Raw genomic sequence first — 144,179 nt, forward strand, 5'->3', positions numbered from 1 at the left:
TTTCATCTTCTACCTCCCCTAGCTCACATCGCTGGCACCGTCTCATCTCCCAGGGCTTCCAGTTCTTTCTGTGTCTGCCTGTGTCTCTCACACACCTCTCCTAGCTCACATCGCTGGCACAGTCTCATCTCCCGGGGCTTCCAGTTCTGTCTGTCTGCCTGTGTCTCTCACACACCTCTCCTAGCTCACATCGCTGGCACAGTCTCATCTCCCGGGACTTCCAGTTCTTTCTGTGTCTCTCACACACCTCTCCTAGCTCACATCGCTGGCACAGTCTCATCTCCCGGGACTTCCAGTTCTTTCTGTGTCTGCCTGTTTCTCTCACACACCTCTCCTAGCTCACATCTCTGGCACAGTCTCATCTCCCGAGGCTTCCAGTTCTTTCTGTGTCTGCCTGTGTCTCTCACACACCTCTCCTAGCTCACATCGCTGGCACAGTCTCATCTCCCGGGGCTTCCAGTTCTCTCTGTGTCTCTCACACACCTCTCCTAGCTCACATCTCTGGCACAGTCTCATCTCCCGGTGCTTCCAGTTCTGTCTGTGTCTGCCTGTGTCTCTCACACACCTCTCCTAGCTCACATCGCTGGCACAGTCTCATCTCCCGGGGCTTCCAGTTCTGTCTGTGTCTGCCTGTGGCTCTCACACACCTCTCCTAGCTCACATCGCTGGCACAGTCTCATCTCCCGGGGCTTCCAGTTCTGTCTGTGTCTGCCTGTGTCTCTCACACACCTCTCCTAGTTCATGTTTAGTGAGGAGCTCCTGGCTTCTCATTGCTCTGTAGCAGTAAGACTGTGGATGGCTCTTGTTTAGGTGAGCCCAGAATGTCAGTGCTCTCTTCTGTACAGTGAGCAGTAGAGGAAAGCGGCCCGGCTCAGCCCGGCATGCATTGTTTCATGTACCCCTGTGTACTTGGAGAAGGAGTTTGCAGAGTTCCAGATGCAGTATTGCGGTTGGGCTGGTATCCCATTTTGTAAACTCTCATTTTCTCACTCTCTCAGGAGCAGCTTCCCGAGTTGAACCTGCACTTTCGCTCTCACTCGTTTCACACCTCGATGTACGCCTCGTCCTGGTTTCTTACCTTGTTTCTCACGACCTTCCCCCTGCCCGTGGCCACCCGCGTGTTCGATATCTTCATATACGAGGTGAGTAACAACCGTGTCACTATGAGGAGAGGAACAGACTACATGAGACGCCGCTCCATTCGGTCTGTCACTGTCACCCTGCGGGGGAGGGACAGACTCCATGTCCCATAGCTCCCTCCTGTCTGTGTCACTGTGTCACCCTGCGGGGGGAGGGACAGACTCCATGTCCCATAGCTCCCTCCTGACTGTGTCACCCTGCGGTGGGAGGGACAGAGTCCTTGAGGCATGGCTCCCATCTCTCTGTCACCCTGCGGTGGGAGGGACAGACTCCATGTCCCATAGCTCCCTCCTGTCTGTGTCACTGTGTCACCCTGCGGTAAGAGGGACAGACCCCATGTCCCATAGCTCCCTCCTGTCTGTGTCACTGTGTCACCCTGCGGGGGGAGGGACAGACTCCATGTCCCATAGCTCCCTCCTGCCTTTGTCACTGTCTCCCTGCGGGGAGAAGGACAGACTCCATTGGATACCGGTCCAGTCTGCCTGTTACCTGCAAGGAGGGGGGTGGGGGAGCTGGCAGACTCCATGAGACACAAGTCTCTTCCGTCTGCGTCACTCTGGGAGTTCAAAGGACCGTTTCCGCAATTGACCCCATGTCGCCTCACAGGGTCTGGAGGTCATATTCCGTGTTGGGATGGCACTGTTGACCGTGAATCAGACCGAGCTGATGCAGCTGGACATGGAGGGGATGTCACAGGTAAGTGGCAGCGACTGTCCCCTCTGGCATTATTCCCTGCTCTTTAACAGCAGCCATGTAAAGGTATATTTAATAGGGGGGTGTCAGTACTGCAGCCCAGCCCCGTGACAGTACAGCGACAGACTCGGAAGGATATCCGACACATTCTGCTTTTTATTAGGGCTGGTTACGGGATAAGCCGTAAAGGAGCTAAAAACACTGGCAGTGATCCCAAAGCAAAGTTATATGGAATAACCCGGCAGCCCTATGTATGTGGTTGGAAACGGCTCAAGGGGTTTGTTAGGTTAAATAAAGTGGGAAGTAAAGGTGATTTGTATGGTATTCTTTGTATGATTCATTTAAGATTTGTTTAATAAGGTTTAACGTTAAGGCCCTATAGGCAAACCACACAGAATATACATGCTGCTTTCTGTTAGGGGCAGGTTGCGGGACCTGCCTTATAGCAGCTGTCCAAGCCGCCTTTTTCTAGTTAAATTTTCCCTTTTAATATGTGCATCAATACAATCCACACACTGATAAGTAATTGGCTAAATTGCCAATCGATCCGTTCTCCTGTGATCGATCCGCAAAGATTTGGCTCGGGGGTTCACTAAATGGCTGTCAGCGCAGTAGGAGAGGACTCGAGATGCAAAGTGCTGTGGGGAAGATCATGTGACCAGGCAGTCACAATTGGTGCACTGCTAAAGAGAAGGCAGGGCTCAAAAAGGGGTGTGCCAGAGCCTGTCTGAGAAGAGGAAGGGGGTGTGACTTTGTAAATGGTTGCTATAGAAACCCAAATGCTTATTACATACATACATACATTGACATTGTTAATCAGAGCTGTTTTAAAAAACAATGCTACAAGTGTTTTCTCATCGTACAGAACTGATTTATTTAAAAATAAAAAACACACACGTATGATATTGCTTGGTCTGCCGCTTTAGATAAAGTAAAAACACTGCAGGGTTTCTGAAATGCAAAGTTAGAGGGGAAAATATGGCGGCCATACCTAAGATACTCCGGAACAATAACCTGACCGATATCTTGTCTGGGATTGATATTGGCTGAAAGTCAAGAAATGGGGGGGGGGGGGTGTAAAGGGAGTTAATGTCGGCATTACATAGGATTTCTAGAGAATGTGTTTTGTGTCCCCTCAGTACTTCCAGAAGGTGATCCCGCATCAGTTTGACAGCTGCCCGGACAAACTGATTCTCAAGGCATACCAGGTCAAGTACAACCCCAAGAGAATGAAACGGTACGGAGCTGTGCAATAAGGCACTCAGGAGCTGGGTTACCCCAATAACCTGTTACATGAGCAATAAGGCACTCAGGAGCTGGGTTACCCCAATAACCTGTTACATGAGCAATAAGGCACTCAGGAGCTGTGTTACCCCAATAACATGTTACATGAGCAATAAGGCACTCAGGAGCTGGGTTACCCCAATAACCTGTTACATGAGCAATAAGGCACTCAGGAGCTCGGTTACCCCAATAACCTGTTACATGAGCAATAAGGCACTCAGGAGCTGTGTTACCCCAATAACATGTTACATGAGCAATTAGGCACTCAGGAGCTGTGTTACCCCAATAACATGTTACATGAGCAATAAGGCACTCAGGAGCTGGGTTACCCCAATAACCTGTTACATGAGCAATAAGGCACTCAGGAGCTGGGTTACCCCAATAACCTGTTACATGAGCAATAAGGCACTCAGGAGCTGGGTTACCCCAATAACCTGTTACATGAGCAATAAGGCACTCGGGAGCTGGGTTACCCCAATAACCTGTTACATGAGCAATAAGGCACTCAGGAGCTGGGTTACCCCAATAACCTGTTACATGAGCAATAAGGCACTCAGGAGTTGTGTTACCCCAATAACCTGTTACATGAGCAATAAGGCACTCAGGAGCTGGGTTACCTCAATAACCTGTTACATGAGCAATAAGGCACTCAGGAGCTGGGTTACCTCAATAACCTGTTACATGAGCAATAAGGCACTCAGGAGCTGGGTTACCTCGATAGAATGTTACTATGTTAACAATCCTCAATGCCCTCAGAAGCCAAGTTACCCCAATAACATGTTACTGGGAGGCAATAAGGCACTCAGGAGCTGTTACCCCAGTAAGATATTACAGGGGCAATAAGGCACCCAGGAGCTGGGCTGCCCCAATAACGTGTTCCAATAGTAATGATGCACTCATGAGCTGGCCTCTCTCTGTCTCCAGGCTGGAAAAGGAATATGCCGCCATTAAAAGCAAAGAGATGGAGGAACAGATTGAAATTAAGGTGAGCGCCTCTAGGGTTGGATGATGGACTGGGTACCAGAGGCCGCCTCCCCTGGGGCTGGATGGGGGGGGAGGGCACAGAACCCGCCTCCTCTGGGGCAGGATGGGGGGGGGAGGGCACAGAGCCCACTGCCTCCTCTGGGGCAGGAGGGCACAGAGCCCGCCGCCTCCCCTGGGGCTGGATGGGGGGGAGGGCACAGAATCCGCCACCTCCTATGGGGGTGAGGGTACAGAGCCCGCCGCCGCCTCTGGGGCTGGACGGGGGGAGGGCACAGAGCCCACCGCCTCCTCCTGGGGCTGGACGGGGGCGGGGCACAGAGCCCGCCGCCTCCTCCTGGGGCTGGACGGGGGGGCACACAGCCCGCCGCCTCCTCCTGGGGCTGGACGGGGGGGGGGGGCACAGAGCCCACCGCCTCCTCCTGTGGCTGGATGGGGGGGGGGGCACAGCCCGCCACCTCCTCCTGGAGCTGCATGGGGGGGGGAGGGCACAGAGCCCCTAATCTCTGGGGCTGGACGGGGGGAGGGCACGGAGTCCGTCGCCTCCTTTGGGGCTGGACGGGGGAAGGGGTTACACGCAGAGCCCGCCGCCTCCTTTTGGGCTGGACGGGGGGGGGGCACAGAGCCCGCCGCCTCCTTTGGGGCTGGACGGGGGGGCACAGAGCCCGCCGCCTCCTTTGGGGCTGGACGGGGGAGGGGGTTACACGCAGAGCCCGCCGCCTCCTTTGGGGCTGGGGGGAGGGCACAGAGCCCGCCGCCTCCTTTGGGGCTGGACTGGGGGGGAGGGCACAGAGCCCGCCGCCTCCTTTGGGGCTGTATGGGGTTGAGGCCGCCGCCTCCTTTCGGGCTGGACGGGGGAGGGGGTTACACGCAGAGCTGGCAATTCTAGGACTGATCTCTTTCCCATCCCCCCCCCAGCGTCTGCGCACAGAAAACCGTCTCTTAAAGCAACGGATCGAAACTTTGGAGAAGGTGCGTGTTAGATAATATTTATCAGTGAGGGCCCTTTATCATCCCACTGGGATCCCCCCCTCTCTCACGCTGCCTGCGGTGAAGCCGTCCTCTCTCCTCCCTCCTTTCCTCTCTGGGATCGTTAAACATGGCTGGGACTATTGAACACTACTTCCCGCCCCCTACCCCCCAACACACACACTTTACCCCATCAGCAGCAGAAACCATCTCTGCTTATCAGAGTCAAAATAGTGGGTCGCAGGAACTTTACAATGTACCAGCCACCAGAGACGGGTCCGTGGGGAATCCTTTTTTTTTTTTTTTTAAAGCATGATGGCGGCCATTTTTAATTCTCCCCAGATTTTCTTTAAAAGAGTTAAGGGTGGGGCAGATTTGGGGAGAGCTGCTCTTCTGTCTAATTCTCTCCTGCTTCTCGTAGTGCGGTGGTGGTTATCTCTCCCTTTCTATTTCTCTCCTACCTCTCCTCTGTATCCCTATATCTCCATGTTTGTTTTCTGCCTTTCTCCCCCCCTTTCTCCCCATCTCTCCATCTCTGTTCTTTCCCCCCATCTCCTCCCTCCCTTCCCCTCTGAATCTCTCCGCCCCCTTCCATCTGTTCTTTTTTTCGCTCTCTCCCCCGCACACTCTCCCTCCCCTCTCTCCCTCTTCCCCCCCCCCTTCATACTCCTCTCCCCCTCGCGGGCTGTCTCGTGTGCGGTCTCCTAGGAGAGCGCTGCCTTAGCGGACAGGCTGATCCAGGTACAGTCTCCTCTCTTCTCTCTTTTTATTATCCATTTCCTCCTTTTTTTATTTTCTCCTACGTTTAGTCACCTGCATGGACAGAGGGAGTGGGGAGGGAGAGGATGAAAGTGTAATGTGTGTGTGTGTGTGTGTGTGTGTGTGTGTGTGTGTGTGTGTGTGTGTGTGTGTGTGTGTGTGCAATTGAGCAGAGAGAGCAGTAGGAGTTTTATAGGGGAGGTGTGTGTGTGGAGAGAAAGGGGAAATGTAACAGGAATGGGGGGGAAGTGGAGAGAGGAGGAGAAAATAGAGGAAGAGTGTGAGAGATGGAGAACAGGTGTATGTGTGACGGCGATGAGGAAGAGTGTGAAATGCCAAAAAGATGACAGGGGCAAGAGTGAGTGACAGATGGAGAAAGAGGGGAGTGGATAAGAGACAGAAGTAGAGGGAGGAGGTGACAACGGTCGAGTGGGGGTAGGAAAAGGAAGTGAAGGCGGGTGGGGGGTATAATTGTCAAGGCCCCAGCTACCCCCAAATGACTCCACTGCTCTGACTTCTCTCCCCCCCGCCCTCCCCCCCCCCCCCCCCCGTGCAGGGTCAGGTGACGCGGGCACAGGAAGCGGAGGAGAACTACGTGATAAAGCGAGAGTTGGCGTTGGTAAAGCAGCAGTATTACTCTGCCGCGGAGAGTCTGCAGGCCGCGCAGAGCCTCAACCGTCAGCTGCAGGACAAGCAGGTGAGGGGCAGGGGTGTGGGCACTGCATCGCCACCTCACTCGCTCATCCTGCAGCTCTAGAGCGCAGGTGTGATGTCACTTCCTGCACGCAGTGACGTCCGGACGAGCGGAAGGTGAGGTGAGGGTGGCGCTTTACGTGAGGTATACACCGCATGAAGTGTTCGAATAGTTCGAATAACGGCCGCTGCATCTGTACACACAGTGTGTGTATGTGTGTGTGTGTGTGTGTGTGTGTGTGTGTGTGTGTGTGTGTGTATGTGTATGTGTATATATATATATATATATATATATATTTTATACCAGCCCAAAGACCAGTAAAAGGAGACAGCACACTGCATGTAGTAGTCCAGAACCAATTGTATATATATACTTTGTTAAGTTGTGGTGGGTAAAAAAAGTGACAAAACCCCTCCTCTGCAAAGCATATACAGTAGCAAATGGAAATATAACTGTATGCTCATTCGCATGTCTTAAGCAGGTCTGCAACCCCGTATTTCACCATTATCACACAGCACTTCCACTGCAGCAAGGGATTCTGGGAAATGACATGCAAATGAGCACACAGTGCCACTTTTTGCTCCAAAACCATTCAACATGGTTCCCGTATAGGCTTAAGCTTGCTGCATGGTCACAGCTTTGAGCACAGCCAGAGTTAAGATGCATAGCCAGTAAACCCACCCACAGACAGCTGTTTCGACCTTAATGGGTCTCTTCAGTGTGGGGTTGGTTGTACTGGCTATGCAAAAATGAAGCAGAACTTAACTAAGTATGGTAAAACCGATCCCTGCTTCATTTTTGCATAGCCAGTACAACCAACCCCACACTGAAGAGACCCATTAAGGTCGAAACAGCTGTCTGTGGGTGGGTTTACTGGCTATGCATCTTAACTCTGGCTGTGCTCAAAGCTGTGACCATGCAGCAAGCTTAAGCCTATACGGGAACCATGTTGAATGGTTTTGAAGCAAAAAGTGGCACTGTGTGCTCATTTGCATGTCATTTCCCAGAATCCCTTGCTGCAGTGGAAGTGGTGTGTGCTGGGTGATAATGGTGAAAGGCGGGGTTGCAGACCTGCCTAAGACATGCAGATGAGCATACAGTAATATTTCCATTTGCTATATCTATCTATTTCTCACACACACACATACATTTTCTCAGATTTAGCTAACTGTTGCATACATCCGGTTATGTGACATTTCGCCTGCCGTCTGGCGATTTTTATGTCGCTGAAACCTTCGTCATTTGCCAACATTATAAGCCCTCTGAAGCTTGGCGAAAACGTTTCACAAGAAATCATATGAGAACAAGGAACCCGCTAACATTTTTTGCGACTGCATTATATTTTTTTTGAATGGTGGCGCCTCGCTTTCTGCAGAAGGAATCTCCAGCTCTTGGATGCATACACGATAACCTGTGTCCCCCTCCTGTCCCTTTTTTTTAGGGTGACCCACGTGTTAACGAGGAGATGGTGACGCACCTGGAGTCGGAGCTGGAACACTCGCGACTCCGAGAAGCAGAGACGCTGGTGGCCCTGAGGGAGATGCAGGAGAAAGTGGTGGAGCTGGAGAAGGTGACCGTGAGACAGAAGAGAGCTTTGTCCTATTGCAGGGGTGGCCAACTCCCGTCCTCATAGACCACCAGCCGGGCAGGTGTTCAGGATATCCCTGCTTCGGCACAGGTGGCTGTCATTGATAGAGTTGCTCATTGAAACCCGCTGAAGGGATATCATGAAAACCTGACCTTTTGGTGTCCCATGAGAACTGGAGTTGGCCACCCCAGTCCTGTTGAGTTGTCTTCCCCCTCGCCCCCCCCCCCCTTCCCCCCACCTTGCAGGGTGGCACCGTGTGACACAGACCGTATGTTCGCAAAAGTTGACACGGTGGCGGTCTCTCCTCTTTCCTCAGCGGAGCAGCTCTCTCCCCGATGAGAGTAACCTTGCTCTCCTGCAGGACGAGGTGCAAGCTCTGCGGGTTAGGGAGGTCAACGCTCTGCAGGTCATGCGAGAAGGGCAGCAGCAGGTGACAGAGCTGAGTGACCGGTGGCAGGTGAGTCCCATCTCTCCTTCCCCCCCACCTTTCTCTCTTCTTCCCCCCCCCCCCACCTTTCTCTCTTCTTCTTCCCCCCCACCTTTCTCTCTTCTTCCCCCCCACCTTTCTCTTCTTCCCCCCCCCCCCCACCTTTCTCTCTCTTCTTCTCCCCCCCACCTTTCTCTCTCTTCTCCTCTCCCCGCCTCTCTATCTATATATATATATATATATATATATATATATATAATGTGTCGTTCTCCCTCTCCCCCGCAGTCTCTCTCCTCCCGGGGCGGGGGTATCTGGAAGGACTCTCCCCGGAAGAGCGCGGTGGGGGACCTGCAGGACGAGGTGATGTCGTGCCGCCTACGAGAGGTCCAGGCTCAGAGTGAGGCGCGTGACCTGCGGCACAAAGTGCTCACCATGCAGACTCAGGTGATCCCACATTGTCCAATCATCTCTCCCAGCTCCTTGCGCAGTGCACCTACGCAGAGCTCGGATTGGCTCTGCCTGCTGTCAATCACACATCGGACTGGCAGCTGTGCTATCGGACTGGCAGCTATCGGACTATTCCATTTCATAGGGGAAACGCTGTCTCCCTGACCCTATTTTTTTAGGGCCCCTTTTACCCCACAAGCGAGCGGTTTCCCTGAACCTGTTGTATGTGAGCTGAACTCCCCCAGTGGATTGGGAGTGAATGGATTGTCCCAATAGCAGAGGCTTAGTGTGTGATTGACAGCAGCCTGAGCCAATCAGTGTGGGTGAAATTTTCCAACACTCGAGTGACCAACGCGTGGAACAAGCCGAAAAATGGATTGATTTGACGTGGTCCCGTGTCTCCCGCAGGAAGTGGTACACGAGAAGCAGCTGTCGCGCCTGGAGAAAGAGTGCAGGGAGCTGAGAGACAAAGTGCAGAGTGAGACCACCCAGAATAAGGCTTTGCAGGCACAAATAAACGAGGATAAGCGGCGGCACGCTGTGTCAGAGTGCAAGGTGAGGGAGGAGAGTGCGTGCCGGGGGAGGGGGGAGAGAGTGTGAGACACAGTGCGTGAGGTGAAGGGTGCACACGGAAGGAGAGACGGTGTGAGTGGGGGGAGAGGGTGTGAGGGCAAAGTGAGAGGAAGAGGGTGTGCGGCCAGGGTGTGAGGGAGGCGAATGTGTGCCAGGGGGGAGAGTGAGTAGGTTAGAGGGTTTGAGGGCAAGGTGTGGGGGGGTGAGGGTGTAAGGCCATGGTGAGAGAGGGTGTAAGGACAAGGGGTTGTGGGAGAGAGGGTGTAAGGGAAGGTGATGGGGGGGAGGGCAAGGTGTGGGTTTGAGGGGGGGGAGAGGACAGGTGGAGAATGTAAGAGGGGCAAATAGTGCAGATGGAGGAAGAAAGTGTGAGAGAATGCTAGGTGAGAGGTTGCGACATTTGTATTGGAATAGCGCAAGGTGTGTGTGTCAGGGCGTCCCCTTGTAATATAGAAGAGGTGATGTCTGTGTGTGTCACTGTGTCCCCTCAGAATAAAGAGCAGGTAATGGCAGTGCGCCTGCGGGAAACAGACTGTATGGCAGCCATGGCGGACATGCGTCAGAGGATTTCTGAGCTGGAGATACAGGTAGGAGAAGAGTTGGGGAATCCGGTCTCTCTGCTCTCCTGTCACTCCTTGTCCCCTCTCACCTGTCTCTCACTCCTTGCCCTCTCACCTGTCTCTCACTCCTTGTCCCCTCTCACCTGTCTCTCACTCCTTGCCCTCTCTCACCTGTCTCTCACTCCTTGTCCCCTCTCACCTGTCTCTCACTCCTTGCCCTCTCTCACCTGTCTCTCACTCCTTGCCCTCTCTCACCTGTCTCTCACTCCTTGCCCTCTCTCATCTGTCTCTCACTCCTTGCCCTCTCTCACCTGTCTCTCACTCCTTGCCCTCTCTCACCTGTCTCTCACTCCTTGTCCCCTCTCACCTGTCTCTCACTCCTTGCCCTCTCTCACCTGTCTCTCACTCCTTGCCCTCTCTCACCTGTCTCTCACTCCTTGCCCTCTCTCACCTGTCTCTCACTCCTTGCCCTCTCTCACCTGTCTCTCACTCCTTGTCCCCTCTCTCATCTGTTTCTCACTCCTTGCCCTCTCTCACATGTCTCTCACTCCTTGCCCTCTCTCACTCCTTGTCCCCTCTCACCTGTCTCTCACTCCTTGCCCTCTCTCACCTGTCTCTCACTCCTTGCCCCCTCTCACCTGTCTCTCACTCCTTGCCCCCTCTCACCTGTCTCTCACTCCTTGCCCTCTCTCACCTGTCTCTCACTCCATCCTGTCTCTCACTCCTTCCCCTCTCTCACCTGTCTCTCACTCCATCCTGTCTCTCACTCCTTGCCCCCTCTCACCTGTCTCCCACTCCATGCTCTCTCTCACTTGTCTCACTCCATGCCCTCTCACCTGTCTCTCACTCATCCTCTCTCACTCCTTGCCCTCTCTCACCTGTCTCTCACTCCTTGCCCCCCTCTCACCTGTCTCCCACTCCATGCTCTCTCTCACTCCTTGCCCTCTCTCACCTGTCTCTCACTCCATGCCCTCTCACCTGTCTCTCACTCCTTGCCCCCTCTCACGTGTCTCTCTCCTCCTTTTTACCTTTCCCCCCTCCCCCCCCATTCCTCTTACTCTCTCTTACTGTCCTCTCAGAAGGAGGAGCGGATGATACAAGGGGAGTAAATGATTCAGACTCCTCTCAGTATATCCGGGAGCTGAAGGATCAGATAGAGGAGCTGAGACAAGAGGTCAGTGTGTGTGTTTGTATATAAATTGCGTGTGTGTATCTCTCTCTCCCCCCCTATCTCTCTCTCCCCGCCTATCTCTCTCCCCCCTCTCTCCCCCTATCTCTCTCTCCCCCTATCTCTCTCTCCCCCCTATCTCTCTCTCCCCCCTATCTCTCTCTCCCCCCTATCTCTCTCCCCCCCCCTATCTCTCTCTCCCCCCCTATCTCTCTCTCTCTCTCTCTCTCTCTCTCTCTCTCTCTCTCTCTCTCTCTCTCTCTCTCTCTCTCTCTCTCTCTCTCTCTCTCTCTCTCTCTCTCTCTCTCTCTCTCTCGTAAGATGACCTCAGTAGGGATATAATAGAAGTATTAAATAAAGTGATGCCACTTAGCAGACCCAAATCAATCATTTAGTCAATAACATGAAAAACAATCCATTCGTGTTGGAGTCCATATAATAGAAAGTCTCTCTTATATCAAACCAAAATGGTCAAGATAAACAAATAGTTAATTTCCAAAAAGGACATCTTAAATTGCAGAGAACAGAATTCCACAGAATGTGACAGGACGTAGCTGCTTCTGATTAAACTAACCACATCCAAAACAGTAGAAGTGAAGAGGATCACAGCGTACCAGACGCAGGAAATAAGGGCAACTCCAGACGGGGATAAAATATAAATTAGCCTTTAATGGTCAGTAGAGGCACAAAAATAGGACCACGCACCAACGCGTTTCGTCCCTCAGGACTTTCTCAAGGTGTAATGAGAGACACAGTAGCAAAACATTTATCCACAAAGCATTCGCGCCAAAACTCGGCACTCGTGACGTCATCTGCATGCGTCCCCAAAACTGAGTCGCAGTATTACTGCGCGGCTCAATGCTGAGTCGCGCTCGTAACTGAGGAGATACACTGAGTGTCAGGATTGGCTATCAGGAGAAAAAAACCATTGAATAAAAAAACTTTAATGAAACCATTGTTAAAAAAGATGACAAAGCACCAATCTAAGATAGTAATTACCCTAAATATAGAAAAAACAAATAAATATTGCTACAAACCTCTAGAACAAAATAAAATTTATATTAAAAGAGAAACAACAGAAAAGAGAATATAAATGTAAACTATATGCATAGTGCAAAGAATGTCAAGACATAACTAAAAGGTATAAGTCAAAAAATGTTATAAAATAATTATATTGACATACCTACATATACTGCCAACATCACACATAGCATATATGAAAATGGAGTTCCAAGAGGCTTAATGGACCCCCCGTCCTACTAACAAGAGGAAAATGTATGTGTGTCAATTAGTGATGAATATGAATAGATCAATAGAACAGCTAGTATACTAATATGCTAATCCATATAGTCATGACACACACACATTTGCCCATAAAGAAACTACACAAGAAATAGAAGTGTATCCATTTAAAAAAAAAAAAAAAAAAGATGTATCTATTTAAAGATAACTACTATACATATATAGATATATATTAACCAAAGTCTGGCATATTCCTGTCTTACCTTTGGTTAATATATATCTATATATGTATAGTAGTTATCTTTAAATAGATACATCTTTTTTTAAATGGATACACTTCTATTTCTTGTGTAGTTTCTTTATGGGCAAATGTGTGTGTGTGTCATGACTATATGGATTAGCATATTAGTATACTAGCTGTTCTATTGATCTATTCATATTCATATTTGTCACTAATTGACACACATACATTTTCCTCTTGTTAGTAGGACGGGGGGTCCATTAAGCCTCTTGGAACTCCATTTTCATATATGCTATGTGTGATGTTGTCAGTATATGTAGCTATGTCAATATAATTATTTTATAAAAAAATTTGACTTATACCTTTTAGTTATGTCTTGACATTCTTTGCACTATGCATATAGTTTACATTTATATTCTTTCTTTTCTGTTTCTCTTTTAATATTAATTTTCTTTTGTTCTAGAGATTTGCAGCAATGATATTTATTTGTTTTTTCTATATTTAGGGTAATTACTATCTTAGATTGGTGCTTTGTCATCTTTTTTAACAATGTTTTCATTAAAGTTTTTTTATTCAATGTTTTTTTTCTCCTGATAGCCAATCCTGACACTCAGTGTATCTCCTCAGTTACGAGCGCGACTCAGCATTGAGCCGCGCAGTAATACTGCGACTCCGTTTTGGGGACGCATGCGGATGACGCCACGAGTGCCGAGTTTTGGCGCGAATTCTTTGTGGATAAATGTTTTGCTACTGTGTCTCTCATTACACCTTGAGAAAGTCCTGAGGGACGAAACGCGTAGGTGCGTGGTCCTATTTTTGTGCCTCTACTGACCATTAAAGGCTAATTTATATTTTATCCCCGTCTGGAGTTGCCCTTATTTCCTGTGTCTGGTACGTTGTGAGCTGTGCTCCTCTTCACTTCTACTGTTCTGGATGTCCCTTCAGAGGACAGCACGCCAAAGAACCCACTTACCTGGAACCACATCAGGAAGGTAAAGGGCACAGCCCGTCATATTCTACCTTCCTTTGCTGGACTGGTTTGCATTGTTTCCCCAGGGGTGAATATTCATTTATTGGAGACGAAGTATTGGGGTAGCCGTGTGGGCACCACCAAGTCCCTGGTTTTCACCCTGGGAGGTTTTATTCGTATTTGTATACAATGTTCCTGGATTTTGGATTCATGCATATGGAAGTTAGGTTACCTGAGCTCTTTGTGGTGATGCACCAATACACAGCACAACCTATGTCACCACATCCAAAGAAGGATCTACATGTGCAACTGTCGGGTTTGGCCCAGATTCGGAGGAATTCCATGAACATCTCGGGGAAAATCCTCCGCGTAGTCTGTAGACGCTGTAATTGCCCATCGGATTAACACAGCGGTGGGTCCCTGCGTTTCAATGGGACTCGAGCTGTGTGAATCCTACCGGGCTGTGAGTCCCATTCAAACGCAGGGAACCCCGCTTTGTTTATCCGATGGGCCATTACAGCGCCTGTGGACTATGCTGCAGAGTGTTTGCGAGATGCTCTTGCATTTTCCTCAACGCTGGCTCAAAACCGACAGTTGCATCTGTATAAGAGAAAGCAAAGGCTTGCAATGTAGTGCGCGCTGGTGCGTGTTCAGGCGCGCGGGTGCACGTGGCGCGGGCGGTTCGTTTGTAGGGGCCATAGGTATGATGTTGCAGCGCTAGGACCCACTTTGGTTCATAGCGTTACGTGGTGCGGCGACAGCGCGAAATACAATTCTCTTGTACTTTCACTGGTCTGCCGCGGCGCTGCTCACGACCGTGCGCGCTTCTCAACTGTATCAACGTCATGGTAATCACACTCACAAGCAGTAGATTTTGAGCATTAATGTGGAACCTGATGGCAAGCAGCAGTCAGTCCTCTGCAACAGGCTGCGTGCAGATGGTGGGTTGATCCAAACGTTCAAGGTCCACTGTATCTAGCCATCAGCTGGCCGCAATGATGTAGAGAGGAGTTTATCAGCACGCAGTAATCGCTCGGCTGCAGGCTTCTATTCGGCGCTTTCCCACGTTTGTCGGCGTCTCTCGGGAGGTAACCGCAGCGCTCTCCCGTGATTGCGCTTGTGATGTTTTCAAGACGTCACCTGACTCGCAATGCCGTGATGTCTGACCATTTGGGATCTGCTCTGATCGAGTTGTCCCCAGCGCGTTTCATCGCTCTTGGAGACCAGAGCCCTGACGAAGTCGGGTCACGTTTTGAAACGTCGCGCGCGCAATCACAGTACAACACTGCTGTATTCTTGGAGTCAGGAAGGAATTTATTTTTCCCCTTATGCGAACTCATTGGATGATATGACTCCGGGGTTTTTTGTTTGCCTTCCTCTGGATCAATAAGTAAGTATAGATATAGGATAAAGTATCTGTTGTCTAAATTTAGCATAGGTTGAACTTGATGGACGTACGTCTTTTTTCAACCTCATCTACTATGTAACTATGTTGCCTCCCGCGTGACGCCGACTGGCATGTGAAAACTCTGAATAGAAGCCTGTAACAGCGATTACTGCGTGCTGATTAAAATCCTCTTTACATCATTGCGGCTAGTTGGTGGGTAGATACAGTGCACCGGTAACTTTTGGATCGAACCACCATCTGCACACAGCAGAGGACGGACTGCTGACTGCCATTAGGTTCTATGTTACTGCTCAAAAACTACTGCTTGTGAGTACGATTCCTATGGACCTCTATTTTTAAACTTTTTTTTAATATATATATATATATATTAAAACGGTACTTTACCATGAAGCACACGTTACTTTGCTTTCTGAGTGCGATTCCTATAGCCTTCTATTTTTAAACTTTTTAATTAAAACTGTACTTTTAGTGTGTGTGTGTGTGTGTGTGTGTGTGTGTGTGTGTGTGTGTGTGTGTGTGTGTGTGTGTGTGTGTGTGTGTGTGTGTGTGTGTTATTTATTTTTTTGGACCTTTGGCCCGTCACTCCGCCTCAGGCCAATGAGAGGTGTGGGGGGCGGGCCAAGGGGGTGGTGTGAGTGTGTGAGGCCAATGAGAGGTGTGCGGGGGCGGGCGGGTCAAGGGACCAATGAGATTGCCGCTAGGGACACCGGACATCCAGCAGGCAGGCATGCATGCAGGCAGGCAGGCAAACATACAGTGCTTTCACTAATATAGTATAAGATATATATATATCTATATATGTATATATGTGTGTGTGTGTGTGTGTGTGTGCGCTAGCTGTACAGCGTAACATACACCGATCTACCAAATGTTATTAATGAAACATTAATCTTTGTTTTCGCCCCTCCCGGTAATGCCTTGCTGTCACATCTCCTCTTCCCCACTTTACTCTCTCCTCCATCATGCCCTGCTCCTCTTTGCACTCTTTCCTCCCCTCTTTGCACTCCCTGCCTTACTGTCTGCTCCTCTCTGTGCACACTTCACTACCTTCACTCCTACTCATCTGTCTCCTCGCTGTCTCTCTGTTTCCTCCTCCATCACCTTGCTGTCTCTCCACTCTTTTCACTCCCTCCTGCCCCATGTGCATACTGCTCTCCATTCCCTCCTCCTCGTCATCCATTTGTCTCTTCCCTCTTTGCTGTCTCTCCTCCCCTGAATATTATGTTCATCAACTTCTACGCATATTTCTTGATTCTTGGCATTAGGCACTTCACTATTTAATCTTCTCCTTTTTGGCTTGCTTTCTCCCTCCATTTGAGCTTAGTCGTTGGTTTCTTCTGATGTCTCAGTGGTATTCGATCAGTGTTTAATCGTTGGGTTCTTGCCTCATTTTCTTTTCTGTTGTCTGTAATAGTGTCTACGTCGATCTATCACTTGGCTAACTTAACCAATCTACTATATATTTCAGAATGTGTGTCTGTATGTCTGTGTGGCAAGTCAACCACTGGGTGTTGTACCTGCTAGGCTATATATCTGGTACGTGACATCTGCAGACATCCTTAGGTGATGTGTGTGTGTGTGTGTGTGTGTGTGTGTGTGTGTGTGTGTGTGTGTGTGTGTGTGTGTGTGTGTGTGTGTGTGTGTGTGTGTGTGTGTGTGTGTATGTATGTATGTATGTATGTATGTATGTATATATATATATATATATATATATATATATATATATATATATATATAAATATATATATATATATATATATATATATATATATATATATATATATATATATATATTATCAGTACCGTGTTAGCCGAGCTTCAATAATCAAAAAATAAATAGATGATACCGTTCTGTGGCTAACGAAATGCTTTTATTTGTGCGAGCTTTCGAGATACACTGATCTCTTCTTCCGGCGATGTTACCATAACCGGTAACATCGCCGTAAGAAGAGATCAGTGTATCTCGAAAGCTCCCACAAATAAAAGCATTTCGTTAGCCACAGAACGGTATCATCTATTTATTTTTTGATTTTATATATATATATATATATGATAAAAAGAGAAGAAAGCGCCCGATCCTAGTGTATTATATTATGATACAAAATTTAATGTTCCATAAAACTCCAACAAATGCGCACTCACAAACATAAAAAGTATTAAAGCATGTAATGAGTAATACTCATTCGCCAGACGCTGGAAACTGCTGCTCCGCTCACACGAGGCAGCGTTGCAGAGTCCCAGAGTCTGAATGAAAATCCCAGATATAGAACAGGTCTGGTACAGTGACTATCACTAGTAAAAACTAGTATCCCGCGTTTCTTCACACTTGGGTGATTTCATCAGGGAAAACGCTGACGCGCTGTTTGTTGGGACTTTGGGACGCCACCTCATGGTGATACATCAGCGATTTGGTCCCCCTGGTCCTACCTTCTCCCTTCCTCCTATCCGGAACCATTGTTCACCGCAGTTTGTTTCCGGCTGAGAATAGGAGTAGCTGCACATCCCCTGAGTTCCTGCTGGACGGTAGCTCAGAGGTGCCATACAACTTGTGGGAGCAGGACGTGTGAGCGGAGCAGCAGTTTCCAGCGTCTGGCGAATGAGTATTACTCATTACATGCTTTAATACTTTTTATGTTTGTGAGTGCGCATTTGTTGGAGTTTTATGGAACATTAAATTTTGTATCTTAATATAATACACAAGGATCGGGCGCTTTCTTCTCTTTTTATCTTCTAGATCCAGTGGGAGGTCGTTGTTCCTTTCAGAAAGCTGCCTACATCCATACAGAGGGCTACTACCCTTCCATCTTTATAGGACATTGCCATCATAGGGTTTTGTGGACTCTGATTCACCTCATCCATTGTGGTTTTATTATAATTTTTATATTTTCCTACACTCCCCCAAGCACACTTATTTTATTGATTTATATGTTTATTATATATTTTTTTTATACATGCATGTTTATATGTTATATTTGAACAGTCATTGGTAATACTAGTTTATGTATTGATTTATTTATTTTATTTTTATTTCTGGTATAGTGCTAGTGCATCATTTTTTGATATATATTAGGTTTCATTATTATATATATTTTTTATATCCATTTATTCCTATATATATATTTTATACATTGATTATACAGTTAGTGGGTAATATATTGCAGACAGATACTTAAAGCGCAGTCTTTTTTGTGTGTGTATATATATATATATATATCCTTTTTCTCAGTTTGGTTTCCCCATGACATAGCCACCACCTCCATGGCTTCTTGCACTGGAGCGGTTACATCCTGGGCTTTCATTTTCTAGGGGAGATAGTGTTTAGCCAGAAGAGAAACAGGAAGAGGAGCAGTCACGTGATCGTGACGTGCAGGAGGGTGCCACCGCCCCTCTGGCACTCAAAGGGTTACCTACCACAAAAAGTGAAACCAAGAGCGAGGAAAAGTACACAAAAGTTCATAGTGTGTGGTTTGCTTGGTAACCTAGCCGACAAACCCGTCTCCATCTGCAAGATACTGGCACGGGAAGTTCATGAGATGGGGAATTATACAGCGTGGCAAAACTTTACGTGGTTCGATAGATATGAAGCAAATGGGCTAGGAAGTCGTATCTGTGCTGCACAGGACTCGTAAGGCAAGAGTAACGCGTGAAAAATGAGCAATGCATAAAAACGAGCGCGTGTCACTGGTGTAGCCCAGTCAGATACTTCCAGTGTGGAAAAATGAAGTATCTTGGAAGTGTTTGAGTTGAAGTCAGGAAACATTGGAACCTTGGAGTATAGGTTTGTGTGTGCCTGTGTGTCTGTGTTGGCAGGGTATAGCAGTGTACATATTTATAACCACATTTATATAGCGCCCTTATCCAGGGCGCTGTACGTAAGTTAGTAAAACTTGCTTGTTTAGTGGGCAGGGGTTAAGGACAGGTCCCTAGATTTAGTCTTGTCGGTAGCATGGTGATGGGCCTGACAGTGGAGACCATTGGATTGGTGCGGTGGGTGACCTTGGAGGGTTTTGGAGAGACTTTAGGAAGGGGTGAGGGTAGGGGAGATCATGGGTGTTGGGGAGGCTGGGATAGGATGTTAATGGGGAATCATGGAATGTGATGGAGAAGAGATGAGTTGTGATTTGGCTTCTGAAGATAGAGAGGGGGCAGATTGAATGTAGTAGGGGAGCTTGTTCCAGTCGAGGGGGGGCGAGTAAGGCAAAGAAAGGATCTGAATTGAGAGGAGGCACGGTGGAGGGGAGGGAGGGTTATGGCAGTCAGGGAGTGCAGTGGACAGGAAGGTGTGTAGTGAGCAATTAGTGCTGGAAGGTAAGGAGCAGCAAGACCATGGTAGTGATGAACAAGGTACCTGGAAATTACAATTTCAGGGCAGCTGAAAATAGTTCAACACTTACCTGCAGCCGTCGCCGGAAGGTGAGGAAGACCGCAGCGACATCTGAGAGCAGTAGCAGACGTCCTGGTGGCGGTGGCAGCAGCTGAAGTCCTTGTTCAGCCAGCGGGAGCAGCATGAACAGAGCAAACAGCTAATGCCTGTGGAAGCCGGGGGAACCATCTGACCGGAGCAGGAGCGTTCCTATTGGACCGCTGGGGAGGAGCTGGCTGTCCAATAGGAATGCTCCTGCTCCAGTCACATGGTTCCCCGGCTCCCACCAGCATCAGCTGTTTGCTCTGTTCCTGCTGCTCCCGCTGGCTGAACAAGGACTTCGGCTGCTTCCGCCACCGGAACGTGTGCTGCGACATCCAGATGTCGCCGCGGTCCTCCTCACCCTCCGCAGCGGTCTTCCTCACCCTGCAGCTAAGTGCCTGCCAGGTAACCGGGTACCCATCCGGGTAAAATTATTAATTTTTCCCGGGTACCCGTTAACCGATTTTTAGGGAAAAAAAGGACCCGGTACAGCACTAGACCATGGAGAGATCTGTAGGCCAGAGTGAGGAATTTGAAGAGGCAACGCTGTTGGATAGGTAGCCAGTGGACTTGGGAGAGGAGAGGGGTGACGTGGGCAGAGCCGGGGAGATTGAGAAGTGAACGGGCTACAGCATTTTGGATTTGGTGCAGTAGAGGGGGAGACTGAGGAGAAGGTTGCTGTAGTAGTCGTCGAGACGGTTGAAGATGAGGGAGTGGAGGAGAAGTTTGGCTGAGGAGAGAGAAAGGAGTGGACACATTTTTTTTCTTGCGTTGTATAGGTGGTAGCTACGGGTATTGATGGAGGTGATGTGTTGGGCGAAGAGGGAAGGTTCAAAGGTGACTGGTTGTGAGCAGAAGGGTAGGGGAGATGGTGAGGGGGGGGAAGGAGACCGGGATTGTGGAAGATAAGATGGAGGAGAAAGCAGGAAAGTAGAGAAATTCAGTCTTAGCTTGGTAATTTGTAGGAAGTGTGAGGACATCCAGTGGAAATGGCAGGCAGAGATATGGGTGGAAAGTTCGGGTGAGAATCGTGGGAAGGAGAAATAGATTTGGATGACGCTGAATCCGTGGGAGGAGATGAGGTCAAAGAGGGGGACAGTGTAGAGGGAAAAGAGGACCAAGGATGGAGCCCTGGGGCACACCCACTTGGAGACTGGTGGACAGAGAGGATGAATCGTTAAAGGTGACAGAGTAGGAGCAGTGGGAGAGAGAGGATGAGAGCCATGAGAAGGCAGTGTCGGTGATGAAAAGGTTGGTGAAGGTGGAGATGGAAGAGGTGATCGGCTGTGTCAAAAGCTGAAGAGAGGTCGATGAGGATTGAGGAGAGTTTTTGGAGTGGCGAGCTTGGGAGAAAGTTGTGGATGGCGAGGAGTGCAGTTTCAGTAGGGTGTGAGGGGTGGAAGCCAGACTGGACATTGGGAAGGAGGCAATGGGTGTGGATGAAGGTAGAGAGTTGGTTGTGAACGATGCGCTCGAGGAGTTTGGAAAAAATATGGAAGGAGTGAGAGAGCGAAGTTTGAGGGTAGGGCAAGGTTGAGAGATTTTTCATTGAGAAGAGGGATAGCTACCACAGTTTTGAAGGAGTCTCTGTATTGTCTGCTGGATAGGGAGAGGATGAAGGAGGAAAGATAGGAGAGGAGGGAATGGGGTCAGAAGGGTATGTGGTCGGATGAGCGTATTTGATTGAGAGGAGATCGTCAGAGGTTGGGCAGGAGGGAAGGAGTGCGTAGGGGTGGTGGATAGAGGGGGGGGGGGGGTAGGGGCAGCTGTGGGAAGGAAGTACGGATGTAAAAAAAAAAAAAATTGTGAGAAGTAGGCGTCCAGGTCCATGGCTGAGAGGGGGAGGGTGGCTTAGGCGTGAGATGGGGAGGGTCATAGCAGATTGTTTAGGGTGAACAGTTGGCGTGGATGAGGTGATGGTGATTTGATACGGGTGTTATAGTATATTTGTTTTTGTGATTTTGAGAATAGAGGTGTATTGGTGGAGGAGGGATTGGAATGTGGCAAGTGAGGATGAGGAACAGAGGTGTGTGTGTGTGTTCGTGTGTGTATGTGTGTGTTCGTGTGTTCGTGTGTGTGTGTGTGTGTGTGTGTGCTCTCTATAAGGGTTTGGTATAGTTATTTGGATGTTGGTTAAAGCTGTATGTGCATAGGCATATCTGTGTGTTGGTTATATGTATGTGTATACATATTTCTGTATGTCTGTGCCTTTCTCCATCTTATCTCTCCCACTCCCCACAGATTCTCCTCCTCCGGGGCCACAATCCATACTCTGACTCCCTCACCTTTGACGGTCTGCACCTCACCCCCTGCCCAGGGCAGGAAGATGAGGACTCCCTCCCTTCCTCAGACGATGATCTCCTCTCCCGGCCTCTAGGGGCTCTGCAGGATGCCCTGTACCCCCGCTCCCCCCACAAGTCCTGCTTCCTGCGGCACCTCAGGAACTCTGCAAGTTCCGACAGCGAGGAGGGGGCAGCAACCAACGGGGCCTCTTCAGATACTCCCCCTGACCCTGCTGAGGAGGAATAACTGCCGGGAGAGAGGGAAGTTGGCTGCAGTAACCCCCTTTACTACTGAAGAACAATAACTGTGGGGGAGGGGCCTTGGATACCCTTTCTGACCCAGTTGAGGATTAATAACCCACGGGGGAAGGAGGAGAGGGCACCAGCCAATGTGGCAGCTTCAGATACCCCTCCTGGCTCTTGTAGAAGAATAGCACCGTATGGAGGTGGAGGGAATTCTTCTGGTATAAAAAAAAACCCCTATGGAGGTGCAAATAACTTCAGATACCCCCAGAGACTAACAATAACCCCAGCAGGGGGATAGAAGAAAAGCAGGCGTAGAAAAATCTATTCTCGCTTTACAAAGGATGAAGGAGAAGGAGGAATCTCTACGTGGACAGTATGTTCTGACCCCATACAGGGTTTATGTGGGGGAGGAAGATCCCGGTCTTCCAGGTGGAGGCACCACGTGATGACCCACCCATCAAAAGCAAGACCGCACTACAAGACGTCTGAGGTGCAGAACCACATCAGGATAGAAAGTGGACCAGTAATGCCTCCACCCACTTGCTTCCAGAAGGAATCGGAGTTCGGGACACTGAAAACCAGAGACTGGGGCCTCCTTTCACCTTTAAAACCTTTGTCACTACATGCCAACGTCGGTGTTGGGACGTATCAACATTGCCTCTCACAACCTTTTCAGAACACATCAAACACCCAAGGCATATTATACTAGAGCAGGCATCCTCCCCTTGCAATTTCAGACCAAATCCTATAATCGCTACCTTACCTGCTTAGTCAGAACATGTTGCGGATGCCTCCACCCATCCCCTGGCAAACAGGCGCCCGTCTTTGGGTGGGGAAAACTAAGAGAGAGGATCTCCCTAACTACCTCCTTCTTACCCCAACAGGTATTATCTTTGGTCAGAAGCGATGGGGGAACTGTACCTCACCCTCCAGGCTCAACCTAGCCAAAAGGTATATGGCGTCTGCGTGTTAATGACAGATTGACGAAGCCTCCACTTCCAGAAGACGTTGTGGGAAGAGGGACCTCCTCTACCTCCCACCTCACTACAAACTCATCAAGTGCCGTCAACAAACAGGAGCTTGGGGAGCAACATTGTAAGACACAACTGTGACGTGTGGAAGGTGGCTCCACCTAGACTCGGATTCTAGGTGCGGAAAACCATCCTCACAACAATACTATGAACCACAACTATTTTGGAGGCTGCTCAGTCAGAATGAATTGCATATGCTTCTTCCAGATAGTGTTAATTTCAAGGTGCTACACATCACTCCAATCCCTGCAGTAAATAAACGGCTTAATGGTGCCATCAAAGGTTCAACGGGTGGCACTCCCAAACCGGTAATTGCTACCAGGCCTCATGGCGGCTGCATATAGTCAGGATGGACAGTGCCTCCACCCATCAAGACCTGGTGTACAGAAAAAACGGGGTGGACACCTCTCCTACTTAATATCTCACTACAAACCTGTAAATCACTACTTACCAACAGTTATGGAAGATGCTTGGTTGGGATATATTCACAATGCCTCCACCCCCTGCCTCTTGTGGGGAGAGCATCCGACTCTAGGTGCAGAATTGTTGGAATGAAGCCTCATACAAACTAACTAGAGACCCTTCAATATGTGTCATGGTGGTGGATTTTAGGAGCCGTGTTAGAGCAGGGGTGGGCAACTCCAGTCGTCCAGGGCTATCAACAGGTCAGGTTTTTAGGCTATCCCTGCTTCAGCACAGGTGGCTCAGTCTTTGCCTGAGCCACCTGTGCTGAAGCAGGGATAGCCTGAAAGCCTGGCCTGTTGGTGGTCCTTGAGGACTGGAGTTGCCCACCCTTGCGTTCGAGACCAGATCGGCGTTCATCCTACTCTTCCAGAGCATATCAAAGACCCTACAGTACATCACTCTGGTTGTTTTTGTCAGACCGCTCCGCCCAGCCTCTTCCTAACCACCCTCATCAACCTTATCCCGGGTCCTGTAAAACCCGCCCGGTAAATTTAACAAACACTCCAGTGTTACAAAAACTGTCACTACAAAAAAAAAAGTGTTAGTGTCTGTACACGTATTTTTTATTTTTTTTTAAAAAAATTGAAAAGGGTCCAAGGTTATTTTTATTTTTCATAGCTATGGGCCCCTCAAATATATTTATAAGCACACCCTGTCCTTTTCTCATTTGTGAAAACATAATTTGCCTGTTACAGATGCCTGACTAGATCAATATAATGTATCCGTGTGTGAGTGAAGGCCCCTAATGACAGGGAAGCCGTGTCCCTTTGCATTTGATTAAAGTGTATAAAGGTCCCTCTATCTCTAGACATTTGAAAATCGTGGCCACTTATATTGGTGTATAAAAGTCCCTGGGTCCACTTGTATCACATTTGAAAATATTTTTCATTGTCGGTTTAGGAAAGACCTCTCTCTGGTCCCTATGAAATGAACACAGTCCAATACTTATTTCTATTTATTTGAAATGTACTGTATAAAGCACCAGCTCACCACCAATGTTGGCATTCAAGTATAAATGCACTTCTATTTCCCGAGAGATCAGCACACAAATGTATTTAATTGACATCAAACGAACTATCGTATACCTTTTCGTACATTCACTATATTGGTCCTTTTTATATTTAATTTAAAGCGTATAACGGTTCTTCTATTTTCGATAAATGTCAGAGTACAAAGATATATATCTCACTTCCTGATTAATGTATAAAGGTCACAACATAAAAAAAAAAAATATATATATATATATATATATATATTTCACCTATAGATATTTAAAGAAGCCATCTCTCTGAAGCCTATGAGATCAACTGGTGTAATATTACTAGCTTTCCTCCTGGGCATGTCTTGCTTTCTTTTCTTTCTCTCTGTGTTAAAAATCATAATTCTCCTTATTTTTGGCATCGAAGTCTGTATAACATGGCAATCTTTAAACGTCACCGGCGAAAGCTCCAATTGAACCTCTCTGACACTTAATATTTCAACGCATCAGATTTTTAAAATAACATCCGCGTTGCGAAGGGCAATAAGAGATCTCGTTCAGTAAAGGAATTAAAATGCAAACAATAAAAATGGCGAAACGCGTTGACTAATGCTTTAAAGTGTATGAAGGTCCCACTAATTCCGGGGTGAGCAACTCCAGTCCTCATGGGCCACCAACAGATGAGGTTTTCAAGCTATCCCTGCTTCAGCACTGGTGGCTCAGTCGGTGCTAAATGGTCTCAGAAGTAGCCGGTGCATCGCGAGTCACCGTCTGGATACCTGTGCTAGGACACATCACCGTTTCTTCACTGCCATCTTTAAATGTCCCGGCCGCTGCTCCGAATGTAAACGCACCCCCTTGACAGCGCCTGCCGGATCCTGTCCGGGTTAGCAGGCGCCTTCGGAGCGGCGCAAGAGACCTTTTTATAGATGGCGGTAGCGAAGAAATGTGGCTGTGTCTAGCGGCGAGTTATTCCGGAGACGCGGCGGAGCACTGGCGGCGGTTTGGTCACGGCCAAACATCCCATTCCGTGTGCTGAAGCAGAGAACTCGGACCCTTGAAGTCTGGACTTGCGCGCCCGCGCTCCCCCTCCCTGCATCTAACTACTACAAGGTCCAAATAGAAACGATTTCGCTTACTGATATTTAAAGTGTATAAAGTTCCCTTTTGTTGTTTACGACGAGGTAACAGAAAAATATTAAACGTATTTATATTTGAGGTGTATAAAGGACCTTTTTTGAGTTTCTGTAACTTCACGAGAAAAAAGATATTTAATTGTGTAAAGGCCACTACGTTTAGTGCAAGGAAAAATGTTTGGTTAACATTTAATTTAAAGGGAATTAAATCCCCTCTGTTCTATGTTCGTGTGTGAATATCCCTATGCCAATGTGTAAGATGTTTCTAAGTGCCAAACACACTAGAAGTAGGAGAGCGGGGATAATAGAGCGACGAGCTGCTGGTCTCTGTAGTGGGAGGGGGTTAAGGGATTGATGCTCCAGAGGTGCACTGCAGGAAAGGGATTAATGAAGCGTCGCTCTGGCAGGGATAATTGGTGCGACACGCTGCAGATCTCTGGCAGGGAAGCAGTTGGCGGACCGATGCTCTGCTGGTCGTGTCTTGTCTTATATTTTGTGTTCCGATAGAATGTGCCATACGTCACACCCCCTCAGCGCTCTTACACTGGCCCCATGGGGAGGGCAGTACAGTTAGGTCCTCTTCCAATATACTATGCCGAGAGTGGGTGACCTTTCTTACACACCCCAGAGAGGGGGTACTACAGCGACTGTTACAGCTGTGTGTGTGATATCAATTTACTTGTATTAAATTCACATTGTCTTACTAAAGAAGTGTCACTGTCACTGTGGGAGGGGATGCTGGATATACGTGTGTGTGTGTGTGTGTGTGTGTGTGTGTGTGTGTGTGTGTGTGTGTGTGTGTTAACACTATACAAACACATTATGTATAAGGGTGTATGTGTGTGTGTGCAGGTAAATATGTATTTGTGTATGTGGTTTGATTAGGATAGACAAAAAATACAGTGTAGCATCACCAAGAGAGAGCCGGGGGAGGAAAAAAGGCTCTGATTGCATGCACCCTTAACCTTTTAGCTAGTAGTGCATGAGAAGAGGATGATTCCCGGAGGATCCTGTGCCACCAAACCCCCAGGGTAAAATTGTGAGTGAGAGAAAGGGAGCTGTGAAGAGGAGAAATTGTGAGTGCGTGGGTAATTGAGTGATGGAGGTTCGTGAGGAGGAGGGGGCCATAAAGTGGGGGGGAGAAATACATGGGTGAGGGTGAGAGAATTGAGGGGGGAGCGAAGAGTTGAGAAAGTGGGGTGGGGGTGTAAAAGTGACCGGGTTTACAGGGCCACTGATGTGAAGGTGGGAGGGGCTGGTAGAATCTGTGGTCCAGAGACAGCGGTCGGTGACCCTGTCTGCCATTGTCCCTGTCTGCCATTGTCCCAGCCGCTGCACTTCTACTGCCCCCCTATGGCAGTGACAAGAACAATGCCCCCCTCCCCCAAAAAGGCTGGCCACTCCTGGTTATAGTAGGTCACTTTCCTTCAAAATGGATATATGAAACCATTAAAACCAATCTTCATTATCCAATCTGCCTGAAATACTGTACAACTCAATTCTAATAAATCAACGAAATGCGCTAAATACAGTGGGTTAAAAAAAAACGGTCCTCTCCAAAGGGGCAATCGAAGATCTTTTGTGGTTACGGCGTTGACTGCAATCTATCAGCTAATTGCTGGTTACTGTTTCATAAAGCATGTGATATCCGGGAAGCAATTTAAGAAGATTAGTTTTGGCTGAGGATGGAAATTGTTGCTAAGTCAGCGTTCAGTTTCAATCTATCATCTACTAGCTGCGAAATTTCCACCGGTGCGGATTGGCCTGTTCCTTCCGCTGATTAGTTTTAAATAGGCAGGGTTTTGGGGGGGGTGGGGGGGGAGTTCCTTACTGAAAATCCGTCTGATGGATTCAGCATCCGAACCGGCAAACAATCGGACTCAGCGAGCCGATTTATTAAGGGAGGAGTATATAAATAGGGGCGCAGCCTCAAGTTTGACAGTGAGTGTGTTTCCGCGGATTTAAGTTGAATCCATGGGTTCTTTACAATCAGTGACTCCAAGACCCTTTTTGACGGGTTTTGAAGAATCTGCATGGCCTATGGTACAGGTTGGTATAAGTGTATGGAATTCACATTGGAACTGCTGAACTTTGTTCTCACACACAACTATTTGTTGTTTGGAAGGTTCCACCACCAGAACCAGGGGACGGCAATGGACCCTGCATTTGCACCCACTTGTAACAACCTGTACCTGGGCTGGTGGGAGAAAAAAAATGTATATTCATAACACAATTCACGATGTACACTGAGCATATAGATCTTTGGCTCAGGTACGTAGATGATACTGTATCTTCTTCATTTGGTCTGAAGATTTGTGTTTAACAAACTTGAATGGTGGCTCTGAATCTAAAACTGACCACTTTTATTTCAGCAAAAAAATGAAATCCCCTTTCATAGATTTTTTAAAAATCAAAAGGATATCAGCAATGTTATTCAAACCACAGTCTTTAGAAAAAAGTACAGTGATCAATAGTCTGCTCTCAGCTCAGGGTCAGCACCCGACATCTTTAGTAACCGGTATTCCTATTTGTCAATAGCCACCTAAGGAGAGACTGTTCCATAGTAGCTGAGTTTAAGGTACTGACCAAGTGATTTGTAAACTGGGGTTATTCTCTGAACACTCTCAAAAGGTCCCACTACTGCCCTATCGAGTGACAGAGACTCATGACTAATATAAAAGTAGGAACCTCCCAGATAATTTGTTTAGACCAGTGTTTCCCAACTCCAGTCCTCAGGGAACCCCAACCGGTCAGGTCTTAAGGCTATCCCTTCTCCAGCACAGGTGGGTCAATCAGCGGCTCAGTCATTTTGACTGAGCCACCTGTGCTGGAGCAGGAATATCCTTAAGACCTGACCTGTTGGGGTTCCCCGAGGACTGGAGTTGGGAAACACTGGTTTAGACACATACAATCGAAGATGGTTGCAAATAAAATCAATCTTTTCAAAATACTGTCATGGTCTGGATCTGATGAAGATGTCACAAAATGTAGAATGTCACAAAATCTTAGAGACGTTTTGATGCATAGTAATTTCTCACGTAAACCAACTAAAAGTTGGTTAAACTTGTCTCTAAAAGGTACTTATAGATGCAACAACGGCAAAGCTTGCAAATGTATATTACTTAACAAAAAATTTAAGAACTCTGATAAAAGTGAATGTTATACAATTAGGCATTTCATAAATTGCAAAACCAGCAATAGGATTGATCTCATAACGTGCAAATGTGGGCTGAGATACGTAGGGAAGACCGTATAACAATTGCGCAGACGTATCTTAGAACATGCCAACTGCGGCTACAAACAAACAGGACACTCCAGCAGCACGTCTCATCGATTTGCAACACAAAGGTGAAGGGATCTGCCTGGCCTTGCCAGTGATTGACTACCTACAGATGCAGCGGCCATTATTTTAGCAAATCACGCGGTGCATACCTCGGAATACTCATGTGATGGCGCGGGATTACTTCCAACCGTACCCCCTTAATGCGCGAGTGCCTAAAATGGCATTTTAGTGTGCTGGCTTTTAAACACCTGAAGTTGACACAGTAGCACAGTACTGTACATATTACAATTCATTTATTTCATTGCATATAATTGCACACAATCCATGTAATTCAAACAAAGCAACCGCGATAAACACGCGTGCCTGAGGCGATTGGCCGCGTTCATGCCGTACAGCAGCGCACACGAAAACGGCGCCGTGATGTTGTAAAATAACGGCCGCTGCATCTGTCACCAGTGCTATGAGAGGGGTCGACATGGATAACAGATTACTGCAAAATGTCTGAATGGATTTACCATTTAATAACACAGCCCTCAAGGACTCGATGAAGGGTTCGATTTATACCCCTTTTATCTAACATCTGCTTCGTTGCTGTACATAGTTGTAATCTCATCTGCCCTTAATATAATCTATACTTCATCTGTACCTACCAGCTAAGTGACTTTACAATATTTACGTTGTTAGAGATTTGTAGTCAAGGTTACAACTGGGACCTTAAGATCTCATTACCTAATCATCCCTGTCATGAAGACATACGATCCAGTGTCGTCCTATCGAAAGGAAGCACTGTGTACGCTGTACCATCCCGTTTTAATGATCAATATCCATTACAAATTGATTGCTTGCAGCAAATGGTTACCAGGCCTAAAATGTTCCATAATGTTGATAATTCCATAAACATTTCTGTTGACTAAATTCTATTCCATTTGGAATTTCCAGCCTAGCACTATGTTAATATAATCTATCCCTATACTGAAGCATAAAGATGAACAAAATGAGTAATTATGCCATTGAATTAGTGTTTGTTCATGGTTTCTAGTATATCTCAATAACCACAGCTCTGTTAGTTTATTTCACGCAGAATCAACTGCAGCACAGAATACATATGTATACATCATTACTAGCCTCCAAGCAGCAATGTGTGTCATCATGGTTGGTTACCATGACAACAGGACGCTATTTAAGGCAAAAGTCAAGTCTCCTTGTTTGGCCCGCCCCAGGTTAAGACTAATGTTTCTTATCACTCTATTATGTTGGCTATTGTGAGCCCTTATTTTAATGTATTAATAAATGGTAAGTATTAATTGGCACGGTATGGGCAGCCTGGCGAGCATACTAAAGGTTAAGCCCGCTGGTTGCCCATACCCGTCAAGATGGCTGCTTTATGTTTTACACTCATATGACTGTCTCACTGTAGCCAAAATGGCTGATGACAGTGTATTTTTATGTTTTCCCCACGTAGGCGTTTATTCCCCATGTGTATTTTACTGTTGTGTATTTGTACAGCTGCATTTTGTGGTGCTCTGGTAATCTACTCAACCCGGCCAACGCACACTGAAGTCTTGGGCGGTAATCGCATTTGGGCTAGGTGAAGTGCTTGGGAACACTCGGGGGAAGTGGTGGAGGGTGTGGACTCGGGTCAGGGGAACATGTACTTCAAAAGCAGAGCCACTGTTCATCCCCGACTCTGAGGCACCTTTCTCTGCGGGAGATGATATGCTGAAACCGGGAACCAAGACCTGGGTCCTACCCCCATCGGCTCGATTCCCATTGCTTCGTTTTTAATTTCCCACCCTCTGTGGGCTGTCTTAAAGCACTGTCAAATCTCACAGCTCTGATTGGTCCATCTGAGGTGAGCCTTTGCTCTCTTATTGACCAATGAAGATGATATGTTTGCTGATTGCTTGACACCCGGTCCATGGTTTCAGATGGAGGCTGGGAAAGTACATGTAAGTGTATGTAAGCAGATGCTGATCAGAGCTCCACAGCTCTTCCTAGTTCATAGCATGGTGTCAGAGACTAGCGGGGGGGGTTTGAACCTGTAAGTGAGCAGGTACAGTATCATCCCAATGTACTGGGAGACAGAGCCCTACTGGAGACCCGGCACACACCACACCAAGGACCGAACTCCAGTCTAACCAACTTTACTGATCATGCACAGGTACATAAGCAGAAGCAGAGACGACTTGGTGGACAAAGAATTATACCTTGTTTTAGGGAGGATGGACCATGTGGCGAGGCACATGAATGGTCTCTATACACTTGTGGATAACTGCTGTAAGAGAGACAATGACATCTGGAGGCAGCATCCTTTCACCCCCGTGTGTAGCATAGTGAGAATCCCATGCAGCGATGATTACATTGTGCCTATCACATCCCATGGTACTGCGACTGACCGGCAAGAAAGTGGCATCCCACAGCAGTTACCTGTACCTGTTACCCAAAGCATCTCAACCACAGAGGCATAAACGCACCTGTATCCGAGTCCGTGGGGATCCAGTAAAATTGACTGAATCTTAGAGTAGATGACATCCCTCTTTCCCTAATGCGCATGGAAACTACAAATCTATGCTACAAGCTGCAGAGGACAGTGCCATTGATTTGCATAATTACTATTCCAACATCATGTGTCCGTTCAATGTTATGTAGAGTGAACATTGATGGCTCATGTGTTAAGAAGGCTGTACCTAAGAATTTGAGGAGAGCTATTTTAGATGAACTTGGGAAGCAGTATAATTACACTACTGCAGAAATCAAGACCGTGAAAGACACAATACACTTTTATGGCATCTGAGGACTTTGGGCAGGCGTAATCAGTGACTGAAACTGACTGATGAAAACATTACATTTCTTAAATAAATACAGTCTTTGGTATTTAATTGCAGGGGGGGGGTGCAACTGTTTTGCCATTGTTATAACTCTTGTTTTCGTCCTTGTTCAGCATATTCTGAAGATTGATCAACATCAACACGTTCTGTCCCACTGGATGTGGTTTGTACATAAACATCACTATTGGATAATTAGGGTATTGTATGCATTCCATTCAATTGGTATATACCTGTACCACTCGCAAACAAATTCGACATACACTATACATACAGCACGCATGCGCAGCAGTGTACCGACACAGGTTATCTTACAGGTGAAGCTGTACAAGAGCCAGCCAGAAGATGGTGGAAGAAGATTGTATTATTTTCCCAAGTCTTTGTTATTATATAATTTTAATAAATATTTTGTTATTTATAAAGGCTGACTGTCTGTTACCGGAAGTTTCCTAGCATTCAAAATGTATGGGAGTAAGGGTGGGTTACATTACACAGAATAGTACAAAATGTTAATTACATAGTAGATGAGGTTGAAAAAAAGACATACGCCCATCAAGTTCAACCTATGCTAACTTTAGATGACTGATACTTTATCCTATCTCTGTACTTACAATGTATTGATGCAGAGGAAGGCAAGCACAAAAAAACTGAATTATCATTCAATGATATCCCATAAGAGGAAAAATAAATTCCTTCCTGTCTCCAAGAATTGGCAATCAGATTACTCTGTGGATCAACATTCTTCCCATGTTTACTTGTTTGGTATATCCCTGTATACCTTTCTAAAAAGATGTCCAAGTTTTTTTTAAAGATATCTATTGTATCTGCCATCACATTCTCCATGGGTAATGAATTCCACACTAACTGCCCTTACTGTACAGAACCCTTTCCTTTGTTGCTGGTGAAATCTCCTTTCCACCCTCCTTAAGAGATGCCCCAGAGTCCTTTGTACTGCCCGTGGGATGAATAGTTCTTTTGAAAGCTCCTTGTGCTGTCCCCGAATATATTTGTATATAGTTATCATATCCAGTGGTAGGATTCTGCTGGTTCGTGCAAACCGGTTACTAAAATTTCACAAGTTCGCCGAAAAGGTACTTAATTGGGCGGCGGGCGGCGTCAACCAGCATCTTTTCCCTGCTTTCATCTCAATAAATATGGCCGCGCAGCATCAAAGGTGCCGCGTTGCCATGCCAATGGGAACACCACGTGACATAACTGCATCACTTGATGTCCGTTGCTATGGCAACGCGGCTTCATTTGACGCCTCGCAGCCATACTGATTGAGATGAAAGCAGGGAAAAGATGCTGGTAGATGCCGCCCGCCGCCCGGACAGGTGAAGCTAAGAACTGGTTATTCAAATTTTAGAATCCCACCACTGATCATATCCCCTCTAATGCAGGGGTGCGCAAAGTGGGGGGCACGCCTGTCACGGTAGACCAGGTCTTTTAACACTATTTATATTTAAGGGATCAGTCACAAGGCAGTAAAATAAAATGGGGTTTATTTGGATAAAGACCCCGGAAACACACAGGAATACAAATTACAGAGAATATACACACTTACTTTGTGTCTGGGGTTAAAAACTAGGCTTTCCTAGGTGCAAGGCGCCTGCTTCAGCAAAGGCTGACCTTGTTCACTCCACGTCACTGAAATAAGTCTGGAACAGGTAACTTTACTCCTCAGAACCAGTCCTCAGCTTTGGCTAGGAATACCCTGGCACCGCAGTCCCCTGGGAAACCTTGCCGGCGCTTCACTGGACTAGTGCCAAGACTATCTATAAGTCTGAAAAGACTGAGGAGAGCTAGCTCTGATCTGTGGCAGCCGCTTTTAGAGACTACTGTATCCTTTCTGTTAACATGGACAGAGCCTTTCGGCCACTCAGAGCGTTGGAACAGGTCCCACCAGCCAATCAGAGCGGGGCTCATCTGGCTGATGATGTCAGAGGCAGGGGGCGCGTTGAGCTGGCTCGGGACACCCTGTGGGCGGGACATATGTTCTGGCAAATAGGAAAAGCGCCTATGATCGCCATCTTTTCCTTAACCAGCCCATTGCCTCCCGCTGGGCTGGAGCCACTGAGTCTAGCAGACCAGAGGGTTCCCCCCCCCCCCCCACAGGGGTCTCTGTTCTCCGGACTCAGTACTCCACCCTGCCCTATTCACTTAGCACCCCGACACCTCTCAACATCCCGTCATCTTTCATCTACGGATTCTATGCAGACTAACTGGCACCTTAAACCTATGCCCAGGCTGACTGCATAGAGCCTTATACTAAATTTAAAAAAAACACCATGTCATACTTTATTACAACATACAGTTTGGGGTACCTCATATTCGGTTGGGGCACCCACCAACCCAATACAGGTTCTGGGACACCTTGTCACTAACTGGGGTACTCCCCTTAACCTAAGGATTCCCTCAGCTACAGGGATACCTGTTCATCCCTGTGCCTCATTCACCTTTCTGAGCTATGCGGACGCAGGGTACCCTAGTGGTGAGTCGTGAAATCGTTTTCAAGGGGAGATATTGCCGGAACTATGTGCCTGCATTTATCCAGGAATCAGACCAGATTCGGGGGTACATTTTTAGGGGAATCAGCAACTCTGGACCCTGACTAGCTTGGCACATTCTGACAACACTTTCTCCCCAAACCCCGCTTGAAACTCATCCCCTGGCAATCCCTGCTTGATTGCGTGCCCGCAAAGGTAAAAACACAAAAAATACTTTTATTACTGGTAACACAAGGTAAAGATACAATGTTACTGAGCCCAAGAGCTAACTCTCTTGGACCCTTATACACAGGTCAGGGGTAACCAAAACCGGGCCTAACCTTTGTGAGCCAGGTTCCCCCCTTACCGTCACAGCGCCCCCCAGGGGAGGGGGGGAGAATTTCCAGGGGGCCGCGGCGGCTACATTGGTCCTGCGCTCTCACCCAAGGCATTTAAATTAAATGCGGTGGAACCGCGCAAGGCCTTTGCAGCTTCTCCTACCTGGTAACTGCATGGAGCTGACAGAATAAACCGTTCCAGTTATTATACCTCCTGCCTGGTGTGTGATCTTACTGGGGAAAAAGAAGGGATTGTTTCTACCGTAAGAGATCGCCTCCACACATCTGGAGCCTGCGGCAGATGGAGGCGCTGTACTACTAGAGATCTGTGCTGGGTATGTACCCCACAAACCTGTCCTGTGTCCCCACAACCACCGGTGGACGACTCAGCCCTCCTGCTTACCAACAGGTAGCATGCACCACACACGATGTAATGGTGCTTCCCCCACCTGATGGGAGATTCTGCCATTACATCAGTATTAAATGAGATAGGTTAACACCATTAGCAGGGGAAGAGGTGGCAGGGAGGCGTGGGTGAGAGCAGGTGTGTATATGGCTTGGTCCAGGATTAGGAGAGATATCCCCAGCAGCAGGAAGGAGTACAGCGAGAGGGTGTGAAGAAAGAATTTGTGGGGGTGCTTTTTATTGAAGGGTATAGAAGTTGTTGATGGAGAGGTGTATAAATAATGGTGCAGTGTATGGATACAGGCATAGGTGGAGGGGAGGAGAGATGAAGAAATGTGGATAGGACGGGAGTGGGGAAGTTGGAGAGAACAGGAACGTTTACAAAGGAATGAGGAAACAGTCAACAGAAAAAGCAACAGTGAGGGCATAGGGGGTTATGCACTAAGCAGTGATAATTGCTTTTAAGTGAGATAACTGCCTTTATAGCGTGATACTGCCTGCTGTGAGATTCACAAAGCAGTGATAACAGTGCAGTATCGTGCTATAATGGCTACTTAAAAGCATTCATCACTGCTTTGTGAATCTCACAGAAGGCAGTATCACGCTATAATGGCTTTTTATCTCACTTAAAAGCACTTATCACTGCTTAGTGCATAACCCCTATAGTGAGATGCAGGAGGAGAGACTTCACAGGTATTGGAGGATAGAAAGAGTACACATTATCACAGGATTTAGAAAGACAAGTTCTCACAGTTGCAGAATTGTTGTTATTGTGCAGAGTCCAGATCTTCATGTAGTCTTCACCTCCAATTCTAACTCCAGTATTAACTCCACAGACACTTTATATGTGACACTTAAGATGTTACATCAATTTGGCAATCAAAGGAGCAAGGAGGGGGCACAGATTCGCCTTTCATTTAATTGCAAATGTCTTTAAAACCTTGATTTATCTCTGGTATTAAGTCATCGATGGCACCCGATTCTCGGATGCTTCTGCAAAACACTGATCCTTGCAAAACATGGATGGCAACTTCACGGAACCTGTCTCCCAGTCAATGGTTGGATTATGTTCCGTCAACCAGGGCATTCCTAGGATAACAAGGAAGTGTGGCACATTAATGAGATTCATCTGTAGGATTTCTGAATGTCTGTTACTGCAGGTTATTTTCAAAAGAGGAGTATGCCACTTCAGATGACCTGAAGTAAGGGGTGACCCGTCAATGGTTCTGACCATTTCTTCTTGTTTCTTGTGATGCCTTGGTATCCCCAACCTTTTAGCGAAGAGAAGTCAACAAAGTTCACGGTCACTGCAGAGTCTGGAACGTCAATAGGGTCATGGTCTTCATACTGTATAACAGCTGGATGGTTCAAGTGTGCCATGGCCACCTGTAATCGGTTAGCAGAACAACGTGGAGCTTTTGGTTTCATAAAGCTCGGCAGGTCGACTAATTCTACCGCCGAGTTAGCGCTTTGGTGTAAGTTCTTGGGTTTCTTGGGACATTATATCACAAAATGCCCTAGCTTCCAACAATAGAAGCATAAATCCTGCTTTCACCTTCTTTCCCTTCCCTGCTTAGAAACAGATCCCTGGGTTCCCTCTTTTTACATGGGTTTGGGTGAAGGTCCCCTTATATGACCAACATTGTCTTCATGTCAGACTGATTCTACGTTTCCTGGAGTCCTTCCTCCATCTTTCTCCTTTATTTTATATTAAACTGTGTTCCAATTGTAGAACTAAATCCACTAACCCGGAGTAGGTATCAGGTTTTGGAACAACCTGAGGCAAAATGTCTTTAATCTGGTCTCTAATGACCTCTATAAAACAGGGAAGCCCTTTAACCTTCAGGCCAAGCAGATTCTAGCAGTAGAGCAGGCCCATCAAACTCAGAATAGCTTGGGGGCCAATTCTTAAGTTCGACTGCAAGACTCGGGCAGCACCAGAATTTTTTTTTATAAACATTCACTATAACTTACGCATACACTTTTTTTATTCTTTCGTTTTCCTGACATCTCTCCCCCCCATCCCCTCTCCCCCCCATCCCCTCTCCCCCCCATCCCCTCTCCCCCCATCCCCTCTCTCTCCCCCCCCCCATCCCCTCTCTCCCCCCCATCCCCTCTCTCCCCCCCATCCCCTCTCTCCCCCCCCATCCCCTCTCCCCCCTGTCCCCTCTCCCCCGTCCCCTCTCTCTCCCCCCCATCCCCTCTCTCCCCCCCATCCCTCTCCCCCCATCCCCTCTCTCTCCCCCCCATCCCCTCTCCCCCCCATCCCCTCTCTCTCCCCCCCATCCCTTCTCTCTCCCCCCCCCCATCCCCTCTCTCCCCCCCCATCCCCTCTCTCCCCCCCATCCTCTCTCCCCCCCCCCATCCCTTCTCTCCCCCCCATCCCCTCTCTCCCCCCATCCCGTCTCTCCCCCCCCATCCCGTCTCTCCTCCCCCATCCCGTCTCTCCCCCACCATCCCCCTCTCCCCCCCATCCCCTCTCTCCCCCCATCCCCTCTCTCCCCCCATCCCCTATCTCTCCAGCCCATCCCTCTCTCTCCCCCCCATCCCCTCTCTCCCCCCCATCCCCTCTCTCCCCCCCCCCATCCCCTCTCTCCCCCCCCCGTCCCCTCTCTCCCCCCCCATCCCCTCTCTCTCCCCCCCCCCATCCCCTCTCTCTCCCCCCCCCCCATCCCTCTCTCTCCCCCCCCCATCCCCTCTCTCTCCCCCCCCATCCCTCTCTCTCCCCCCCCACCCCCTCTCTCTCCCCCCCACACCCCTCTCTCTCCCCCCCATCCCCTCTCCCCCCCCATCCCCTCTCTCCCCCCCATCCCCTCTCTCCCCCCCATCCCCTCTCTCCCCCCCCCCCATCCCCTCTCTCCCCCCCATCCCCTCTCTCCCCCCCCATCCCCTCTCCCCCCCCATCCCCTCTCTCCCCCCCCATCCCCTCTCTCCCCCCCCCATCCCCTCTCTCCCCCCCCATCCCCTCTCTCCCCCCCCATCCCCTCTCCCCCCCCATCCCCTCTCTCTCCCCCCATCCCCTCTCTCTCCCCCATCCCCTCTCTCTCCCCCCCATCCCCTCTCTCTCCCCCCCCATCCCCTCTCTCTCTCCCCCATCCCCTCTCTCTCCCCCCCATTCCCTCTCTCTCCCCCCCCATTCCCTCTCTCTCCCGCCCCCATTCCCTCTCTCTCCCCCCCCATTCCCTCTCTCTCCCCCCCCCATTCCCTCTCTCTCCCCCCCCCCATTCCCTCTCTCTCCCCCCCATTCCCTCTCTCTCCCCCCCCATTCCCTCTCTCTCCCCCCCCATTCCCTCTCTCTCCCCCCCCATCTCCTCTCTCTCCCCCCCCATCTCCTCTCTCTCCCCCCCATCCCCTCTCTCTCCCCCCCATCCCCTCTCTCCCCCCATCCCCTCTCCCCCCCCCCATCCCCTCTCCCCCCCATCCCCTCTCCCCCCCCCATCCCCTCTCCCCCCCATCCCCTCTCCCCCCATCCCCTCTCTCTCCCCCCATCCCCTCTCTCTCCCCCCCATCCCCTCTCTCTCTCCCCCTCATCCCCTCTCTCTCCCCCCCATCCCCTCTCTCTCCTCCCCCATCCCCTCTCTCTCCCCCCCATTCCCTCTCTCTCCCCCCCATTCCCTCTCTCTCCCCCCATTCCCTCTCTCTCCCCGCCCCCCATTCCCTCTCTCTCCCCCCCCCATTCCCTCTCTCTCCCCCCCATCCCCTCTCTCTCCCCCCCATCCCCTCTCTCCCCCCCCCCATCCCCTCTCCCCCCCCCATCCCCTCTCCCCCCCCCCCCATCCCCTCTCCCCCCCCCCCATCCCCTCTCCCCCCCATCCCCTCTCCCCCCCATCCCCTCTCTCCCCCCCCATCCCCTCTCTCCCCCCCCATCCCCTCTCTCCCCCCCCCATCCCCTCTCTCCCCCCCCATCCCCTCTCTCCCCCCCCATCCCCTCTCTCCCCCCCCATCCCCTCTCTCCCCCCCCATCCCCTCTCCCCCCCCCATCCCTCTCCCCCCCCATCCCCTCTCCCCCCCATCCCCTCTCCCCCCCCATCTCCTCTCCCCCCATCTCCTCTCCCCCCCATCCCCTCTCTCTCCCCCCATCCCTCTCTCTCCCCACCCCCATCCCCTCTCTCTCCCCCACCCCCATCCCTTCTCTCTCCCCCACCCCCATCCCTTCTCTCTCCCCCACCCCATCCCTGTCTCTCCCCCACCCCCATCCCCTCTCTCTCCCCCACCCCCATCCCCTCTCTCTCCCCACCCCCACCCCCTCTCTCTCCCTCACCCCCATCCCCTCTCTCTCCCCCACCCCCTCTCTCTCCCCACCCCCATCCCCTCTCTCTCCCCCCCCCATCCCCTCTCTCTCCCCCCATCCCCTCTCTCTCCCCATCCCTTCTCTCTCCTATGAAAGGAAATCCTCCCGACGGGGAAGGATAATGGCGGTGCACTGCATGTCAACACGTGCTTGCGACAAAGTGCACGGATTGCACGAAACGCGTCAGAGGTTCCCTTCAAGATTCTTGTTTTTACCATAATGTTGCCAAACGTTCAATAAATAACTTTTTGATCTAGTGACCCAGCGTCCGTCTTCCTTCCTTCATTTGGAACGCATGGCAAGTACGTGTTGACACGCAGTGCACCGCCAGTATCCTTCCCCCGTCGGGAGGAGTTTCCTTTCATATCCGCCTTGGGCTGAGAGCACGCCGTTTCCAGGATTCCAGATTATGACGGTCATGAGTACCCTTATGTGACTATGATATCATAGCATTGATACATCAGACAGCTACTGCACCGACACACTTTATTCGAGCAAATACCCAGTATGTACCTGGCAGATACCTGGAATGCGCCGCTCCTCACCTCTGACAAGCCCCGTTGCGTTTGCCTTCCCAGCCTGGGTTCATGCCTGGCTGATGGGCGGCTGATCTGTTAAATGATAATGATTAGGATTTAATAGGCTGCAATGCTTCGCGTGTCTACCAGATGGCATAAATTCATGAATTGTAATGCAGTATATATATATATACTGTGCAGTATTGCAGCCAGCGGGAATAAAATGCTTCAATCCCTGCCTGGAAAATAACCCAATGCACTCGGGCAAAAAACAGCCACAAACCTCAATACACCCGGGTATACCCGAATTCGTGGGACTAGCCGAGCTCGAATAAAGTGTGTCGCCAGTGTAGCTCTAAGGGTTTTTGGATCATTGGACTTATGGGTCAGGTTTTCCCTTTTTATATGTGTTTCCTTGATATCCTAGATGCCTACATGCCATTTATATATCCTCAACTGTGAGCACAAATGGCCATTTTTTTGCCAGTACTCACATTTATTTACCTGGTCGTATCAACACATGCGTATTTACAAACAATACATCATTTGTGGATTACCATTTAAGTGATTTATATGTGGATGCATCTTTGGGAATCACTTTGAGCACTGGTTTAGGGGAATATTCCCAGTTTTCCTTCTCTCTCCTACCCCATCCCTTAAATTTCCTCTCCCATCCTTTCTCTCCTCCCCTGATCCATTCTCTCGCTCCTCCCCTGATCCATTCTATCTCTCCTGCCCCAATCCCTGCTCTCTCCTGCCCCAATCCCTGCTCTCTCCTGCCCCAATCCCTGCTCTCTCTCCTGCCCCAATCCCTGCTCTCTCCTCCCCCTTTCCCCCCACTCTCTCCCTCTAATTCCCCCGTCTCTCTCCCCAACCCCCTCTCTTTCTCCCCCCCCCATACCTCTCTCTCCCAGCCAATGCTCTCTCTCCCACCCAATCCTCTCTCCCCCAATCCCCCCTCTCTTTGGCATGTACCGGCAGCAACTTCCAGTGCTCGCCAAGCCCCCCCTGCAGTCACCAGGAACAGGACTCCTGTCCCCAGTGTCAGATTTCCCATTAGACCCGGGCCTAATTTTGGGGCGGCAAAAATGTCCGCCCCCATTTGCATTTGCCGCGCTCTCGGGCCTTATCAGACTTAATGGGCAGGGACTTACCTGTGTCGGCCGTCTCCATTCTGCCGCCATGCTTCTCCTTCAAAATCGAGCATCAAATGACGCCGCGGATGTCACTACCGACAACACACGCCATCTCATTGCCATGGCAACTGCGATGTTGCAACTTCAAATTACGTCATCACGCCGCGTTACCATTGTAATGCGATGCCGTGTGACATCACGTTGGTGACGTCCGCGGCATCATTTGACGCTGGATTCTGAAGCCGAAGCAAGGCGGCAGGGACAGGCGGATGGCACAGGCATGTGCCTAAGGTCGGCAGATTCGTAAATCCGCCACGGCCTGTCCCAGGTCTTCCTCCCCTGTCGGCTCGTGGACATGGGCCGCATGGTGACACCTTGTGGGCAGCAAGCGGCCCGCATCTTTGACAGCCCTGCCCTAGACTATTGAACTGGGCAAGATATGCCCAAAATGACTTTATTGACCCACCAAAGTGGATCAGACGATAGCTCGTCTATCAAATATTCGCTACATTTCTGCTTTCCCCAGATGAAGTCCTAGTTCCAGGACGAAACGCGTAGGGAGGAGGCTCTAAGACAAACTTTCAGCATCCCTATCCAACATCACATGCCAGCAGAACCCCCCGGCTCATTACTGGACATTATATCCAAATTTCGGCCAAAATCTCGGCGGAGTGACGTCAGCGGGCTAGTCTCGCGAGACCAGAGGATCAACCAGGAAGTCACGGAGAAGGGCTGCAGGCAGAGGAGAACCAGCACGGCGCTTCTTGGCGTTCCACGTGAAGGATTCATACAGCAACTCCAGGCAGCAGGACGGAGAGGATTATAATATCCTACATGCTTGTTTACATCTGCTACTTTGTAAGTAGCGATCTACTTTTGCGCATATATTTTAACTAAACGTACTTCACTATATTTTGTTTCTCTTCATTTCATTTCAGAATCATTGGCAAACCATACCCCCATTCTATTCATGCTCAAATTCACAATACAGTTAACAGTTATTTGCGCTGTTGTTTCCCCCCTTTCCCCATATATATGCTATTGTGTGTAGCTGAACATCAGGCAGCAACTGTTAATATTTTGGATGTAAATTGTATCTTTTTGCACACTTAGTATTCTAGAGTGTATATATATATATATATATATATCTTATACTATATTAGTGAAAGCACTGTATGCCTGCCTGCCTGCCTGCTTGCCTGCCTGCCTGCCTGCCTGGCTGCCCTGCCTGCCTGCCTGGATGTCCGGTGTCCCTAGGGGAAATCTGATTGGTCCCTTGGCCCGCCCCCGCACACCTCTCATTGGCCTGAGGTGGAGTGACGGGCCAAAGGACACACAGGGACACACACACACACAGGGACACACACACACAGGGACACACACACACAGGGACACACACACACAGGGACACACACACACAGGGACACACACACACAGGGACACACACACCACACACACACAGGGACACACACACACAGGGACACACACACACACAGGACACACACACACAGTAGGGGGGGGGTGTACATTAGCACCTATTCCTCTCCCCGTGTCTCCGCGCTTTCAGCCCCCCCCCCCGGCGCCGCTACAGTCAGCGGGGGAGCGAGCGCCCGGGACACAGCGGGGGAGCGGCCACAACAAGCTGCCTCCCGCCTCAGATCCACGTGCGAGCTGCCGGACGGCTGAGGGAGCGGCCGGACGGCTGAGGGAGCGGCCTTCACCTCCCCTCACCCCCCTTCACCTCCCCCTCACCCCCCTTCACCTTCACCCCCCCCCCCCCCGGCGCCGCTACAGTCAGTGGGGGAGCGAGCGCCCGGGACACAGCGGGGGAGCGAGCGCCCGGACACAGCGGGGGAGCGGCCACAACAAGCTGCCTCCCGCCTCAGATCCACGTGCGAGCTGCCGGACGGGTGAGTGAGCGGCCGGACGGCTGAGGGAGCGGGCCCGGATGGGTGAGTGAGCGGCCTTCACCTCCCCTCCCCTCACCCACTCCTCACCTCCCCTCACCCCCCTTCACCTCCCCTCCACCCCCTCCTTCACCCCCCCTCCACCCTCCCCTCCCCTCCACCCCCACTCCACCCCCACCCCCACCCTCCCCTCCACCCCTCACTCCACCCCCACCCCCTTCACCTCCCCCCCTTCGCAACACCTGCCCCCCCTTCCCACCACCTCCCCCCCTCTTCCCCCCCCCTTCCCCCTCTTCCCCCCCTTCCCACCACCACCTCCCCCTCCTCCCCCTTCCCCACCTCCCCCTCCTCCCCCTTCCCACCACCTCCCCCTCCCCCCCCACCTCCCCCCCTCCCCCCCTCCCCCCCGCCACCCTCCCCCCCTCCCCCCCCTCCCCCCCGCCACTCCCCCCTCCTCCCCCCCCTCCCCCCCGCCACCTCCCCCCCTCCTCCCCACCACCTCCCCCCTCTTCCCCCCCCTTCCACCACCTCCCTTCCCCCGCCTCCCCACCACCCCCCCTCCTCCCCCCCCCTCCTCCCACCAACCACCTCCCCCCCTCCCTCCCCCCCCTCTTCCCCCCCCCCTTCCCACCACCTCCCCTCCCCCGCCTCCCCACCACCTCCCCCTCCTCCCCCCCCCCTCCTCCCACCACCTCCCCCCCTCCCCCTCCTCCCCCTCCTCCCCACCACCTCCCCCCTCCTCCCCCCACCTCCCCCCCTCCCCCCTCCTCCCCCCTCCTTTTTTGCACAGTAATGCACTAGGATTCTTTTTTTCTTCTTTTATTTTTCTATGCAGGTGGAGAGGGAGGTCGTGGTGCCCTTTTAAAGAAGCTGCCTGTCTGTCCTATTAGTGCTACTGTTACTCCCCAATCATTGGACTTAATTGTATGGACTCCATAGGACTATCTGCATTGAGCAGATTAAGGAAAGTTCACAGCACCACACAATCATTTTTTTGTTTAAATTGTATTTATTAGCTGTTTTTATTAGACATTGACTATTATGCAATATTGGTATATTAATTTCATTTTTTAAGGATATATTGGAATAATTTTTTATATTTATAATTTATATTTAGTTAACATTTAGATACCATTATATTTCTGGCTATTCATACACTAGCGCAAAGACCAAACCACTATTGTACATATTGATTATATATATATATATATAAAAATATATATATATATATATAAATATATATATATATATATATGCAAATATAACTGTATGCTCATCTGCATGTCTTAGGCAGGTCTGCAACCCCGCCTTTCCCCATTATCACCCAGCATACAGCACTTCCACTGCAGCAAGGGATTCTGGGAAATGACATGCAAATGAGCACACAGTGTCACTTTTTGCCTCAATAACCATTTTTAACATGGTTCCCTATAGGCTTAAGCTTGCTGCATGGTCACAGCTTTGAGCACAGCCAGGGTTAAGGTGCATACCCAGAAAACCTCCCACAGACAGCTGTTTCGACCTTGATGGGTCTCATCAGTGTGGGGTTGATTTTACTGGGAATGCAAGAGAGGCTATGGGATAGGCTAAACCATAATACTGAGTTAAGTTATGGTGAGTAAAAAAAGTGACAAAAACCCTCCACAGGAAAGCATATATATATATATACTAGCTGAGAGACCCGGCGTTGCCCGTGAGTTATATTTCCCGCAAGGAAAAGGTGGGGGGAGGGACAGTGGACAGGAGATGGGGAGGGGGGGAGGGACAGTGGACAGGAGGAGGGGAGGGACGGGGACAGTGGACAGGAGGGGACGGGGACAGTGGACATGAGTGGACGGGGACAGTGGACAGGAGGGGACGGGGACAGTGGACAGAAGGGGACGGGGACAGTGGACAGGAGGGGGGGTGAGAGCGGAGAGGAGGGGGGGGTGAGAGTGGACAGGAGGGGGGGTGAGAGTGGACAGGAGGGGGGGTGAGAGTGGACAGGAGGGGGGGTGAGAGTGGACAGGAGGGGTGGGTTTCTTAAAATTTACGGGTCCCTCCTCTCCACTCCCCCTGTATGTTTCTCCACTCCCCCCCCTCTCTCCGCTCCTGCCCCCCCGCCCCCCCCATGCGTAGCTCCGGTACCCACCTTAGAGTGTCTGACACACACACAGTGTCCCACACACACACACACTGTGTCCCCCCCCCACACACACACACACACACACACAGTGTGTCACACACACACACACACACACACAGTGTGTCACACACACACACACACACACACAGTGTAACACACACACACAGTGACACACACACAGTGACACACACACGTACGTACGTCACCTCTCATTCCGGCCGCCGCCATCTTAGTTACTCCGCGAGGGAGGAAGGGGGTCCTTCCGGCCGCCAACATCTTAGGCGCCGCGTGGCAGCTGCAGGCTGCCTGGCCACTGCCTGTCCCCGCACCGGGGGAGGGAGGTGAGTGCAGCTGGAGGGAGGTGAGTGGAGCGGGAGGGAGGGAGGTGAGTGGAGCGGGAGGTGAGTGGAGCGGGAGGTGAGTGGAGCGGGAGGGAGTGGAGCGGGAGGGAGGTGAGTGGAGCAGGAGGGAGGTGAGTGGAGCGGGAGGGAGGTGGAGGGAGGTGAGTGGAGCAGGAGGGAGGTGAGTGGAGCGGGAGGGAGTGGAGCTGGAGGGAGGTGAGTGGAGCGGGAGGGAGGTGAGTGGAGCAGGAGGGAGGTGAGTGGAGCGGAAGGGAGTGGAGCTGGAGGGAGGTGAGTGGAGCGGGAGGGAGGTGAGTGGAGCGGGAGGGAGGTGAGTGGAGCGGGAGGGAGGTGAGTGGAGTGGGAGGGAGGTGGAGGGAGGTGAGTGGAGTGGGAGGGAGGTGAGTGGAGTGGGAGGGAGGTGGAGGGAGGTGGAGGGAGGTGAGTGGAGTGGGAGGGAGGTGAGTGGAGCGGGAGGGAGGTGAGTGGAGGGAGGTGAGTGGAGCGGGAGGGAGGCGAGTGGAGCGGAGGCGAGTGGAGCAGAGAGTGGAGCGGAGGCGGGGAGGTGAGTGGAGCACCGGGGAGGGGGGGAGGTGAGTGTGATAGGGGGGGGGAGAGGACAGAGGGAGAGGTGTGTGTGTGTGTTGTGTGTCCTTTGGCCCGTCACTCCGCCTCAGGCCAATGAGAGGTGTGCGGGGGCGGGCGGGCCAAGGGACCAATGAGATTTCCCCTAGGGACAGAGGCCATGCAGACAGGCATACAGTGCTTTCACAAATATAGTATAAGATATACACATACATACACCACAGCAAGATGTTAGTTACAGGGGCAATACAACACTCACAAGCTGGGTTACCAGAATAGGATGTTACTGGGACAATAAGGCACCCAGGAGCAGGGTTACCCAAATAAAATGTTGCAGGAGCAATAAGGCACTCATGAGCTGGGTTAAAATAATACAGTTTTATTAGAAGGTGCAGAAAATCATCACTCAGGGGCTAGGTTACCCCAATAAGATAGTACAAAGATGATAAGGCACCCAGGAGCAAGGTTACCCCAAAAAAATGTTACAGGAGCTGGGTTACAAAAATTAATTCATAAAAACATTATGAAGGTGCAGACAAGAATACAAGAGACATTAAGTGTGAGCGGCCGGTGTGACCACCATTATAAGGAAGAGTTGAATAGTCAGGTCAGGTGACAAATGTCAGGGGTGTAACACCCGAAGTCCTTGAGAGCCTCCCGATGTCAGAGGTGGGACACGAGCTATAAAGAAAGGTGAGACAGTGACACAGACAGGAGGGAGCTATGGGACATGGAGTCTGTCCCTCCCCCCGCAGGGTGACACAGTCAGGAGGGAGCTATGGGACATGGTGTCTGTCCCTCCCACCGTAGGGTGACACAGTGACACAGACAGGAGGGAGCTATGGGACATGGCGTCTGTCCCTCCCCCGCAGGGTGACACAGTGACACAGACAGGAGGGAGCTATGGGACATGGAGCCTGTCCCTCCCCCCGCAGGGTGACACAGTGACACAGACAGGAGGGCGCTATGGGACATGGAGTCTGTCCCTCCACCCGCAGGGTGACACAGTGACACAGACAGGAGGGAGCTATGGGACATGGAGTCTGCCCTCCCACCGCAGGGTGACAGTGACACAGCCAGGAGGGATATGGGACATGGAGTCCTGTCCCTCCCATCGTAGGGTGACACAGACATGAAGGAGCTATGGGACATGGAGTCTGTCCCTCCCCTCGCAGGGTGACACAGACAGGAGGGAGCTATGGGACATGGAGTCTGTCCCTCCCCTCGCAGGGTGACACAGACATGAAGGAGCTATGGGACATGGAGTCTGTCCCTCCCACCCTCCCCCAAGGGTGAAACAATAAAACTCACCCGTCTTACTCTGAATAAACCACAGCCCCGCCATCAGCAACACCCCTATCACAAAGGCGCACAGCGTGACCCCAACAACGGCTACTACACCAACGCCCTGTGTGCGTCGCTCTGCAAAACCACACACGTGTTAGTAGCGTCACCGGGCCACCTCTGTAACCGCTATACACTCCCATTATAGGTATGGATCCTTACCTGTGCGTACAGGTGGAGGGGGGAGGGGGCGAGGTGACTTCCTGTGACCTGCAGGGGGGGGGGGGGGGAAGGAATAGCAGAGTGAGTACGAGTAGGTAGAAATCAGTCCGCCTCGCTCCTGCGCTGGTTGGGATGCCGTGCCGGTCGCTCCTGCGCTGGTTGGGATGCCGTGCCGGTCGCTCCTGCGCTGGTTGGGATGCCGTGCCGGTCACTCACCTGCGCTGGGGTGGATGGGGGAGTCGGAGTGAGCAGGAATAGTAACAATCAGAGGCTGTGTGACAGTACGCAGGAACAGCATCCTCGGGACGGAGGGGTGAGGCGAGAGACCGGTGCATGGGTCATCCTGGGGGGGGCACTGGGGGGTGAGAGAGAAGGAGTAGCAGAGAAGAGCTAGAATAGCAGGAAGCTGCCGCACAGGCTTGAGGTGCAGCGACAGAGCTGTGTGTATGGGTGGGGTCATTACCAGAATAGCAGAAGAGGTTGCAGGGCGGAGCTGCAGCGACAGAGCTGTGTGTATGGGTGGGGTCATTACCGGAATAGCAGAAGAGGTTGCAGGGCGGAGCTGCAGTGACAGAGCTGTGTGTATGGGTGGGGTCATTACCGGAATAGCAGAAGAGGTTGCAGGGCGGAGCTGCAGCGACAGAGCTGTGTGTATGGGTGGGGTCATTACCGGAATAGCAGAAGAGGTTGCAGGGCGGAGCTGCAGTGACAGAGCTGTGTGTATGGGTGGGGTCATTACCGGAATAGCAGAAGAGGTTGCAGGGCGGAGCTGCAGCGACAGAGCTGTGTGTATGGGTGGGGTCATTACCGGAATAGCAGAAGAGGTTGCAGGGCGGAGCTGCAGCGACAGAGCTGTGTGTATGGGTGGGGTCATTACCGGAATAGCAGAAGGGGTTGCAGGGCGGAGCTGCAGCGACAGAGCTGTGTGTATGGGTGGGGTCATTACCGGAATAGCAGAAGGGGTTGCAGGGCGGAGCTGCAGCGACAGAGCTGTGTGTATGGGTGGGGTCATTACCGGAATAGCAGAAGAGGTTGCAGGGCGGAGCTGCAGCGACAGAGCTGTGTGTATGGGTGGGGTCATTACCGGAATAGCAGAAGAGGTTGCAGGGCGGAGCTGCAGTGACAGAGCTGTGTGTATGGGTGGGGTCATTACCGGAATAGCAGAAGAGGTTGCAGGGCGGAGCTGCAGCGACAGAGCTGTGTGTATGGGTGGGGTCATTACCGGAATAGCAGAAGAGGTTGCAGGGCGGAGCTGCAGCGACAGAGCTGTGTGTATGGGTGGGGTCATTACCGGAATAGCAGAAGAGGTTGCAGGGCGGAGCTGCAGTGACAGAGCTGTGTGTATGGGTGGGGTCATTACCGGAATAGCAGATAGTGTGTGTACCTTGGGTGTAGCAGTGACTTCCGGACTTCTCAACCCACGACACAGCAGAGTGTCCCGCGCACACAGCTCCAGTCTGCAGTGTAGGAACTGGATAGAGTGGTTGTAGAAGGGGCGGAGCTGGAAACTGAAGCTCCTTGTCGGTGAAGTCAGGGAGCAGGGCGGGGGTGGGGCCAAAGGGAGGGTTACACCCACTGCCGCTGGGCACCCGCCCACAAGGAGCGGGATGTGGGAGGAGGTGAGCGGGTCAGAGGAGGGGGAGAGAAAGCAGAGAAGGAGGGAGAGGCCGAGAGAGGGAGGAGCCGGGGAGAGAGAGACCTGCGAAGATGGGGAGTGAAAGAAAGTGAGAGAGAGGGAGATAAAAGAGAGAGGAAAAGGGAGGAGGAAAGATGAGGAGGTAGAGAGAGGAAGAAAAAGGAGAGAGGGAGGAAAGAACGAGTGAGGGGGAGAGAAAGAGGAGCAGGTGGAGAAGAGAATAGAGCAAAAGGAAAAGAGACAGTCAGCGAAAGGGTGTGAGTGAGAAAGGGACAGATAGGGAGAAAGAGACAGTGATAGACAGAGAGATAAGTCCCTCCTGACCTCGGCCTGCACTCTGCTCCATGCGCTCACACTGCACACACCCCCACGCTCACACTGCACCTCTGGACCACGAACCCGCATCCGAGCGACCGCAGCAGTCCTGAGAGAGCGCTCTGAACTGACGCGAGACAGGCAGGGGAGCTAATGGGGAGAGAGAGAGGCATCTGTCACTGACACACACTGCTATCTGCCAGTATGACACACACAGCTACGTCACTGTGACACACAAAGCTATCTGTAAGCGGGAGAGATTGTGGGTATAGAGAAGCCAACTAGGGAAAGATGTCAGCCGTGTTGGATGCTGGGTGTCCATTTTGGGCATATGGTGGCCTGTTAGTATAATTGGACCACCATCTTGGACACTGAGCATCCATGTTTGGCACTAAGATGCCATCTTTGGGCTAAACAGCGGCCATGTTACATCATGGCAAACAATACCATGGCCATCTTATATAATATCAGGCAACCGTCTGGGATAGTAAAGCAGCCATCTTATGCAGTAAAGTCGCCATTTTGGATGGCAGAGCATCCTAAAAGAGCCCCCACAAGACACCTTTCCGTGAGACAGCATTCGGACATCTGGTTACCCCTCCCCCCCAGGACTCACCTCGTCCCTCCGCATGAAAGTGGCCATCTTGTCCCGGTAACATGTGACTGGGAGGCGCGCAGGGGGCAGAGTCAGTGCCTCGAGCCCGACCCATGGAGGGGAGCCTGGAAAAAGTGGAAAGCACAGCTGTTTTTCGCAGCGTAACGAGCTAGTTATGTGCAACCCGCACCTTTATCTGACAATACGAACCCACGCACAGCTACAGATGCAACTGCCGGTTTTGAGCCAGCGCTGTGAGGAAAATTCACAAGCATCTCGCAAACACTCTGCAGCATAGTCCATAGACGCTGTAAAGGCCCATCGGATTAACACAGCGGGGGTCCCTGCGTTGGAATGGGACTCGCAGCCCGGTAGGATTCACACAGCGCGAGTCCCGTTCAAATGCAGAAATCCCCGCTGTGTTAATCCGATGGGCCAATATAGCGTCTATGGACTATGCTGAGGATTTTCCCCAAGATGTTCATGGAATTCCTCAGAATCTGGGCCAAACCCGACAGTTGCACCTGTCAGTATTAAGCGCACAGCTACAGATGTAGCAGAAGGCATTGCACCCATTATTCTGCTTCAAGGTACAAATGTAGCTTTGCTGTTAGCGAAACGAGCGATTTTAGCAACTCGGGGGCTCCATTAAATTGTATGGCCAATCACCCGATAACGCGAATCACCGGTAAATTCTCGCGACTGCGGTAACGCGAAACCGCATGATAACGGCTGCAATAATGTCTCCTAGATATGTGTATATCAGTATAACACACACACAAACACACACACACACAGCTATCGGTCAATAAAACACACAGCTATCTGTCAATATAACATATACAGGTTTCTGTCAGTATACCCCAGGCACAGATATCTGTCAGTCCAACACACACACACACACAGCTATCTGTCAGTACAGCACATACACACAGCTATCTGTCAGTACAGCACATACACACAGCTGTCAGTACAACACAGGCCTTTCTGAGCAGTCCTATCTTTATGGTAGGGATGGATTGCACCTTAACAAAGAGGGATCTTCTGTGCTAGGGGGGAGGCGATTTGAAACTAGAAAGGAGGGGGGAGGGACAAGCATGAGGTAATGAACTAGAAAGAATAGATAGGAATGGGGAAATGGAGATGTAGGGTGACCAGACATCTCGGTCTAGCCAGAGCAGTCCCGTTGTTTTGTCCTGTGTTCCCGGTGTCCCGAAATGTAGCCGTATGTTGACGGACGTGCATGTGCGATCGCCGCTTGCCAGCAATGCATGCATGATCGGCGATCGCCATTCGTGGCGTTTGTCCAGGGAAAAATGTGGTCACCCTGTGCAGGTAGAGTGGGGGGCAAGTGGGAGTTTGGCAAGCAGGGAGGCACCCATGAAATACAAATAATACTAGGAAACTTCTAAAGAATAAAATCAATGGGAAGAAAAAGGCAGGAGCAGATCAGATAACAGCACAGAGTGATAACAACCTTAAAGCTGCCGTTCAGTCTTTTTTTTTTTTTTTTTTTAATTAATTTTTTTACTTCAATAGTTTCATGTGGGCAATCTCTAATTACCTAAAGAACTGTATAGCTGCAGGTTAATTCGTTCTCCATGTATTGATCGGTGAAATTTGGTGACATCATTAGTGAAGGGATATGTTTTTCTTCTGCTTCTGTCACTCAGTGGAAGCTCATGAATATTCATGAGCACTCCTGCACTGACATGTGCTAGAGGGAGGGCAGGGCTGACAAAGGGGTGTACCAGAGCTTGTGACAGGACATGAAGGGGCAGTGCCTTAGCAAATGGCTGTTAAAATAGAATACAAGAAAATTGGTCTTTCAAAGTTGTTTTTTTAAAAACAGAAAATGCTAAAAGTATTTTTTCTTACTACAGAACTGATTTATTAAAAAACACACACATGCAGGATAGACTGAACTGCAGCTTTAAATTCATGCTTGCTAATGCAAGAAGCGTGACTGTTCTGTCTCCTTTCCCAGCATTTTCTGGTTTCCTCCTGTTGCTATGGAAACCACCCTTTATCTTCTTTTTGAGTTGTGCTGCTCCTCCTCCCCTTGCCTTTTGGTGCAGTCCTACCTCCTATTTCCCCTCTGATTCTGTCATGTCCTGTCCTGTCCTTTCAGAGTGTGCCTCCCTGCAGCAAGGTTCTCCCACTATTTCCCTGTGAGATGTCTTTGTTTTTTACCTATTCCTATTCCCACTACATGTGCCCAACCCTTAGTGTGTATTTAGTGTGCTTTTCCCCCCTTTTATTTCTGTTTTGTTCCCCCCAATAAACAATTCAGAGAACATAACTCTCCCTTGTTTGGAATAGGGACCAAGTTGAGCTGTCTGACTCTACTCACTAGCCACATTGTGCATGAGTCAGAATACTGACATAAAATGGGGGAGCTTGAATTAATAGCTACAAGGGAGTATGGTATCATAGGCAGGGCCGTCAACAGGGGGGCCTGGCCGGTGCTGGAATTTCCGTCTGGCAGAGGTATGAGGTGTGAGGGTAATGTGTGTGGGTATTGAAGGAATAGGTTGAATTATGTGTGTGGGGGGGGGGTATGTTGTGTGGGGGGGTTGAATTGTATGTGTGGTGGAATTTTGTGAGAGTTGTGTGTGTGGCCAGTGGGGGCGTTGAGTGAGAGGAGAATGGGCATTGAGTGATAGATGGGAGGGAGAGTGTAAGAGGAGGGGGGAGGGGGTTTGAGTGAGAGAAGGGGGGAAGAGAGAGAGAATACAGGAAGAGTGTAAGAAGATAAATACATGAGGGGAGTGTGAGAAGGGGAGGATAAAATAGTGGGGGTAATGAGGTGAGAAAGAGGCTTCGCAAGGCCGCTGACGGGGGGGCCCAGTAGAAACGCTAGTCCTGGGCCCGGGGAAAGTGGTCAGTAGCCCTGATCATAGGCATTACTGAAAAATGGAGGGATGAAACTCATGACTGGACAGTTAATTTAGAGGGTTATTCCCTTTTTCTGAAGGATGAAGCAAATAGAAGAGGAGGCTGAGTATGCTTATATGTTAAACCGGATCTAAAACCTATAAATAAGGGAAGATGTTTATGAAGGGAATTATGAAAATGTAGAGACCTTGTTGATAGAAATTAGCAGTGGAGGTAAAAGTACAAAGAAAATGTTTGTAGGGATATGCTATACACCACCAAATATCTGTGAGATAGAGGAAGCCAAAATATTTTTGCAAATGGAGAAGGCATCAAAACTAGGTCATGACTTTAATTATCCAGACATAAACTGGGACAATGAGATTAGCATTACAGCGAAAGAAAACAGGGTTTTGGGGGTGCTTAAAGACAATTACATGACCCAAATTATTGAGGAACCAACCAGGAGTGGGGCAATACTGGATTGGTAATATATAAAAAAAAAAATGTAGAAGTTATAACAAATATTCAAGTCCCGGAACATTTGGTTACCAGTGATCATAACATGATCTCATTTGAAATAAATGATTGAAAACCATATTGTACAGGTTAAACAAAGACTTGAAAATTTTAAAAAGCAGATTTTAGAAATGAAGGACTAATCTACAAGAAATACATTCAAATGACATTTTTGCAGGAAAAAAATGTGGAAGATAAATATGCAGTCTTTAAAATATTGTTGGATACATTCACTTATATTGGGTAATAAATATAAAAGAAACAACTCTAAACCAGTGTGGCTAAATAAACAGGTAGAGGAAGAAATGGAAAGGAAAATGCAGGTATTTAGATTCTTAAAGTAAGAAGAGACAGAGGCAGCATATCAGAATTCTAAGAAATTTACAAAAAAGGATTGCAATAGAAAGTAAGATTAACCCAACACAATTCTTTAAGTACCTTAATAACAAAGAGATTAGAAAAGAGAATATAGGACCTTTTCAGTGTGATGGGCTGGCAAATTATTGGAGATAAGGAAAAAGCAGAAGTACTAAATACATTCTTTGTCTCTGTATTAACCAAGGAGGAGTCAATTCCAAAAAATATTGCAACACGAGGAAGCTACAAACTCTATACAGTATTAACAAACAATTGGTTAACTGAGGAAGAAGATACATGGCTTGATAAATTTAACGTAAATAAATCACCCGGCCCGATGGCATGCACCCATGGGTTTTAAAGGAGCTTAATTTAGTAATAGCCAAACTATTATATTTAATATTGAAGGATTACATTTTCACAGGTTCACTACCACAAGATTGGTGCAAAGCAGATGTGGTACCTATTTTTACAAAAAGAAGCTAGATCACAACCAGGGAATTACAGACCTGTAAGCCTGTCAGGAATAGCCCTGACTTAGTTTCCTAAATCTCCCTCTCTCACAGCTCCTTTGTCCACCGGGTATCCTACTATTTTCTGTCTGCTCTGGGTTTTCCTCTGTCTGTCTCCTCTTGGGTGCTCCTTTCTTCTGTCTCTGACTACCTTATAGTTTCCTGTTTCCTGCACGTCTTTGCCTTTGTTTTGTGATCCTGACACCTTCTGTTTTTGGCTTGACCAGTTCCTTGTAGTATCATATGGGAGAAAAAGAACCCAGTCTTTCAGCACTCAATCACAACAAATGTATAATTGTAAATTTAAAATACTTTATTAATAACTATGAATAAAAAATAGGGTGTTAAAACGTAATTAAATAGTATACTTGAACAGCACGTGACTGTATCCTTGGTAACCCACCTAAGTCTAGGTGGGTAGATGTAGTAAGATCCCTAATAGATACTCGGGATCAGATGCTATAAGTTATAGCTACCTAAAGTATAGGAAAGGAGCCTAAGCGAGCCCACCAAAAGGACAGTCTCTATGTGAGTGTACAGTATCTAGGCGTGTAGTGCGCACTAAATGGATACACTAATGATGTATATTCTGTGGCATATAATGCGATAGGTTAGACCTATATGATATCTGCCCCTGATTGAGGTTGCACTGGTTGCTGCATAGATTCACCAGCGCTGTCAGAGCTAAGTCTCTAGTAAAGACATATATTGCCCACACTATAAAATTAAGTGCAGACTAATAGGCAGACACTCAGGTAAGGTATATAATTGTCGGCATATTGTGAACCAAATAGGCACTCCCTCACTACTGTCAGTAAGGTACCTCACGAACACCCTTTAATTAACAGATATTACCGATACCTTACTGACAGTAGTGAGGGAGTGCCTATTTGGTTCACAATATGCCGACAATTATATACCTTACCTGAGTGTCTGCCTATTAGTCTGCACTTAATTTTATAGTGTGGGCAATATATGTCTTTACTAGAGACTTAGCTCTGACAGCGCTGGTGAATCTATGCAGCAACCAGTGCAACCTCAATCAGGGGCAGATATCATATAGGTCTAACCTATCGCATTATATGCCACAGAATATACATCATTAGTGTATCCATTTAGTGCGCACTACACGCCTAGATACACTCACATTGAGACTGTCCTTTTGGTGGGCTCGCTTAGGCTCCTTTCCTATTCTTTAGGTAGCTATAACTTATAGCATCTGATCCCGAGTATCTATTAGGGATCTTACTACATCTACCCACCTAGACTTAGGTGGGTTACCAAGGATACAGTCACGTGCTGTTCAAGTATACTATTTAATTACGTTTTAACACCCTATTTTTTATTCATAGTTATTAATAAAGTATTTTAAATTTACAATTATACATTTGTTGTGATTGAGTGCTGAAAGACTGGGTTCTTTTTCTCCCATATGATACAATCACGTCTCCATCCAGTCAGCACCTCACTGTGGTTAACACTAGCTGTGCGGGTTTTCTTTACGTGTACCAGTTCCTTGTAGTCCTGATTTCATATTAAAGGCCCTTGCTAATGAACTAGCTTGCCCCAGTCTGTTTCCTGCTAGCAAGTCCCAGTCCTGTTCCCTAATACCAGTTCTGTCCTCAGTTCCAGTCCTGTTCCTGCTTCCCTGCCCTTCCCTGACTTCCTGCTGCTGACCTTTGCCTGTGACCCCAGCCATGCTATTTGCGTTCGACCTCTGCCTGTGACCGCGACCACGCCATCTGCCTCTGACCTCTGCCTGTGACCACCGACCACGCTATCTGCCATGTGCCTGCGACCCTGACGAGTCTTGCCTGCTCCCCACTGTTCTGGCCACCGAGGTCCTACCCTCTCATGGAGTCTCACTTGTGACAGAAAACAAAGGCCATTTCAGGACCTCCCCGGAACAGATCCATCACCTGCCTGCTTCAGCAGACACCTTCTACTTGCGTTAGGGGAAGATAAGTACTTTTATTGGTGTTTTTGAAGACCCATTTGGGATCCTGAAGTTTTTTTGCTTCAAGTGTTCTGTAGGATTATTGTTCACTTTGTCCCTGAGTTCCCTTTTTTCTTTTTGTGAGAATTTCAGTTGAAGAGGCTTTTTCAGTTTCAAAAAGAAAAATCTCCACTGTACTCTCTGTAAAGATAGGGAAGACATATTGCATTCAAAACTTTATAGTGGAATAGTGGAAAAGAAAGAGGATGCCTTTAACCAAGGTAAAGATCCCTTAACTCAGGCACTTCAATTTGCATTGAATGAGATTGATTGCCCCTATGGACAACTTGATAAAGAGCAAGAGGCCAAGGCTGCACTACAAAGGTGTCTGTCCACAGCAATTGCTAAGTGCGTACTCCAGGAGAAAGAAAAGCATCAGTTAGAAAGTGACATGGTGATCATGTCAAGTAAGCAGGAGAAGGCATATACGGGCACTGTCCAGGACCAGAGCTCCGTTGGTCAACTTAACACAGTGCTGGAAATCTCTCTGAAGGAAATTGACAGGCTTAGTACAGAGCCAAAAGTCTCTCAAAGGGAAGCTCACAGGCGTAGTACAAAGCTGGAAGCCTCTCTGTAGGAAATTTGCCACTTCAACACAGAGATATGTTCAGTGAGAGAGACCTTCAGGGGGTTTAGGAGTGATTTCGAAACTGTAAACCAAGAGTGCAAGAATCTGCAAGAAAATAATTCGGTTCTCTCTGTCCAGATCAGTGAAGGAGATATGAAACACCACAAAACAGGAGGAGAAGAGGCTATTGGTACAAGAAAATTCAAAGATGCAATTGGCACTGGAAAAAGCAGAAGGCGCCTTGGAAAAAGAAAAAGGTAATTCCGTATGTTTCCAGTTAGAACTTTCTAAAATCAGAGAAGACTCTGAAAGAAACAATAGAAGCCTCTTAACATTCCAGAAATACTACAGAGCCCTCATCCAAGGAAGGATGGAGAGACAGCGTTATCTGCTCAAACGCTCCGCAGCTGTCATCATACAGGCCGCCTATAGAGGGATGAAAATTTGTCAGCTTTGTTGCCGGAATAAAGCAGCCTGCGTTCTTCAGGCAATCTGGAAAATGCAACGACAAATGAGGAAATATGAATATCTGAAACAATGTGTGATTGTACTGCAGTCAAATGTCAGAAGGGTCCAGCAACAAAGACGCTACAGGAATATAAAGAAAGCTGCTTTTGTGATCCAGTCCAGATACAGATCCTGCATCCTAACCAAGAAAGCTGTGAGTTCCTATAAGCGCATTCGCTATGCAGTCTCAGTGCTACAGTCTGCTTTCCAGAAGATGCTGGAAAGAAGAAGCAGATTACGACAAAGAAGTGCAATTCTGCTCCAGTTATTCTACCATGCCCACTTGGTCCGAACCAGATTCCCTTGTTATGAAAGCCGTCGGCATCAAGATTCAGTCTGTGACTAGAATAAAACAGACAAATAACCGCTATTGCACAATGAAAAGAGCATCACTGGTTATTCAGCCGTGTTTTCGTCTGAATAAATGTATGCACCAAGAAAGAAAGATGTCACAGTTGGAGCTGCTGAGAACGCAGCCCAGGTTGAGCTGCTGGAGATCTTTTATGCTGAGCCAGACACAGATGGTCACACGAGCAACAAAGAAGACATACAAGATGCCTAAGACAATTCACTGTCAAACTAGTGGAAGATGCGTTTGAGCGAGAAGTCTTCTGTGGGGTTAAGGAAAATAATTCCCCCACTGACTCTTGTTAACAGCCTGATGTTCCTATACCCGATGCCTATGCTCCTGCGATGAAGTTAGACGCACGCCTCATGATATTCCGTGATGCCTGATGTATCTGGTTCTAAGGCCTATGCTCCTGCGAGAAGGCTAAAGGTACTTCTCTCTGGTTTCCCAGCAGCACCAGTGGTATCTGTTGCGGATGCCTATGCTCCTGTGAAATCTGGAGGGTTGTCCGGAGGTTACATTGAGCTGGCCTTCCATCAAGGTCTCCCAGGAGAGCCTGGAGCGTTGTACGGAGTCGTTGCTGATGCCTATGTTCCTGCGAAACATGAAGTGAGTCGGCTTTCCATCAGAGATGTCCTGCTAAACCTGGAAGGTCGTCCGGAGGATCTGCTGGCGTCTTTGCTCTCGCTGTGAAGACGAGCGCACTTTCTTCTTTTTTCCCATCAGTATCTGATGCATTCTCTGCCGAGTCTGTGACCTCCTCTGCAAAGTCGTTTACTCCTCACGGATTCTCTGGCTTTTGTGTTGAGGCATCCTGACACTCAGAGAATTGCATCCTTCTGTCAGCCTTCTGATGGACTTGTACAGCCTGTGCCCGTGGAGCACCTTCTGCCTGTCAACAAATCACCAGACGTGCGCCACCCCAAACCGGCCTTTCATCAAGATCTCCCTGAAGAGTCTGGAGGGTCGCCCGGAGGACCTCCCTGGAGAGGGGGGGAGTAATGTCAGGAATAGTCCTGACAGTTTCCTAGATCTCACTCTCTCACAGTTCCTTTGTCTGTCCACTGGGAGTGCTGCTGTTTCTGTCTGCTCTGGGGTTTCCTCTGTCTGTCTCCTCTTGGGTGCTCCTGTCTTCTGTATCTGCCTGCCTTATAGTTTCCTTTTTCCTGTTCCTCTTTGCCTTTGTTTTGTGATCCTGACTCCTTGTGGTTCTGTCCTGACCTGATCTGACCCGACCTGTTCCTTGTAGTCCTGATTTCATATTAAAGGCACTTGCCATTGAACTAGCTTGTCCCCGTCCTGTTCCCTAGTCCCCGTCCTGCTCCTGAGTTCCAGTCCTGCTCCTGCTTCCCTGCCCCGTCCTTGCCTTTCTGCTGCGGACCTCTGCCTGTAAACCCCGACCAAGCCACCTGCCGTCTTCCTCCAATCTCTTCCTGTGATCCTGACCACACCGTCTGCGGCCTGCCTCCGACCTGCCTGTGACCCCCAACTACGCTGTCTGCCATCTGCCTGCTTCCCGCTGTTTCGGCCACCAAGGTCTTACCCGCTCCAGGAGTTTCCCTCGTGGCAAAGCCTGACTTCAATTGTGGGGAAGCTACTTGAAGGTTTAGTACTGAAGAATAATTAGGAATACGAAAGGATAACAAAATGATTAGTTATAGTCAGTATGGATTTATGAAGGATAGATCTTGCCAAACTAAGCTTATTTGTTTTTTGGATGAGGCAAGTAGGAAATTAGACCAGGGTAATGCAGTTGATGTGGTCTACTTAGATTTTGCAAAGGCTTTTGATACATTGCCACACGACGACATAAGAGGTTAGTGTACAAAATAAAGGAAATTGGTCTTGATAAAAACGTGCACCTCGATTGAAAACTTGTTAAAGGACAGACAACAGAGGGTTGTCATAAATGGAACATTTTCAGGTTGGGCTAAAGTTGTGAGTGGAGTACCTCAGAGATCGGTACTGGGACCCCTGATTTTTAACTTGTTTATTAATGACCCTGAGGTCGGCATATGGAGCAAAGTCTCCATCTTTGCTGATGATACTAAATTGTGCAAGATAGTAGAATCAGAGCAGGATGGAATGTCACTCCAGAAGGACTTGGATAAACTGGATAATTGGGCTGGTATAGTAAATGGCAGATAAGGTTTAATACAGATAAATTTAAGGTTATACATTTGGGAAACAAGAACAAACAGGCGACTTACAAATTAAATGGGACAAAGTTAGGTGAATCCTTGATGGAGAAGGGTTTTGAAGTGCTTGTGAATAGCAGGCTTAGCAATAGTGCCCTACTGCTGCGCCAAGTTTATTCGAGCATTTGCCCGTTCTTGGCCGCAGCAGTAGCATGGCGGGCGCCCGAGTGTGACGGGCGCGCGCCGAAGCAGCGGAAGAGCGCCCTCCGATCGGGGCGCTCTCCCTACCGCTACCGGGTCCGCCGGGTCCCCCGGAACCCCCTGCCGCCGTCCCGCAGATCGCGGGACACCAGGGCTCCCTCGGGGAGCCCTGGACGCGCGTGCAGGGGGCGCAGGCTCCCGAAGACGCGTGACCGCGTGTCTATGACGCGCGGCTCGCCGAGGGGCAGCCACAAGCAAGCCGGGAAATATCCCGGCTTGCGGTACCGACCACACTGCAATAAAGTGTGTCGGTACTGTATGTCATGCAGTAGCTGCAAAGGCAAATACGATTGTATCTGATCTTGCATTAAACGGGCCATGGATGGAAGGGAAGAAAGCATAATTATTACTAAGCGGATGATTTAAAGGACGTCCATAATATAGGTATACACACTGTGAGTAGCAGGTGTGGGGAGACTAGTGTCTAGTGTACCCTGTCTGCATCCACATCCAGTCAATACTGACACCAAAAAGAAATCTCCACCTACTATACCATCAGTGATTATATATATTGTATATATTATATATATATACACAAGAAAAAACTCCCTTTGGTATGCCTCAGGTAAATCCTAGGAGGCCCAATGGCGTGCATCCACAGGTAGTAAAATAGAACGAGTTGGGGAAAAAAATGGAGCACTTTCCAGGGTGAAGAGCAAATCCAGAGGGGGCTCACTCATAAAAAAAAATAAATAGAGAATTTATTGGATCATACAAAAATACATCAGAGAGGCAGCATCACACAACGCGTTTCGCTCGTTTCCGCACTTCATCATGGTGTAACATTGTGATGTGGTGTAACAATCGGCATATTTAAATGATTTGGCGCGCGAGTGAAGTCAGGCGTTTTTAACTGCTTGTTTGTATTCTGCTATGTCTGTTTTAATTGGTTGATTTGGGCACTCTAGGGTTAATTTGTCGTGACGTCAGACGTCATGACGTCAGAGATCCCATACCCACTGTTCACCTCCTTGGGGAGTATTAAAGTTTTATTTGTTATGAATACCCCCTAGAGTCTAGAGTCTAGACCAATGGGAGAACGGCTCATTCTGGTCTATGGAGAAATGTTTTTGGAGGAGGGCTTTGGCGTCTGACATCACTCGCGCGCCAAATCATTTAAATATGCCGATTCTTATCACAATGTTACACCATGATGAAGCGCTGATGCTGCCTCTCTGAGGTATTTGTGTATGATTCAATAAATTCTCTATTTTTTTTTATGAGTGAGCCCCCTCTGGATTTGTTCTTCACTCTGGAAAGTGCTCCGTTTTTTCTCCAACTTGTTCTACTTTGGACAGCACCCTGAGGTACATTGTATAGATCCAACACACAATTTCCCTAGCCAATTCCAATCTGGCTTTTGCTCCAAACACTTCACGGTAACTACCCTCCTAAAAGTTTGCAATGAAATCCCATGTGGAATGGAACTGGGAAAACTCACTGGTGCCATATTCCTAGATTTTGCAAAGGCTTTTGATACTGTTGATCATGTTATCTTGGTAAACAAACTTCAATGCTCTGGAATAGGGAAACATGCTTTAAACTGGTTTCAGTCCTACCTATCCGATAGATCCCAACATGTGTCTACCTCAGACTCTAACTCCAACCCCTTGGATATCACCTGCGGCGTCCCTCAAGGCTCTGTTCTGGGGCCCCTTCTCTTTTCAGTGTTCACCAATGATCTTCCTACAGCTTGTAAGGGAGCGTCAATACACGTGTGTGCAGATGATACAACCCTATATGCAAAGAGCCCTAACCTCTCTGACCTTGAACACATACTGCAATCTCCATTTTTGACACTTGAAATTGGATTTCCCAAATAAACTGTTTTTAAACACTGACAAACCTGTAACAATGGTATTTGGGACCAAGGCTACATTTCTAAAGCTACCAATGACAGAGCATAAGATCAGAACCAGCAATACCATCTTAGCCCCTGTTACTCGTTTTAAATACTTGGGCATATGGTTTGACTCCCACATAACATTCGGAATGCCCATTGATAGCCTGACATCCAAAACCTATGCCAAACTAGGTGTACTTTACAGGAAGTAATCCTCCCTAAGCCCGCTGGTCAGAAAGCAGCTTGCCTGGCCTTCATAGGCGGCAAAAGCCACAAACAGGGGCGCGGCCTCCCTTTACCCGATTGGAACGCAGAGGACGTTCACTTGCTCCTGGCTGCAGCGGTTTTGGGTCATCTCCTCCAACCTTTGGGTAAGTGTTTGCTAAAATGTGGGTATTTCCATCGTGGTGTGGTGTGGTTGGTCCTTCCCCGGTGCACCCCCTCCCCTCAACCCTCATTGTTTGGGATGGCCAGCTCGGGCGTGCACGGGGGGAACCCCTACCGCACATGTGGCTTCATAGCTGCCCGGAGCCGCTCCCGCCCTCCCTCTGGTGCGAACTTGCCACCCGGAGTGGCCGGCGGGCGCGGGGAGGAGGAGAGGTCCCAACTCATGGTCCCAACCCCCCGCTGTCTCAACCCCTGTTCCCCCGTTGACTCACCTGCCTGCCCGGTTCCCCAGCTGCGCTCCGTCGAGCCACGCACGCCCTCCCACCCGCAATGGCAGTAGAGCCCGGCAGCAGAGCGGGCTCCAAGTACGCAGGATCTCTATGCTTGTCGTGCTGGCCCGCTCGAGCGAGCAAGCGGGAGGGGGTTGTGGGGACGACGACGACGACGACGACCCAGTTACAGCATGGTTTGAACAGCATATTTTGGGAATAATGCATTTGTACCTCAGCATGTGGTGTGGGGTGTTGGAGCACACCATATTTTGGGGGGCATGCATTTGGAGCACAGAACATTGCGGTGGATCTGCAGTTGGAACACAACATGTTTCTGGGGTAGGTATTTGGAGCTCAACATGTGGTGGGGGGTAAGCATTTGGACCACAGCTTGTTTCGGGGGTATGCATTTTGTGCTCAGCATGTTAAGGGGGTATGCATTTGAACATACACCGTGTGCAACGGCACGCGGCTCTGGTAGTGCAGCCGAAAGTTGGCGAGTATTAATTCACCAGACAATAGTATTAATGCAGTTAGGAGTTATTAGTTTAATGTCTCCCACAGTAAATCCAATCCCTAACAGTGCCTATTTATATTATTTGTCTTGGAATCTAGGCACTGGTGCGGTTTGAGGGGGGGGGGGGGTTGTGCATACAGTGGCGGAGGAAAATTTTACAGTAGCCAAGGCGGCTAGTATGGCAGCGGGGTTCGGAGTAATGCGTAGTAGCATGTTCTCCTTGGCCTACTCCCCTACATTAGATTGTCGATGTTTGCGGGTATTGGTGGTTGCCAGTGATGGTGTTGAGGGGGGGCGGGAAGGGCTATGTATTATAGACCGCATGCTGTTTAGGGGGGCTGTAGGCCATGTGTTAGGTGGGACTGTGGAAAAGATTATGCAATTGGGGAATTGTTATACACCAAAATGACCCCAACATTATACATTTAGACGGGCGTGGGGGTGTTATAGCGGTGGGTTAAAGTATATCGCTCAACGGGAGTTTCAGGCTAATCCAACAGAAAGGTCACATCGGTCCCATGCGCCCGCCCTGCCCCCGGGTACTAAACCGGTTATGGTTGCATCAGGGGGGAAAAGGGAGGAGTCATCGGCCGGATTGAGCCAGCACCGTCCACCAACCTTAACCCCCCCCACTCATGCCTTTCCTTCCCTCCCCCCTCGCTTCTTCCCTTCAACCCACACACATCAAAAACAAAAAGTGGCAGGTAATATAAGGAGGCAATGCAGGAATGGGTTAATTTGCCACGTGCAGAGAAGAAAAGCTGTGGTTGGGTTGTCAAGGAGGTGGAGAAGCAAATGATAACATGATAGTTTGTGTTATTGCAGCAGGAATTAATTGTTCTAGCAACAATCCACTGGATCTGGGATTCACGGTCATCCGGTACAACGGCACAGACAAGACGCGCAAACGACATTGGTTGCTGATCACACATAGGTGATCGTTGTCAAATCCCAATAGACACTATTGCACACAAACCACCAGAACTCATAAAGCACTAGCAGGAATGTCTCTCCAAGCTAGATCCAGGCAGCTACTTGCGGCGGCTCACAACCACTCATACTCCTTGATAAAGAACCCGTAGGTCCGAAACGCGTAGGAGGTTCCTGTCTTTGTCCCCCAAGGGGGTATACTTGTCTCTCTTCATGCACCAATAAAGAACAGTGTTTTTACTCCACACCTGGCTCCCTGGCTGTGCGCCATTCGTTTTTTCTTCTGGTACAACCACGAAGACGGCTGGTTTCAGCAGCAGCTGTACGCTCTTACACATGAAGCTGAGAGCTAAAAAGGACGCGAGCGGACGAGGGTGGCCTTCATCAAGTGATGAGGGTGGTCCCAGTCATGGAATTTGGCGACCCGCTGGCTGACAGGGAGATGGTAGGTCCCATGACCATCCTTAGTTTGAATCGGGATTGATTCAATTAGGAGGGAGTACAGGCTGCCACATGAGAAGCTTGTCGCCTTAGACAAAATGCTCAGGGAATTCGTGCCACTTAAAAAGATCTCACTGCAGCATTTCCAGTCATTGCTTGGCCACTTGGTTTTTGCAGCACGTATCATGCCCGTGGGTAGGGTATTTACTAGGTGCCTGTCAGCGGCCACAGCTAAAATGCCCTAACCATGTTATTCTAGTTACAGCGGAAATCCGGAGGGATTTAGCGGTGTGGCTCAAATTTCTACAGAAATACAAAAACGGTAGGACTTTGTGGCAGAAGCCCCCAGCCCAAAACGCTGACCTGCAGCTCTTCACAGACGCGTCAGGATCGGTGGGCTTCGGTGCTTATTTTAATGGGTCTTGGTGCACAGAACAGTGGCCTTTGAGCTGGAGACGGACTCATTTATGGGGTCACTTGTTCGCAAACCGAGAGGTGACATTTTGGTCAGACAACATGGGGGTAGTGGAGGTCGTGAACAACTTCGGTTCACGGTCAGCACCAGTATTGGCCCTTATGCGAAAATTCATGCTGCGGTGCCTTCAACTTAACATCGCGTTCAGGGCTAGGACGCTTTGTCACGTTTAAAAATGGCGCCATTTCGGAGGTTGGCACCAGGAGCGGAGATTCTCGGCGAACGGTGTCCAGCATCCTTGTGGGAGCTGGGGACGGTTGAGTGATGGATTTAGTTAGGGCCTCATTAGCTCCGGGCACGTGGGGCGCTTACTCGACAGCATGGAGGGATTATCAGAACTTAACGAGGGAGGTGGGTCGAGAGACGTCAGAAGTAGAGGCTTTATTATCTCATATATTAAGTTTGAGGGCAGGGGGCTTATCGGGCTTTCCATTGGGAAGAAATTGGCTGGAATATCCCTTTTCTTAAAGTTAAACGGTAAGGAAGATCTGACCAAGGAATTCGTAGTCAGAAAGGTGTTAGCCGGGCTGACAAGGGGGGGTCATACATAAAAACAGCAGACGACCAGTGACGCCTTCAATCTTAGAGGGGTTGAGGCGCGCAACAGACGTAGTGGGTTCCTCTATCTTTGAGGCAAAACTTTTTAGACTCACATTTGCTTTGGCCTTCTTTAGCGCTTTATGGGGAGGAGAGTTAGTCTGCGTATCCAAGAAGGGAGGGGGCTGTTTACAGCTCACGGAGTCAAGTCTAGGGAACGGCTCACTGAGATTGCTCATTCCTAGGTCAAAAGACGGATCAGAAAGGGAAGGGAGTATGGATTTCGCTGCGGAGGTTGCCAGGGAGCCCGGTATGCCCTGTCAAGACGCTAGGAGTTTACTTGGGGTGCAGGCCAAACATGGAGGGCCCACTGCTTTTACACACGGATGGGGGGGCACTGTCGAGATTTCAATACTTGCGGGTCTTCTGTATGTGCCTTAAACAGGGATTAGTGGGATCTCAGTACAGAACGCACTCATTCCGCATTGGGGTAGCGACGGAGACATCACGCGTAGGGCTCCCCATACAAAGAATTCAAAGAATAGGTCGCTGGAAATCTAACAGATCCCGGTCCTACATCAGGCCTTCTTTAGGAGGGAACGATATCTTGTTGGTATAACCCCCCCCCCCCTTCCCTCATCCCCCTCTCTTGTGCGTCCTCAGATTCTGGGGATACTTGGATCATCGGGGACTCACACGTACACTGAGCAGGGAAGCAGGCGTTCTCACGTCCGTATGGGGGGGAATGTGGGGTTGCGCGTGGAGCAGGCGAAGGTATTTTAGTGGGGGAGGAGAGGGATGCAGTGGGGACATCTGTTCCCACGGCTGATTTCTTTGGCCAGAGACTGGAGAGCACCACGGACACTCACTATCCACGCTGGAGGAAACAACCTGCCGACAGTGCACTACATCGAGCTAGTCCAGCGGATCAAGCAGGACCTGGCGCGGATTCTCTCTTTCTGGCCAGGAATTCAAATCATTTGGTCAGACATTATTTGCAGAATAGTGTGGCGGGGCACGCGTAACCCGGGCAGAGTCGACCGAGCGCGCATCAAAATAAACAGGATGGTGGAGAACTTTGTGATACAATGTGGGGGGTTGGTCGTCAATCACCCAAATTTCGATCGCAAAATAAGCAGATGGTTTAGAACAGACGGGGTTCATTTATCGGATATCGGATCGAGCATGTTTAATAACGAGTTGCAGAAGGGTGTGGAGAAGAGTCTGGTGCTACGAGCCTAATTTAAGGGGTTAAATAGATCTGTCGGTGGAGACAGTTGGGGAGGGGGGGTGGTAAGTGCTTGTCCTTGTCAGAATGGGCTCGGGCTATTAAAGCCGGGGGGGTTGAGGTGAGGGGGCAAGTCACCGGGATGTAACTTCTGGGAGCCCTCTCGCGACGCCGGCCCAAGGCCCGACTGACCCTTTACTTAACCCACTACCGAGCATTCTGGCAGGGACTAGCAGTTACGCTATCGCTACTTAAAATAAACAAAACCGCTGCCTTTTATACCTCCAGATTGTGTCTGTCATTTGTGTGTTTTGTGTGGGTAATGGAAAAAGGGGGGATCCGCCTCCCTGGTCAAGCATATCGCACAGCAGATGCTAATGCCAATTATAGACTAAGGGGACATAGTATATGGCACAGCACCCCAAACCCTCCTTAGCAAACTAAACACCATCTACAATTCAATATGCCATTTTGTCCTCCAATGCAACTACAACACACATCACTGCGAAATGCTCAAAGAACTAGATTGGTCATCACTAGAGTCTAGGTGCAAAGTTCATCTTTCCTGCCTGGCCTTCAAATACTTTCTGGGCAAGCTACCCAGCTACCTGAACACGCTCCTCACCCCTACCACACGCAGCACTTATCATCTGAGATCTGACTCCAAAAGACTGTTCATGGTCCCAAGGCTCAACAAAGTATCCGGCCGCTCCTCCTTCTCTTACCGTGCACCCCAAAACTGGAAAAACCTACCAGAGACTCTCACATCCACCACCCGTCTAAGTTCTTTCAAAACTAAAAAACTAAGTCTGTCTCACATTTTAATCTGGTCTGTAACTGTGTCGTACGCCTAAAAAATAAAATGTTAAACTGTTCATGCAATGTCTTTATACATAACTAGCTGATATACCCGGCTTTGCCCGGGATTGAATTTTCCTGCTCCCCCTCTCTCTCCGCCCCCCCCCCTCTATCTCTCTCCGCTCCCCCCTCTCTCTCTCTCTCTCTCCCCCTTTCCCTTTCCCTCTCTCCCCCCTTCCCCTTTTACCCCCCCCTGTCTGTTTCTCCCCCGTTGACAGCAATCTGGGCCCCCCCCTGCACATGAATGCGCCCCCCACATTCCCAGCTGGGGTCCCCCCGCATTCCCAGCTGCCCTCCCCCCATGCACATCTCCGCCCCCTTCACAGTTCGGTTCCCCACCCCCTTCACAGCTCCTGCCCCCCACCTTCACAGCTGTGTTTGCCCCCCCCATGTTGATGTGTGCGATTCCCCCCCGTTTACAGCTTGGGGTATCCCCCCTTCACAGCTCCATTCCCCCTCCCCCCCCCCCCCCATTTACAGCTCGATTTCCCCCCCTCGGTCACGGACCGCCACCACCCTTCACATCTCCAATTCCCTCCCCCCCCATCAGAGCTCAGTGGGTGAGTGGGTGGGTGAGTGGGTGGGTGAGTGGGTGGATGAGTGGGTGGATGAGTGGGTGGATGAGTGGGTGGATGAGTGGGTGGATGAGTGGGTGGATGAGTATTGGGTGAGTGGGTGGGTGAGTGGGTGGGTGAGTGGGTGGGTGGGTGAGTGAGTGGGTGGGTGAGTGGGTGAGTGGGTGGGTGAGTGGGTGAGTGAGTGCATGGGTGAGTGAATGCGTGAGTGAGAGGCAGTGACTGGGTGGGAGGCAGTGACTGTGTGGGTGGGTGAGAGGCGGTGGGTGAGTGGTTTGGAGGCAGTGACTGGGTGGGTGGCAGTGGGTGAGTGGGTGGGATGGAGGCAGTGGGTGAGTGGGTGGGACAGAGGTAGTGGGTGAGTACGGAGGCAGTGGGTGGGTGGGACGGAGGTAGTGGGTAAGTGGGTGGGTGAGACGGAGGCAGTGGTGAGTTTGGCAGTGGGTGAGTGGGAGGCAGTGGGTGAGTGGGTTGGTTAGTGCATGGGTGGGTGAGTGCGTGGGTGGGTGAGTTGGAGGCAGTGGGTGGGAGGCAGTGGGTGAGTGGGAGGCAGTAGGTGAGTGGGTGGGTTTGGCAGTGGGTGGGTTTGGCAGTGGGTGGGTGAGTGGGTGGGTGGCCCGCGGAAGAAGAGCAGCGTGGGCGGGTGCGTGTGCGGCGCTTGTCCCCCCCTCACCGCGGTCCCGAAAATGTTCCCGGCAGCGCGCGTGGCCTTTCAGCCACCTCACCCCGGTCAGTGGCGGTCTCCCCCACCCCCCGGTCCTGCGGGATGTGGAGGAGAACAGTGGTGAGTGATGTGGGCTTAGCGCCGCTTGTTCCCCCCCTCCTCACCTCTGTCCCCAGCGTGAAGGGCCTGTGCGGGCGGGTAGCTTTGCTCCAGCTCACTGGGGGTGCGTGCGGGAGGGTGTGTCCGTGGCAGTGGCTCACTGCGGGTGGGGGGGGGGGTGTTGCCGCGCTCACCTCGGTCCCCGACGGTCGTTCCCCCCCCTGTCCCGTGGGGTGAGGAGAAGAGCCGAGTGGGCGGGTGGATGTGCGGCGCTTGTTCCCCCCTCCCTCACCCCCCTCACCTCAGTCCCCGGCGCGCCGCGGGGTGAGGAGAAGAGCCGAGTGGGCGGGTGGGTGGAGGGTGTGAGGCGGTGGGTGGAGGGTGTGAGGCGGTTGGATTGTGCGGTGCACAGCGTGTGGGTCGCCCGTGTCTCCGAAGCGCACAGGGTGTGAGGGTGGTGCGAGTCTCACCGCCTGCGTAGCCCTGGCCGTGACGTCACCCCACCCCGCAGGCCAATGAGAGTGAGAGGCGTGGCAGACCCACAGACCAGAAATATTTCAGTTTTTATAAATATATATATACACACACACACACACACACACACACACACACACACACACACACACACACACACACACACACACACACACACACACACACACACACACACACACACACACACTTTTCCCCTTATGAGATATTATTAGATGATGTGTCACTGGGTTTTTTGTTTGCCTTCCTCTGGATCAATATACTGTAAGTACAGATATAGGATAAAGTATCTGTCGTCTAAATGTAGCAAAGGTTGAACTCTATGGATATATGTATTTTTTCAACTTCATCTACTATTTCACAATGTATGTAACACACACACACACACACACACACACACACACACACACACACACACACACACACACACGTCAGTATAACACAAGCACAACTATCTCTCAATATAATGCACAGCTAATATAACGCACACACAGCTATATATCAATTATACATGCACATGGCTGTCAGTATAACACGCACACAGATTTCTACCACTAATACAAACACACCGTTATCTGTCTGTATAACAAACACACACAGTTGTGTCAGTATAAAACACACACACACACACACACACACACACAGTTATCTGTCAGTATAACACACACACGCACACACAGTTATCTGTCAGTATAACACACACGCTCACACAGTTATCTGTCAGTATAACGCGCACACACACACACACACACACACACACACACACACACACAGTTATCTGTCAGTAAAACACACACGCACACACACAAAGTTATCTGTCAGTATAACACGCACGCACACACACAGTTATCTGTCAGTATAACACACCCGCACACACAGTTATCTGTCAGTATAACACACACGCACACAGTTATCTGTCAGTATAACACACACGCACACACACACACACACACACACACACAGTTATCTGTCAGTATACAGTAACACACACGCACACACACACGCACACACACACACAGTTATCTGTCAGTATAACACACACGCACACACAGTTATCTGTCAGTTTGATCTGTTTCCCCACATTAAGGTCACAGGTATTAGTTGTACCTACTGTTCCAGCGCTGCAGAGAGTGGGGGGATTAAAATCATGCAAACTACTATCCCCCCCCCCCCCCCCCCCCGTCCCACCCACACACTCTGACTTCGGTCAGCTACTTTACATGAGCTCTGACACAGCATCCTATACTAATCACAACTCAATCGGTAGCACACAGGATCCTGTACTAATCACAGTTCCTTCTCTTCACACACAGTATGCTTTGCTATCCTGAATTCCTTATTTGCCGAACCAGCATCCTGTACTAATCCTTAAGTGACCTCCACACACAGCGTCCTGTACTAATCAAAACTCCATCTCCACACACAGCATCCTGTACTAATCAAAACTCCATCTCCAAACACAGTATCCTGTACTAATCAAAACTCCATCTCCACACACAGCGTCCTGTACTAATCCCAGTGCCTGGCCTGCACACACAGTATCCTGTACTAATCCCAGTGCCCTACCTGCACACACACAGTATCCTGTACTAATCCCAGTGCCCTACCTGCAAACACAGTATCCTGTACTAATCCCAGTGCCCTACCTGCAAACACACAGCATCCTGTACTAATCCCAGTGCCCTGCCTGCACACACACAGTATCCTGTACTAATCCCAGTGCCCTACCTGCACACACAGTATCCTGTACTAATCCCAGTGCCCTACCTGCACACACAGTATCCTGTACTAATCCCAGTGCCCGGCCTGCACACAAAGTATCCTGTACTAATCCCAGTGCCCTACCTGCACACACACAGTATCCTGTACTAATCCCAGTGCCCTACCTGCACACACACAGTATCCTGTACTAATCCCAGTGCCCTGCCTGCACACACAGTATCCTGTACTAATCCCAGTGCCCTGCCTGCACACACAGCATCCTGTGCTAATCCCAGTGCTCGGCCTGCACACACACAGTATCCTGTACTAATCCCAGTGCCTGGCCTGCACACAAAGTATCCTGTACTAATCCCAGTGCCCTGCCTGCACACACACAGTATCCTGTACTAATCCCAGTGCCCTACCTGCACACACACAGTATCCTGTACTAATCCCAGTGCCCTGCCTGCACACACAGTATCCTGTACTAATCCCAGTGCCCTACCTGCACACACACAGTATCCTGTACTAATCCCAGTGCCCTGCCTGCACACACAGTATCCTGTACTAATCCCAGTGCCCTGCCTGCACACACAGTATCCTGTACTAATCCCAGTGCCCTGCCTGCACACACAGCATCCTGTGCTAATCCCAGTGCTCGGCCTGCACACACAGTATCCTGTACTAATCTCAGTGCCCTACCTGCACACACAGTATCCTGTACTAATCCCAGTACCCTGCCTGCACACACAGTATCCTGTACTAATCCCAGTGCTCTACCTGCAAACACACAGTATCCTGTACTAATCCCAGTGCCCGGCCTGCACACACAGTATCCTGTACTAATCCCAGTGCCCTACCTGCACACAGTATCCTGTACTAATCCCAGTGCCCTGCCTGCACACACAGTATCCTGTACTAATCCCAGTGCCCGGCCTGCACACACAGTATCCTGTACTAATCCCAGTGCCCTGCCTGCACACACAGCATCCTGTACTAATCCCAGTGCCCTGCCTGCACACACAGTATCCTGTACTAATCCCAGTGCCCTACCTGCACACACACAGTATCCTGTACTAATCCCAGTGCCCTGCCTGCACACACAGTATCCTGTACTAATCCCAGTGCCCTACCTGCAAACACACAGTATCCTGTACTAATCTCAGTGCCCTGCCTGCACACACAGCATCCTGTACTAATCCCAGTGCCCTGCCTGCACACACAGTATCCTGTACTAATCCCAGTACCCTGCCTGCAAACACACAGTATCCTGTACTAATCCCAGTGCCCTACCTGCACAAACAGTATCCTGTACTAATCTCAGTGCCCTACCTGCAAACACACAGTATCCTGTACTAATCCCAGTGCCCTACCTGCACACACACAGTATCCTGTACTAATCCCAGTGCCCTACCTGCAAACACACAGTATCCTGTACTAATCCCAGTGCCCTGCCTGCACACACAGCATCCTGTACTAATCCCAGTGCCCTGCCTGCAAACACACAGTATCCTGTACTAATCCCAGTGCCCTACCTGCACACACAGTATCCTGTACTAATCCCAGTGCCCTACCTGCACACACAGTATCCTGTACTAATCCCAGTGCCCTGCCTGCAAACACACAGTATCCTGTACTAATCCCAGTGCCCGGCCTGCACACACAGTATCCTGTACTAATCCCAGTGCCCGACCTGCAAACACACAGTATCCTGTACTAATCCCAGTGCCCGGCCTGCACACACACAGCATCCTGTGCTAATCCCAGTGCCCTGCCTGCACACACAGTATCCTGTGCTAATCCCAGTGCCCTACCTGCACACACAGTATCCTGTACTAATCCCAGTGCCCTGCCTGCACACACAGCATCCTGTACTAATCCCAGTGCCCTGCCTGCAAACACACAGTATCCTGTACTAATCCCAGTGCCCTACCTGCACACACAGTATCCTGTACTAATCCCAGTGCCCTACCTGCACACACAGTATCCTGTACTAATCCCAGTACCCTGCCTGCAAACACACAGTATCCTGTACTAATCCCAGTGCCCGGCCTGCACACACAGTATCCTGTACTAATCCCAGTGCCCGACCTGCAAACACACAGTATCCTGTACTAATCCCAGTGCCCTGCCTGCACACACACAGTATCCTGTACTAATCCCAGTGCCCTACCTGCACACACACAGTATCCTGTACTAATCCCAGTGCCCTACCTGCACACACAGTATCCTGTACTAATCCCAGTGCCCTACCTGCACACACAGTATCCTGTACTAATCCCAGTGCCCTGCCTGCACACACAGTATCCTGTACTAATCTCAGTGCCCTACCTGCACAAACAGTATCCTGTACTAATCTCAGTGCCCTACCTGCAAACACACAGTATCCTGTACTAATCCCAGTGCCCTACCTGCACACACAGTATCCTGTACTAATCCCAGTGCCCTGCCTGCACACACAGTATCCTGTACTAATCTCAGTGCCCTGCCTGCACACACAGTATCCTGTACTAATCCCAGTGCCCTGCCTGCACACACAGTATCCTGTACTAATCCCAGTACCCTGCCTGCACACACAGCCTCCTGTGCTAATCCCAGTGCCCTACCTGCACACACAGCATCCTGTACTAATCCCAGTGCCCGGCCTGCACACACAGTATCCTGTACTAATCCCAGTGCCCTACCTGCAAACACACAGTATCCTGTACTAATCCCAGTGCCCTGCCTGCACACACAGTATCCTGTACTAATCCCAGTGCCCTGCCTGCACACACAGTATCCTGTACTAATCCCAGTGCCCGGCCTGCACACACACAGTATCCTGTACTAATCCCAGTGCCCTACCTGCAAACACATAGTATCCTGTACTAATCCCAGTGCCCTGCCTGCACACACAGTATCCTGTACTAATCCCAGTGCCCTACCTGCACACACACAGTATCTTGTACTAATCCCAATGCCCTGCCTGCACACACACAGTATCCTGTACTAATCCCAGTGCCCTACCTGCACACACAGCATCCTGTACTAATCCCAGTGCCCTGCCTGCACACACAGTATCCTGTACTAATCCCAGTGCCCTACCTGCACACACAGTATCCTGTACTAATCCCAGTGCCCTACCTTCACACACAGCATCCTGTACTAATCCCAGTACCCTGCCTGCACACACAGTATCCTGTACTAATCCCAGTGCCCTACCTGCACACACAGTAAGTATCCTGTACTAATCCCAGTGCCCTACCTGCACACACAGTATCCTGTACTAATCCCAGTGCCCTACCTTCACACACAGCATCCTGTACTAATCCCAGTGCCCTACCTGCACACACAGCATCCTGTACTAATCCCAGTGCCCTACCTGCAAACACACAGTATCCTGTACTAATGCCAGTACCCTGCGTGCACACACAGTATCCTGTACTAATCCCAGTGCCCGGCCTGCACACACAGTATCCTGTACTAATCCCAGTGCCCGGCCTGCACACACACAGTATCCTGTACTAATCCCAGTGCCCTACCTGCAAACACACAGTATCCTGTACTAATCCCAGTGCCCTGCCTGCACACACAGTATCCTGTACTAATCCCAGTGCCCGGCCTGCACACACAGCATCCTGTACTAATCCCAGTGCCCTACCTGCAAACACACAGTATCCTGTACTAATCCCAGTGCCCTACCTGCACACACACAGTATCCTGTACTAATCCCAGTGCCCTACCTGCACACACACAGTATCCTGTACTAATCCCAGTGCCCTACCTGCAAACACACAGTATCCTGTACTAATCCCAGTGCCCTGCCTGCACACACACAGTATCCTGTACTAATCCCAGTGCCCTGCCTGCACACACAGCATCCTGTACTAATCCCAGTGCCCTGCCTGCACACACAGCATCCTGTACTAATCCCAGTGCCCTGCCTGCACACACAGCATCCTGTACTAATCCCAGTGCCCTGCCTGCACACACAGTATCCTGTACTAATCCCAGTGCCCGGCCTGCACACACAGCATCCTGTACTAATCCCAGTGCCCTGCCTGCACACACACAGTATCCTGTACTAATCCCAGTGCCCTACCTGCAAACACACAGTATCCTGTACTAATCCCAGTGCCCTACCTGCAAACACACAGTATCCTGTACTAATCCCAGTGCCCTGCCTGCACACACAGTATCCTGTACTAATCCCAGTGCCCTACCTGCAAACACACAGTATCCTGTACTAATCCCAGTGCCCTGCCTGCACACACACAGTATCCTGTACTAATCCCAGTGCCCGGCCTGCAAACACACAGTATCCTGTACTAATCCCAGTGCCCTACCTGCACACACAGTATCCTGTACTAATCCCAGTGCCCGGCCTGCACACACAGCATCCTGTACTAATCCCAGTGCCCTGCCTGCACACACACAGTATCTTGTACTAATCCCAGTGCACTACCTGCACACACACAGTATCTTGTACTAATCCCAATGCCCTACCTGCAAACACACAGTATCCTGTACTAATCCCAGTGCCCTGCCTGCACACACAGTATCCTGTACTAATCCCAGTGCCCTACCTGCACACACAGCATCCTGTACTAATCCCAGTGCCCGGCCTGCACACACAGTATCCTGTACTAATCCCAGTGCCCTACCTGCACACACACAGTATCCTGTACTAATCCCAGTGCCCTGCCTGCAAACACACAGTATCCTGTACTAATCCCAGTGCCCTACCTGCACAAACAGTATCCTGTACTAATCCCAGTGCCCTACCTGCACACACAGCATCCTGTACTAATCCCAGTACCCTACCTGCAAACACACAGTATCCTGTACTAATCCCAGTGCCCTACCTGCACACACACAGTATCCTGTACTAATCACAGTGCCCTGCCTGCACACACAGCATCCTGTACTAATCCCAGTGCCCTGCCTGCACACACAGTATCCTGTACTAATCCCTGTGCCCTACCTGCAAACACACAGTATCCTGTACTAATCCCAGTGCCCTGCCTGCACACACAGTATCCTGTACTAATCCCAGTGCCCTGCCTGCACACACAGCATCCTGTACTAATCCCAGTGCCCGGCCTGCACACACAGCATCCTGTACTAATCCCAGTGCCCTACCTGCACACACACAGTATCCTGTACTAATCCCAGTGCCCTACCTGCACACACACAGTATCCTGTACTAATCCCAGTGCCCTGCCTGCACACACAGTATCCTGTACTAATCACAGTGCCCTGCCTGCACACACAGTATCCTGTACTAATCCCAGTGCCCTACCTGCACACACACAGTATCCTGTACTAATCCCAGTGCCCTACCTGCACACACACAGCATCCTGTACTAATCCCAGTGCCCTGCGTGCACACACAGTATCCTGTACTAATCCCAGTGCCCTACCTGCAAACACACAGCATCCTGTACTAATCCCAGTGCCCGGCCTGCACACACAGTATCCTGTACTAATCCCAGTGCCCGGCCTGCACACACAGTATCCTGTACTAATCCCAGTGCCCTACCTGCACACACAGCATCCTGTACTAATCCCAGTGCCCTACCTGCACACACACAGTATCCTGTACTAATCCCAGTGCCCTACCTGCAAACACACAGCATCCTGTACTAATCCCAGTGCCCTACCTGCACACACACAGTATCCTGTACTAATCCCAGTGCCCTACCTGCACACACACAGCATCCTGTACTAATCCCAGTGCCCTGCGTGCACACACAGTATCCTGTACTAATCCCAGTGCCCTACCTGCAAACACACAGCATCCTGTACTAATCCCAGTGCCCGGCCTGCACACACAGTATCCTGTACTAATCCCAGTGCCCGGCCTGCACACACAGTATCCTGTACTAATCCCAGTACCCTGCCTGCACACACACAGTATCCTGTACTAATCCCAGTACCCTGCCTGCACACACACAGTATCCTGTACTAATCCCAGTGCCCGGCCTGCACACACAGCATCCTGTACTAATCCCAGTGCCCTACCTGCAAACACACAGCATCCTGTACTAATCCCAGTGCCCTGCCTGCACACACAGTATCCTGTACTAATCCCAGTGCCCTACCTGCACACACACAGTATCCTGTACTAATCCCAGTGCCCTACCTGCACACACACAGTATCCTGTACTAATCCCAGTGCCCTACCTGCACACACACAGCATCCTGTACTAATCCCAGTACCCTGCCTGCACACACAGTATCCTGTACTAATCCCAGTGCCCTACCTGCAAACACACAGTATCTTGTACTAATCCCAGTGCCCTACCTGCACACACACAGTATCCTGTACTAATCCCAGTGCCCTACCTGCAAACACACAGTATCCTGTACTAATCCCAGTGCCCTGCCTGCACACACAGTATCCTGTACTAATCCCAGTGCCCTGCCTGCACACACAGTATCCTGTACTAATCCCAGTGCCCTACCTGAACACACACAGTATCCTGTACTAATCCCAGTGCCCTACCTGCAAACACACAGTATCTTGTACTAATCCCAGTGCCCTGCCTGCACACACACAGTATCCTGTACTAATCCCAGTGCCCTACCTGCAAACACACAGTATCTTGTACTAATCCCAGTGCCCTACCTGCACACACAGTATCCTGTACTAATCCCAGTGCCCGGCCTGCACACACAGTATCCTGTACTAATCCCAGTGCCCTACCTGCACACACAGTATCCTGTACTAATCCCAGTGCCCGGCCTGCACACAAACAGTATCCTGTACTAATCCCAGTGCCCTACCTGCAAACACACAGTATCCTGTACTAATCCCAGTGCCCTGCCTGCACACACAGTATCCTGTACTAATCCCAGTGCCCGGCCTGCACACACAGTATCCTGTACTAATCCCAGTGCCCTACCTGCAAACACACAGTATCCTGTACTAATCCCAGTGCCCTACCTACACACACACAGTATCCTGTACTAATCCCAGTGCCCTACCTGCACACACACAGCATCCTGTACTAATCCCAGTACCCTGCCTGCACACACAGCATCCTGTACTAATCCCAGTGCCCTACCTGCACACAGTATCCTGTACTAATCCCAGTGCCCGGCCTGCACACACAGTATCCTGTACTAATCCCAGTGCCCTACCTGCACACACAGTATCCTGTACTAATCCCAGTGCCCTGCCTGCAAACACACAGTATCCTGTACTAATCCCAGTGCCCTGCCTGCACACACAGTATCCTGTACTAATCCCAGTGCCCTGCCTGCACACACAGTATCCTGTACTAATCCCAGTGCCCGGCCTGCACACACAGTATCCTGTACTAATCCCAGTGCCCTACCTGCAAACACACAGTATCCTGTACTAATCCCAGTGCCCTACCTGCAAACACACAGTATCCTGTACTAATCCCAGTGCCCTACCTGCACACACACAGTATCCTGTACTAATCCCAGTGCCCTACCTGCAAACACACAGTATCTTGTACTAATCCCAGTGCCCTACCTGCACACACACAGTATCCTGTACTAATCCCAGTGCCCTACCTGCACACACAGTATCCTGTACTAATCCCAGTGCCCTACCTGCAAACACACAGTATCCTGTACTAATCCCAGTGCACTACCTGCAAACACACAGTATCTTGTACTAATCCCAGTGCCCTACCTGCAAACACACAGCATCCTGTACTAATCCCAGTACCCTGCCTTCACATACAGCATCCTGTACTAATCCCAGTGCCCTGCCTGCACACACAGTATCCTGTACTAATCCCAGTGCCCTGCCTGCACACACAGTATCCTGTAGTAATCCCAGTGCCCTGCCTGCACACACACAGTATCCTGTACTAATCCCAGTGCCCTACCTGCAAACACACAGTATCCTGTACTAATCCCAGTGCCCTACCTGCACACACAGTATCCTGTACTAATCCCAGTGCCCTACCTGCACACACACAGTATCTTGTACTAATCCCAGTGCCCTACCTGCACACACAGTATCCTGTACTAATCCCAGTGCCCTACCTGCACACACACAGTATCTTGTACTAATCCCAGTGCCCTACCTGCACACACAGTATCCTGTACTAATCCCAGTGCACTACCTGCAAACACACAGCATCCTGTACTAATCCCAGTGCCCGGCCTGCACACACAGTATCCTGTACTAATCCCAGTGCCCGGCCTGCACACACACAGTATCCTGTACTAATCACAGTGCCCTGCCTGCACACACAGTATCCTGTACTAATCCCAGTACCCTGCCTGCACACACAGTATCCTGTACTAATCCCAGTGCCCTGCCTGCACACACAGTATCCTGTACTAATCCCAGTGCCCGGCCTGCACACACACAGTATCCTGTACTAATCCCAGTGCCCGGCCTGCACACACAGTATCCTGTACTAATCCCAGTGCCCGGCCTGCACACACAGTATCCTGTACTAATCCCAGTGCCCTGCCTGCACACACAGTATCCTGTACTAATCCCAGTGCCCTACCTGCAAACACACAGTATCCTGTACTAATCCCAGTGCCCTACCTGCAAACACACAGTATCCTGTACTAATCCCAGTACCCTGCCTGCACACACAGTATCCTGTACTAATCCCAGTGCCCGGCCTGCACACACAGTATCCTGTACTAATCCCAGTGCCCTGCCAGCACACACAGTATCCTGTACTAATCCCAGTGCCCTACCTGCAAACACACAGTATCCTGTACTAATCCCAGTGCCCTGCCTGCACACACAGTATCCTGTACTAATCCCAGTACCCTGCCTGCACACACAGTATCCTGTACTAATCCCAGTGCCCTACCTGCAAACACACAGTATCCTGTACTAATCCCAGTGCCCTGCCTGCACACACACAGTATCCTGTACTAATCCCAGTGCCCTACCTGCACACACACAGTATCCTGTACTAATCCCAGTGCCCTGCCTGCACACACAGTATCCTGTACTAATCCCAGTGCCCTGCCTGCACACACAGTATCCTGTACTAATCCCAGTGCCCGGCCTGCACACACAGTATCCTGTACTAATCCCAGTGCCCGGCCTGCACACACAGTATCCTGTACTAATCTCAGTGCCCTGCCTGCACACACAGTATCCTGTACTAATCCCAGTGCCCTGCCTGCACACACAGTATCCTGTACTAATCCCAGTGCCCTACCTGCACACACAGTATCCTGTACTAATCCCAGTGCCCGGCCTGCACACACAGTATCCTGTACTAATCTCAGTGCCCTGCCTGCACACACAGTATCCTGTACTAATCCCAGTGCCCTGCCTGCACACACAGTATCCTGTACTAATCACAGTGCCCTACCTGCAAACACACAGTATCCTGTACTAATCCCAGTGCCCTACCTGCAAACACAGTATCCTGTACTAATCCCAGTGCCCTACCTGCACACACACAGCATCCTGTGCTAATCCCAGTGCCCTGCCTGCACACACAGTATCCTGTACTAATCCCAGTGCCCTGCCTGCACACACAGTATCCTGTACTAATCCCAGTGCCCTGCCTGCACACACAGTATCCTGTACTAATCCCAGTGCCCTGCCTGCACACACAGTATCCTGTACTAATCCCAGTGCCCTACCTGCAAACACACAGTATCCTGTACTAATCCCAGTGCCCTGCCTGCACACACAGTATCCTGTACTAATCCCAGTGCCCTGCCTGCACACACAGTATCTTGTACTAATCCCAGTGCCCTACCTGCAAACACACAGTATCCTGTACTAATCCCAGTGCCCTGCCTGCACACACAGTATCCTGTACTAATCCCAGTGCCCTGCCTGCACACACAGTATCCTGTACTAATCCCAGTACCCTGCCTGCACACACAGTATCCTGTACTAATCCCAGTGCCCTACCTGCAAACACACAGTATCCTGTACTAATCCCAGTGCCCTGCCTGCACACACAGTATCCTGTACTAATCCCAGTGCCCGGCCTGCACACACAGTATCCTGTACTAATCCCAGTGCCCTGCCTGCACACACAGTATCCTGTACTAATCCCAGTGCCCTACCTGCAAACACACAGCATCCTGTACTAATCCCAGTGCCCGGCCTGCACACACAGTATCCTGTACTAATCCCAGTGCCCTACCTGCAAACACACAGTATCCTGTACTAATCCCAGTGCCCTACCTGCACACACACAGTATCCTGTACTAATCCCAGTGCCCTGCCTGCACACACAGTATCCTGTACTAATCCCAGTGCCCTGCCTGCACACACAGCATCCTGTACTAATCCCAGTGCCCTGCCTGCACACACAGTATCCTGTACTAATCCCAGTGCCCTGCCTGCACACACAGTATCCTGTACTAATCCCAGTGCCCGGCCTGCACACACAGTATCCTGTACTAATCCCAGTGCCCGGCCTGCACACACAGTATCCTGTACTAATCCCAGTGCCCTACCTGCAAACACACAGTATCCTGTACTAATCCCAGTGCCCTGCCTGCACACACAGTATCCTGTACTAATCCCAGTGCCCTGCCTGCACACACAGTATCCTGTACTAATCCCAGTGCCCTACCTGCACACACACAGTATCCTGTACTAATCCCAGTGCCCTACCTGCAAACACACAGTATCCTGTACTAATCCCAGTGCCCTACCTGCACAAACAGTATCCTGTACTAATCCCAGTGCCCTACCTGCACAAACAGTATCCTGTACTAATCCCAGTGCCCTACCTGCACACACAGTATCCTGTACTAATCCCAGTGCACTACCTGCACACACACAGTATCTTGTACTAATCCCAATGCCCTACCTGCACACACAGCATCCTGTACTAATCCCAGTGCCCTGCCTGCACACACAGTATCCTGTACTAATCCCAGTGCCCTACCTGCACACACAGTATCCTGTACTAATCCCAGTGCCCTACCTGCACACACAGCATCCTGTACTAATCCCAGTGCCCTACCTGCAAACACACAGTATCCTGTACTAATCCCAGTGCCCTGCCTGCAAACACACAGTATCCTGTACTAATCCCAGTGCCCTACCTGCAAACACATAGTATCCTGTACTAATCCCAGTGCCCTGCCTGCACACACAGTATCCTGTACTAATCCCAGTGCCCTGCCTGCACACACAGTATCCTGTACTAATCCCTGTGCCCTACCTGCACACACACAGCATCCTGTACTAATCCCAGTGCCCTGCCTGCACACACAGTATCCTGTACTAATCCCAGTGCCCTGCCTGCACACACAGTATCCTGTACTAATCCCAGTGCCCTGCCTGCACACACAGTATCCTGTACTAATCCCAGTGCCCTGCCTGCACACACAGTATCCTGTACTAATCCCTGTGCCCTACCTGCACACACACAGCATCCTGTACTAATCCCAGTGCACTACCTGCACACACAGTATCCTGTACTAATCCCAGTGCCCTACCTGCACACACAGTATCCTGTACTAATCCCAGTGCCCTACCTGCACACACAGTATCCTGTACTAATCCCAGTGCCCTACCTGCACACACAGTATCCTGTACTAATCCCAGTGCCCTACCTGCACACACAGCATCCTGTACTAATCCCAGTGCCCTACCTGCAAACACACAGTATCCTGTACTAATCCCAGTGCCCTACCTGCACACACAGTATCCTGTACTAATCCCAGTGCCCTGCCTGCACACACAGTATCCTGTACTAATCCCAGTGCCCTGCCTGCACACACAGTATCCTGTACTAATCCCAGTGCCCTGCCTGCACACACAGTATCCTGTACTAATCCCAGTGCCCTGCCTGCACACACAGTATCCTGTACTAATCCCAGTGCCCTACCTGCACACACACAGTATCCTGTACTAATCCCAGTGCCCTACCTGCAAACACACAGTATCCTGTACTAATCCCAGTGCCCTACCTGCACAAACAGTATCCTGTACTAATCCCAGTGCCCTACCTGCACAAACAGTATCCTGTACTAATCCCAGTGCCCTACCTGCACACACAGTATCCTGTACTAATCCCAGTGCCCTACCTGCACACACAGTATCCTGTACTAATCCCAGTGCCCTACCTGCACACACAGCATCCTGTACTAATCCCAGTGCCCTACCTGCAAACACACAGTATCCTGTACTAATCCCAGTGCCCTGCCTGCAAACACACAGTATCCTGTACTAATCCCAGTGCCCGGCCTGCACACACAGTATCCTGTACTAATCCCAGTGCCCTACCTGCACACACAGTATCCTGTACTAATCCCAGTGCCCTGCCTGCACAAACAGTATCCTGTACTAATCCCAGTGCCCGGCCTGCACACACAGTATCCTGTACTAATCCCTGTGCCCTACCTGCAAACACACAGTATCCTGTACTAATCCCAGTGCCCGGCCTGCACACACAGTATCCTGTACTAATCCCAGTGCCCTACCTGCACACACACAGTATCCTGTACTAATCCCAGTGCCCTGCCTGCACACACACAGTATCCTGTACTAATCCCAGTGCCCTACCTGCACACACACAGCATCCTGTACTAATCCCAGTACCCTGCCTGCACACACAGCATCCTGTACTAATCCCAGTGCCCTACCTGCACACAGCATCCTGTACTAATCCCAGTGCCCTACCTGCACACAGTATCCTGTACTAATCCCAGTGCCCTGCCTGCAAACACACAGTATCCTGTACTAATCCCAGTGCCCTACCTGCACACACACAGTATCCTGTACTAATCCCAGTGCCCTACCTGCACACACAGCATCCTGTACTAATGCCAGTACCCTGCGTGCACACACAGTATCCTGTACTAATCCCAGTGCCCTACCTGCACACACAGTATCCTGTACTAATCCCAGTGCCCTACCTGCAAACACACAGTATCTTGTACTAATCCCAGTGCCCTACCTGCACACACACAGTATCCTGTACTAATCCCAGTGCCCTACCTGCACACACAGCATCCTGTACTAATGCCAGTACCCTGCCTGCACACACAGTATCCTGTACTAATCCCAGTGCCCTACCTGCAAACACACAGTATCTTGTACTAATCCCAGTGCCCTACCTGAACACACACAGTATCCTGTACTAATCCCAGTGCCCTACCTGCACACACAGTATCCTGTACTAATCCCAGTGCCCTACCTGCAAACACACAGCATCCTGTACTAATCCCAGTGCCCTACCTGCACACACAGCATCCTGTACTAATCCCAGTGCCCTACCTGCACACACAGTATCCTGTACTAATCCCAGTGCCCTGCCTGCACACACACAGTATCCTGTACTAATCCCAGTGCCCTACCTGCACACACACAGTATCTTGTACTAATCCCAGTGCCCTACCTGCACACACAGTATCCTGTACTAATCCCAGTGCCCTGCCTGCACACACACAGTATCCTGTACTAATCCCAGTGCCCTACCTGCACACACACAGTATCTTGTACTAATCCCAGTGCCCTACCTGCACACACAGTATCCTGTACTAATCCCAGTGCCCTACCTGCAAACACACAGTATCCTGTACTAATCCCAGTGCCCTGCCTGCACACACAGTATCCTGTACTAATCCCAGTGCCCGGCCTGCACACACAGTATCCTGTACTAATCCCAGTGCCCTACCTGCAAACACACAGTATCCTGTACTAATCCCAGTGCCCTGCCTGCACACACAGTATCCTGTACTAATCCCAGTGCCCTGCCTGCACACACAGTATCCTGTACTAATCCCAGTGCCCTGCCTGCACACACAGTATCCTGTACTAATCCCAGTACCCTGCCTGCACACACAGTATCCTGTACTAATCCCAGTGCCCTGCCTGCACACACAGCATCCTGTACTAATCCCAGTGCCCGGCCTGCACACACACAGTATCCTGTACTAATCCCAGTGCCCTACCTGCAAACACACAGCATCCTGTACTAATCCCAGTGCCCGGCCTGCACACACAGTATCCTGTACTAATCCCAGTGCCCTACCTGCAAACACACAGTATCCTGTACTAATCCCAGTGCCCTACCTGCACACACACAGTATCCTGTACTAATCCCAGTGCCCTGCCTGCACACACAGTATCCTGTACTAATCCCAGTGCCCTGCCTGCACACACAGCATCCTGTACTAATCCCAGTGCCCTGCCTGCACACACAGTATCCTGTACTAATCCCAGTGCCCTACCTGCACACACAGTATCCTGTACTAATCCCAGTACCCTGCCTGCACACACACAGCATCCTGTACTAATCCCAGTGCCCTGCCTGCACACACAGTATCCTGTACTAATCCCAGTGCCCTACCTGCACACACAGCATCCTGTACTAATCCCAGTGCCCTGCCTGCAAACACAGTATCCTGTACTAATCCCAGTGCCCGGCCTGCACACACAGTATCCTGTACTAATCCCAGTGCCCTACCTGCAAACACACAGTATCCTGTACTAATCCCAGTGCCCTACCTGCACACACAGTATCCTGTACTAATCCCAGTGCCCTGCCTGCACACACAGTATCCTGTACTAATCCCAGTGCCCTACCTGCACACACACAGTATCCTGTACTAATCCCAGTGCCCTACCTGCAAACACACAGTATCCTGTACTAATCCCAGTGCCCTACCTGCACAAACAGTATCCTGTACTAATCCCAGTGCCCTACCTGCACAAACAGTATCCTGTACTAATCCCAGTGCCCGGCCTGCACACACAGTATCCTGTACTAATCCCAGTGCACTACCTGCACACACACAGTATCTTGTACTAATCCCAATGCCCTACATGCACACACAGCATCCTGTACTAATCCCAGTGCCCTGCCTGCACACACAGTATCCTGTACTAATCCCAGTGCCCTACCTGCACACACAGTATCCTGTACTAATCCCAGTGCCCTACCTGCACACACAGCATCCTGTACTAATCCCAGTGCCCTACCTGCAAACACACAGTATCCTGTACTAATCCCAGTGCCCTGCCTGCAAACACACAGTATCCTGTACTAATCCCAGTGCCCTACCTGCACACACAGCATCCTGTACTAATCCCAGTGCCCTGCCTGCACACACAGCCTCCTGTACTAATCCCAATGCCCTACCTGCACAAACAGTATCCTGTACTAATCCCAGTGCCCTGCCTGCACACACAGTATCCTGTACTAATCCCAGTGCCCGGCCTGCACACACAGTATCCTGTACTAATCCCAGTGCCCTACCTGCACACACACAGTATCCTGTACTAATCCCAGTGCCCTACCTGCACACACACAGTATCCTGTACTAATCCCAGTGCCCTGCCTGCACACACAGCATCCTGTACTAATCCCAGTTCCCGGCCTGCACACACACAGTATCCTGTACTAATCCCAGTGCCCTACCTGCAAACACACAGTATCCTGTACTAATCCCAGTGCCCTACCTGCACACACAGTATCCTGTACTAATCCCAGTGCCCTACCTGCAAACACACAGTATCCTGTACTAATCCCAGTGCCCTACCTGCACACACAGCATCCTGTACTAATCCCAGTACCCTGCCTGCAAACACACAGTATCCTGTACTAATCCCAGTGCCCTACCTGCAAACACACAGTATCTTGTACTAATCCCAGTGCCCTACCTGCACACACACAGTATCCTGTACTAATCCCAGTGCCCTACCTGCACACACACAGTATCCTGTACTAATCCCAGTGCCCTACCTGCAAACACACAGTATCTTGTACTAATCCCAGTGCCCTGCCTGCACACACAGTATCCTGTACTAATCCCAGTGCCCTGCCTGCACACACAGTATCCTGTACTAATCCCAGTGCCCTACCTGCACACACACAGTATCCTGTACTAATCCCAGTGCCCTGCCTGCACACACAGTATCCTGTACTAATCCCAGTGCCCTGCCTGCACACACAGTATCCTGTACTAATCCCAGTGCCCTACCTGCACACACACAGTATCCTGTACTAATCCCAGTGCCCTACCTGCAAACAAACAGTATCCTGTACTAATCCCAGTGCCCTACCTGCAAACACACAGCATCCTGTACTAATCCCAGTGCCCGGCCTGCACACAGTATCCTGTACTAATCCCAGTGCCCGGCCTGCACACACAGTATCCTGTACTAATCCCAGTGCACTACCTGCAAACACACAGTATCCTGTACTAATCCCAGTGCCCTACCTGCAAACACACAGCATCCTGTACTAATCCCAGTGCACTACCTGCAAACACACAGTATCTTGTACTAATCCCAGTGCCCTACCTGCACACACACAGTATCCTGTACTAATCCCAGTGCCCTACCTGCACACACACAGTATCCTGTACTAATCCCAGTGCCCTACCTGCAAACACACAGTATCTTGTACTAATCCCAGTGCCCTACCTGCACACACACAGTATCTTGTACTAATCCCAGTGCCCTGCCTGCACACACAGCATCCTGTACTAATCCCAGTGCCCTACCTGCACACACACAGTATCCTGTACTAATCCCAGTGCCCTGCCTGCACACACAGCATCCTGTACTAATCCCAGTGCCCTACCTGCACACACACAGTATCCTGTACTAATCCCAGTGCCCTACCTGCACACACAGTATCCTGTACTAATCCCAGTGCACTACCTGCAAACACACAGTATCTTGTACTAATCCCAGTGCCCTACCTGAACACACACAGTATCCTGTACTAATCCCAGTGCCCTACCTGCACACACACAGTATCCTGTACTAATCCCAGTGCCCGGCCTGCACACACAGTATCCTGTACTAATCCCAGTACCCTGCCTGCACACACAGTATCTTGTACTAATCCCAGTGCCCTACCTGAACACACACAGTATCCTGTACTAATCCCAGTGCCCTACCTGCAAACACACAGTATCTTGTACTAATCCCAGTGCCCTACCTGAACACACACAGTATCCTGTACTAATCCCAGTGCCCTACCTGCACACACACAGTATCTTGTACTAATCCCAGTGCCCTACCTGCACACACAGTATCCTGTACTAATCCCAGTGCCCTACCTGCAAACACACAGCATCCTGTACTAATCCCAGTACCCTGCCTTCACATACAGCATCCTGTACTAATCCCAGTGCCCGGCCTGCACACACAGTATCCTGTACTAATCCCAGTGCCCTGCCTGCACACACACAGTATCCTGTACTAATCCCAGTGCCCTACCTGCAAACACACAGTATCTTGTACTAATCCCAGTGCCCTACCTGCACACACAGTATCCTGTACTAATCCCAGTGCCCTACCTGCACACACAGTATCCTGTACTAATCCCAGTGCCCTGCCTGCACACACAGTATCCTGTACTAATCCCAGTGCCCTACCTGCACACACAGTATCCTGTACTAATCCCAGTGCCCTACCTGCACACACACAGTATCCTGTACTAATCCCAGTGCCCTACCTGCACACACAGTATCCTGTACTAATCCCAGTGCCCTACCTGCACACACAGTATCCTGTACTAATCCCAGTGCCCTGCCTGCACACACACAGTATCCTGTACTAATCCCAGTGCCCTGCCTGCACACACAGCATCCTGTACTAATCCCAGTGCCCTACCTGCACACACACAGTATCTTGTACTAATCCCAGTGCCCGGCCTGCACACACAGTATCCTGTACTAATCCCAGTGCCCTACCTGCAAACACACAGCATCCTGTACTAATCCCAGTACCCTGCCTTCACATACAGCATCCTGTACTAATCCCAGTGCCCGGCCTGCACACACAGTATCCTGTACTAATCCCAGTGCCCGGCCTGCACACACACAGTATCCTGTACTAATCACAGTGCCCTGCCTGCACACACAGTATCCTGTACTAATCCCAGTACCCTGCCTGCACACACAGTATCCTGTACTAATCCCAGTGCCCTACCTGCACACACACAGTATCCTGTACTAATCCCAGTGCCCTACCTGCACACACACAGTATCCTGTACTAATCACAGTGCCCTGCCTGCACACACAGTATCCTGTACTAATCCCAGTACCCTGCCTGCACACACAGTATCCTGTACTAATCCCAGTGCCCGGCCTGCACACACAGTATCCTGTACTAATCCCAGTGCCCTACCTGCAAACACACAGTATCCTGTACTAATCCCAGTGCCCTGCCTGCACACACAGCATCCTGTACTAATCCCAGTGCCCTGCCTGCACACACAGTATCCTGTACTAATCCCAGTGCCCTGCCTGCACACACAGTATCCTGTACTAATCCCAGTACCCTGCCTGCACACACAGTATCCTGTACTAATCCCAGTGCCCTGCCTGCACACACAGTATCCTGTACTAATCCCAGTGCCCGGCCTGCACACACACAGTATCCTGTACTAATCCCAGTGCCCTACCTGCAAACACACAGCATCCTGTACTAATCCCAGTGCCCGGCCTGCACACACAGTATCCTGTACTAATCCCAGTGCCCTACCTGCACACACACAGTATCCTGTACTAATCCCAGTGCCCGGCCTGCACACACAGTATCCTGTACTAATCCCAGTGCCCTACCTGCAAACACACAGTATCCTGTACTAATCCCAGTGCCCTACCTGCACACACACAGTATCCTGTACTAATCCCAGTGCCCTACCTGCACACACACAGTATCCTGTACTAATCCCAGTGCCCTGCCTGCACACACAGCATCCTGTACTAATCCCAGTGCCCTACCTGCAAACACACAGTATCCTGTACTAATCCCAGTGCCCTGCCTGCACACACAGTATCCTGTACTAATCCCAGTGCCCTGCCTGCACACACAGCATCCTGTACTAATCCCAGTGCCCTGCCTGCACACACAGTATCCTGTACTAATCCCAGTGCCCTGCCTGCACACACAGTATCCTGTACTAATCCCAGTGCCCGGCCTGCACACACAGTATCCTGTACTAATCCCAGTGCCCGGCCTGCACACACAGTATCCTGTACTAATCCCAGTGCCCTACCTGCAAACACACAGTATCCTGTACTAATCCCAGTGCCCGGCCTGCACACACACAGTATCCTGTACTAATCCCAGTGCCCTACCTGCAAACACACAGTATCCTGTACTAATCCCAGTGCCCGGCCTGCACACACACAGTATCCTGTACTAATCCCAGTGCCCTACCTGCAAACACACAGTATCCTGTACTAATCCCAGTGCCCGGCCTGCACACACAGTATCCTGTACTAATCCCAGTGCCCTACCTGCAAACACACAGTATCCTGTACTAATCCCAGTGCCCTGCCTGCACACACAGTATCCTGTACTAATCCCAGTGCCCTACCTGCACACACAGTATCCTGTACTAATCCCAGTGCCCGGCCTGCACACACAGTATCCTGTACTAATCCCAGTGCCCTGCCTGCACACACAGTATCCTGTACTAATCCCAGTGCCCTACCTGCAAACACACAGTATCCTGTACTAATCCCAGTGCCCTGCCTGCAAACACAGTATCCTGTACTAATCCCAGTGCCCTGCCTGCACACACAGTATCCTGTACTAATCCCAGTGCCCTGCCTGCACACACAGTATCCTGTACTAATCCCAGTGCCCTACCTGCACACACAGTATCCTGTACTAATCCCAGTGCCCTGCCTGCACACACAGTATCCTGTACTAATCCCAGTGCCCTACCTGCAAACACACAGTATCCTGTACTAATCCCAGTGCCCTACCTGCAAACACACAGTATCCTGTACTAATCCCAGTGCCCTGCCTGCACACACAGTATCCTGTACTAATCCCAGTGCCCTGCCTGCACACACAGTATCCTGTACTAATCCCAGTACCCTGCCTGCACACACAGTATCCTGTTCTAATCCCAGTGCCCTGCCTGCACACACGGTATCCTGTACTAATCCCAGTGCCCGGCCTGCACACACACAGTATCCTGTACTAATCCCAGTGCCCTACCTGCAAACACACAGCATCCTGTACTAATCCCAGTGCCCGGCCTGCACACACAGTATCCTGTACTAATCCCAGTGCCCTACCTGCAAACACACAGTATCCTGTACTAATCCCAGTGCCCTGCCTGCACACACAGTATCCTGTACTAATCCCAGTGCCCTACCTGCACACACAGTATCCTGTACTAATCCCAGTGCCCTACCTGCACACACAGTATCCTGTACTAATCCCAGTGCCCGGCCTGCACACACAGTATCCTGTACTAATCCCAGTGCCCTGCCTGCACACACAGTATCCTGTACTAATCCCAGTGCCCTACCTGCACAAACAGTATCCTGTACTAATCCCAGTGCCCGGCCTGCACACACAGTATCCTGTACTAATCCCAGTGCCCTACCTGCACACACACAGTATCCTGTACTAATCCCAGTGCCCTGCCTGCACACACAGTATCCTGTACTAATCCCAGTGCCCTACCTGCACACACACAGTATCCTGTACTAATCCCAGTGCCCTGCCTGCACACACAGCATCCTGTACTAATCCCAGTGCCCTACCTGCACACACACAGTATCCTGTACTAATCCCAGTGCCCTACCTGCAAACAAACAGTATCCTGTACTAATCCCAGTGCCCTGCCTGCACACACAGCATCCTGTACTAATCCCAGTGCCCTACCTGCAAACACAGTATCCTGTACTAATCCCAGTGCCCTACCTGCAAACAAACAGTATCCTGTACTAATCCCAGTGCCCTGCCTGCACACACAGCATCCTGTACTAATCCCAGTGCCCTACCTGCAAACACAGTATCCTGTACTAATCCCAGTGCCCTGCCTGCACACACACAGTATCCTGTACTAATCCCAGTGCCCTACCTGCAAACACACAGTATCCTGTACTAATCCCAGTACCCTGCCTGCACACACAGTATCCTGTACTAATCACAGTGCCCTGCCTGCACACACAGTATCCTGTACTAATCCCAGTGCCCTACCTGCACACACAGTATCCTGTACTAATCCCAGTGCCCTGCCTGCACACACAGCATCCTGTACTAATCCCAGTGCCCTGCCTGCACACACAGTATCCTGTACTAATCCCAGTGCCCTGCCTGCACACACAGTATCCTGTACTAATCCCAGTGCCCTACCTGCAAACACACAGTATCCTGTACTAATCCCAGTGCCCTGCCTGCACACACAGTATCCTGTACTAATCCCAGTGCCCTACCTGCACACACAGTATCCTGTACTAATCCCAGTGCCCTACCTGCAAACACACAGTATCCTGTACTAATCCCAGTGCCCTGCCTGCACACACAGTATCCTGTACTAATCCCAGTACCCTGCCTGCACACACAGTATCCTGTACTAATCCCAGTGCCCTGCCTGCACACACAGTATCCTGTACTAATCCCAGTGCCCGGCCTGCACACACAGTATCCTGTACTAATCCCAGTGCCCTGCCTGCACACACAGTATCCTGTACTAATCCCAGTACCCTGCCTGCACACACAGTATCCTGTACTAATCCCAGTGCCCTGCCTGCACACACAGTATCCTGTACTAATCCCAGTGCCCGGCCTGCACACACACAGTATCCTGTACTAATCCCAGTGCCCTGCCTGCACACACAGTATCCTGTACTAATCCCAGTGCCCTGCCTGCACACACAGTATCCTGTACTAATCCCAGTGCCCTACCTGCACACACACAGTATCCTGTACTAATCCCAGTGCCCGGCCTGCACACACAGTATCCTGTACTAATCCCAGTACCCTGCCTGCACACACAGTATCCTGTACTAATCCCAGTGCCCTGCCTGCACACACAGTATCCTGTACTAATCCCAGTGCCCTACCTGCAAACACACAGTATCCTGTACTAATCCCAGTGCCCTACCTGCAAACACACAGCATCCTGTACTAATCCCAGTGCCCGGCCTGCACACACAGTATCCTGTACTAATCTCAGTGCCCTACCTGCAAACACACAGTATCCTGTACTAATCCCAGTGCCCGGCCTGCACACACAGTATCCTGTACTAATCCCAGTGCCCTACCTGCACACACACAGTATCCTGTACTAATCCCAGTGCCCTGCCTGCACACACACAGTATCCTGTACTAATCCCAGTGCCCGGCCTGCACACACAGTATCCTGTACTAATCCCAGTGCCCTACCTGCAAACACACAGTATCTTGTACTAATCCCAGTGCCCTACCTGCACACACACAGTATCCTGTACTAATCCCAGTGCCCTACCTGCACACACAGTATCCTGTACTAATCCCAGTGCCCTACCTGCACACACAGTATCCTGTACTAATCCCAGTGCCCTGCCTGCACACACACAGTATCCTGTACTAATCCCAGTGCCCTGCCTGCACACACAGTATCCTGTACTAATCCCAGTGCCCGGCCTGCACACACAGTATCCTGTACTAATCCCAGTGCCCTACCTGCAAACACATAGTATCCTGTACTAATCCCAGTGCCCGGCCTGCACACACAGTATCCTGTACTAATCCCAGTGCCCTGCCTGCACACACAGCATCCTGTACTAATCCCAGTGCCCTGCCTGCACACACAGTATCCTGTACTAATCCCAGTGCCCTACCTGCAAACACACAGTATCCTGTACTAATCCCAGTGCCCTACCTGCACACACAGTATCCTGTACTAATCCCAGTGCCCGGCCTGCACACACACAGTATCCTGTACTAATCCCAGTACCCTGCCTGCACACACAGTATCCTGTACTAATCCCAGTGCCCTACCTGCAAACACACAGTATCCTGTACTAATCCCAGTGCCCTGCCTGCACACACAGTATCCTGTACTAATCCCAGTGCCCTACCTGCACACACAGTATCCTGTACTAATCCCAGTGCCCGGCCTGCACACACACAGTATCCTGTACTAATCCCAGTACCCTGCCTGCACACACAGTATCCTGTACTAATCCCAGTGCCCTGCCTGCACACACAGTATCCTGTACTAATCCCAGTACCCTGCCTGCACACACAGTATCCTGTACTAATCCCAGTGCCCTGCCTGCACACACAGTATCCTGTACTAATCCCAGTGCCCGGCCTGCACACACACAGTATCCTGTACTAATCCCAGTGCCCTACCTGCAAACACACAGCATCCTGTACTAATCCCAGTGCCCTACCTGCACACACAGTATCCTGTACTAATCCCAGTACCCTGCCTGCACACACAGTATCCTGTACTAATCCCAGTGCCCTGCCTGCACACACAGTATCTTGTACTAATCCCAGTGCCCTACCTGCACACACAGCATCCTGTACTAATCCCAGTGCCCGGCCTGCACACACACAGTATCCTGTACTAATCCCAGTGCCCTACCTGCAAACACACAGTATCTTGTACTAATCCCAGTGCCCTACCTGCACACACACAGTATCCTGTACTAATCCCAGTGCCCTACCTGCACACACAGCATCCTGTACTAATCCCAGTGCCCGGCCTGCACACACACAGTATCCTGTACTAATCCCAGTGCCCTACCTGCACACACAGTATCCTGTACTAATCCCAGTGCCCTGCCTGCACACACAGTATCCTGTACTAATCCCAGTGCCCTACCTGCAAACACACAGTATCCTGTACTAATCCCAGTGCCCTGCCTGCAAACACACAGTATCCTGTACTAATCCCAGTGCCCTACCTGCACACACAGTATCCTGTACTAATCCCAGTGCCCGGCCTGCACACACACAGTATCCTGTACTAATCCCAGTGCCCTACCTGCACACACAGTATCCTGTACTAATCCCAGTGCCCTGCCTGCACACACAGCATCCTGTACTAATCCCAGTGCCCTGCCTGCACACACAGTATCCTGTACTAATCCCAGTGCCCTACCTGCAAACACACAGTATCCTGTACTAATCCCAGTGCCCTACCTGCACACACAGTATCCTGTACTAATCCCAGTGCCCGGCCTGCACACACACAGTATCCTGTACTAATCCCAGTACCCTGCCTGCACACACAGTATCCTGTACTAATCCCAGTGCCCTACCTGCAAACACACAGTATCCTGTACTAATCCCAGTGCCCTGCCTGCACACACAGTATCCTGTACTAATCCCAGTGCCCTACCTGCACACACAGTATCCTGTACTAATCCCAGTACCCTGCCTGCACACACAGTATCCTGTACTAATCCCAGTGCCCTGCCTGCACACACAGTATCCTGTACTAATCCCAGTGCCCGGCCTGCACACACACAGTATCCTGTACTAATCCCAGTGCCCTACCTGCAAACACACAGCATCCTGTACTAATCCCAGTGCCCTACCTGCACACACAGTATCCTGTACTAATCCCAGTACCCTGCCTGCACACACAGTATCCTGTACTAATCCCAGTGCCCTGCCTGCACACACAGTATCTTGTACTAATCCCAGTGCCCTACCTGCACACACAGCATCCTGTACTAATCCCAGTGCCCGGCCTGCACACACACAGTATCCTGTACTAATCCCAGTGCCCTACCTGCAAACACACAGTATCTTGTACTAATCCCAGTGCCCTACCTGCACACACACAGTATCCTGTACTAATCCCAGTGCCCTACCTGCACACACAGCATCCTGTACTAATCCCAGTGCCCGGCCTGCACACACACAGTATCCTGTACTAATCCCAGTGCCCTACCTGCACACACAGTATCCTGTACTAATCCCAGTGCCCTGCCTGCACACACAGTATCCTGTACTAATCCCAGTGCCCTACCTGCAAACACACAGTATCCTGTACTAATCCCAGTGCCCGGCCTGCACACACAGTATCCTGTACTAATCCCAGTGCCCTGCCTGCACACACACAGTATCCTGTACTAATCCCAGTGCCCTACCTGCAAACACATAGTATCCTGTACTAATCCCAGTGCCCGGCCTGCACACACAGTATCCTGTACTAATCCCAGTGCCCTGCCTGCAAACACACAGTATCCTGTACTAATCCCAGTGCCCTACCTGCAAACACACAGTATCCTGTACTAATCCCAGTGCCCTACCTGCAAACACATAGTATCCTGTACTAATCCCAGTGCACTACCTGCAAACACACAGTATCTTGTACTAATCCCAGTGCCCTACCTGCACACACACAGTATCCTGTACTAATCCCAGTGCCCTGCCTGCACACACAGTATCCTGTACTAATCCCAGTGCCCTGCCTGCACACACAGTATCCTGTACTAATCCCAGTGCCCTGCCTGCAAACACACAGTATCCTGTACTAATCCCAGTGCCCTACCTGCACACACACAGTATCCTGTACTAATCCCAGTGCCCTACCTGCAAACACACAGTATCTTGTACTAATCCCAGTGCCCTACCTGCACACACACAGTATCCTGTACTAATCCCAGTGCCCTACCTGCACACACAGTATCCTGTACTAATCCCAGTGCACTACCTGCACACACACAGTATCCTGTACTAATCCCAGTGCCCTGCCTGCACACACAGTATCCTGTACTAATCCCAGTGCCCTGCCTGCACACACAGTATCCTGTACTAATCCCAGTGCCCTGCCTGCACACACAGTATCCTGTACTAATCCCAGTGCCCTGCCTGCACACACAGTATCCTGTACTAATCCCAGTGCCCTGCCTGCACACACAGTATCCTGTACTAATCCCAGTGCCCTGCCTGCACACACAGTATCCTGTACTAATCCCAGTGCCCGGCCTGCACACACAGTATCCTGTACTAATCCCAGTGCCCTGCCTGCACACACAGTATCCTGTACTAATCCCAGTGCCCTACCTGCAAACACACAGTATCTTGTACTAATCCCAGTGCCCTACCTGCACACACACAGTATCCTGTACTAATCCCAGTGCCCTACCTGCACACACAGCATCCTGTACTAATCCCAGTGCCCTACCTGCAAACACACAGTATCCTGTACTAATCCCAGTGCCCTACCTGCACACACAGTATCCTGTACTAATCCCAGTGCCCTACCTGCACACAAACAGTATCCTGTACTAATCCCAGTGCCCTACCTGCACACACAGTATCCTGTACTAATCCCAGTGCCCTACCTGCACACACACAGTATCCTGTACTAATCCCAGTGCCCTGCCTGCACACACACAGTATCCTGTACTAATCCCAGTGCCCTACCTGCACACACAGCATCCTGTACTAATCCCAGTGCCCTACCTGCACACACACAGTATCCTGTACTAATCCCAGTGCCCTACCTGCACACACAGCATCCTGTACTAATCCCAGTGCCCTACCTGCACACACACAGTATCCTGTACTAATGCCAGTACCCTGCGTGCACACACAGCATCCTGTACTAATCCCAGTGCCCTGCCTGCACACACAGTATCCTGTACTAATCCCAGTGCCCTGCCTGCACACACAGTATCCTGTACTAATCCCAGTGCCCTGCCTGCACACACAGTATCCTGTACTAATCCCAGTGCCCTACCTGCAAACACAGCATCCTGTACTAATCCCAGTGCCCTACCTGCACACACACAGTATCCTGTACTAATCCCAGTGCCCTACCTGCAAACACACAGTATCCTGTACTAATCCCAGTGCCCTGCCTGCACACACAGCATCCTGTACTAATCCCAGTGCCCGGCCTGCACACACAGTATCCTGTACTAATCCCAGTGCCCTGCCTGCACACACAGTATCCTGTACTAATCCCAGTGCCCTGCCTGCACACACAGCATCCTGTACTAATCCCAGTGCCCTACCTGCACACACAGTATCCTGTACTAATCCCAGTGCCCTACCTGCACACACAGTATCCTGTACTAATCCCAGTGCCCTACCGGCAAACAAACAGTATCCTGTACTAATCCCAGTGCCCTGCCTGCACACACAGTATCCTGTACTAATCCCAGTGCCCTGCCTGCACACACAGTATCCTGTACTAATCCCAGTGCCCTACCTGCACACACAGTATCCTGTACTAATCCCAGTGCCCTACCTGCACACACAGTATCCTGTACTAATCCCAGTGCCCTACCTGCACACACAGTATCCTGTACTAATCCCAGTGCCCTGCCTGCACACACAGTATCCTGTACTAATCCCAGTGCCCTGCCTGCACACACAGTATCCTGTACTAATCCCAGTGCCCGGCCTGCACACACAGTATCCTGTACTAATCCCAGTGCCCTACCTGCACATACACAGTATCCTGTACTAATCCCAGTGCCCTACCTGCACACACACAGTATCCTGTACTAATCCCAGTGCCCTACCTGCACACACAGTATCCTGTACTAATCCCAGTGCCCTACCTGCACACACAGTATCCTGTACTAATCCCAGTGCCCTGCCTGCACACACAGTATCCTGTACTAATCCCAGTGCCCTGCCTGCACACACAGTATCCTGTACTAATCCCAGTGCCCGGCCTGCACACACAGTATCCTGTACTAATCCCAGTGCCCTACCTGCAAACACACAGTATCCTGTACTAATCCCAGTGCCCTACCTGCACACACAGTATCCTGTACTAATCCCAGTGCCCTGCCTGCACACACAGTATCCTGTACTAATCCCAGTGCCCTGCCTGCACACACAGTATCCTGTACTAATCCCAGTGCCCGGCCTGCACACACAGTATCCTGTACTAATCCCAGTGCCCTACCTGCACATACACAGTATCCTGTACTAATCCCAGTGCCCTACCTGCACACACACAGTATCCTGTACTAATCCCAGTGCCCTGCCTGCACACACAGTATCCTGTACTAATCCCAGTACCCTGCCTGCACACACAGTATCCTGTACTAATCCCAGTGCCCTACCTGCACACACACAGTATCCTGTACTAATCCCAGTGCCCTGCCTGCACACACAGTATCCTGTACTAATCCCAGTGCCCTACCTGCACACACAGTATCCTGTACTAATCCCAGTACCCTGCGTGCACACACAGTATCCTGTACTAATCCCAGTACCCTGCGTGCACACACAGTATCCTGTACTAATCCCAGTGCCCTACCTGCAAACACACAGTATCCTGTACTAATCCCAGTGCCCTACCTGCAAACACACAGCATCCTGTACTAATCCCAGTGCCCTACCGGCAAACAAACAGTATCCTGTACTAATCCCAGTGCCCTACCTGCACACACACAGTATCCTGTACTAATCCCAGTGCCCTACCTGCACACACAGTATCCTGTACTAATCCCAGTGCCCTACCTGCACACACACAGCATCCTGTACTAATCCCAGTGCCCTACCTGCACACACACAGTATCCTGTACTAATCCCAGTGCCCTGCCTTCACACACAGCATCCTGTACTAATCCCAGTGCCCTGCCTGCACACACAGTATCCTGTACTAATCCCAGTGCCCTGCCTGCACACACACAGTATCCTGTACTAATCCCAGTGCCCTACCTGCAAACACACAGTATTTTGTACTAATCCCAGTGCCCGGCCTGCACACACAGTATCCTGTACTAATCCCAGTGCCCTGCCTGCACACACAGTATCCTGTACTAATCCCAGTGCCCTACCTGCACACACACAGTATCCTGTACTAATCCCAGTGCCCTGCCTGCACACACAGTATCTTGTACTAATCCCAGTGCCCTGCCTGCAAACACACAGTATCCTGTACTAATCCCAGTGCCCTACCTGCACAAACAGTATCCTGTACTAATCCCAGTGCCCTGCCTGCACACACGGTATCCTGTACTAATCCCAGTGCCCTGCCTGCACACACAGTATCCTGTACTAATCCCAGTGCCCTACCTGCACAAACAGTATCCTGTACTAATCCCAGTGCCCTGCCTGCACACACAGTACCCTGTACTAATCCCAGTGCCCTGCCTGCACACACAGAATCCTGTACTAATCCCAGTGCCCTGCCTGCACACACAGAATCCTGTACTAATCCCAGTGCCCTACCTGCACACACACAGTGTCCTGTACTAATCCCAGTGCCCTGCCTGCACACACAGTATCCTGTACTAATCCCAGTGCCCTGCCTGCACACACAGTACCCTGTACTAATCCCAGTGCCCTGCCTGCACACACAGAATCCTGTACTAATCCCAGTGCCCTGCCTGCACACACAGAATCCTGTACTAATCCCAGTGCCCTACCTGCACACACACAGTACCCTGTACTAATCCCAGTGCCCTGCCTGCACACACAGTATCCTGTACTAATCCCAGTGCCCTGCCTGCACACACAGTATCATGTACTAATCCCAGTGCCCGGCCTGCACACACGGTATCCTGTACTAATCCCAGTACCCTGCCTGCACACACAGCATCCTGTGCTAATCCCAGTGCCCTGCCTGCACACACAGCCTCCTGTACTAATCCCAGTACCATGCCTGCACAAACAGCATCCTGTACTAATCCCAGTGCTCGGCCTGCACACACAGTATCCTGTACTAATCCCAGTACCCTGCCTGCACACACAGTATCCTGTACTAATCCCAGTGCCCTACCTGCACACACAGCATCCTGTACTAATCCCAGTGCCCTGCCTGCACACACAGTATCTTGTACTAATCCCAGTGCCCTACCTGCACACACAGCATCCTGTACTAATCCCAGTACCCTGCGTGCACACACAGCATCCTGTACTAATGCCAGTACCCTGCGTGCACACACAGTATCCTGTACTAATCCCAGTGCCCTGCCTGCACACACAGTATCCTGTACTAATCCCAGTACCCTGCGTGCACACACAGCATCCTGTACTAATGCCAGTACCCTGCGTGCACACACAGTATCCTGTACTAATCCCAGTGCCCTGCCTGCACACACAGTATCCTGTACTAATCCCAGTGCCCTGCCTGCACACACAGTATCCTGTACTAATCCCAGTGCCCTACCTGCACACACAGCATCCTGTACTAATCCCTGTGCCCTACCTGCACACACACAGTATCCTGTACTAATCCCAGTGCCCTACCTGCACACACAGCATCCTGTACTAATCCCAGTGCCCTACCTGCAAACACACAGTATCCTGTACTAATTCCAGTGCCCTGCCTGCACACACAGTATCCTGTACTAATCCCAGTGCCCTGCCTGCACACACAGTATCCTGTACTAATCCCAGTGCCCGGCCTGCACACACAGTATCCTGTACTAATCCCAGTGCCCTACCTGCACACACAGCATCCTGTACTAATCCCAGTACCCTGCCTGCACACACACAGTATCCTGTACTAATCCCAGTGCCCTACCTGCAAACACACAGTATCCTGTACTAATCCCAGTGCCCGGCCTGCACACACGGTATCCTGTACTAATCCCAGTACCCTGCCTGCACACACAGCATCCTGTGCTAATCCCAGTGCCCTGCCTGCACACACAGCCTCCTGTACTAATCCCAGTACCCTGCCTGCACACACAGCATCCTGTGCTAATCCCAGTGCCCTGCCTGCACACACAGTATCCTGTACTAATCCCAGTGCCCTGCCTGCACACACAGCATCCTGTGCTAATCCCAGTGCCCTGCCTGCACACACAGCCTCCTGTACTAATCCCAGTACCATGCCTGCACAAACAGCATCCTGTACTAATCCCAGTGCTCGGCCTGCACACACAGTATCCTGTACTAATCCCAGTACCCTGCCTGCACACACAGTATCCTGTACTAATCCCAGTGCCCTACCTGCACACACAGCATCCTGTACTAATCCCAGTGCCCTGCCTGCACACACAGTATCTTGTACTAATCCCAGTGCCCTACCTGCACACACAGCATCCTGTACTAATCCCAGTACCCTGCGTGCACACACAGCATCCTGTACTAATGCCAGTACCCTGCGTGCACACACAGTATCCTGTACTAATCCCAGTGCCCTACCTGCACACACACAGTATCCTGTACTAATCCCAGTGCCCGGCCTGCACACACAGTATCCTGTACTAATCCCAGTGCCCTGCCTGCACACACAGTATCCTGTACTAATCCCAGTACCCTGCGTGCACACACAGCATCCTGTACTAATGCCAGTACCCTGCGTGCACACACAGTATCCTGTACTAATCCCTGTGCCCTACCTGCACACACACAGTATCCTGTACTAATCCCAGTGCCCTACCTGCACACACAGCATCCTGTACTAATCCCAGTGCCCTACCTGCAAACACACAGTATCCTGTACTAATTCCAGTGCCCTACCTGCACACACACAGTATCCTGTACTAATCCCAGTGCCCGGCCTGCACACACAGTATCCTGTACTAATCCCTGTGCCCTACCTGCACACACACAGTATCCTGTACTAATCCCAGTGCCCTACCTGCACACACAGCATCCTGTACTAATCCCAGTGCCCTACCTGCAAACACACAGTATCCTGTACTAATTCCAGTGCCCTACCTGCACACACACAGTATCCTGTACTAATCCCAGTGCCCGGCCTGCACACACACAGTATCCTGTACTAATTCCAGTGCCCTGCCTGCACACACAGTATCCTGTACTAATCCCAGTGCCCGGCCTGCACACACACAGTATCCTGTACTAATCCCAGTGCCCGGCCTGCACACACAGTATCCTGTACTAATCCCAGTGCCCGGCCTGCACACACAGTATCCTGTACTAATCCCAGTGCCCTGCCTGCACACACACAGTATCCTGTACTAATCCCAGTGCCCTGCCTGCACACACAGTATCCTGTACTAATCCCAGTGCCCTGCCTGCACACACACAGTATCCTGTACTAATCCCAGTGCCCTGCCTGCACACACACAGTATCCTGTACTAATCCCAGTGCCCTACCTGCAAACACACAGTATCCTGTACTAATTCCAGTGCCCTACCTGCACACACACAGTATCCTGTACTAATCCCAGTGCCCGGCCTGCACACACAGTATCCTGTACTAATCCCAGTGCCCTACCTGCACACACACACAGTATCCTGTACTAATCCCAGTGCCCTACCTGCACACACAGTATCCTGTACTAATCCCAGTGCCCTACCTGCACACACACACAGTATCCTGTACTAATCCCAGTGCCCTACCTGCACACACAGTATCCTGTACTAATCCCAGTGCCCGGCCTGCACACACACAGTATCCTGTACTAATCCCAGTGCCCGGCCTGCACACACAGTATCCTGTACTAATCCCAGTGCCCGGCCTGCACACACAGTATCCTGTACTAATCCCAGTGCCCTGCCTGCACACACACAGTATCCTGTACTAATCCCAGTGCCCTGCCTGCACACACAGTATCCTGTACTAATCCCAGTGCCCTGCCTGCACACACACAGTATCCTGTACTAATCCCAGTGCCCTGCCTGCACACACACAGTATCCTGTACTAATCCCAGTGCCCTACCTGCAAACACACAGTATCCTGTACTAATCCCAGTGCCCTGCCTGCACACACAGTATCCTGTACTAATCCCAGTGCCCTGCCTGCACACACAGTATCCTGTACTAATCCCAGTACCCTGCCTGCACACACAGTATCCTGTACTAATCCCAGTACCCTGCCTGCACACACACAGTATCCTGTACTAATCCCAGTGCCCTACCTGCACACACAGTATCCTGTACTAATCCCAGTACCCTGCCTGCACACACAGTATCCTGTACTAATCCCAGTGCCCGGCCTGCACACACACAGTATCCTGTACTAATGCCAGTACCCTGCGTGCACACACAGTATCCTGTACTAATCCCAGTGCCCTACCTGCACACACACAGTATCCTGTACTAATCCCAGTGCCCTACCTGCACACACAGCATCCTGTACTAATCCCAGTGCCCTACCTGCAAACACACAGTATCCTGTACTAATCCCAGTGCCCTGCCTGCACACACAGTATCCTGTACTAATCCCAGTGCACTACCTGCACACACAGTATCCTGTACTAATCCCAGTGCCCTGCCTGCACACACAGTATCCTGTACTAATCCCTGTGCCCTACCTGCACACACACAGTATCCTGTACTAATCCCAGTGCACTACCTGCAAACACAGTATCCTGTACTAATCCCAGTGCCCTACCTGCACACACAGAATCCTGTACTAATCCCAGTGCCCTACCTGCACACACAGCATCCTGTACTAATCCCAGTGCCCGGCCTGCACACACAGTATCCTGTACTAGTCCCAGTGCCCTACCTGCACACACACAGTATCCTGTACTAATCCCAGTGCCCTGCCTGCACACACAGTATCCTGTACTAATCCCAGTGCCCTGCCTGCACACACAGTATCCTGTACTAATCCCAGTGCCCTACCTGCACACACACAGTATCCTGTACTAATCCCAGTGCCCTGCCTGCAAACACACAGTATCCTGTACTAATGCCAGTGCACTACCTGCACACACAGTATCCTGTACTAATCCCAGTGCCCGGCCTGCACACACACAGTATCCTGTACTAATCCCAGTGCACTACCTGCACACACAGTATCCTGTACTAATCCCAGTGCACTACCTGCACACACAGTATCCTGTACTAATCCCAGTGCACTACCTGCACACACAGCATCCTGTACTAATCCCAGTGCACTACCTGCACACACAGTATCCTGTACTAATCCCAGTGCACTACCTGCACACACAGCATCCTGTACTAATCCCAGTGCACTACCTGCACACACACAGTATCCTGTACTAATCCCAGTGCACTACCTGCACACACAGTATCCTGTACTAATCCCAGTGCCCTGCCTGCACACACAGTATCCTGTACTAATCCCAGTGCACTACCTGCACACACAGCATCCTGTACTAATCCCAGTGCACTACCTGCACACACACAGTATCCTGTACTAATCCCAGTGCACTACCTGCACACACAGTATCCTGTACTAATCCCAGTGCACTACCTGCACACACAGCATCCTGTACTAATCCCAGTGCACTACCTGCAAACACACAGTATCCTGTACTAATGCCAGTGCACTACCTGCACACACAGTATCCTGTACTAATCCCAGTGCACTACCTGCACACACAGTATCCTGTACTAATCCCAGTGCACTACCTGCACACACAGCATCCTGTACTAATCCCAGTGCACTACCTGCACACACACAGTATCCTGTACTAATCCCAGTGCACTACCTGCACACACAGTATCCTGTACTAATCCCAGTGCCCTGCCTGCACACACAGTATCCTGTACTAATCCCAGTGCCCTGCCTGCAAACACACAGTATCCTGTACTAATCCCAGTGCCCTACCTGCACACACACAGTATCCTGTACTAATCCCAGTGCCCTACCTGCACACACAGCATCCTGTACTAATCCCAGTGCCCTGCCTGCACACACAGTATCCTGTACTAATCCCAGTGCCCTGCCTGCAAACACATAGTATCCTGTACTAATCCCAGTGCCCTGCCTGCAAACACACAGTATCCTGTACTAATGCCAGTGCACTACCTGCACACACAGTATCCTGTACTAATCCCAGTGCCCGGCCTGCAAACACACAGTATCCTGTACTAATGCCAGTGCACTACCTGCACACACAGTATCCTGTACTAATCCCAGTGCCCTACCTGCACACACAGTATCCTGTACTAATCCCAGTGCACTACCTGCACACACAGTATCCTGTACTAATCCCAGTGCACTACCTGCACACACAGCATCCTGTACTAATCCCAGTGCACTACCTGCACACACAGTATCCTGTACTAATCCCAGTACCCTGCCTGCACACACAGTATCCTGTACTAATCCCAGTGCACTACCTGCACACACAGTATCCTGTACTAATCCCAGTGCCCTACCTGCAAACACACAGTATCCTGTACTAATCCCAGTGCCCTACCTGCAAACACACAGTATCCTGTACTAATCCCAGTGCACTACCTGCACACACAGTATCCTGTACTAATCCCAGTGCACTACCTGCACACACAGCATCCTGTACTAATCCCAGTGCACTACCTGCACACACAGTATCCTGTACTAATCCCAGTACCCTGCCTGCACACACAGCATCCTGTACTAATCCCAGTGCCCTACCTGCAAACACACAGTATCCTGTACTAATCCCAGTGCCCTACCTGCACACACAGTATCCTGTACTAATCCCAGTGCCCGGCCTGCACACACAGTATCCTGTACTAATCCCAGTGCCCTACCTGCACACACAGTATCCTGTACTAATCCCAGTGCCCTGCCTGCACACACAGTATCCTGTACTAATCCCAGTACCCTGCCTGCACACACAGTATCCTGTACTAATCCCAGTACCCTGCCTGCACACACACAGTATCCTGTACTAATCCCAGTGCCCTACCTGCACACACAGTATCCTGTACTAATCCCAGTACCCTGCCTGCACACACAGTATCCTGTACTAATCCCAGTGCCCGGCCTGCACACACACAGTATCCTGTACTAATGCCAGTACCCTGCGTGCACACACAGTATCCTGTACTAATCCCAGTGCCCTACCTGCACACACACAGTATCCTGTACTAATCCCAGTGCCCTACCTGCACACACAGCATCCTGTACTAATCCCAGTGCCCTACCTGCAAACACACAGTATCCTGTACTAATCCCAGTGCCCTGCCTGCACACACAGTATCCTGTACTAATCCCAGTGCACTACCTGCACACACAGTATCCTGTACTAATCCCAGTGCCCTGCCTGCACACACAGTATCCTGTACTAATCCCTGTGCCCTACCTGCACACACACAGTATCCTGTACTAATCCCAGTGCACTACCTGCAAACACAGTATCCTGTACTAATCCCAGTGCCCTACCTGCACACACAGAATCCTGTACTAATCCCAGTGCCCTACCTGCACACACAGCATCCTGTACTAATCCCAGTGCCCGGCCTGCACACACAGTATCCTGTACTAGTCCCAGTGCCCTACCTGCACACACACAGTATCCTGTACTAATCCCAGTGCCCTGCCTGCACACACAGTATCCTGTACTAATCCCAGTGCCCTACCTGCAAACACACAGCATCCTGTACTAATCCCAGTGCCCTACCTGCACACACAGCATCCTGTACTAATCCCAGTGCCCGGCCTGCACACACAGTATCCTGTACTAGTCCCAGTGCCCTACCTGCACACACACAGTATCCTGTACTAATCCCAGTGCCCGGCCTGCACACACAGTATCCTGTACTAATCCCAGTGCCCTACCTGCACACACACAGTATCCTGTACTAATCCCAGTGCCCTGCCTGCAAACACACAGTATCCTGTACTAATGCCAGTGCACTACCTGCACACACAGTATCCTGTACTAATCCCAGTGCCCGGCCTGCACACACACAGTATCCTGTACTAATCCCAGTGCACTACCTGCACACACAGTATCCTGTACTAATCCCAGTGCACTACCTGCACACACAGTATCCTGTACTAATCCCAGTGCACTACCTGCACACACAGCATCCTGTACTAATCCCAGTGCACTACCTGCACACACAGTATCCTGTACTAATCCCAGTGCACTACCTGCACACACAGCATCCTGTACTAATCCCAGTGCACTACCTGCACACACACAGTATCCTGTACTAATCCCAGTGCACTACCTGCACACACAGTATCCTGTACTAATCCCAGTGCCCTGCCTGCACACACAGTATCCTGTACTAATCCCAGTGCACTACCTGCACACACAGCATCCTGTACTAATCCCAGTGCACTACCTGCACACACACAGTATCCTGTACTAATCCCAGTGCACTACCTGCACACACAGTATCCTGTACTAATCCCAGTGCCCGGCCTGCACACACAGTATCCTGTACTAATCCCAGTGCCCTACCTGCACACACAGTATCCTGTACTAATCCCAGTGCACTACCTGCACACACAGCATCCTGTACTAATCCCAGTGCACTACCTGCAAACACACAGTATCCTGTACTAATGCCAGTGCACTACCTGCACACACAGTATCCTGTACTAATCCCAGTGCACTACCTGCACACACAGTATCCTGTACTAATCCCAGTGCACTACCTGCACACACAGCATCCTGTACTAATCCCAGTGCACTACCTGCACACACACAGTATCCTGTACTAATCCCAGTGCACTACCTGCACACACAGTATCCTGTACTAATCCCAGTGCCCTGCCTGCACACACAGTATCCTGTACTAATCCCAGTGCCCTGCCTGCAAACACACAGTATCCTGTACTAATCCCAGTGCCCTACCTGCACACACACAGTATCCTGTACTAATCCCAGTGCCCTACCTGCACACACAGCATCCTGTACTAATCCCAGTGCCCTGCCTGCACACACAGTATCCTGTACTAATCCCAGTGCCCTGCCTGCAAACACATAGTATCCTGTACTAATCCCAGTGCCCTGCCTGCAAACACACAGTATCCTGTACTAATGCCAGTGCACTACCTGCACACACAGTATCCTGTACTAATCCCAGTGCCCGGCCTGCAAACACACAGTATCCTGTACTAATGCCAGTGCACTACCTGCACACACAGTATCCTGTACTAATCCCAGTGCCCTACCTGCACACACAGTATCCTGTACTAATCCCAGTGCACTACCTGCACACACAGTATCCTGTACTAATCCCAGTGCACTACCTGCACACACAGCATCCTGTACTAATCCCAGTGCACTACCTGCACACACAGTATCCTGTACTAATCCCAGTACCCTGCCTGCACACACAGTATCCTGTACTAATCCCAGTGCACTACCTGCACACACAGTATCCTGTACTAATCCCAGTGCCCTACCTGCAAACACACAGTATCCTGTACTAATCCCAGTGCCCTACCTGCAAACACACAGTATCCTGTACTAATCCCAGTGCACTACCTGCACACACAGTATCCTGTACTAATCCCAGTGCACTACCTGCACACACAGCATCCTGTACTAATCCCAGTGCACTACCTGCACACACAGTATCCTGTACTAATCCCAGTACCCTGCCTGCACACACAGCATCCTGTACTAATCCCAGTGCACTACCTGCACACACAGTATCCTGTACTAATCCCAGTGCCCTACCTGCAAACACACAGTATCCTGTACTAATCCCAGTGCCCTACCTGCACACACAGTATCCTGTACTAATCCCAGTGCCCGGCCTGCACACACAGTATCCTGTACTAATCCCAGTGCCCGGCCTGCACACACAGTATCCTGTACTAATCCCAGTGCCCTGCCTGCACACACAGTATCCTGTACTAATCCCAGTGCCCTACCTGCACACACAGTATCCTGTACTAATCCCAGTGCCCTACCTGCACACACACAGTATCCTGTACTAATCCCAGTGCCCTACCTGCACACACACAGTATCCTGTACTAATCCCAGTGCCCTACCTGCACACACAGTATCCTGTACTAATCCCAGTGCCCGGCCTGCACACACACAGTATCTTGTACTAATCCCAGTGCCCTACCTGCACACACAGCATCCTGTACTAATCCCAGTGCACTACCTGCACACACAGTATCCTGTACTAATCCCAGTGCCCTACCTGCACACACAGTATCCTGTACTAATCCCAGTGCCCTGCCTGCACACACAGTATCCTGTACTAATCCCAGTGCCCGGCCTGCACACACAGTATCCTGTACTAATCCCAGTGCCCTACCTGCACACACAGTATCCTGTACTAATCCCAGTGCCCTGCCTGCACACACAGTATCCTGTACTAATCCCAGTGCCCTGCCTGCACACACAGTATCCTGTACTAATCCCAGTGCCCTACCTGCAAACACACAGTATCCTGTACTAATCCCAGTGCCCTACCTGCACACACAGCATCCTGTACTAATCCCAGTGCCCTACCTGCACACACACAGTATCCTGTACTAATCCCAGTGCCCTACCTGCAAACACACAGTATCCTGTACTAATCCCAGTGCTCTGCCTGCACACACAGCATCCTGTACTAATCCCAGTACCCTGCCTGCACACACACAGCATCCTGTACTAATCCCAGTACCCTGCCTGCACACACAGCATCCTGTACTAATCCCAGTGCCCGGCCTGCACACACAGTATCCTGTACTAATCCCAGTGTCCTACCTGCACACACAGCATCCTGTACTAATCCCAGTGCCCTACCTGCACACAGCATCCTGTGCTAATCCCAGTGCCCTGCCTGCACACACAGCATCCTGTACTAATGCCAGATCGCTCTTTGGACATAGTATCCTGTACTAACCACCGCTCAACCTCTGCCCACACGCCCCGTGCTAATCCAAACCCTGTGCACACACGTACCTGTTGTCCCCAGCCCCGTGCAGAGAGAGACCAGGAGCAGGAATTGCATCCTCTGTGCACTCCGCACACGGCTGGACTGACGCTGGACACCTCTAGAAAGGAAACACAAGCTCTTCTGGACTATACACTCACTGTGTGACACGTCCAGGGCAGGAAGGCGGATACCGAGCCTGGCACCTCTAGGACAGGTTGGCGGATACAGAGCCTGGCACCTCTAGGACAGGATGGGGGATACAGTGCCTGGCACCTCTAGGACAGGATGGGGGATACCGAGCCTGGCACCTCTAGGACAGGTTGGCGGATACAGAGCCTGGCACCTCTAGGACAGGATGGGGGATACAGTGCCTGGCACCTCTAGGACAGGATGGGGGATACAGTGCCTGGCACCTCTAGGTCAGGAAGAGAGATACAGAGCCTGGCACCTCTAGGACAGGATGGGGGATACAGAGCCTGGCACCTCTAGGTCAGGATGGGGGATACAGTGCCTGGCACCTCTAGGACAGAATGGGGGATACAGAGCCTAGCACCTCTAGGGCAGGATGGGGGATACAGTGCCTGGCACCTCTAGGACAGGATGGGGGATACAGTGCCTGGCACCTCTAGGTCAGGAAGAGAGATACAGAGCCTGGCACCTCTAGGACAGGATGGGTGATACAGTGCCTGGCACCTCTAGGTCAGGAAGAGAGATACAGAGCCTGGCACCTCTAGGACAGGATGGGGGATACAGAGCCTGGCACCTCTAGGTCAGGAAGGCCGATACAGAGCCTGGCACCTCTAGGGCAGGATGGGGGATACAGTGCCTGGCACCTCTAGGACAGAATGGGGGATACAGAGCCTAGCACCTCTAGGGCAGGATGGGGGATACAGAGCCTGGCACCTCTAGGGCAGGATGGGGGATACAGAGCCTGGCACCTCTAGGGCAGGAAGGCCGATACAGAGCCTGGCACCTCTAGGGCAGGATGGGGGATACAGTGCCTGGCACCTCTAGGACAGAATGGGGGATACAGAGCCTAGCACCTCTAGGGCAGGATGGGGGATACAGAGCCTGGCACCTCTAGGGCAGGATGGGGGATACAGAGCCTGGCACCTCTAGGGCAGGATGGGGGATACAGAGCCTGGCACCTCTAGGGCAGGATGGGGGATACAGAGCCTGGCACCTCTAGGACAGAATGGGGGATACAGAGGCTGGCACCTCTAGGACAGGATGAGGGATACAAAGCCTGGCACCTCTAGGGCAGGATGAGGGATACCGAGCCTGGCACCTCTAGGACAGGATGGGGGATACAGAGCCTGGCACCTCTAGGGCAGGATGGGGGATACAGAGGCTGGCACCTCTAGGACAGGATGAGGGATACAAAGCCTGGCACCGCTAGGGATGGATGGGGGATACAGAGCCTAGCACCTCTAGGACAGGATGAGGGATACAAAGCCTGGCACCGCTAGGGATGGATGGGGGATACAGAGCCTGGCACCTCTAGGACAGAATGGGGGATACAGAGGCTGGCACCTCTAGGACAGGATGAGGGATACAGAGCCTGGCACCGCTAGGGATGGATGGGGGATACAGAGCCTGGCAAATCTTAGACACGATGATGGATAGAGAGGCTGGCACCTCTAGGACAGAATGGGGGATTCAGAGGCTGGCACCTCTAGGACAGGATGAGGGATACAGAGCCTGGCACCTCTAGGGCTGGATGAGAGATACAGTGTCTGGCACCACTAGGGATGGATGGGGGATACAGAGCCTGGCAAATCTTGGACAGGATGAGGGATAGAGAGCCTGGCACCTCTAGGACAGGATGAGGGATAGAGAGCCTGGCACCTCTAGGACAGGATGAGGGATAGAGAGCCTGGTACCTCTAGGACAGGAAGGCGGATACAGAGCCTAGCACCTCTAGGGCTGGACGACAGGATACATAACCTGGCATATCTACAGTAGGGCTACAGAGCCCGGCACCTCTAGGACTAATATATTTACCTGGTCTGGAAGGAGCTGTGTCAGTAGCGAGCTGCCGACCTCGTTATAACGAGATGAGGGAGAAAGTTCAAATTACAGAGGATTAGCTCAACTCCTCCTCTGCTGTTCCAGCCCTGAGCCCCTATACCGGCCCATGTATCATACATCACACATATTACAGGGGACACGTATGTATAGGCACCATCCCGTGCATGCACACGCGATACATTCATTCACCGCAGGCAGGCAAACACACGCTATACACATACACACCTAATGGGTCCCCTATCAACAGACACGGACCTGCAGACACTCAGGGAAAAATACACAGACTGACCTAGACAGCACTCACACTCGGAGCCGCGCAACACTTACACATACACACACACACACGGAATCGTACAGCACTTACACACACTCACACACACGGAATCGTACAGCACTTACACACACTCACACACACGGAATCGTACAGCACTTACACACACTCACACACACGGAATCGTACAGCACTTACACACACTCACACACACGGAATCATACAGCACTTACACACACTCACACACACGGAATCGTACAGCACTTACACACACTCACACACACGGAATCGTACAGCACTTACACACACTCACACACACGGAATCGTACAGCACTTACACACACTCACACACACGGAATCGTACAGCACTTACACACACTCACACACACGGAATCGTACAGCATTTACACACACTCACACACATGGAACCGTTCAGCACTTACACACACACTCACATACGGACCCGCACTGCACTTACACTCACGAACCCGCACTGCACTCACACACATGGAACCGTTCAGCACTTACACACACTCACATACGGACCCGCACTGCACTTACACTCACGAACCCGCACTGCACTCACACACACGGAACCGTTCAGCACTTACACACACTCACACACATGGAACCGTTCAGCACTTACACACACTCACATACGGACCCGCACTGCACTTACACTCACGAACCCGCACTGCACTCACACACATGGATCCGCAAAGCACTCTCACGCACACACAAACAGACCTGCACAGCACTCTCACGCACACACACACGGACCCGCACAGCACTCTCTCACACACACACACACACATATATATTGATGTCCCCCTGCTCTTACAGGACACTTATTATGCCTCCTCCTCTCGCTTTTCCTTCCTTTGAGGCCAATACGGTCTCTCTCGTGTCTCTCCTACTCTCCCTAGTCTCTCTCCTACTCTCCCTCGTCTCTCTCCTACTCTCCCTCGTCTCTCTCCTACTTCTCCCTCGTCTCTCTCCTACTCTCCCTCGTCTCTCTCCTACTCTCCCTCGTCTCTCTCCTACTTCTCCCTCGTCTCTCTCCTACTCTCCCTCGTCTCTCTCCTACTTCTCCCTCGTCTCTCTCCTACTTCTCCCTCGTCTCTCTCCTACTTCTCCCTCGTCTCTCTCCTACTTCTCCCTCGTCTCTCTCCTACTTCTCCCTCGTCTCTCTCCTACTTCTCCCTCGTCTCTCTCCTACTTCTCCCTCGTCTCTCTCCTACTTCTCCCTCGTCTCTCTCCTACTTCTCCCTCGTCTCTCTCCTACTTCTCCCTCGTCTCTCTCCTACTTCTCCCTCGTCTCTCTCCTACTCTGTCATGCAGCAGTACCTGTGATGCGCGCAGACCTCTGTCAGTGCATGCACACCGACGCGATACTCAGGCCACGGAGGCACGTCCCCACCTCATCACCACGGCAACGCGCTCGCCTTGCGCCACGCTCCTCATGCACGCCGCGTGGCAACGAAAACTAATAACATCAGCTGCGTTACACCTGCAGCCAATCCAGCACCATCCTATCGGCTGGTAGCTTATGTGTGAGATCATCATCTGCTGTTTGCTGATTGGTCTTCCCTGCCTATTTATGCCTTGTTGGTCTCTGTGCACATCGCTGAGCAGAAACTATTGTTTATGTGCTGTGCTTGCTACTACCTGGATCTTGCCTGTTTTGTGCCTTGTCTGACTTCTGTTGTGACCCCTGCTCGTACCAAGACCTGTCTCTTCTCTACCCCAGAACGTCGGCTTGAATTGGATTCCTGCTCTCCTCGACCACTGCTTATGGATAACGACTACTCCACTCTCCAACCCCGGACCACGCCAAGTACCACGATATACCCGACTTCTCCTCCTACCCTGACCCGGCCACACGACTCTGATTACACACTCCGGACCTGGTCCCGTGGGTGTAGGGCGGTGGTTGTATACATCCCCACCTCAGCCCCGCGGTCTAGTCCAGTTTGTGGTGTGCACATGACAATATGCTCAGCCCAACAAACATGGACCCCGCTGGGGTGGGTCGACGATTGTATGAATATGAGAGTATGTTCAAGCAAGTGGAGGGATCACTTATACAAAAAGATCAGCAAATGAACCAGTTCAAACATGGCCTCAATGACCTGTCTGACAAGGTTAGGGTTCTATTGACTTCCACAGTACCCACGCCTGCACCCGCTCCTGTGGCCCGACTTCTGAACCCTGGATACCAACCCCTAACCATTACGCTGGGTTGTCGGGGGTTCCTGAACCAATGTTCCATTCACTTCTAACTATTACCTTCCCATTTTCCCTCTCAACACTCCAAGGTGGCATATATCGTTTCCCTGTTGACGGACGATGCCTTGGCATGGACCTCACCTATCTGGGAGCAATGGCTAGACCTTACGTCCGATATTACTCGCTTCACTACGGAGTTCTGGAGAGTCTTTGACATGCCCGGTCGCAAGGTAACGGCAGCTTCTGCCCTTCTTAACATCTCTCAGGGTGACCATACGGTGGCTCATTATGCACTTGAGTTCCGCACTATAGCCACAGACTGGCTGGAACGATGAGGCCCTCGCAGCGGTGTTCTGGCAACGATTGTCTGAGGGTCTTAAAGACGAGTTGGCCGCTCAGGAACGTCCCACAGGACTCGAGGATCTTGTGGCCCTGTGCATCCGCATGGATCAACGCCTCCAGGCGAGAAGGATGGAAAGAGGTAGGCACCAACGAGGTACACACATCAGGCACTTATCTGATCTGGTAGCACCTGTGACTCCTGTTCCTTCTACCCAGCATGAACCCATGCAGTTAGGAGGTACCCGCCTATCGACAGGTGAAAGGCAGCGCAGACGTCGCAAAGGCTTATGTCTATACTGCGGGAACACCGGACTTCTGGTGGCCACTTGCCCATCAAAGTCGGGAAACGCCACTGCCCGGTGAGAGTCGGGAGGATCACGCTGGGCACTTCCTTCTCTACCTTCTACCAGGATCTACATCCCTATCAATATATCCGGGGATGATTTCCGAGTCCCTTCGCAGGTCTTTCTAGACTCCGGGTCAGAGGGAACTTAATTGATCAAGGGTTCGCGGAAAGACCACAAACCCTTGATATACAAGAAGCGTCCCGTAGGACTCGAGGCTATAAATAGACGACCACTGCAAACTGCATTCATCTCCTTGCAGACGATACCCATCTCTTTACTGGCCGGGGAAGTCCATTCCGAGTGCATACAGTTGGACGCCATCCATACCCCATAAGTAGATGTCATTTTGGGTCTTCTCTGGGTTTAGTTACACAACCCACGAATCGATTGGACAGAGACTTTACTGATCCACTGGACACAACAATGTCAGAAGAGGTGTCTAATTCCCTCCAACGCCCTAGCAGGGATGTCGGTACCTGAACAGGGTAAAGTACAACTCCCAGAACTGTATAAAGAATTTCGGGATGTCTTTGACAAGATTCAGGCCGAGGACCTTCCACCGCATCGTCCGTATGACTGTCCCATCGACTTGTTGCCCGGTGCCATTCTGCCTAGAGGTTGCTCCTATCCACTGTCTCCGCCTGTGACTAAAGCTATGAGACAGTACATTCAGGAGAATCTCCAGAGAGGCTTTATTCGAAAATCTTCCCACCTGCTGATGCAGGCTTCTTTTTCGTAAAAAAAAGAAAGAAGGATCGCTTCGTCCTTGTATAGACTATCGAGGTCTCAACAAGATTACTGTCAAAAATCGTTATCCTCTTCCGCTGATCTCCGAACTGTTCGATAGGCTACAAGGCGCGATCATTTTTACCAAGTTGGATCTGCGATGGGCCTACAACTTGGTAAGGATTCGTCGGGGAGACGAGTGGAAAACTGCCTTCAATACTCGCGATGGGCCCTACGAGTACCTAGTGATGCCCTTTGGTCTCTGCAATGCACCTGCCATATTTCAAGACTTTGTTAACTAAATCTTCAGGGATCTGCTAGACCAACATGTAATCGTGTACCTGGATGACATTTTGATCTACTTCAAAAACATTCAGGAACATCCAGTACATGTGAAACAAGTTCTTCAAAGGCAACGGGAAAATAACCTCTTTGCCAAACTGGAGAAATGCCACTTTCATCAAACTTCAACCTCCTACCTCGGCTACATTATTTCAGACACCGGACTCGTCATGGACCCAGACAAGATCAAAGCAGTCATGCACTGGCCGTGTCCATTATCTCTTAAAGCCGTCCAAAGATTTCTTGGATTCACGAATTACCATCGGTGGTTTATTCAAAACTTCTCGTCTATTGTACCACCAATCATGGCTTTAACCCAAAAAGGAGCAGATCCAGCATACTGGGGTCTGCCGAAGCCACCACAGCTTTTGAAAAATTAAAGAAAGCTTTTTCTTCTGCCCCCATCTTGGTACACCAGACCCAGGCTTGACCATATGGGATGTTTTCTATCCAGCATGGAGGGTGACAGCTGTTAAGAATACAATTGTTGCTATCTGCAGGTTTAAAAAAAGTTTTGGTTTTAATTTTCCCCTCTTCTTCGTAGAGAGTTAGATCTAGGCACTCAATACTGCTGAAACTTGAAGTGTGTGTGAATTTAAGATTAAGGTCATTATATTAAAAAAAAAAAAAAAAAACATAAAATCATTAAAACTTTCTACACTTCCCTTCCAAATAATCAATACGTCTATAAAACGCTGCCACAGGGCAAAACCCACGCCGGGTACGGTTGGGGGCCAAATTGTGGACTCTTCCCAGACCCCCATGAAAAGATTAGCATAACTGGGCGCAAATTTGGTCCCCATGGCGGTTCCATGTTTTTGCAGGAAGAAGTCCCCATTAAAATTGAAAAAATTATGATCCAAGATAAAAGCAATGCTATCAACAATAAAATCTTTTTGAAGGAGAGGCATCTCTGGATCTTCTGGTAAAACTTTCCTAATGGCTTCACAACCCTGTGTTTGCCCTATTGATGTATAAAGGGATGTCACATCACAACTTGCTAGTAGTAGATCCTCCTTCCATTCGAAAGTCTAAGATCCTGATTACATCTGTAGTATCCTTTAGGAATGATCTCTGATTCTTCACGTCCTTTTGAAGAAGACATCTAGGTAGGCTGATAGATTTAGTGTAAGTGAATTGATACCTGAAATAATTGGCCTGCCCGGTGGGTTAGTTACTGATTTATGTATTTTCGGTAAGTAATAGAAGACCGGTAGCATAGGGTCTTCTATTTTAAGGAATTTGTATTCTTTTTTGTTTATACCAGTTTCCTTGCCCTGTTCTAATAGGGTTATCAGTTCTGTTTGAAAGCCTCTTGCAGGGTCATGATTTAAATTTGACGTAAGTTTCTTGGTCACCAAGAAGTCTTTCCGCCTCAGATATGTAGTCTCCTCTATTCAATATGACTACGCCGCCTCCTTTATCGGCTTGTTTTAATTATAAACTCCTTATCTTCTATTAGTTCCTTTAGAGCCTCTCTTTCTAGTCTATTGAAATTGGGATTGAATCTGGCCTGTTTAGTTGCTAGTTTCTCTAGATCAGTTCCCAAACAAATTGATATAGCTCCCCTTACTGCATTTAGGGTAGAAGGTGGATCTATTCTTCAAATTTGTATGAATACATTCTTGTGTTTGGGCCTCTGTTCCGGTCAGTGGACCGGTACTCGTATTCCCCCAATTCCTGACCCCGGCTTCTCCATTTAGAAAGAACCTTTTTATCGTTGGCTTCCTCAGAAATTTCTGCGCATCTATAAATTAGTCGAAGTTACTCACATGACTCGTCGGTACGAATGTTAAACCTCTATCACTTTCTTTTGGTTAGCTGTCAAAACTTTGGTACTTGGTTGAAATATATTTTGTTTTCTCTACCTTGCGGACTTCTTTTCTGGGTTTGGATTTTCTCCCGCTTCCTCTGTTTCCTCTATTCTTCTTCTTTTTTGTTGTCGATTGCTGCTGTCTCTACTTCTCTCGGGGGAAATAATTGATTGAATATCTCCCTGATCGTTGGAGACCTCTCCTGTTCTAAAAAAAAAAAATACCCAGTGTCGGGTGTTTCACAAGTATCTGAGGTTGTTTTCTTATCTCTTCCCTCTCATCTCGGTGAATATCTATCATCTCTTTCTTTTTTTATAATTATGTTTCCTATCATAATTCTGTTTATGTGGAGATCTTTTATTAGAGTTATTTCTTCGTCTTTGGGGTGTTTCTTGACTGTCCTTCACCTAGGACAGGTGGTTACTCCACTTTGGTTTATTCATTTGGGTTCTACCTTCATTTCTACTCGGTTGTGTCTTCTTAACTATTTTCTTTTCGTTGGGTATTTTTTTTTGTGTATACCTTCTTCATAATCCTCTTCATCCCTTTGGAATTTTTTTCATTTTTAATGTTACAATATTTTTTTCTAGTACATCAATTTTCTTCTGGAGCTCTTTATCCCTTTCCTTAAAAGCCACTGTTTGATCTAATGGACCCAATCTATCCTTAATTGCATTAATTTTCCCATCTAGCTCCTCAAGATGTTTATTCTGTTGTCTAATGATGAGTTTCATTAGTTCTTCTCACCCTCTATCTAGGATGCTGTTCCATTCTTTTAAAAAAAAACACTAATTTTCTACTGCACCGACACACTTTATTCGAGCAAATACCCAGTATGTACCTGGCAGATACCTGGAATGCGCCGCTCCTCACCTCTGACAAGCCCCGTTGCGTTTGCCTTCCCAGCCTGGGTTCATGCCTGGCTGACGGGCGGCTGATCTTTTAAATGATAATGATTAGGATTTAATAGGCTGCAATGCTTCGCGTGTCTACCAGATGGCATAAATTCATGAATTGTAATGCAGTATATATATATATATATATATATATATATATATATATATATATATATATATATACTGTGCAGTATTGCAGCCAGCGGGAATAAAATGCTTCAATCCCTGCCTGGAAAATACCTCAATGCACTCGGGCAGAAAACAGTCACAAACCTCAATACACCCGGGTATACCCGAATTCGTGGGACTAGCCGAGCTCGAATAAAGTGTGTCGCCAGTGTAGGTCAAACGAAGGTGCTTTCTCTAACCTTTTCCTTTTTCGGGGAGTACCATTGGATCAACTTGGAGAACTACAACCGTAGAGCTATATAGATATGTACTGAAGTGAGATTATTAGGATAGATTGTAACCGGTCGTTTATGAAACTCTTAGATGTCTCCAATAGGGTTTTGACGGATCTGCTCCTCTGAATAAGCCAATGGAGCGGTTTATTCGAACATTACGTTTTATGATGCCAGACTACTACATTATATATCTGTTATTTATGCTTTAAGTATTTTAAAAGATTTCACCACCATGCGGTCGTATTAGAGCCAGCAATGTCTGGTTATTTTATGTTCCAGATTGGTGAATCAGCCATTGGCATTTTCAATCTAAGTTTCCGCTTGAACCAATAGGAGGACTTAAAATAGTCTAACTATAGGTAGAGTCGACTTTATTACACTCCTGACGAAGCTAGACCACGACTAGCGAAACGCGTTGAGTGAAAGACGGAGGAAGAAACCGACAAGGACCGGAAAATAACGACGTCGGACCACTGTAGTAAGCAGAGCGTCACTCCCAGCGGCCGCTTTCGGGGGGACACAAGGCGAATCCACTTAGCAACGACGCACGCTGGGATCCAGTGTCGGAGGACGAGAGACTGTCAGTATCAAGCAAAGATACCCTTATATGCCTATGGGGTACCAACAAATGTGAGTGCCCTTTAAGGGGATTTTTTGTTGCTGTGTGCATTGTGTATTAAAAATCTTTGTAACCTACTGCACCATCTAATCCTCTATCTTCTCCAGCTTAAGACTCTACCTACCATTACTCACTATTATAATCAGTGATTACAAGAAACCCTGCCAACACATAATGGTCTGCTGTTACTAATCAACTCCCTCGTCTTTCTGCATATGTACTCCTGGAGGAATGTGGTTGTTCCTTTTCTAGAGGTTGAGTGCATGGGCGTCCGCAGGGGGGGCAAGGGGGGGCGCTTGCCCCCCCTGGATCCTCGCAGTCGCAGCATTAATTTAATAAAATATGCTGAGGGAGGAAGAGGCAGCTGAGCCGCGGCCCGGGATTGGATGGGAGGCGGGGCTAGCTGCAGCAGTCACGCAGGGGTGGGGGCCGCCACGTGCTCTCCCGCGCTGACCGCTGTAACTCCCCATCCGGACCGGCACCCAGACTCTCCCTCTGGCCCTGCTCCCTCCTGCACCCCGGCAGACGGCAGTGTGGCCGCATTATCGCATAAGGTAGGGAGTGGGACACGTGGGACCAGGGAGAGATGGCATGGAGATGCGGGGGAGAGACTGAGATTGGGGGGGCAATTTGGCAAAGAAGCTTGGGGGGGGGGCGAGGGAGATTGGGGGTGGGGGGAGGTTGGGGGGGCAAAGAAGCTTGGGGGGGGGGCGAGGGAGATTGAGAGATGGGAGATGCAGGGGGGGGTGAGATGGGAGATGCATGGGGGGGAGAGATGGGAGATGCAGGGGGGGGAGAGATGGGAGATGCAGAGGGGGGGGAGAAATGTGAGATGCAGGGGGGGGAGAGATGTGAGATGACGGGGGGGGAGAGAGATGTGAGATGCAGGGGGGGGGGAGAGATGGGAGATGACGAGGGGAGAGAGATGGGAGATGCAGAGGGGGGGGGAGAGATGTGAGATGCAGGGGGGGGGAGAGATGGGAGATGCAGAGGGGGGAGAGATGTGAGATGCAGGGGGGGGGGGAGAGATGGGAGATGCAGGGGGGGAGAGATGGGAGATGACGGGGGGGAGAGATGGGAGATGCAGAGGGGGGGGAGAGATGGGAGATGCAGGGGGGGGAGAGATGGGAGATGCAGGGGGGGGAGAGATGGGAGATGCAGAGGGGGGAGAGATGTGAGATGCAGGGGGGGGAGAGATGTGAGATGACGGGGGGGAGAGAGATGTGAGATGCAGGGGGGGGAGAGATGTGAGATGACGGGGGGGAGAGAGATGTGAGATGCAGGGGGGGAGAGAGATGTGAGATGCAGGGGGGGGGAGAGATGGGAGATGACGGGGGGAGAGAGATGGGAGATGCAGAGGGGGGGGAGAGATGTGAGATGCAGGGGGGGAGAGATGGGAGATGCAGAGGGGGGAGAGATGTGAGATGCAGGGGGGGGAGAGAGATGGGAGATGCAGGGGGGGAGAGAGATGGGAGATGCAGAGGGGGGGGAGAGTGTGTTTATGAAAAATGTGGTGCAACTGCATGCAATGGTGTTTTTTTAATATTTAATATTGCTTTATTAACCTTCAAGCTTTCTCAAATTTGCTTGAAAATGCACCATTTGCCCACTTTTTTTTCAAAATTTTCTCGGGGGGAAAACCCCCCTTATGCTGGTTGGGCTCGCTCACCACGGTGCACTCACCACCACTTTCACGCCGGGCACTGGCCGTTAAAATTATGCCCCCCCCCCTGAAAAAATTTCTGCGGACGCCCATGGTTGAGTGATCATAACAGTTGTTTTACTATTGTACATGTTTTTTATATTTGCACATATTTATTTTAGAGTATTTAAGACCACATATATTGCCTGTGCGCCATATGGCTGTGTCTCCCATCTTAAAGTGTCATATTTAAGCGTTGGGCAGAGTTAACATTGGAGTTGAAATTGGAGGTGAAGATTGAGGAAGATCTGGATTCCACACAACAACTTTGCAACTGTGAGAACTTTACTTTCTAAACGCTGTGATTATTTGTACTCTTCCTATCCTCCAGTACCTGGGAAGTCTCTCCTCCTGTATCTCACTATGCCCTCCCTATTGCCTTTTCTGTTTACTGACTCCTTTGTGAACGTCTCTGTTCTCTCCAACTTTTCCACTGCGCCATTATTTATACACCTCTCTCCCAACAACTTCTTTACCCCTCAATAAAAAAAACCCACACAAATCCTCTATTCACACCCTTTATCTACTCATTCCCACTGCTGGGAATCTCCCTGAAGCCAGACATACACACTTGCTCTCATTCATGCCTCACTGCCATCTCCTCCCATGCAAATGGTGTCAACCTTTTAATTTAATACTGACTAACCTTAAATCTCGCCCCACAAATCAAGCATCCTAGTAGCCTGCACTTATGGCAATTGTCCCACACACAGTCACTCCTACCACCCATTGTGGCCAAGTACAGCCATCTACAGCACTTATTTCCTCACCTGTTGTCTCTGTAAGTTCCCCTCAAACCTTAGATTGTAAGCTCTTCAGGGCAGGGATTTAGTTTCCTATTGTCTGATTTTGCTGCACTTATTGTATTATAGTTCCCTGTACTGTATTCTTTGTGAAGCGCTGAGTACACTTTGGGAGCTATATAAATAAAGACATACAATACAAATATTGGTTTTCCTGCTATTAATTATCTCACCACAAGGTGGTGCCATTATACAGTATTGATAGATTTTGTGTTTGGGGAGCGCCAAATAGTCTAGTTTTGTTGCATCCAAGTCTGTTTTTAAACACTGACAAGACTAACAATGGTATTTGAGACCAAGGCTACATTTTTAAAGCTTATAATGACTGAGCTCCAGATCAGAACCAACACTAACACCACCCTAACTCCTGTTACAAGTTGTATATACCTGGGCATGTGGTTTGACTCCCATTTAACATTTTTAGATGCACATTGATACCCTGACATCCAAAACCTATGCCAAACAGGCGTACTTTACAGGAACAAATCCTCCCTAAGTCTGCTGGTCGGAAAGCGTATCGCACAGCAGATGCTAATGCCAATTATCGACTATGGGGACATAATATATGGCTCGGCACCCAAACCCACCTTAGCAAACTTGTAGAGGGTATCAATTCAATTTGTCGTTTTGTTCTCCAATGCAACTACAACACACATCACTGCGAAATGCTCAAAGAACTAGATTGGTCATCACTTGAGTCTAGGCGCAAAGTTCCTCTCTCCTGTCTTGCCTTCAAATACTTTATGGGCAAGCTACTAGTCTACCTGAACAAGCTCCTCACCCCTACCACATGCAGCACTTATCTGAGATCTGACTCCAAAAGACTGTTCATGGTTCCAAGGTTCAGCAAAGTATCTGGCCGCTCCTCCTCTTACCGTGTACCCCAAAACTGGAACAATCTAATGGAGACTCTCACAGCCACCACCAGTCTAAATTCTTTCAAAACTAAAGCTGTCTCATATTTTAATCTGGTCCGTAACTGTTACATATGCCTATAATATATATTATCTCTATCTAACTGTGCATGCATTGTCTTGCATATAATGTATACCCTGTTAAATTATGTAACTGTATTTGTAACCATGTATTATTTGTCATCTTAACTCTATGCCCAGGACATAAATGAAAACGAGAGGTAACTCTCAATGTATTACTTCCTGGTAAAACATTTTATAAATAAATAAGCACGGATGTGGTTAATATTTTGTGAGTAGGAGGCAAGGTCCGTGGATGAGAAGGGGGGCTTAGGCGAGAGAGATGAGGAGGGTCATAGATCGCTTAGGGTGGAGAACAATTGGCGTGGATGAGGTGAATGTGAGGTGATAAGGAGTATAGTATATAGATAAGGGTGTTATAGTATATTTGTTTTTGCGATTGAGAGAGGAAGGATTGGAAGGTGGCTAGTGAGGATGTGGAACAGAAAGATTTCCATGAACTCTCAGCTGTGCAAAGGGAGAGACGGGGTATTTTGAGTTGGCAGGTGATCCATGGTTGAGGTGGCTGTGGAGTGGGACGCATAGGGTGGAGTGTTGCAATTGAGTCACGGGAGGAGGGTAATACAGAGTTGAGGGTGGATACAGCAGTGAGGGAGAGGACATGATGTGAGTGGGGGGGAGGTAAGGGAGAATGGGTCAATGGATTTGAGGTTTTTTTGCAAAGGATGGGATTGGGTGGGGGTGAGGAGGGAGGAGGAGCAGGGAGGATAATGCAAAGTATGGGGGAGAGGAGGTGGTGATCAGCAGGTGGGACACTTGGCATGGCACATTGCTGTGGGGATAAGGTCGAGGGAAATTAAAATCTCCACAAAAAGAAGCGCGTTCAAGCCAATACGATTGAGAATTGTCCATGTCTGGCACTGCCAGCACGGTCCTGCAGCAGAGGATTTTTCTGGCAGCTAAGAACCTGAGAAGACTCATTCAGCAAGTGACCACCACAGACCCATATGCACAGTCAATTCTGTGTCAGCAGAATTCGAGGAGCAACAGCGCTGTTTGTTCTTTAAAGGCGTCCCCTATATCCCACCTTCCAGTATCCAGTTGGAAGTCCTAAAATCTCACTATGACTTGATGACTGCTGGTCACTCGGGAATTAGGAAAACCAAGAAACTCCTCTTTTATTTTATTTTTTTTGCACCACCACTGCTGGTCCAGACTTGGCCTTGATGTTGAAGAATATGTCCGGTCCTGTGAGGTCTGCGCCCGCAAAAGGAAACTTTGTACTAAACAGTGGTGTCTTCTGCAACCATTACCTATCCCGAAGCAGCCATGGAGTTCGATTCCTATGGACTTTATTTTGTGGAACTCTCTCAGGGTTTCAATACCATTTTGGTACTGTAGTTGTGGACCGATGGACTAAAATGGCCCACTTCCTACAAGATAAAGAGAATTGCGGGAGCTAAAGAAACTACTAATCTCTTCCTGGAGGGAGTTTTCAGGTTGCATGGGCTTCCTGGGGAGGTGATCTCCAATTGAGGAGCCCCGTTCATGTTACATTTCTGGCAAGCTTTTGGCACCGTGATGGGAATCACGACCCAGCTGTCACATGCGTATGGATCTCCTGTCCAATGGACAACCAGAGCGCAGCAAATCAGACCATGGAGCAATATCTCAGTGTTTTTATGGGTTACCAGCACGATGACTGGATCTCCCTGCTTCCAACAGCAGAATTTGATGACTAACAGTCCTCCGCATCGCTGCGGCAGCAGCAGAGCCGGCGGCAGCCTGCGTGGAGTGGGCAGTGTCACAGGAGACCAGGCATTTCCACCTTTTTACCAGGATCATACATTGAGCAAAACAGGTCAAGCTAAATAGATTGTATGCCTATTTATGCGAATAAATGTACACACGATACACAAACTACATAAGGAAAAAGACAAACTCGCTTGGAAACTGGGGTAAAAAAGCTAGACTTTCCTAGCTGTTTACACTCTAAAACCAGTGTTTTTACTTGACTTGACCGGGACTTCGCTCCAAACGTCCTGGAACCAAAATCGGTTTAAAATCCCAACCGCGATCACTACGTTCGTTTTTGAGAACTTGGTCCCAAAAAGCTGGACGTAGAAAATATTTAGACTTGGTTTTTCTGAAGCCGATGCTCTGATATTCGCACAGAGGCATCTTTTGGTCGTTTCAAATCTCCCGCTGGACTTCCAGCACTGAGAATCAGACAAACTGATTGGCCGAGGGTTTCTTATAGTATTTTGGAACTCATTCACAGCGTGGGACCTGTCTTACCAGCCAGAGCGACGCCAGTCTTCTGAAGCCGGGCAAGTGAGGATTCTGAATCAGCCAAGGGCATGCGCAAATTTGCCACCTTAGCCACTTGCTATTCAGAGGCCACCCGCTGGGTTAGTCCGCGCTTATAGTGCCGACGACGTCGCCCGAAAACAAAAAAGCATTGTCGCCGCCGCGTGTGCTTATAGTGCGCGCGATGGCGACAAAGCAACGTCGCTTTCGCGGAAACTGGTAGCCGGCAAAATTTGATTTTTCAAGGGCCGTCGCGTAACCTGACGGCCCTTGAACAAATGAAATTGCCGGAATCCCGTGCCGCCTCCTGGCAAAACATAACTTTTGCCGGAGGCGACGGGTGACGTCACCCGTCGTGTCGCCAACGACGGCACTATAGGCACAGCCTTAGGCTCCTCCAAGTCTGGTGAGGCAAATGGTAGTCCGGAGGACTTCCATTCATCCCAGGACGTGGGTACTTGAGCCTTTCCCTCCTGCCCACATGGTCGTCACACCTCAGGCATCCTCTGTGGCTTTCATGTCCGATTTCTGAGCAGACTCACTGGCACCAGGTTGGGAGCCCAGTGGCTCGCTCAGAACATTGGTTCTGAAAGTCCAAGCTCATAATACCGTGCACAACAGTACAAACTATATTAAACCAATATGTTAATAACAATATTTTTATATGTCTTAAGTCTGTGGGTATGGGGAATAGAATAAAAAGCTGCACTTTATTTTCTATTAGCCTATATTCCCCATACACTATAAAATAGACTTAGACTGGACTTTAAAAGTCCCCTCACAACCTTAACTATGGTTGGAGCACCTCAGAACCCCTATATAGGTTCTGGGTGACCTGGAAATCCCCCTTAACCTAGGGACCCCTCAATTACAGGGACACTTTACATCCCTTTGCACCATTTACCTTTCTAGGCTGTGCTGAAGCAGGGAACCCTAGCGCAAGCGGTTTCAAGGGGAGATATTGCTGGGACAATGTGTCTACATGTATCCAGGAATCAGGCATGATTCCTGGATACATTTTTGGTGTATCCAGTAACTCTGGACCCCGACTACCTAGACACATTCTGCCAAAACTTTCTCTGCAAAAAAAACCCTTGAAACTCAATCCCTGCTTGCTGGCATCCCTGGAAAGGCAAAAACCACAACAATTCTTTGTCGCATAATTATACATGATGCAAATACAACGGTTAGGCTCAAGAACTGACACTAAACATGGATCAGAGCTAACCAAATGGGTTAAACTTTGAGAGCCTAGTTACCTCCTCACCGTCACAGGCAGGGCTTTCCCAGGGGCCCAGGACTTGAGTTTCCATCTGCCCCCCCCCCCCATGCAAGCAACCCTGTGATCTGCCACCTCACCCCTTCTCCAACCTCTCTTGCTTTTGCCCCATCTCCCCCTTACCCTCTCTCAATCCTAGTTCCTCACTGTCTCCCCCTGCTCTCACTCAACTCCCCTCCTATTCTCTCTAAAAAAAATTCCACCCTTCACAAATCTCCTCCCCCACAAATTCTCTCCTCGCCCCCCGCCCCCCAGCACACCCAGACTCAAATCGCCTGGAATCCCAGAGAATGAAGCACCCACAGAGAGAAGCCCGACTTGACAGAGTCCCCTTCTGAAACCTCCATGGCCACCGACCCCACTGTGGCACAGAGATATGCTGGGCATCCTTACCAGCCTGGACCTGGTGGGGATAAAAGCAGTGTGCCAAACAGGGCCCCTCCGAGCCAGGGAAAGACCAAATCCTCCAGAGGGGAGGCCTGCTCTACCAAGAAATGGCCCCCATAGACCACAACAAACCTTAGACAAAGACTCAAAATCTGCTGGTCCGAGTGGAATACTGGGGTGACCAGGATGAGGAGTCACTTGAACCAAAATTCTACTAGTCAGGGGTAGCACAGGCCTTTGCCATACTTGTGATACCTGCCAGCAAGTGGGCAGGCAAGATGACTGGCTGAGGCCAGGCACCACTGAGGCCACTACTGCTCATTGGGAGAGCCATTCCAGCAGGTGGTCAAAGGCCTAGTGGGGTCATTAGCAGTACCCTGCCAGACCAGGATATGGTATGTCCTGACAGTAGTGCATTATGCCACCTGGTATTCAGAGGCCACAGCTCTCTCCTCCATTAAAGGACGAGAAAGTAACCGATGCCCTGATAAAAGCAAACAATACAGACCGGCGCCTACAGAGTCCAATGGGAATAGTTACAGTCCAATGGTATGAAGTCTCAAGAGGTGGAAATCAAATCTTGCACTTCCCAGCTCCACAGCAAGATGTTAATCCATGCATGTAATGCAGAGAGAGAAAAGACAAAAGAAAAACATCATAGTGCAATACTGCTGAATAATATAACATACAAGACAAACAGGACAAGACACACACTAAACAGACACAAGCAAGGCTGACTAATAATAAAGAGAGTTAATTTAATACACACAATAAAACGACTACTGCAGGTGATGGATCCGGTGGGTAAAAACCGGAATCCTACTTACAGAACTGCCCCATTCATTTGAGTTATACTTTGGACTAAGGCAGAGGACTTGCAGGAACGCTATCGCAATAATACATCAAGAGAAGGGGGTTTCGGCGCGTTGACCCGCCCCCGGTGACGTGTTTCCGGCCACGGAGTGGCAGACAGTACTTGGAGAGCTCCAGATCCACCCCCGGTGACGTACATCCGGTCGCGGAGTTAAGGACATCATTTGGAACAACCCCTGGACGCCACGTGTTTGCCTGAGGCTGCAACCGATCACCATTTACCATATATCTCTGCGTGTATTCTGGGGCAGTTCTACCTGCAGTAGTCGTTTTATTGTGTGTAATAAATTAACTCTCTTTATTATTAGTCAGCCTTGCTTGTGTCTGTTTAGTGTGTGTCTTGTCCTGTTTGTCTTGTATGTTATATTATTCAGCAGTATTGCACTATGATGTTTTTCTTTTGTCTTTTCTCTCTCTGCATTACATGCATGGATTAACATCTTGCTGTGGAGCTGGGAAGTGCAAGATTTGATTTCCACCTCTTGAGACTTCATACCATTGGACTGTAACTATTCCCATTGGACTCTTTAGGCGCCGGTCTGTATTGTTTGCTTTGTTCTTTTTACTAACTGTGTCTTGGGGTTAGTATCACCTGGCAGCCTTGCCTATTATATTTAGGTATTGTGTAGGGTCACTTATTAATATATTCACTGAATTATTTTTTTTCTTAGCCTTTTAGCGCTATACACACCTTTTCTTTTTTTCCCGATGCCCTGATAAGTATATTTTCTAGGGTAGAGTTCCTGAGAGATTCTCACAGATCTATCTGTTCCAGGGTCTCTGGTTTCAGTGTGCAGTGAGCAGCTCTGCACCGCTCCTTACCATCCTGGATGGATTGTGCAAGCGATTCAATGGGACCCTCAAAACGTATGTTGTGGTCTTTTGTGGAGGCAGAGGACCGGAACTGGGAACGCTACCTGCTGCATCTACTCTTCGCTTAGTTATAGGAGGTACCACAGGAATCTACCACTTTCTCTCCCTTTCAGCTTATCTATGGCTGAAGGGTCCTGGAACCATTTGACCTGTTCTGGGTGAAATTGCAGGAGGTGGTCACCATCTGCAACATCCCAGTGGTACAGATCAACCTCAGGGCAGACCAAGCAAAAGGCTTGGTATGACTTCAATGTCCGAGATAGGGAAGTTATTGCAGGGCCACAGGAAGCGAAGCTCCACCAGATCTCCTTGAGATAGCCCAGCCGGTGGGACAGTAAAGCAGGTAGTCTATTTGGGAACAGCTCAGTGCCACCCAATGGGAGCAGCTATAAGACGTGCTGCAGTCTGATGAGGAGTTCTACAATAGGCCAGAGAAGATGCACTTTCCTGCGCATGAGGTGGATAACGGTGCCCAAGCAGTCACAGAGAATTCTCCTATCAGGTCACAGCGGAAGTGCAACAGGGCACGGAGAAAGAAGTGAAGATGATGGCGCTGATGGTGATAGTCAAGTCCCATAGCACATGATATCATGAGATACACTGGCGACACACTTTATTCGAGCTCGGCTAGTCCCACGAATTCGGGTATACCCGGGTGTATTGAGGTTTGTGACTGTTTTCTGCCCGAGTGCATTGAGTTATTTTCCAGCAGGGATTGAAGCATTTTATTCCCGCTGGCTGCAATACTGCACAGTACATATATATATACTGCATTACAATTCATGAATTTATGCCATTTGGTAGACACGCGAAGCATTGCATCAAATTAAATCCTAATCATTATCATTTAACAGATCAGCTGCCCATCAGCCAGGCATGAACCCAGGCTGGGAAGGCAAATGCAACGGGGCTTGTCAGAGGTGAGGAGCGGCGCATTCCAGGTATCTGCCAGGTACATACCGGGTATTTGCTCGAATTAATCCCTTTGGTGCTTGAGGGGTTGAGCTACAGTCTGTGTAAAAATACACTATATCTGGGCTTGTAACAGGCCAGGAACCCCCATTGTTTGGGGCTGCGCTTCAAGGACCTTAATGGGGGGGGGGGGGGAACCATAATAGTCCACTCAAGTTGACACTGTTTAGAATGTCGTAAACCATAAGCCAACTGGACTCTTGTCAGCTTCAAATAAATTGTGATGTTTTGTCCCCCTGTCCTAAAGCTGTCAATCTCCCAGACGATTTACGATGGGGGTGGGCTTAGACGGAGCTTCTCATACTTTTTCCCAAGCCTGGCCCTACTGGCCCCTTCTACATTATTGTTGGTCAAGACTGCCAACCGAATTTGTTGGGCTCAGGACAAACATTAAGCCAGGGCCCCACAGTGTGCGAGGGGCGGGTATGAGCAGCGGGGTAAAGCTATAAGGAGGTGATGGAGCAGGGGGATACGAGTAAGTAATGGGTGGGATAAAAGGAGGTAATGGTCTTGTGGGGGGGGGAGAGTATAAGGAGATTCTTGGGGGAGGGATGGAGGGTATGAGATCCTTGGGGGAGGGATGGAGGGTATAAGGAGATCCTTGGGGGGGATGGAGAGTATAAGGAGATCCTGGGGGGGGGGGGGAGAGGGTATAAAGAGATCCTGGGGGGGGGGAGAGGGTATAAGGAGGTCCTGGGGGGAGGCAAGGGAGTACTGGGGAAGGGGGTAAAGAAGGGTACTGGGCATGTAGGGGGTGCTGGGCCTTGGGAGGGTGGTATAATGGGGCACTGGGCCTGGGGAGAGGGGTAATGGATCAGGGAGCTTACCTTAGAATGAGAGGCTGGGGAGTCCCTCCTTCCGGGTGGGATCACCCAGCAAAGGGTAGGGCCCTGCAGGGGGGGGGGGGGGGAAAGAGGGGCTGGGGAAAGGGACGGGGTTGGGGAAAGGGAGGGGCTAGGGAAAGGGAGGGCCCTTCTTGCCTGCATCCCCAGGATACCCTTGACTGACCAGGCCCGGGACTCCCCCCCACCCCCTGGCAGCCTTGCTGCTGGCAGTACTATCATACACCCAGTATTACAAGCACGCGGCCTAGGCGTCACATTTGACTCCTCCCTCACATTCACAATATAACTAAAACCTGTAGTTTCTTCCTCTAGCATTTCATAGATACGCCCTTTCCTCGGTCGCTCTACTGCTAAAACGCAGGCCCTCATGCTCTCCCATCTCGATTACTGCAACCTCCTGCTGTCCGGCCTTCCTGCCTCTCACCTGTCTCCCCTACATTCTATCCTAAACACTGCTACCAGAATCACTCTACTCTTTCCTAAATCTGTCTCAGCATCTCCCCTGCTCAAATCACTCTCCTGACTTGCTATCAAATCCCGCATTTCGCTCTCAATTCTCCTCCTCACTTTTAAAGCTTTACACTCTTCTGCCCCTCATTACATCCCAGCCCTAATTTCTCGCTATGCACCATCCCGACTCTTACGACTCCTCGCTACTCCTTCTGTATCTAAAGCCCTCTCTCTCCCACCTAAAGCTGCAATTCAAGCTGCTGTTTTTTATTTTGTAATATTTTTTTCCCCCATTCAATACGTGCATCAATACAATCTGCACACTGACAAGTGATTAGCTAAGCTGCAGATCGATCTGTTCTCCTGTAATCGATCGCTTGCGCAGGGTTATTTAATTCATTTCTTGCACAGCATTGTGGGCAAGGTAGTTCCTGGAATATGATTGACTGGGCAGTTACTAGATACAATTGGTGCACTGAGAGAGGGCGGGGCTCAAGAGCCGGAGCCTATCAGAAGGGGAAGGGGGCTGTTACTTTGGAAATGCTTCCTACATTAGAAACATTAAAAACGTCTTTAAAACATTTTTTAATGCTACAAGTATTTTCTCATAGTACAGAACTGATTTATTTAAAAAAACACACATGTAAGATATTGCTTGAACGGCTGCTTTAAACCTCTCACCAACTGCCCCACACCTCTGAAATGTCTTTCCCTGCAATATCCGACTGGCACCCTCTCTCTACCTTTAGGACCCATCTTAAAACTCACCTCCTTAACAGTAGCCCCGCGGGATGATACTATATATCTCAGATGCACTGACCGTTGACCTTGTCTCCCTGGGGAGAGGAGCTAGGGGTGAGGGAGAGGAGCTGGGGGTGAGGGAGAGGAGCTGGGGTAAGGGAGAAGACCTATGGGGAGGGAGAGGAGGAGCTAGGAGAGGACCTATGGGGAGGGAGAGGAGAAGCTAGGAGGGGATCTATGGGGAGGGAGAGGAGAAGCTAGGAGGGGATCTATGGGGGAGGGAGAGGATCTATGAGGGAAGGGAGGAGCTAGGGAGGGACACAAAAGTGTGACCAGATTTTCATAATTAAAAACCGGGACACAAAAAAATGATTCATACATCATTACAAAAAAATATATATATTATAATGGTATTTTGTAATTTGTCTAATAGCATCCCCCTTTATGCTGTATTATTCATTGTGTCTCGCTCTCCCCCCTGCTCTTCTCTCCTATCTCCCCACCATTATATTTCCCTTCTCCCCCTCACCAGGGGAAGAAGGGAGAAGGGAAGGAGAATGGCGAAGGAAGGGATGCAATAATGTTGGCTATATCTCTATGCAGGCACCATAAACATAAGCACACACACCTGATACATCCACCCCACCCACACACACAATGTATTTCCCAGAAACATACCGACCTGCAGACACTCATTTACTGAAAACTAAAAAGGCAAACACACACAACACTCACACTGACACAGGCTGATCTGCACAACACACACACAGACAGACACAGAGCCACTAACCAGCACAGGGACACACACAGACAGACACCTACAGGAACCAGCTCTAAAAGTTGGGTCTTCACTCTGCAAGGAGCTGCCATGCTCACAGGCGCCCTCTGTGGCTGCATGTTTCTCTGCAGCACTGCGGCCCCTCCCCCTCTGCAGCCCAAACCGACACACTTGTAACATTTGAAACTAATTGGCGGGACACTGGGACATGCAATCCCGGGACTGTCCCGGCTAAACCCAGGACGTCTGGTCAACCTAGCTATGTACCTGTATAGCGCTGTATAAATAAAGATATACATACATCTCAACATTCACCTCTTTACCCAACACTAGCAGTAGGCAGGAGCTCTGCAATGCGGAGTCCTCCTGCACCCCTTCTTGTAGTGCAAGAGCTTATGGGCTGGGATTCCTATTTCTAATCTTTATTTTTATGTTTGAAACCTTTATTTATTTGATGTCTCGTTATTTTGTTGCATCTATTACTGCTGTGAGGCCCTGCGTACATGCATGGTGCTAAACAAGGGTATACATGGCCGTGCTGACACTGTCCAGCACAGCATTCGCACAAGGACTGTAACATCGCAGCCCATGCACACGAACCAGTACAGCCCGAGCGCAGCCACGGACCATAACAGACCAGACCACGCACAACATCACAACCCACACACCAGTACATCGCAGCCCACACACCAGTACATCGCAGCCCACGCACCGCCACGGACCAGCACAAACTCGCACATGGACCATAACAGACCAGCCCATGCACCACATCACAACCCACACACCAGTACATCACAGCCCACGCACAAGCACATCACAGCCCACGCACATCACAGCCCACGCACAAGCACATCACAGCCCACGCACATCACAGCCCACGCACATCACAGCCCACGCACATCACAGCCCACGCACATCACAGCCCACGCACATCACAGCCCACGCACCAGTACAGCCCGAGCGCCGCCACGGACCATAACAGGCCAGCCCACGCACCACATCACAACCCACACACCGGTATATCGCAGCCCACACACCGGTACATCGCAGCCCACACACAAGCACATCACAGCCCACACACCAGTACATCACAGCCCACGCACTAGCACATCACAGCCCACGCACCAGTACATCACAGCCCACGCACAAGCACATCACAGCCCACACACCAGTACATCACAGCCCACGCACCAGTACATCACAGCCCACGCACAAGCACATCACAGCCCACACACCAGTACATCACAGCCCACGCACCAGTACATCACAGCCCACGCACAAGCACATCACAGCCCACACACCAGTACATCACAGCCCACGCACAAGCACATCACAGCCCACACACCAGTACATCACAGCCCACGCACTAGCACATCACAGCCCACGCACCAGTACATCACAGCCCACGCACAAGCACATCACAGCCCACACACCAGTACATCACAGCCCACGCACCAGTACATCACAGCCCACGCACAAGCACATCACAGCCCACACACCAGTACATCACAGCCCACGCACCAGTACATCACAGCCCACGCACAAGCACATCACAGCCCACGCACAAGCACATCACAGCCCACGCACCAGTACATCACAGCCCACGCACAAGCACATCACAGCCCACGCACCAGTACATCACAGCCCACGCACTAGCACATCACAGCCCACGCACCAGTACATCACAGCCCACGCACTAGCACATCACAGCCCACGCACCAGCACATCACAGCCCACGCACTAGCACATCACAGCCCACGCACTAGCACATCACAGCCCACGCACCAGTACATCACAGCCCACGCACTAGCACATCACAGCCCACGCACCAGCACATCACAGCCCACGCACTAGCACATCACAGCCCACGCACTAGCACATCACAGCCCACGCACCAGCACATCACAGCCCACGCACTAGCACATCACAGCCCACGCACCAGTACAGCCTGAGCGCAGCCACGGACGAGCACAAACTCGCACATGGACAATAACAGACCAGCCCACGCACCACATCACAACCCACACACCAGTACATCACCGCCCACGCACCAGTACAGCCTGAGCGCAGCCACGGACCAGCACATGGACCATAACAGACCAACTCACGCATCAGCACATTGCAGCCCACGCACCACCATGGACCAGCACAAACTCGCACTGACCAGTACTATCAACCGTATGGCAATACGACACACTGACCAACACAGTGTTCATGCACGAGGATAGCCCAACAAAAAACACACACATTCACGCACTGACCTGCAGACAGATATTCACCAGCACAGCAATTACGTGCACCGAGGCACTGACCGGCACAGAACTTACATGTACACAGATAATGCACTGACCGGCACAGCAAACGCACATGCACACACACACACACACACACACACACAGGGGGGCAGCAACCCAAAGCCGGGGAGCAGAGAGGACGCTGGAGATCTGGCTGCTCACAGACGCCCTCCATGGCAGAATCCGCAACTGTGGGGTCCTCTTACCTCATCATCAGAGCAGCATCCACTCCTGTACGGACCCCTCCCTCCCCCAACCACAGCGCTGTCCTACCCTGCAGAAGAAGGCTGCGCTTATAGTGCCCGCGACGGCGACCGAAAACAAAACAATTTACTCCGTCGCCAGCGCTTATAGTAAGCGCTACAGCGACGTAGCGTCTGGAAAATTGGTAGCCGAGTCTATTTGATATTTTAGAGACAGTCGCCACATGTTACTGTCTCTAAACCAATCAAATTGCGCGGCCCGCCCACTTTAGTGACGTCACTGGGGACCGCCGCTAAAAAACAAATTACAACTATCGCGGATGGCAACGGATGACTTCATCAGTCGCGTCGCCAGCACTATAAGCGCGGCCAAAGACCACGAGGTTACTGCACCTCCACCCTGAACTGTAATCCTGCTATTCCTGTGACGACCGCCGTCACTGCAGCTCCATGTGCTGTTCCTGCGCGAAACTACTCCCCCCACCGCCCTATCCATGAACCCAGTGTCCTGCCAACCCTGTACTGACCCCACTCCCACAGCAGCCTTTGCTGTTCCACACACTTGTGGCACTGCACCTTAACCCACACATTCTGTTACTCCAGCACAGCACTCTCCCACTCTAGCACAGGGGTGGCCAACACCAACCCTCAAAGGTCACCAAGCAACAGGTCTGGATTTAAGGATATCCCTGCTTTCCGCACAGGTGGCGGACTGCTCTACTAATACCCTGCCACCCACTCCATATAGCAGAATGTGGCCGTGTCCCCACCTCATCCAACTAGCAGCCTCGCGCAGCAGAGAGAGCGAGCCCCGTGCATGTCCCCGCGCGTAGCATGAACAGCGCACACACCCCCGGAGTGTTGTAGCAGAGTTTATTTTCTTTTTTTCTTTAAACGCAGCCTCTTCTGCAGCGAGGCCGCCGGGACACCATGCAACAGGAAGAGCAGAGAGAATATACTGAAGCGGGAGAAACACACACACACACGCACGCACACGCACACACCGCAGAATAGCAGAGAGCCTCTGCTGCAGAAATACAATTGCAGACGTTAAAACCGGTGGGACGACTCCCCCCCTCGCCCCTCCTAGCTTTGGTTCAGTCTCGATAATCCCTCCCACCCAAGGCCCCGCCCCCTGCACATGAAGGGGCGGGGTCATTTGGATTGATCTGACATTTAACGGAAAAAATGCATTAAAACTGCATTTATAGACCCCCTATATTAAAACCTCTCACCAGACTTGCAAAGCGTTGCACCGCTAAACTCTCCCCACCCCGTCATACCTGTAGTGTCGCTCCTCAACCGTTTTCTCTGCAGAGCGTCACAACCTTCCCCCCCCCCTTTCCCCACGTGCAGTTTCCCTCCCTTAGCACCAGCCAATAAGATCACCTCTCCCCTCCCCCCCATATCGCGTCTGTCTCGCACCATTCCAGCTGTGCTCTTAAATAGCGGAGCACTTTTGCTCCATACTGTCTCGTAACATACATGTTTTAGCCGACTGGTCTGTGTGTGGGGCTTGAAGCCTCCTCCCCGCACAGTGTGAAGTCCCTGCCATGGGGGGCCTCTGTCTGTCATGAGCGAGTCTTCTCGTGCCTCGTCTCTGTAGTGAAAGCTACAGGTGGAGACCTCCAGCCACGCAGAGCTCAAGTACGTCTATAGGTGGAGGCTCCATCTTCATGGGTCGTATGGACAGGAGCAACAATCCACCATCTCCAAGTCCAGTCTTTGTGGAGGGAGATCCAGGCGTAGATCTGAAGGAACACCTTTCACCCCCAATGTTCAAGCCCATATGATTATGTCCCGTAGTCTGCACCCACACCAAAATCATCCTCCTCCCTCATCTGTGGTGAGGTTTAGTATGGAGGTCCCTTCCGGGTGGGGATCTCTAGTTACAGGCTCCATCAATTTGGAGGTCAAGTCTGGAACAAGATGGTATGGAGTTTCGGTGATGAAGTATTCCTTCTCTTCCCCCCCCTATTTGTGAGGTCACAAAGATGGGAGATATATGTGGATGGAGGCTTAGTAAGGAGAACCTTTCCCTTGTTGGTCTTCAGGTGGAGGTTCAGCAAATACCAAACTTGTCCCCTTCCTGAGTTGTTTCTACGAGGGAGAAGTCCTTTAAGTGGAAGTCCCCTTGTACACTGGTGATTAAAAAAAAGGGCAGGTTTCCAAGAAGAGCATTCCAATGAAGCCCCCTTTCTCCTGGACCCCCGCTATTGAAGAAATACTCCTGAGTATGTGGGTGAAGGCTCAGTCCACATCTCACCCAAGACGAGTATCTGATTGAAGGTTTTGGGTATGAGGCGAGTGTAGTGGGTACCAAGTCGGTGACTTACCTACTCAATCTCCACCCCAACTGCTGAGTATCAGGTGGTCTTTAAAATTGAGTAGGATTGACTCCTATGGGGACACCTAGCGAGAAGGAAGTCTCTCGAGACAGCCCACCCTCCTATGCATGTGGGGCAGTGGTTCCCAGGTGGAAGGACTTTAGAGGAAGCTCCACCCCTAAGGGTAATACATATCTTAGTGAGAGTCTTCAGGATGGGGGGGGGAGATGGGTTTCCAGGTAGAGAGGGTGCATATACAGAATGGGCTCCTTTGAATCTTAGGATGTGGGGAGGATAGTTTCCATGTGGAGACCTGCTGAGGTATGGGATTCTGAGGTGGCAATTAAGACCCTTCACCCCATCAGGTGATGAGTATCTGAATGAGGATCTTCAGGATGAAGGCGGATGGAACCTCTATCGCAGGGTATTCCGTTTCAGAATGGGGTAGAAAGTTGTTCCAAAATAAGACCTGGAGATGGGGAGGGGCTCCATTTGGGGACGTTCAGAAGGACCTCCCCCACTCTACGGGTGCTCCTCAGGGTCTCCACTACACTTCCCCTTATCAATTTTGAGTCTCATAAGGCCGGGTGCCCAGGCCATGGTGGGGGAGGGGTGATCCTCCCCTCCCTCCACAGACGCTACCTACTGAAGAAGGGCAAGTTTTGGGGGCTGAGGAGGGTGCTACTCCGGGGGGACTCTGTCTGAGCCATGACGTCCTGAAACCAAGAGGCCACGTCTACCTCACGTGTCTCGTACTGACGCAGAAACTGATGCTCCTGTGGAGTGGTAAAAGGGAAGGTATTAACCGGAGAACAGCAGTAGGGACGAGACTGAGCAGTAGGGACGAGACTGAGCAGTAGGGACGAGGCTGAACAGTAGGACGAGGCTGAACAGTAGGGACGAGGCTGAACAGTAGGGACGAGGCTGAGCAGCAGGGGGGGTGGGGGAGGGTTTGAAGGGGAAGAGAGAGAAAGGAGCGTTAATGGGGTGAGAAAGTAAATTAACAGTTTGGTGGAGAACGATGGGGTCTTAATGCATTTAGAAAGTCATGGTGAATTAGAGCACTAGGTCCGGATAAGTGGGAAAGAACGGGGTGGTCAACGTGGTGCGAAGAGGGTGGTCAACGTGGTGGGAAAAGTGTGGTCAACACAGGAGAGAAGAAAGGAGCGAAGAGTGTTACGTAAAGGAAGCTAATGAGCGAATGGAAGTATCAACCCAAGAGAGGGCATGAGTTAGAGAGAGGGTAAACGGGGGTCATATACAAGACCCTCCCTCGCGATCATCTAAATACTCACCAGCAGCTTATTATACTTTGGTCTCTTTCTGTGATCTTTAGTGAGACTGCGAAGAGACATCAAGATATCAGATCAGGCACATATACATCAGAACATGAAATCAATTATACACACACAGGTGCAGAGGTGTGCGTGAAGGTGCGCGTGTGTTTGTGTGGAGGTGCGTGAGGCGATCCAGGTGGATAATGGCCCTCCTCCCTCCTTCTAGGAGCAATGTGTTCAATGGACACCGACATTGAATTAACAGAGTTGCTTCCATATGGGACCAAAGTGTCCCACTGACCGTGATGTGTTTTTGGATGGGTTAAAGAGTCAGTCCCATGTAGGAGCAAAATGATCTGAGTAACTTGTTTAGGGGGCCAGTCCTCCATGCACCAGAAGTGCACCAGTGGTAGTGACCCGTTTAAAGTGGTCGCATCGGTTGATGCTTTTTAACCCTGTATGTATGTTGTACTCCTTATTTAAAGGTTAGTCTGTAACCACGGTGCGCCGATGCTACGGAGAAGTCCCTAGTCCCCTGGCTGCTTACACCACCGTCATGGCGTGTGCAACAATATCTGGCATAGACTTCCCCCTCCCCTTATTGAACAAATGCATGGTCTCCACTGGGCGACTGCGCGCGTGAACGAGGCGGCCTAGTACGCGAAGTTAGAGCAGATCTGAGAAATTGATTTTCCCGAGCGACGGCCGCGTCACGCGAGCGGTTCAGCCAATGAGGGCGAACCGCTCGCGTGGCGTTATGGCCACGCCTCCCGATGGTTTTGGGGCGTGCGCATCGCCCTGAGGGAGCGAGCGCGCCCTGCCGTATCGGGTATAAAAATCGCAGCCTTCTAAGGACAGGGCGAGCAAAGGGCAAAGGCCAAAGACACACAAACCAGCCCGTTCTTTGCTTTTAGCACAGTTAGGAGGGTAAGGATGCCAATTGGACCGTTATGTTGATGAGATGAGGGTTGGTTTGTTCTTGGCACTGCACCGTCACAGAGCTGCCTCTCAGCAGTGATCTGAAAGCGCTCAGCAATGGGCCGTTGCAAACGGGGGCTCACCAGTCCTTGACGAACGATTGGAAGAGGGAGGAGAAGCCCATGTTGCTGGGGAGGACGGGGGGCTCCTCCTGCAAGACCTTGGTGAGGACCTCAAAGTCGGTCTTGCAGTTCTTGTAGGGGAACTGCCCCGTGGCCAGCTCTACCTGCGTGGGAGAGAACAAGGGAGGGAGGGAGGGGGGGGGGGGGAGAGAGAGAGGAGGAGATGCCTTAAGATGAGGGAGAATGGGAGGAGGGAGAGATAACAGGAGGAAAGGAGGGGGGAGGCAGAGAGAAGTGGGGTGGGGGAGGCAGAGAGAAGTGGGGGAGGCAGAGAGAAGTGGGGGAGAGAGAAGTGGGGGAGAGAGAAGTGGGGGAGAGAGAAGTGGGGGAGAGAGAGAAGTGGGGGAGAGGAGAGAACCTATGAAAGCAGGGGTCGGAGAGGAGAAAGAAGAGAATGGAGGAAACCAGGTTGAGGGGGGGAGAACCAGGTTGAGGGGGGGGGGGGAGGAAACCAGGTGCAGGGGGGAGGGAGGGAACAAGGGGGCGAGAGGGGATATGGAAAGAAGCAGGAGGGAGACTGTCTCACCAGTGAGATGCCGAGACTCCACACATCAGCTCGGATATCGTAGTCTGGTTTGGTTGGATCTGGGGGGTCGATTCGCTCTGGCTGGAAGGCAAAACATGTCCAGGTGGAAGCTCTCTGCTGTACTGGTTTCCCCCCCCCCCCATCACAGCCCTCAAATCCTGGTCTCTCTCTCCCCATCATCTCTTCCCCCTCATTGCCATATAAGCTACTGGGCCCAAACACCCCTCCCTCTTACTATCCCATCTCCCCATAATCCCCGTCTGATCCACCCCTCATCACCACCCAAATAAGATGGAGGGGGGGGGGGGGCGGGTGGCAGCTCAAGCCACCTCCTCTCCTGTCCCACCACAGACATCCCCGCAGAGACTCTGGGCCACGGCCCTCCACTCACTCTCCTCTCTCTCTCTCCTCCCTTCTTTTTGAGACAAAAGCAGTGCAGCAAAAAACACCTCCACCACCACACGTTCCTGCTCTCTCCTTACCTCTGTATACCACACCCCCCCTTGACCATATATACAGCACCATGGTCTCTCCCTGATTGCCAAATAAGCAGCGTGCCCGTCACCCCATGTCTCTTATCTCCTCTCTCACCGCCATGTAAGCAGCACACCCCGCGCTTCTGGTCTTGGCCTTGGAGTCCACCAGGCGGCCGCTGATGCCAAAGTCGCAGAGCTTGATCTGCCCGCCGGCGTCCAGCAGGATGTTGGAGGGCTTCACGTCCCTGTGTATAACACCGTGCTTCTCCTTCAGGTAATACAGAGCCTTCACTATCTGAAAGGTGGAGGAGAGAGAGAGAAAAGAAAGAGAAACGGGAGGGATGAACCACGATTAAGTACGAGTTGTGACCCAACGCTCTCCATCCCGAGACGCTCCCTCTCTCTACCACCCAAAGTTGTGCTCCTCCGCTCTCTGGCGGTAGCCATCTTTCTCCCGCCTCCCCCCCCCAAACCCCTTCTCCCCACACTCACCGCCACAGTCATTTTTCCCAAGATGCTCTCAGGGATGGGCCCCTGGATCCTCTTCTTCAGCTTCTCCGCGCACGTCCCCATCAGCTCCATCGCAATGACACGTCCGTCTGTTGGGTCGCGGGGGAGGAGAGAGCAGGGTCAGGAGGAGAGGTCAAAAAAGAGTCAAGCGGGCAGAGACAGGGTCAGGGGGAAAGGGGTCAGAGTCAAGATGGAAGAGATGGGGGTCAGGACACTTACAGGTACTCCTAGGAAGTGTGTAGCATTAGGACAGTTATAGAGCGGTTGGGAGGTATATAGGCTAGGGAGAAGTGTGTAGGGTGGTTATAGGATCTCCTGCTGGTGGTGAAGGTCCCATATACAAAGGATAGTTATAAGGTCTGCTATTGCTGGGGGAGATGTATAGGATTATGGTTGGGTCTCCCATTGGTGATGAAGGTCTCATAACACTGCACTATATAAAGGATAATGATAGGGTCTGCTATTGGTGGGGGAGGTGTATAGGATCATCATAGGGTCTTACGTTGGTGATGAAGGTCCCATAATCCTAGAACTATCCTTATTTAGTGCAGTGGAATGGATCTTCCTCACCAACGTAAGAGCCCATCATGATCCTATACCCCCCTCCCCCATTAATAGCAGACCCTATAACTTTCCTTACATAGTGCAGTGTCTCCTATTGGTTGGTGAGGTGTATAGGATCATTATAGGGTCTTACGTTGGTGAGGAAGGTCCCATAACACTGCACTATATAAGGCTAGTTATATCGTCTGCTATTGGTGGGGGGAGGTGTATAGGGATCATTATAGGGTCTTACGTTGGTGAGGAAGGTCATATATAACATACATACATACCCACCCATAACACTGGGTCTTATATAATATACATACATACACCATTATAGGGTCTTACGTTGGTGAGGAAGGTCATATAACACTGCACTATACAAGGCTAGTTATAGGGTCTGCTATTGGTGGGGGGGGGGGGTGTATAGGATCATTAGAGGGTCTTACGTTGGTGATGAAGGTCCCAAAACACTGCACTATATACGGACAATCGTGACTCTTCAGTACAACATCCAAATCCATCAGGATCCGCTTGTTCTCCTCCTTATTACCGGAGCGACGCATTTGCTGCAAGAGACAGAGACACACGTGAAAGACCAACACAGAGACCGGGGCCACCCGATGAGCAGAGACCGCAAGAGACAAAGCCAGAACAGAGCGACACGAGAGACGACCAGTGATAAGAGAGTAGAGTGGATCAGTGGTGCTCAACCCCAGTCCTTAAGACCCCCGCCCCAAGAGGTGTCCAAGGATATTCCAGGTTCAGCACAGGTGGCTCCGGGGGGAGAGTTCTTGAGGAATGGAAGTTGAGCACCACTGGAGTAGAGAGACAGAGCAACTGGAGACACCAAGAGACATTCAGACAGCAAACAGAGACGACCCCTTTTCCAGCGTCCCTCCTCCTCCCCCCCCCCCCCACACCTTCACAGCAATAACGTGTCCAGTCTTCTTGAACTTCATCTTCCAGACTTGTCCACACGTCCCACTGCCGATCTCCCCCAAGTTTTCCAGGTCATTGATATCTGCCTGGTACCTCTGAGGGAAGGGGAGGGGGGTTGGAGGTCACAGGTCAATGGGGACCACACACACCTGCAACTCTTAACACCCCAAAACAGGACAGGACACCCTCCTACTACCCATATCCTATAAATCCCATATTACAGGGTCTTTACCCTACAACTGTCCTGTACCCATCACTTTTATTGCCGGACCCCTCACCCCATAAAACTGTCCTGTACCCATCCCTCCTCTACCTCAGTCCCCCCTCACCCCCTGTCTTGTAACTAATCACTGCTCTATTTAATGATCAGTCACAACATAAGTGTCAAAATCCTATCATTCCCTGCATAACTTACCTGCCCTCCAATCAACAGATACCCTGTCTGCTTAATGATTTCTTGAAGTTTCTGGTCAATTTCAATGCTGTAGAAAAAAACAAAAATAATTATAATATACAAACGACGCAGGACGACGCAAGACGACGCAAGACGACACAAGACGACACAAGACGACACAAGACGACACAAGACGACACAAGACGACACAAGACGACACAAGACGACACAAGACGACTTTCGGTGTGCCATTTTCCTGATCTGGGGATTTAAAATGGACACTTGTTACATAGTGTATCATCTTGATAAAGGACAAACATCGACCCTGACAAAATAAAAATGCTTGGACAGACTTCCAGCGTGCAGGAACACGGACACGCAAGGACGGACACGCGGACAAATCCCAGCCCTCTGTTA

The 144,179-nt window shown here is 50.5% G+C and overlaps 3 protein-coding genes across 3 annotated transcripts in view; 1 reads left to right on the forward strand and 2 right to left on the reverse strand.

Moving 5' to 3' along the window:
• Positions 1 to 26,399, forward strand: part of LOC142470696 (EVI5-like protein) — a 26,470-nt gene extending 71 nt beyond the window's left edge. Inside the window, 15 exon segments of the mRNA XM_075577331.1 lie at positions 999 to 1,142; positions 1,747 to 1,836; positions 2,973 to 3,070; positions 4,042 to 4,102; positions 5,017 to 5,070; positions 5,776 to 5,808; positions 6,383 to 6,523; positions 7,962 to 8,090; positions 8,425 to 8,565; positions 8,821 to 8,979; positions 9,391 to 9,537; positions 10,047 to 10,142; positions 11,195 to 11,216; positions 11,219 to 11,289; positions 21,791 to 26,399. Of these exon segments, the coding sequence (XP_075433446.1) occupies positions 1,053 to 1,142; positions 1,747 to 1,836; positions 2,973 to 3,070; positions 4,042 to 4,102; positions 5,017 to 5,070; positions 5,776 to 5,808; positions 6,383 to 6,523; positions 7,962 to 8,090; positions 8,425 to 8,565; positions 8,821 to 8,979; positions 9,391 to 9,537; positions 10,047 to 10,142; positions 11,195 to 11,216; positions 11,219 to 11,289; positions 21,791 to 22,078 (1,620 nt within the window). The 5' untranslated portion in view covers positions 999 to 1,052 and the 3' untranslated portion in view covers positions 22,079 to 26,399.
• Positions 26,400 to 46,291: 19,892 nt separating this feature from the next.
• On the reverse strand, positions 46,292 to 110,416 carry TGFBR3L (transforming growth factor beta receptor 3 like). The gene is made up of 8 exons (XM_075578179.1): positions 110,228 to 110,416; positions 50,002 to 50,105; positions 49,395 to 49,535; positions 48,819 to 49,133; positions 47,651 to 47,789; positions 47,435 to 47,482; positions 47,240 to 47,350; positions 46,292 to 46,609 (listed from the first exon to the last, which is right to left on the reverse strand). The coding sequence occupies exons 1-8, from the start codon at positions 110,274 to 110,276 to the stop codon at positions 46,551 to 46,553; spliced, it is 966 nt and encodes a 321-aa protein (XP_075434294.1). The 5' UTR covers positions 110,277 to 110,416; the 3' UTR covers positions 46,292 to 46,550.
• Positions 110,417 to 136,523: 26,107 nt separating this feature from the next.
• Positions 136,524 to 144,179, reverse strand: part of MAP2K7 (mitogen-activated protein kinase kinase 7) — a 12,823-nt gene continuing 5,167 nt past the window's right edge. The window contains 10 exon segments of the mRNA XM_075577332.1: positions 136,524 to 138,770; positions 139,290 to 139,335; positions 140,333 to 140,475; positions 140,898 to 140,978; positions 141,489 to 141,668; positions 141,866 to 141,963; positions 141,966 to 141,972; positions 142,876 to 142,995; positions 143,350 to 143,463; positions 143,784 to 143,850. Of these exon segments, the coding sequence (XP_075433447.1) occupies positions 138,633 to 138,770; positions 139,290 to 139,335; positions 140,333 to 140,475; positions 140,898 to 140,978; positions 141,489 to 141,668; positions 141,866 to 141,963; positions 141,966 to 141,972; positions 142,876 to 142,995; positions 143,350 to 143,463; positions 143,784 to 143,850 (994 nt within the window). The 3' untranslated portion in view covers positions 136,524 to 138,632.

Source organism: Ascaphus truei, chromosome 20, assembly GCF_040206685.1.
Source record: "Ascaphus truei isolate aAscTru1 chromosome 20, aAscTru1.hap1, whole genome shotgun sequence".
In the NCBI taxonomy this organism is placed as follows: domain Eukaryota; kingdom Metazoa; phylum Chordata; class Amphibia; order Anura; family Ascaphidae; genus Ascaphus; species Ascaphus truei.

Excerpts from the sequence above, each read along its gene's own strand:
- TGFBR3L (XM_075578179.1), bottom strand. The coding sequence starts at position 110,276 with ATGCAATTCCTGCTCCTGGTCTCTCTCTGCACGGGGCTGGGGACAACA. Across the intron at positions 50,106-110,227 it reads CACGGGGCTGGGGACAACAG|GCTCCCCTCCATGGGTCGGG; the intron begins GTACGTGTGTGC and ends CACTTTTTCCAG. Across the intron at positions 46,610-47,239 it reads GTTTATTCAGAGTAAGACGG|CTCGTGTCCCACCTCTGACA; the intron begins GTGAGTTTTATT and ends CTTTCTTTATAG.